This window comes from Gopherus evgoodei, chromosome 5 (assembly GCF_007399415.2).
Source record: "Gopherus evgoodei ecotype Sinaloan lineage chromosome 5, rGopEvg1_v1.p, whole genome shotgun sequence".
Classification (NCBI taxonomy): Eukaryota; Metazoa; Chordata; order Testudines; family Testudinidae; genus Gopherus; species Gopherus evgoodei.
Window position 1 is genome coordinate 91,234,731 of NC_044326.1, and position 144,179 is coordinate 91,378,909.

Sequence of the window (144,179 nt, forward strand, 5' to 3'; positions counted from 1 at the left end):
TTTAGATTGAGCTTACAAATGGAACATTGTAAAGACTGCCAGATGCTAAAGATCTCAAAGAACCCAGCAGTTTGTAATTCTTCTGCAGCTCAGAGGCAAATGGATTTTCTAGTACATTTTTGGAAATCCAGTCTCCAGTGCCCACGCTGTAAGTGTAGGGAGGACAGGTTGTATTTTCCATGCACAGACTGAACCTCTGCTATTGGAACAGCCTTACCTATAGAGCCATAGCCACGGCAAATGCTGACACTTTGTGCTGGGTGAAGTATGTCAAGCCGTGGGACTGACCTCAGGGCCTCTTCCTTGCCCTGGCTAGGAAGTGGGGCAGCAGCAAACTGGTAACTGTTTCCCTGCTCCCACATGGGGACCGGCCACTAAGTCTGGCACCATAGGACGAGCAGTTCTTTACACAGCGCACAGTCAACTCCTTGTTGGAATTCCTTGCCTGAGGAGGTTGTGAAGGCTGGGACTATAACAGGGTTTAAAAGAGAACTAGATAAATTCATGGAGGTTAAGTCCATTAATAGCTATTAGCCAGAAAGGGTAAAGAATGGTGGCCCTAGCCTCTGTTTGTCAGCGGGTGGAGATGGATGGCAGGAGAGAGATCACTCGATCATTACCTGTTAGGTTCACTCCCTCTGAGGCACTTGGCATTGGCCACTGTCAGCAGACAGGCTACTGGCCTAGGCAGACCTTTTGTCTAACCCAGTGCAGCCAGTCTTATGTACCAGTGTATGCAGGGACGCGAGCACTCCACTGGCAGCCTGGCCTAGCCAGCATGGGCTGGGCGCTGACGGCCGCGGACTAAGCCGTGATTGGCTCGACCAGGGAGTGTGCTAGCAGTGAGTTGCGTCGACATGGTCCCGAGTTGTGATTCGCTTGATCTGTTCCGAGCGTGCGCGGACTGGCTCGGGCTGCGCGGCAACACCTGCTCTTCAGCGCCTGCATCCCTGAGAGGGCAGTAACGCATGCGCAGTTCAATGTGTGTTATACGCTGGGAGACACCGCCTGGTTTTGCCAGAGAGAGGCAGACGGGACCTTCTATCTTGCCGGTAATTGTCTTCCCGGGCGCGGCTAAACGTCTCCCAGCCACGCTGGGCTGGCTGCTTCCGGTTTCGTCCGCTCTGTAGTGGCTTGGGGCTATGCACGTCACCGCGCGAGGCCGGAGTGGAGCTGTGCCCGGGTCTCACTCCGCAGTCTGCGGGCGACTGGCGGCGCTGGGGCAGCTGCTCCCTGGGTCAACCGTCAGTGGGAGGCCCGAGCTCCGCAGGCGCATGGGCGTGCGGTGGCAGTCGGGAGAGGTGACTGCTCTCCTGCCGCCCCTCCCCCACCCTGCCGGTGACCCTTCGGCATGCGGGTGGGGCCGTTATTTTACCGTTAGAATGTCAGGGGTATGAGGATTCCAAGCGCTAGCTGTGGGCGGAGCGCGTTCCCTGCTGGCCACGCGCCTGGCGGGGTTCCCCGGGAACGCGCTCAGTCTCGTGCTCCCTCCCTTCAGCTTCGTAGCTCTAACCTCCAAGCTGACACCTGATTTCGTTCAAAGTGCCCGGCAGAGCGCGCCCTGCCCTCCTCGGCAGCATCTGCCCGCCTCTCCCTAGAGCTGCTCTGCGACCTAGCGGGACCAGCCAGAGAAAACAACAGCAATTAGCTCCGTGTGGGGGCGGGGGATGGACAGCAGGAGCTTTAAAGCTAGGGCGGGTATAAAAATAAGCAGGTCCCCTAATTATCTGCCTTACAGGGAAAGTTGTAGCTAATTGTACCTACCTGGCTGGTTTCTGTTGGTTAGGGTCAGTCGGACTCTGGTTTTAGCTGCTGCTCTCGTGCATGTGCTGCAATTAGATCCCTGGGGGAAGGTTGCATTACCCTGGACTGCGCCCTCCTTAAGGACAGGGTGATGGGTCTTTGTCACGATGTAGACCCTAGATTTGTGGGGTGTGTTACATAGGCAGGATAGCGCTTCTTGATTCTGAACATGTGCTTGCCTTCATTTGTGGGTAGCTTTAAACATAGACATCTATCTAGAATATATATGTAAAATCTTACTTGTTAGCTGCACTAAATCTGTTCTTGTTACAGTTACACTGAGGAAGCTCTTCTGTAATATTTTGGGGTTCAACCCATCCCAGTAAGGAGTTTTCACTTCCAGGGCCGGCTTTACGAAGTGCGGGGCCCAATTCGAATAGTTTCGACGGGGCCCCCGCAGGGACGGCAGGGATGACTATAAAAAAAAATGTAAAAAAACACATGGAGATTGTACTCACCAGGTGGTGCTCCGAGTCTTTGATGGTGGGTCCTTCACTTGCTCCAGATCTTCGGTGGTACTGAAGGACCTGCTACTCAAGTGCCGCCAAAGACCCAAAGCACCGCCAGGTGAGTAAAAATTTAAAAGGTGCCTCTAGCCAGGGAAGAGATTCTCACTGGGTGTGGGGCCCTCTTAGTCATGGGCCCTGATTCGGGGGAATCGGTGGAATTGGCCTAAAGCCAGCCCTGGTCACTTCCTGTCCTATAATCCTGGGTGTCTTAAATATTCTACTGCTTGTGGCTCAGAGCTCAGATGCCACCAGCCCACAGACAAGCATGTGGTTTGCTGACTGTGTGCGTGCTGTGGAGCCCTGATTCAGTGCTCTGACCCCAGCAGCCTGTCTGCAATACCACAGCCCCACCCTTGCCTCCACCAGTCTTAGTTACTACTTGGAGGGTGACCCCAACTCCTGAATTTCCTCAGAATTGTATCCCATGAAGAGTCCAGTCCTCTCCTGGAATACTCAGGGAACTAAAGTCCATTGCTCCTGTAAAAGACACAAGCACAGCTTATTATTTTAACTGGAGCCACCAATCACTTCAATTCAAACACAGCACAGAGTTGTATTGTAGTAAAAAGAAACCAAAGGTTAAGTGATACTAGTTACAACAGATTGAAAGTAGCATGGGTTACAAACAAAAGTAAAAATACGCTTTCTAATGCCCAAGACCTAACTTAACAACCTACAGACTTAGCTCAAGGTAGCTTTCTCATCAATTGTTCTTTCTCCAGCATGGCTGCCACACAAAGTGATAAACATCAAGGGTGAAATTTTGACCTTAATGAAGTCGATAGACCAGGATTTCACCCCAGGTAGCTTCTTTTTGGTTAAATCCACAGCATGGTTGGCTTAGTCTTTGGGAGGGAGAGCTAAGTCTTAAAGCTAACCTCTCTCTCTCTTCCTTGCTGTTTACATGAAGGAACCTATCACTTTTCCTTTCCAAGCAAAGCCGCCACCTGTACTAACTTTCCTTTTGCCCTTAAAAGAACTTCTAGAAAGTATTTTCTTGGCAACTGGCAATCAGTATAACATTTTTACATGTATCTAATGAACATCAGTAATTTGGGGTGACCTAATAAAATACTTTTGGCTTTACATTTTGGGTTTCATTTTAATTTCTTTGTCTTTGCAACTGTATTTTCAGCTTGATATCATTGGGAAATCCAGATTTGGAGCTTGCTTGTTATAGAAAACATCAAGTATATTTTTCCGTCTAACTTTATTCAATTAATATCCCTTCTCTGAATCTCTCTACTGGCTTTCCATATCCCTCGCAGTACATTTGAACTTCTTGCACTAATCTTCAGGCCCTGCATAACTCTGCCACTTTCTTCTTGTCCAGACTTCTCTTATTACATCACCCCTATTTACTTCATTCCACCAAAGATAGTAACTCTGATGCCCTGTTTCTTAGCATTCCACCACTGTGTCAACACTCAGTTGCTTCTATGTCCCTCCCTTAGATCTGGAATGCCCTTCCTGAGCTGAATCAAGTTCTTCTGCAATGCCTGCAAGAGACTAGCTGAATAAGTCACCTGTTTTTGTATTTGTCTGAGCTGTTTTTTTTTTGTCTGTCTTATGTTGTGCACTAGTTTTGCTGAATAATTGTATAATCATATGGATGATGCCTCTGTTCGTCCTCTTTTCCTTATGGTTCTCCCTGGCTGTCTTGTTTTTCAATTTGGCTAATACACCTCTAAATCGATATAACGCAACCAGATATAACATGAATTCGGATGTAACACGGTAAAGCAGTGCTCGGGGGGGCAGGGCTGCACACTGTAGTGGATCAAAGCAAGTTTAATGTAGCACGGTTTTACCTGTAACATGGTAAGATTTTTATGTTCCCGAGGACAGTGTTGTATCAAGGTAGAGGTGTATCAGACACTAGTTTGTAAACTCCTTGCAGTAGAGATTACATTTTTTCTGCTGTGAGGTGCCAAACATTCTATTGTGTGCTGTATAATAACCTTAGGAAAAGAGACTGCAAGTGTAGTAACAAATTGCTGGAGAGAAAGGCAGCATGTGCAACAGTTCATTAAGCTTGTTGCATGTGGAAAGGACAGGGTTCTGTATGATTAGCATTGGGGATATCTCCTTTCATTTGCTTAGAGGAAATCTTTTTATGTTTATAGTGATGACTAATTCTTATAAAGCATACTGGAATAATGTATAAGGTTAAAGTATTTCCTACCATTCTCAGTAATAGGATTGTGTCATTCCCACTCTGGAGTCAGCTGGAACAGAACAGAACATTGTCTTGAATGAAAGTTCTGCCACTGCTCTCTTAGAAGCTTCCCTCTGGTTTTCTGGCCGATTTAGGCCTTACCTGTATCACTTTTTCCCACAAGATTTAATCTTTTGCGCAGATGGATAGATGGCACTTACCTATAGAAATTACAAAGAAAATCATAATTTCAAGTTCTTCTAGCATCAGACTTGTCAGTGCACTGTGGTTGACAGGAATACAGAAATGCTGGTTAAATCTCTTATAAATCTATGGAGCGGTCTTGGATTTTCTAGATGTATGTTCTTTGTGTTACAGAGACTCTTCCTCAGTGTTTTGGTTTGATACATCTTGGGTGCTACTGCAATCTACATATATTGTATACAGTTGCAAAACCCCCTGCTCCAAAACTCCAAAAGACATCTAAAAAACCAGTCATATTTAATAAACAATTGAGAAACCATAAATGGAACTCTTCTTCCCACTGTACCTCCCACAGATGACATATGGGGATTTAAGGTAAAAAATGGGTATAGATTACTGTTAATCTATTCTCAGCAGAACTCTCATTAATGACTAGCATACAGGGGTTGGGGATGCAGAAGGCAAGCACTGTAATGTCTTGGAGGCTTTACAGAACAAACTTTTGGTTTGTTAAAGTGGTTAAATGAGTTTATATTACCCAGATCAGACCAATTTCTTTGCCATAATATCTTAATCCCTGGATACTGTTGAAGACCTCTTTCTTCTATTAGTACACTCTTACTTATTGGTTGGGTAATCCAACGATTATATTATGACATTAGGAGCCATTACCACCCAGAGCACTCTCTGTTGTTAAGTAGAGTTATGAGGATGTTTTTGAAATTCCTCTTCTCTTTTTCTTTTCCCATCTAAATCTTCACTCCGAAAAAGAGAAGAGTAGGCAGAAAATCTAAGAGTGGTAAAAATAACATCACTTTTGCCTCATGGTCTCTTTACCTTCAACAGAAAAAGGAGATCTTTGTGGATCTGGACTGGAATAGACTGAGGAGGTGCCTCACAACAGTCTTTTTCTCCTCTTTTTATAAAACCCTACTGTTGAAGTCTTGAAACAATTTCCTTACCTGTAACTTTTTTATTTCTTGTAATAAAGAGGGTCTCTGGATGATACTCATGATTTATTCCTGCTCATACCATCTTAGTGGAGGCAGTTTAGTCTGTAGAATTTTTCCTCTCTCCGATGGTACTACAGTCTCTCCACAGGAAATGACTTCCAAAACTGAAACTACATAAAACATAATACCTCTATAGATTATGGAAGTCTTAATTCTATATTATATATGTGGAGAATCTGCAAATCAGTGGATAGCCTCCATTATGAGAAATAGAAATTGCAAGAAATCTTCTGTTTCTCATACATGAGCATGTGCTGGTCTGGATGCTACCTATGGGAATTAGCAAGAAGATACATTCCCAGGAAGGGAAGAAATATCAAATACAAATTTAAAAATCAAGTTCTCAAATTTTTTTATAACCTTAATTTTATTTGCTTGCTTCATTATATCAAATGAAACTAAAAGAACCAAAGACTTCTCAACTGAGGAAGGAATATCACTCTTGTGGTGTTTGACGGAATTGCAAATATTATTGAACAAAGCCCTATAAGTACCTACATCGGTGTGATCTAGAGACCCCTTGATGCCAGCTGGCAGTGGTCGTAAGGGGTACATAAGGGTTTACAGAGATCCTCTGGCTCAGGTATTTATATAATAGTTTGGCAGGCAAGGTCTCTCATAAGAGCCAGTAACTTATATTTTGCAGTGATTGTCAACCAATATGTTTGGGTGATATTTGAGTAATTTATTTATAATTTAAACTGTGTTCATAAGGTATGTAACTTTAAAACAGGTTGTGATAAATGAAGGTGGGTTAGCTCCCTTTTATGGACACCCAGCCAGTTGGCTGTAAAGTCCCTCTTGGTGGCTGTTCTCTGCTTGCTTTACCTGTACAGGGTTTTAAAAAGTCCCCCAAGTAAAAGAAAGGGAGTGGGCACCTGACCAAAAGAGCCAATGGGGAGGGCTAGAACTTTTAAAATTGGAGGGGGGGAGAGGACTTTCTGTTCTGGATATGTAAATAATCAGGAAATGTCTAGGAAGATATGATTAGGGTTATTTCTTTTATTTCTTACTGGCTTGCAGACTCCTCTGTGCTAATCCCAGATGCCCTTGTTTTCCTTGTAACCTTTAAGTTGAACTCAAGAGCTATCTTGATGCTTAAATTTTGTAATTGTTCTCTTAAGATCTTGCAAAAAGCCTAAGTTCCAAGTGTCTTTCCTTTCTTTTTGAGTTCAATAAAATTTACCTTTTTTTAAGAACCAGATTGGATTTTTATGTCCCCAAGACATTTGTGCATGTTGTTTAATTAGCTGGTGGCAACAGCTGATCTCCTTTCCCCTCTCCCCCCTCACCCCTCCCTGGGAAAGGTAGGGGTGAAAGGGCTTGAGGGGAATTCCTTCCTGTGGGGTACCAAGTGTTCCTTCCTGGGCTCTCAAAAGGAGGGAAGGTTGTACTTGAGCAGTGGCAGCATCTACCTGTCCAAGGTCAGAGAGGAGCTGTGACCATTGGAGTTCAGTACCAGCCTGGAGTGGCCAGTATTAATTTTAAGAATCATTGGAGGCCCCCACTTTCTGCATTTGAAGTGCCAGAGTGGGGAATCAGCCTTGACACAAGTCATCAGGAAGCAGGCAGGGGGCAGTAAACTCTCTAACCGGTCACTTTACATTGTGACACACTACACATCTGTCTTTGGGAGCCTAGTGCTAATGGAAAAATTGTGAACTCGCATAAGAGGAGATCTGTGGGGAGATAATACAGCAGTGGGAATCTGGTTTACAACTAAAGACAATGGATTTTTGGGGTATAAACTGTGGTGCAAAGGGAGGAGACAAGCTGTGTGTGTGTGTGTGTGTGTGTGTGTTTCATGGGGGTGGGAAGGATCACAGCGTTCCTGGCTGAAAAACATTGAGCAATACTATAAAACAGTAACTAGTTAAGTCTAGGTTCTAGAATGTATGTTATGATTTTATTTTGTGTAACCATTTGTTTTCAGTATTTCATTTGTTGTCTTTGAAATCTCTACTTAGTTAATCTTGTTTTCCCTAACACATAAACAGAGTGGTCAGCTGAAGGGAAAATAAGCTACTAGTTTGGAAGCAGTGGACCTGGGGGATACTTGGGGATTGGAGTGTGCCTATCACTAACCTGTAGAGAGCGAATGGAGCTTGTGTAGCTCTGGAGGGGAGTGCTTGTGTTCCCTGTGGGTTGATGGGTTTGGGGTGCTGGCCCTCAGCAGGCACAGATTAGACTCCTTCATGCTAAGGACAAGTGGTAGCAAGGTGCCTTGCAATCTTGGGTACCCCCAGGAAGCTTCACCATGGGGAACAAAAACCTTTAATAATAACCTATTCTAGTGCCTAACTAGCATTATAGTTAGAAAATTTTCCTACTATTTACTCAATCTCCCTTGCTGCAGATGAAGAAGGAATCAGCTTATCCTGCCCTCAATGGACATGGAGAGCAATTAATCAGCATCCTCTTCACAACAGCCTTTAACACATTTGAAGATTGCTATCTGGTCTCTTTCCCGCTCCTCTCCCCCCGTCTACTTTACTCAGGTTTAAAAAATGGGTATATTTTTAGTCTTCTCTTCATGCTTCTCGGGGGTGGGGGAGTAGGAGTGTCTCTCTCTTTCTCCCTCCAATTTGTCCACGTCTTTCCCAAAGTATGATGCTCAAAACTGGACATATTACTCCAGATGCAGCTTCACCAGTGCCAAGTAGAGCAGAACAGTTACCTCCCGTGTCTTACAGGTGACATTCCTGTTAATACAGCCTGGAATCCTTCCCCTTTTGCAACCACTTTGTAGTAACTTTGTTTAGACCAAGTTTTCCTAGTTTGGTTATGAGGCTGTCATGAGGGACTGTCAAGATGTATCGCGTCTGCTACTTTCCCCCATCCAGTAGGGAAATTACACTGTTAATGAAAGAAATTAGGTTGTTTGGCATGGTTTTGTTTTTGACAAATCCATGTTGGCTATTACAGATCATCCTGTTATCCTATAGGTGCTTACAATTTGTTTAATTTGTTCCAGTATGTTCTGAGGCATCAAAATTAAGTGGACAGGTCTGTAATTCCCCAGGTGCTCTGTTCCTCTTTTTAAAGATAGGTTCTATGTTTGCCCTTCTCCAGTCCTCTGGGACTTTACCTGTCCTCCAAGAATTCTCGAAGATAATTGCTAATGGTTCAGTGATTGCTTCAGCTAGTTCCTTACGTACCCTAGGGTGAATTTCATCAGGCCTTGCTGACTTGGGTGCATATAACTTGTCTTAAATATTCTTTAACCTGTTCTTTCCCTATTCTGGCTTGCTTGTGTTCCTTCCCCATTGTTGCTCTTATTAATTGTTAAGCATCTAATCACAGTTAACCTTTTAGTGATGCAAAACAGTAGTTAAAACACCTTAGTCTCTTTGGTGTCCTCTGTTAGCCCTTCTTCCCTACTAATAATGGCTCAACGCTCTCCTTTATCTTTCTCTTACTCCAAATGTATTAGAATCTTTTTGTCTCTTACTAGATGCAACTCATTCTGTGCCTTAGAGTTCCTGATTTTGTCGCTACATGATTGTGCTGTTCCTTTGTACTTATTGTTAGCACTTTGTCCCTGTTTCCACTTTTCATAGGATTCTTTTTTTATTTTTCTGGTCAGGTTAAAAAACCCACCTCTATGCACCCATATTGACCTCTGCCATCCTTTCTGTCTTACCTTTGCATTGGGATAGCTTGCTGTGGTTTGTGCCTTTTTAATATTGTTTTGCTGAGAAACTGCAAGGCCTCCTGAATTCTTTTCCGTTGAGTGTTCTTATGGGATCTTGCCTACCAGTTCTCTTTGAATTTGTTAGTCTGCTTTTTTTGAGGTCAGCTCTTCTGCTGCTGTTCACTTATTCCCTTTCTTACTGTTTCATGATAACTTTCACCCAAGTTGCCTTCCAACTTGAACTTTCCCAAATTCTTATCTGTGGTCTAGTTATAGACCATTTCATAGATTTTAATAGAAACTGAACCAGTTGATGATTCAGTAATGTCCCTAGATCATATCTACTGCTCACTATTCAAACCCTGCTATGCATTTTGCTTGTGGATTTTCCTCTCTCAAGTCTATTGTACTCATTCCTCAAACATTAATTCACCTTCTCAAAACTTATGTGAGGTGGGAGGTGCCATTATCCCTGGTTTTATAGATGGGGATTTGAGGCACGCGTATTAAAGCCAGAAGTATCCACAGACTTTGTGTGCCCATGTTGAGCTGCCTAGGACCTGGCTTGCCTTTTTCTTTCTTTTCTCCCCCCCCCCCCCCCCCAGAGTACTTAACGTGATAGTGCAATTCCTCCTATTCAAGCACAACTCTCATTTACTATAGTCTCAGCTGTAAGCACACAGCACTTCTGCAAATCAGACCCCTCAGTTTTCAAGTTGGGCATCCAGAAAATAACAAAGACACAATGATTGACCATATCTGAAAAGTTTATTTTAAGTGATTTGCTTGGCATTACATATGAACTCTGACAGAGGCAGGGATAGAATCCAGGTTTCCAGGGAAGTTTTCAGCTATTTCAACCACGAGGCCCTCCAATCCCTCTTCTTTTCCACAGTCCCCTGTCTCAGTAAGTAGACACCTTCCAACCAGGATAGATTTCACTGGAATCTAATTGATTTAAATCACTAGTCAGGAAGACTTGATTTAATCCTGGATTTCTACATTAAAAGTGCATTCTTATTGGTTGTTATAACCTTAATACATATTCTTCACAACTCAGAGATAAATGTAACTTTCAGTTTAGAAGGTACACACTATACATTTTTAAAGTGGTTTATTTTGAAAACTTTTTCTGATATAGCTGTAAAACTAATCTGAAATGGGTTATTGTTTGGTTATTTCATTTTACCAAAGGTAATTGAAGCAGATATTTATGAAGTCATTGGGAAGTGCGCTATCTCCAATTCAACAGGGTAATCATTACTATTCAGAGGATTTTCTTGCCATGCTATATTAGGAGGAGAACATCACCAGACAGACATTTTTATATATTTTTGGATTTTTTTCTTCAACAGCAAACATATAATAGTTTAACAAAGCAAGCATTTGAATTTAGTTAACCTGATTTCAAAAAAAAAGTTTTGTTTCTGTTAAAATTGTTTAACTAAAATAGTTAAATGAAATTAAAAAAAAAAAACAAATCAAATTGACTTGTCAGCTAGGTCAACAAGAGAAACTGAAAATAATGGCTTCTGCAGTGAACTCAGTCGCCTTCACCTTCATTTTCCTGTTTGTTCATAATATGGAAAAGAATAACAAGCTTTCCTGCTCTTTCAGGCCCCAAATGATTTCTCAATTTGGAATAAATTAGTCCAAAGGAAGAAAATATTCTTTCTACACCAGCAGAAGAAGCTACTGCTGTTAAAAGTGAGATCATCAGTCTCTGAATCCAAGTGCTTCAGTGACTTCCACTAGTTAATTGGTGTGACTTTCTTTAAAACATGAGCAAACATATATTTCTTTAGCTCTGAAGTTTATTATAATTGGTATTATGGAGGGATGATTGCCGGATGTTCTCTTCTTCAGCAGTTAAGGTTTGACCCAGTACCGAGTATTGAGAATATTTGCAAGAAAATGAGCTGGACATCGTGCTTGTCCCATTCATTTTTTAATGCTTGTAATTAAGTCTTTCATTGCATATTGTTCTCTTTAAGATCTCAGTCAGTTCCTTCCAGATTTCAACAGCATCAGCAATAAAACAGCTATTTCCCTGCATTTTGTTCAAGGCTACAGAAATAGGCTTCAGAGTACTCAGCATGTGTTCAACATTTCTTTTAAGCCCCGTGTTGAGAACTTTGGCTGTGACAGTGCCATCTATTTTTTTTTTCATGATTTTGTTCACAAACTGTCATCAGATTAGGAAGTTCTTGATATAGTGCTCAAAACAGTCCACTACTGAATTACACAAGATGTGCAATGGGAGAGTTAGCTTGGTTCCTCCTACTTATTTTGCAGAACAGTTACTGCAAAGTGATTGTTACAGAAGTGTTTGGCAATTTCAACATTAGCCTTTATTTCTGAACACTAAAGTCTTTGGCTAGGAGGTGCACCAAATGAGCACTGCAACCATATGTTATTAGCTTGACTCTCTCTCCTAAATTTCTTCTCATCTTGGATACATTTGCAGCATTGTCTGAGACCAAGCTGCGTACCAGACATTTGAATCTTTTTTTTTTTTTTGTCCTCCAGTTTGTTATAGTTTTTTCTGCTGCTACATCAGGAAATGCGCGCACACACAGAATACTTACAAGTATCAATTGTTTCTGTAAGGAAGACATTCCCTTTTTCTGTTGTCACACAAGCACGTACAACAGGATCATTGTGGACGTTGCTCCACCCATCAAGACTCAGGTTAACAATTTCACCCTCTAGACCTTTTGCACATTGCTCAATTTCTCTTTCATACATTTTATCCCGCAATTTGCCTGCGACATCTGCTCTGTTGGGTGGGCTGTATCCTGGTCTTAATGACTGAACCATGTTAATGAAGTGTCAGTTCTGAATCATACAGAAAGGAGAGTTGCATAAACAAACCAGGCAATTTTTTTCATCAATTACATTTTTTTTATAATCTGCAGGTTCTTGTCACAAACTTATCTGTGGTTTATTTCTGGATGATTTTTTTTTTTTTTCTTTTTGCTACAGGTGACATACTGTGGCTATGTGATGTACATAATGTGACTAAAACATTATCATTGGCAGATAACTCAAACTATAGAAAATGATGGTGATCTTGAAGGTGGATAGTCTTCAGAATCCTGTATGTTGGGGATGGATTCTCCTAAGCAAAATAAGTCAGTGCAGTTATTTAATTATTATTACCATACTGGTCATTTAGTGTTCCTCATTGCATTCATTGACACTCAATACTACTTTAAAGGTGAAATTGTAAAAGGAAGATCTGCTTATTTCAGCTATTCATTTATCACAACTGTGTCTAAAATGATAGTACCATAGAGTAACAACTATAGTTTTTGCTCAAACATGAGTGTTCAAGAAGGAAGACAGGCAGGCCTTAAGAAAGAAGTATGAAATAAAAGTTTACCAACTTGATGATCCTGCATGTTCATACATGTTCCTTTCATCATCTTCAACACAGCTTCCTCTTGAGAAGGAACACTTCTCATGGTGTTTCATTTGGGCAACCAGGCCTTGCATTTCTTTGTTGCAGTGTTTTGCATTTTGCACATATGTTTGTCTTAGCCACAGGTACAGGAACTTCATTAAAATATTCCCAAAGTGGGTCTCTTATGGCCTGTTGCCATTATAGGTTTTCCCTTCTAGTGAGAGAATGCAGTGGAAGATCTCAGATCAATGAAGGCTACACTCAAAGCCCTCAAGACTTCTGGAATATGCTGCTCAAATGGTTTCCCTTTTGTTTCTACTTCTTGTCTCTCCCTTCTCACATTTTATCTCCAGAGTTTTCTCCTTGTTCAGATCTATTCCGTCCCCAACAATCTTCTGTTCATTGAACTTTTTGAAACTTTGCACTTTTAGAGAGAGGTAAGGGATTGACTCTGTGTACACAAATTTGAAGAGGGACAATAAGGTTGAGGTCTGTTGTTTCTCACCTCTATATATTACTTTATTTTAAAAACATTTAAAGAGCATGTTATCTCTGGAGACACAAATCCAGAGTCTGAGAACTGCAAAACTAAGCATCTCTGATGGTATCTTCTAGACTGAGCATTGTGTCCCATTGTGTAGATAGAAAGATTAACCTAAATAACCTATACAGAAGCCCCTGGAATCCCATAAGATTGGGTCCCTAATCCATGAACTATTGGAACTCATTTACAAAACTTAAACGTTACATGAATATATTGTCTCATACTATAGAATTAGAATTTATAATCCCTATTCCATGATGAGTTACATTATAGCTCAAATATCTTTAGATACATTTTTTCCACAAAAAGCATTTTATCAAATCTAATTTTAAATTAAAAAGAAAGCATTGATTTTTATCTGCCCTGGAAGGTAGGGGGACCTTCTGCCATCTCAGCAGAGGATTCTGTTGAGGTGTGGGGTGGTTAACGGTATAAACCAACTCACCTGTTTAGGAGACTGATCAACATCAATGAGTGTGGGTCAGAGGTATTAATTTTGGAGTGAAGGGTGGTGTCTGTGGGTCCAAGCTGAAGATAGCTAACTAGCTGGAGATGGACCAGGAGCAATTGTAGTTTGAAGCGCTAATACATTTTGATCTGGTGAGTAGACTTCGTTCTTGGGCTAATGAGTTTGGAAGAGAAGGATTAACAAATGGATTTTTAGAATTTGGAGCAATTGCCAGTGGAGAGGCTTCTTAAAATGAGATACAAGATGGATGAGAATTGGAGATAATGCTAAGGAGACTTTTTGTTTGGTTTTTTGTCTCCGATTATGAATCGCAGACCCAGCTACTGAACTGTGAGGAGGAAGTTACTTTGAGTAGATTTTCAGAAGATGATCATCTCGTTAATAGAGATGTAAACTTTTTTTTTTTCCATCCAAACTATCATAATGAAAGTTTAGAGAACACCATAGGAGAAGACACAAATGGACAGTTTCCCATTCAGTGATAGCTGAAGATTCCCAAAGTGGAGTTTATGGTTTTTTTATTATTATAGTCAGTTTTCTAATATGGTAGGTCAAAGGAGGGTGTTTTGTGTGTGTTTAGTGTTAGGAGTAAAAGGAGGAAAGCTAACACATTCTTTTATGAGTAGCCCAGAAGGCATTAAGAGTAGCTATGGTGTGGCATCTTGTTGGACAGAGGCTGGACATGGGCCTTGCGGACATGTGTAGTGATGGCAGTACCCCAACACTAGCTTTAGCAAGTGTTGAAATACGTTTTTAAATCTTGCTGAGGCAGTCGATGGATATTCTCAAACACCAGTACACTAGAGTGAAACTCTGCAGTTGTCTGTACAATAGAAAAGTTGCCTAATACCTCTCAGATGGAGACCATCTTGGCTGGTATCTATAAAGTAATCATAAATGTGTAGGACTTGGAGGGACTTCAAGAGGTCATCTGGTCCATTTTCCCTGTGTTGAGGCAGGATTATGTATACCTAGAACGTCCCTGGCACACATTTATCTAATCTGTTCTTAAAAGCCTCCAGTAATGGGGATAAGTGTATCTTGGATGCACCAGTTATATCTGACGTTCCTTGGATGGAACAGAAAGAGAAAACCTGTTTCACTGTCGTACAGTTGCTACCTTTTAACTCCATTGTCAAATTTAATTATTTTGCTCAGAATGCTTTCTTGAGGGTTATCAAAACTGTTGAGCTTTTGGAAAAAATGCAAACTACAAAATGCATCTTCAATCTTTGTCCCATATTATCTTTAAATGTGTTTTCTCCTGTAGCTCTTCCTGCAAATAACTGTTAATGAAGTTAACTATATTTTTGCAGTGACAATTTACTTATTAATTCTGCAGATAAACAGTATGCAAGTACAGTGGGATTGGCTGTATTTGGGTGTCTTGTTAATCAGCTCAGTAACTGCAGAAATTCATGATGAAGAAATCCAGGATGCGGATGTTGAGGTGGAGGATTTTGACACAAACTCACAAGAAACTGATCTTGACAGAGGCAGCTCTTCTCTAGAGGTAAGGTTATTGTTGACATCAGCCAAAACTTAAATTTTTTACAAAATGGGTAACTCTTCTAAGGAATACAGAGATTTGACATTGAGTATATGTAGCTGACAAATCACATGTAGCCACTCAGTTGTTTTTCTTCAGTTGCTATGTGGCAACAACCCTTGTGTATGAACCCAAACTACCAGAGTAGAAACTCAGGCCTTCCAATGTCAGGGGGTGCTCAGTGATGAGACTATATGGTTGAATGAATTGTAGAGCTTGCAATGGGTTTGCCACATCTGGCAAATTACTTTCCTTATTATGAAGAACGTGGGAAACCTTCTATAGCTTTGTGAAAATGCTGTCATTTGGTTTACATGTTCATTGTTCTATTGCTACCTACTTGATCTTAAGGAATTAAGTTATTTCCAGTGGGTGAGATGTTTTGTTACAGCCCTGTAAAACTAGAGGCTGAGAAATTTGGCTGAGAGGAACAAGGAGGCATGTTTCCTGAAAGAGGGAAGCTATTTTTTACTGCCAGACATGCCAAGTTGAAGGTGTCTGGCTAGAGGGGTCAGAAAGGGGACTACATGTTCTTCAGGAGAAGCCATGTGTAGGGGAAGGGAGGGAAGAAGACCCTGGACTCCTTAGACTCTAACCAAATCCCAAAGAATGCTCGAGTGGTTAAGAGACTGGGTCAGGGAATGGTACAGGTATTATTTTGTACAGCTCTTTATATCTGATGTCTAAAGTGATTGTTTTTAGAAATCCATTGGCAAAGTCCACGTCTGTTTGGTTCAACAGTTGCATACCTTTTGAAAGGATTAACAGTAAACCAGAACTCCCACTCTCTCAAAAGGGTGTTCTTAAGCTACTGAGGAGTTATAAGGGGCTGAGTCTTGGGTCCCGAAGGCAGCTGGGCTAAGGGGTGCCAGATAGTTTGTGCTCAAGAAGTGTGCCGGAGAGGTTGGCCCCAGAGATGTCTAGAGCCACTCGGTGACCCAAGGGCCTAGTATGTGGATCCAAACAGCCTGGTCAGTGTCCAATGGAGGGAGCTTGTTCAAGGCTTTGACATGTATGCTTAAGGCGGGACCTAGTTCCTCCTCTTAGGATACGTAATAGTACTAGATCCTGCAATCTCACTTGTATTTCTGGAAATTAAAGGAGAAAATGTTGCTTGGGTTTATCCGTGTTTCAGATTTGGTCCCTTTTTAGTTTCAGTGGCTTCTGTTTATCTCTCCCTTTCTGCCAATTTCTTGTAGATAATATATTTAAAACCTTGTTGTTGTAAATTACATCATACTTTGGGTGGGAGAGAGATACTTACAAAATACAGCAAGAGGTTTCTTTTTCAAATAGTAAAAGGAAAATCTAATATACCGCTTAACCACATAGGAAAGAAAACACAGAATGGAAAAAGTGAGTGGAGGAAAGAATTAGGTAGGAAGACGAGGGTCAGGGCAAGTTCGCTATCTTCTCCCTATGTTTTCCCTTATTGATATCATCTTACACATTTTTGGCATAATGATTATACCCTTATGCTTTTAGATATGCAGTAGCTTATGCTGCTAAGCATCACGCATGGAAAATATTAGTGCATAGGTACCCAATAGGTGCTTAACTTTTTTTCCTATATCTGTAGGCACAGAACACACACACACCCACACACACCCCTGTTTAATACTTAAGAATATATTGAACTTCCATATAATTTAGTCTGTTTAATGGAATCCATTAGCCACCTCCATGGGTAATAGAGACTATCATTTTATGCTTGGTAAAATCAGTTTACCATGAACTGTTTGTTTAAACTTTAACAATATAATAAAAAAATAAGCCCAAGCTAGTCAAGATACTACCTAGAAAAAAAATGTATGTTAAAAGTAGTTGGGGCTGACCACTTCTCAGAAGATTACAATTGATTTTATTTCTTGCATCAGATATAAATGTACATATGAGCTATGATGAATTATAACTTTTTGCTGAAATACATGCATTGTACATATTGTGTAAATATCTTTAGGTTATGTACAAGACTCCAGAGCCTACTGGGGAAGTGTATTTTACAGAAACCTTTGATGATGGAGTATTGACTGGGTAAGTGTTCATAAAAGATGGCATCCTTAAACTTTGAATTTCAGCAGCTTGAATAACTGATATCTTTAGAGCCAGTAGTTAGGCCAGAACTGCTTATGGTTCACTGATCACAACTTGTTTGTTCTGTAATTTAATAATGTACACCTCTACTCCAATATAACGCGGTTGTGGGGAGCCAAAAAACCCTACCACATTATAGGTGAAACACCATTATATCGGGGTAGTGGTGGCAGGGCTGCAGCGGTGATTTAAAGGGTCCAGGGCAGTTTATATTGGGTCGTGTTCTAGTGGGGTAGAAATGGTATTTTCTAAAGGTATTTCAAAGGTGTTTTGAAATGGGAAAGCTCTATTAGATAGTCAGTGAGTTCTCCATTTAAGCAAAACTGTTTCTTACTGTATTTCCCTACCCCCACCCCCACCCCCTCCAGTGTCTTGTCCATTTTTGAAGACTCTCAGTCACTATCTTTTTGAGATATCTGGGGTTGTAGAATAATCTGTGTTCATAAAAACTTTCCTTTATATTCAGTGATGTCTCATTCATTTATCACATTTGCCACATACCACTTTATGCTGTTTAAAAAGATTAGACATTTACATGGATAATGAGAACATCCACAGCTACATTGGATAGCATTAACATCTTACATAGCTATTGTATACCTTTAAGGTACCTATTATGGCATCCTAATTTTTTTAGGATCCTTTTAATGTCTGTAATGCACAGCTCATCCACACATACTGCTGCTCCCGACAGTATAGAGGCGTTATCATCATGGCTGGATTTGTATTTTCTTTATGGAAGGCTAAATACCATTCTTGTGCATCTCAATATCTGTCTCCACCAATGCAGTACCAATGTACATGACAAGTGCTAACATCATCTCAGCTGTGAAAACAGTCCCCTCCCCCACCCTTCCAGAATACACTGATCACTGCTTAGCTGGCAAATTTAATTAAATTCCTGTTTTGTTTTGTGTTTTTTTTTTTTCTTACTGGGCCAAAAGCGAAGTATTTTGGAAGCACCTTAACTTACAGATAATGCTGCATACATCATAAATCTTGTTGAGTATCTTTCTTGTCAGTGTCCACTTTGTGATCAATTTATATTGTTTAGCAAGCCAGTTCTGGAGCATGTCTTGAAATTATATCAGCCTGTTTCTAGTAGGCCCAAGCTGGACATCCATGTATACCTGGTGCAAGCAGAAGATGTGGGTTTCAGTGGCAGTCAGTAATTTAGCAAAAGCATTTTGATGCATGGTGTCAAGGTCCCTTCCCCACTCTGAACTTTAGGGTACAGATGTGGGGACCTGCATGGACACGTCTAAGCTTAGTTACTAGCTTAGATCTAGTAACACTGCCACCGTCCAGAAATTTCAGTGTCTGGAACACTTCCTGTCCCCCCCAAAACCTTCCCCTCCCTGGGCAACCTTGAGAGGCTTTTTCACCAAGTTCCTGGTGAACACTGATCCAACCCCTTGGATCTTAACACAAGGAGAATTTAACCATCCCCCCCCTCCTTTCCCCCACCAATTCTTGGTGAGTCCAGATCCAATCCCCTTGGATCTTAAAACAAGGAAAAATCAATCAGGTTCTTAAAAAGAAAGGTAAAAATCATCTCTGTAAAATCAGGATGGAAAATACTTTACAGGGTAATCCGATTCATATAGCCCAGAGGAACCCCCTCTAGCCTTAGATTCAAAGTTACAGCAAACAGAGGTAAAATCCTCTCAGCAAAAAGGAACATTTACAAGTTGAGAAAACAAAAATAAGACTAACACGCCTTGCCTGGCTGTTACTTACAAGTTTGAAACATGAGAGACTGAAAGATTTGGAGAGCCTGGATTAATGTCTGGTCCCTCTTAGTCTCAAGAGCGAACAACCCCCAAAACAAAGAGCACAAACAAAAGACTTCCCCCCACCAAGATTTGAAAGTATCTTGTCCCCCTATTGGTCCTCTGGTCATGTGTCAGCCAGGTTTACTGAGCTTCTTAACCCTTTACAGGTAAAAGAGGCATTAACCCTTAACTATCTGTTTATGACAATGGTCAGATATATTTGAGCACTTGGCTGATCTGAGTATTGCGTAGATGTAGTAAACTGTCCTGGGGAAAAGAAATAGGCTGAGGGTTCAATATAACGGTCTCTGTGATGTGAACAGTGTTTTGAAGTTTTGGAAGAAAACCTGTGCCTTTATGATGAATTAACCATATTCTTGGTGCACTCTTATTATGGAGCTAGAGATAGTGTTGCACAGAACCAAGAACCAGACTGAGAGACCAGGGGGAGGAGACTGTTAACCCACAATATATGAGGCAGGGTCACTAGCTGCAAGAGACCATAGCAGAATCCCAAATGACTTCAGATAATGTCAAGCTAAGAAGTTTCAGGAGGATAACTGCTTGGGAGATGAGGTGCCCCTCTCCACAAAGTGTGCTTGCTTTCTTTTCCCCCCTACCCCTTATTGTTTCAACTGATAATGACTGGCTTTGCATGCTCTTGGGGTTTGGCATAATGATTTTTCATACAGTGCTGTTCTAAACCGAATTGTTGCCAACCTCTGGCTTAATCGTTCTAGCACAAGTGGCTAGTCCTTCCTGAATTTCCTTCTCTTTCTTCCCCTCCCCACCTCCTGCCTGTTCAGTTCTACCAGTTTCAGCAGTCCTCTTTCACCTCCTCCATATTTAATTACTTAAGGCAATGAACCTTGTAAAGGCAAAAATCCCCAGGCCTAGAGTATGTCACAGTAAGGTGCCATGCCTTCTCCCATCTCAGAATTGTAGCTGAATGGGGCAGAAAATGAAGTCAATCCATCCATGTATATAAAAATGTTGAAACAATCAAATTTTATTGTGGTAGTCAACATATTGGGTACTACAGCCTCAACATGTAATAGTTTTTGCATGCTGGACCAGGATATTTAGGTTGGTTAGTCCTCAGTCCTGTAATTGAATCTGCTTGGGCTGCATAGAGCCCTTTGACCTCAGTGACCATTGCATGTGTGATCTGACTGCAAGATCAGAGTGCTAGTTAGTTTGATCTAGCTGCAATCACATTTCATTCTGCCTCTTTAGTTAATGCTGCAATGCAGGAATAAGTGCCATTAAATAACTAACTACTCCACATCTGACTCCAGTGTATGGAAGGTAGGATAATGGTGCTGTAAACATCCCCTGCTCAGCCAATCTAATGGAAAACTTTTTATTTTAGACACAATTTTTCTCATTCTTCTGCAAATCTTTGGTAAGGCCAGTATTCTGTTCTAGAAGTTAGGGCCAATGTTAATTTCTCTGTGACCACATACAAGCTCATTATACCAGTCCTAGAGCCTGTTCTGTTATCAAGTTTCCACTCTAAATATACTTTCAATGATCAGCCTGACTAGTCATCTAAATATGGCCTTCCTTCACCCTTGCTAAAATTCATAGTAGAGAGATTCTGTTCAGGCACTGGTTAAGCCTGCAGTGACTAAATTTCATTAGTCCCTTTCCTAATAGTCTAGTTTAAGTTGGAGAGTCTTGGTTTCTCACCAGTTTGAATCTTGGGAACAGAATAACTAGAAAGAGAATGCTTTGGAATTATAAATTAAATACATAGGTATATTTTAGTAAATTCCTTTGTGTTTTAAAAATTGGCTGTGCCATTACTAAGTAGCTCTTCATATTTTTCATTTCAGTGTTGGTCATGGCAAGGCCATGAAATTGCAAGAAAGAAACATACATCTGACACTTAAAGTCCCGAGCTCTTCTCCAATCTGGGGAGGAGAGAGATGAAAACGAGAAGCATGATTTCTTGATTTGCAGAGGAACATGAAAAGGGACTCTGATAAACTATTTAAATTAGGGAAGGGAAAAAAACAGCTCTCTGCTGCAAGATAAGGCAAAAGAAGAGACAATGGCTTACATCGATAATGATAGGAAAAATTTGAAGCTACCTGAACAAGATTTTCCATAGGGTGCTTGAGTGAGAGTTTTCAAGGGCATAGAAACTAATGCTGTTATCTCAGCAACAGGCCCTGCATCTGTCGAGTGTGTGTGGTGTTGCTTTCTAAGCAAAACTGGATGATACAAGACAATAGCATCTCTTATTGAATTACCTTATACTCTTCTCTCATGTACATTTCCATGACACTCCATCCTTGCTAGAGAGCAGGAGAAAAAGAACTTGAATCGCTTGGACATGCATTTCATATCCCATCAACCATGTTCATCCTTAATATTTTCTTATTTTACACTAGATAACTATTGCATTTGTCCTAATTTATGTGTAATAAAGCTGATTTGCAAATTTCAGCATTTATCTGCGACTCAGTCTTTAACTGTTAATACATCACTTACCTTCAGAGTAGTCTCTCTACTATTTTCAGTTATGAGTCTGAGTAAATGATAAAAAGAAAAGCAATACCCAGGATAAAGAAATTATAAAAAGGTAAAACCTACCATCAGCTAAGGAAGCAGTATTTCATAGCAAACGAAAATATCCAAATCTTTCACGCTTCTGCATCATTCATCCCAACCTCCACCTGGCAACGTGTGAAGATTTGCAGTTTGATTTGCGTTCCTAATGCAAGTAGTGTTGCCAAAGTAGTGGCATTACTTTTCTGTCCAGCTGAGCATAACTTACTGCAAGGTCTGCAGGCACCTCCCTCCACAGACGGTTCATTCTTGCTTCACAAATATTATACAGAACACAGCGGGCAGATAGGTATATCCACATTGCTGATTTGCAGTCACTGGGAGTCAGCAGACGCATCCAAATGCATACTCTATCATCCTTCACCTGCTTAGTTCGTAGTTGAACCACTATCTGTCTGGGTTTGTGTAGTGTGGGTATGACATCATAGCCCAATAGAGCAGTAGGTATTCACAAATACCAATGTTGTGAGGTGGGAACTTTGCACCTCTGTTCACTCTTTTTTTAAAACCCTGGCCTTTTTGAAAATTCTTGTATTTGTGCACTCTCCCTACCCTTCCGACCATATGTAAATATCTAGGAACTGGCCACAATGAATCATATGCATCTACTATAGTAATATAGTTTCTTGTTAATATTGCATTGGACTTGATGGGCAGGGCACAGAATAGACTTGAGGTCATTTGCATTCCAGCACCGTTTGAGGGAAGCCAAATTGTTCAGATTTCTCAGTGATCTGTAGGGGGTCTGGCACTGAAGTATTGGGGCCAGCTTCCCAAGAAAGTATAGAAAAGTCCTCTTCCTCACCTGGAAGAGCTGCATTCACTGCTGCTCATTTCAGGGATCTAACAACTGTCCCACCAATTAGATCATGTCACTGACCCACAAAATAGTGATCCACATGATCCAGTACTTCTAGTAAGTTCATGTAGGCTGTTACTCAAAGTTGTGGAGGGGATCTAAGCCTTGCAGCATTAATTTTGTTAACTAGTAATCTCTTTCCCTGGTGCTAAGCATGTACTGGGGGTATACCCTCTGCTACTTTTTCTGATCTACCTGAGATGCTTGATAAGTGACTTTTTCATAGACACAAGACTGCCTGTACACATATGCATCTTAGCCCCATGCACCTCAACAGTCTTAAAAATAATTACATTTTTTTAAATGTGAGGTGATGGGGGTTTTACAGTTGTGCATGGAAGGCTAACCAGTCTTGTCTCTGGAAGACAAGGGGCAAGGAGAGGCATTCCAAAATCAAGGATCCCTCAGAGAATGGCCTGCCTGCAATTCTTTCTGGCTTATACTGGTGAAATGCCAACTTTAGTGCTCTGCTAAATTCACTGCAGCAGTATATCTTGGGGGTGGGGGTGGGGGGCAGAGAGAGTTTCTCAGGAAATCAGGCCCTAAATCACTTGGGCCACATAGGTTAAAACGAAACACCATCATTTCCATATGCAAGCTGATTAGAAGCCAGTGCAGATCATGGAGCACTGCATAACGTGCTCACAACATGCAGCTCCACTTAATTGTTGTGCACCAAATGGTCCCAAGCTATGGCTCTGTGTGGATCACATTAACAGCAATCTCATCTTAAAATGACAAAGATGTGGATAGTTGTGTTTAAAGTCTAATTGGAGATGAGGTTGCCTCCAGGAGTAGCCCAGGATCTAATACCCCAAATTACACATCTGTTTTACAAATGGTGGTCATGCTTCTCCTGATGGGCAGCAATATAAACTGTCAGCTCTTCCACTTGCTTCCCTCAGACCTATGAAATCACAGCTAGCTGTCATCATCTAGGCCTGGGACAGTTCATTCCAGTTCTCTGGCATGGTGTCCTCTGCATCCTGAATGAAATGCAGCCTGCCAGGGTCTTCCCACTGACCTGCTCAACGGCCTTATATATGCTTTGAACAACAACCCTGCAGGAAAAGAAAATCCAGGGGGTAGAGGAAAAGTTGTCCACAATTATTCCTTGTGTTGCTCAGAAAGATAAGAGCAAAGCTACTGACCAACATTCGCTTCACTCTTGCTACTGTCCACAAACAAACCAACAAAATCTTGTGCTGAAACACATTAAAAGCTACTGACAATGTCAAAGCAGCAGCAAATATACTGTATCCTCATCTGTTGTTAACAGCATCACATAACGCATCCAGTGCAGTTTACCCTGTACATGGCTGTAGCCAGATTGAAGGAAATGATGAGGATTCAAACTGCCAGAGATTTGCCACAGCCTTCTCAGTTGGTCTTTCCTAAAAATAGGCTATGGGGACATTAATCAATGGTTAGCCAGATTATCAGCATCAGGAGTTGATTTTCTTCAGCATAGGCACACACTAGCTTCTTTAGTGTAGAGGTGTAAGTATCTTTCATCCTGACTAGTAAGTTTTAAGCTTTGAACTAGTAGGTGTGGTTTAAAGTGAGCGTGTGTGTATATACACTCTCTCTCACTCATCATGTAGCCACTGGTCCAGAGATGAATGACTTTATACCAGTGTAACTTTAAATCCCACTGAGCATCTCGATATCTCAGGATAATTTTTCACTTTCACTCCTGTTGAGAAAACATTTATACTGAAGCACTGGAAAGCAAAAGCCAGATTTTGCTCTGTTCCCTATCACAGTGTTACTCAACTGTCAAAAGTTCAGATTCAGTAGTTTGTTATGGCTGTCATAAACAGATAGCTAAGGGTTAATGTCTCTTTCACCTGAAACACCTGACCAGAGAACCAATCAGGAAACCGGATTTTTTCAACCTTGGGTGGAGGGAAGTGTGTCTCTGAGTCTTTTGTCTGTCTGCCTGTTTCCTCTGAGCTTTGGAGAAGTAGTTCTATTTTCTAGTCTTCTGTTTCTAAGTGTAAGGACAAAGAGATCAGATAGTAAGTTCTATGGTTTCTTTTCTTTGGTATTTGCATGAATATCAGTGCTGGAGTGCTTTGATTTGTATTCTTTTTGAATAAGGCTGTTTATTCAATATTCTTTTAAGCAATTGACCCTGTGTTGTATCATCTTAATACAGAGAGAACATTTGTATTTTTTCTTTCTTTTTATATAAAGTTTTCTTTTAAGACCTGTTGGAGTTTTTCTTTACTTCAGGGAAATTAAGTCTGTACTCACCAGGGAATTGGTGGGAGGAAGAAATCAAGGGGAGAGCTGTGTGTTGGATTGCTAGCCTGATTTGGCATTTCCTCTGGGTGAAGAGGAAAGTGCTTTTGTTCCAGGATTGGGAACGGAGAGGGGGAATCACTCTGCGTAGTTTCACAGAGCTTGTGTCTGGGTATCTCTCCAGGAGCATCTGGAGGGGGGAAGGGAAAAAGGATTATTTCCCTTTGTTGTGAGACTCAAGGGATTTGGGTCTTGGGTCCCCAGGGAAGGTTTTTCAGTGGGACCAGAGTGCCCCAAAACACTCTAATTTTTTGGGTGGTGGCAGCAGTACCAGGTCCAAGCTGGTAACTAAGCTTGGAGGTTTTCATGCTAACCCCCATATTTTGGACGCTAAGGTCCAGAATCTGGGAATAAGGTTATAACAATGGCATAACAGGCTGCTTTTATTTATTCCCTGTGCTGTTGGAATAATAGCCAGATGCAAAAAAAAAGGTGATGTCCTTAGGGAAACAATGTTTAGTGTTCCCCACTGAAGTAGTACTAGGAGGCAAGAATGAAAGGAGTGCTATGGGCTGTTTTTCTCTTGGGTAGAAAGCTGATACCTGAATACATTGTGTGTTTGTTTGTTAATATGCCTGGAACTGGTGGTATTGAGTTATCTTATTTCGCAAGGTAAGTGGGGAAAACAATGTATCAGTACACAAAACTTAGAGTAAAGTGGAGACTAAAATAATTTCAGATTTTTTTTCCTTTCAAAAGTATGAATATAGTTTTAATTTCTAAGCATCTATCACTGAAGACCTGTGGATCCCTTAAAGTATATATGCAGTAAGCATACAATTATGATTAGAATGTAACTGTTTGTATTTCTGGATTATTTTAAACTGATTTTTTTTAAGATACATTGGGTTTTTTGTCTTCCCTCTCCCCTCCCCACCAATGGTGTCACTACAGGATAGAGTTAAGGTTTGGGTGCCTTAACTATGCATTTCTTTACCTTGATATGTTTGGAATTCTTTTACACTTAACCTTAAATTTCCTAGGTTTATAATGCTTATTTTTGGGAATATTACAGGTGTGTTGTAACTATCACCCTTAAATGACTGAAATGTAATCTTGACCTTACCCATGTAACACAGATCTTTTTCTGGAAGCTAAGAGTTTTGGGTCATATATTTTACTCTCATTTCAAATTCTTACTGGGACTTTAAAGTCAATATTAAGCATGCCTGCATATTAGCCCCAGCATGTTTTAATGGTTCCTAAATAGTATTTGTTCATGGTCTTTAAATTCCAAATGATCAATGAATAGGGTAACTGTTTTGTGAAAATATCCTTATTGTGCATTTACTGCTTAACTATCTAAAAAGAAAGTAATACTTGCTTCCTTTGTTAAATAATAATCCAGTTTTATTTATATTTTCTTGTCCTTATTACACACTTTTAACAAAACAATTGTTTTTCTTTCACAGGTGGATATTATCTAAAACCAAGAAAGACGATACAGATGAAAACATTGCTAAATATGATGGTAAACTTTTCTTCCTTTTCAATGTAGTTTCTTTCTCAAAAAGCAAGCTTACTTATATTATGTTTTTCTCTCTGTAAATTTGATGTTGATCAAAAAAGTCTTAACATGTAGAATGCACAAAGTTATATTGATATGGAAATATAAAATATTTTCTGCTGTTCACAGGGCGGGATGGAGGTAAGCATATGATGATATTAGGAAAAAAAAGTTCATTAGAAACAATCTCAAGTTACCACTGCAGAGAAAACAGTGCTGGAACGCCTGCTGATATGAGTAGCTTGTGGCAGTTGTATAATGTCGTCACTGGTGCTTTTTGAGAACAGTCTTTCTCTTCTCTAATTAAAATTTTAATAGAGCAGTAAAATTTCTTAAGTACAATATTGTATGTAAAGGATTATTCTATTTAAAATTTACATGATACAGTAGAATTTCTTAACTATCAAAAATACTTGCCTTAAGCAACTTTATTCATATTGCCATATATCTGCTACTAATTGATCAGTGGATACTCTCAAGAAAATTTAGTAGATGAAACAAAATTATGGGACTGAACAGGCAGTTTTTTTTAACCATTCAGCAGAGATGGAATACTTTTGTTCAAATTAAAAGCCCTTTGTTTACCTCTCGGAGTGTAGGGTTTTCCTATTGCTCCTTCTGTACAGGATTTTTTCACTTAAGATTTTGCAGTAGATGGGGAGGAGTGGGGGAGGGAGTACTGATGGGAGAATTGCTCTGGATTTTTCCCTTTTGGGTGCTGCACTTGGCCTGATTGAATTCTTCACTTGGAGCTGTCAAGCTGAATATGATTTTGCGTGACTGAGCTACAGTTCTTATTGTGGTTGACAGAGGTGTAATCAGTGATAGTAATCTTAGAGAGACACTATACCCTTCATTCATCAGGAGGTAGGAAGACCAAATGGAGATCCTGCTGCAAAGAAAAGAGAGGATTTTGGTAGCTCTTTTATCTAATGAATAAAGGAATGAAAAAGACGCATAAAAAAGAGGTGGAAGATAATATGCAGACAACTTTTTGACAAAATAGGACAGAATGGATATTTGAGAGCTACAGAAGGATGGTAAGACTTTTGAAGCTGTAGAGATAAGTAGAAGTGCAGTTGTTGAGATGAGATCATAAAGCATCTAGGAGGAAGAATCTCATATTTTCTAAAATACATGAGAATGCTACAGTTTCCTGAGGTCTTAATTTTGCAGGGATGCCCCCCTTACATTCAGTTTCTTTCTTAGCTAGTAAACTCATCTTAATCAGTGTGACTGTGTGAGGTCAAATGCTGTTCAAAGTGATTACAGGGCACAGAAACAGGTCTCATCCCTGGGGAGGACTGTTGGGGTTACGCTGTTGTATCTGTATGCACTAGAATAGTCTGGCAGTTTCCAACTTTGGTGAGAGCTTATTTTTGTCAAATTCAAGTGTGAGTTTTATGGATTGTAGGGGGCTGCTGCATGCAAAGGATCTGCAGAGCTCTGCATCTGTGCGGAGTGTCTGTGGCCTCTGAGTCTTTAGAGGTCACTGTTCATGTTCTTTGGTTCTCTTATGTGAGATTTGGTCCTTACATGTAACTCTCAAAAGAAGAAAAAAGTTAAGCTTATCCTTTTGTTCCTTTATGATGTATAAAGGAAGTCTGAAAGGTTTTTGTCAAATCAGTTTTTCTACCTTTAAACAAAAAAAAAAAAAAAAAAAAGAAATTTGGTTGTCACAAAAGTGTAGTCTTGTGCTCAGCGTCAGATGAGACGACACAAAAGACAGAAAACTGACTGGTTTGGAGGGGAGGAGAGTTTTTTAGTTTGATGGTTTAAAACTTTTGGGGTCTTTTCATTGAACACATTAACTCCAATACTCAAGGAACGTTTGGGAGTAAGGAGGTCTTTGTTAAAGATTTATCTGATTTGATAGCAGTCCAGGACGATCTGCAATTAGGACTTCCAAATGCCTCTGCTTTGAATTGTAGTGGCCTCAGATGGGAAGCCCACACAGAGTGATTGTGCACCCAGAGAATTTACTCTTTCAGAATGGCAGCTCTGTACAAATATGCTGGAAATGTATAATCCTAAATCTTTGTCTTGGTGTCCCAAAAAGTAGTCATAATTCAAAAGGACAGTTAAGCTATTATGCTGAATATAAATGAGCAGGAAAGCTCTGTGTCGAATGATTACAAGAGAAACTTCAATCCATGTTTGATCTAGTTTCTGGACCAGAGTGGCATATAAAACCTTCCTCCAGATTCCAGACCTGAACAAAAAGCTACCAATTTTCTTGTTTATGACGTAACAAAAAAAATGACTACATTGGGGAAGGAGGCTCCTGCTAACAAAGGCATAGCAAAATTTGCCAGGACTTCAATGATTGTAATAGCCCCCAATGTAATAGCCCCCTAATAGCTAGAGAAAAGTGTGAGTCTCCGTTGTTGTAGATGGCCAAAGCCTATCCCATCAGACTGATGGCCTAAGATAAATCTCTCAGAACCAGGACAAACCTCAGTCCTAACTTGGGAGCTTGGCTTCTTACAGGATGGGAATCCCATGCACATAGTATCTATAAGCAGGTGGGTCTGGTGGTCCTGGCATCCAGAAAGAGCTGTGTTCAAGTTTTGTAGTAAACAGACCAGCATTAGACCCCATGAATGGCCATGCACAATGCTAGCATGATTGCATTGTCCTCTCTCCATAAATGTTATAAAGCATTATGGCTTAGATTTAGTCTCCAGGAAGGAATTCTGTTTCAGACTCTCTGTGCTTCATTGTTTCAGAGCAAGGGAGGCCAAATACTTAACTCTTGTTTTTTGTTTTTTCCAGAAGGACTGTTGCTGCAATTGGCTAAAATTTAAGCGCATTTGTTTTCTTAAACTGTAGATCCATTCTCAGCCATATAAACAAATAGTCATATAAACAAAAAGAAAACAAGATGTGGGGACCTCTAAGCACTGAGGTTGGGGTGAAGTTAAAAGATAATCTAGGCATGGCCCAACACCTAACTAATACTTTTGTCTCAGTTTTTAATAAGGCTAATGAAGAGCTTAGGGGTAGTGGCAGGATGGCTAATGGGAACAATGATATGGAAATGGAAATTACCGCATTTGAGGTGGAAGCCAAACTCAGACAATTTAATGAGACTAAATTGGGGACCCCAGATAATCTCCACCCAAGAATATTAAAGGAACTGGCTCTTGAAATTGTAAGCCCAAAAGCAAGGATTCATAATGCATCTGTGAACTCAGAGGTCATACCCTATGACCTGGAGAATTGCTAATACAGTTCCTATTTTTAAGAAATGGGGAGTAGGGGGAAGTAATCCAGGAAATTACAAGACTGTTAGTAGAACCTCTGTAGTATGCAAGACCTTGGAACAATTTTGAAAGAAAGTAGTTAAGGACATAAACGGTAATTGGGATAAAATACAACATGGTTTTACAAAAGGTAGATCATGCTGGACCAACCTGATCTCCTCCTTTGAGAAGATAACTGATTTTTTTTTATACAAAGGAAATGCAGTAAATCTAATCTACCTGGATTTCAGCAAGGCGTTTGATACTGTTCCACATGGGAAATTTTTAGTTAAATTGGAGAAAATGGTGATTTAATATGAGAATTAAAAGGTGGATAAGGAACTGGTTTAAGGGGAGACTACAGTGGGTCATATTGAAAGGTGAACTGTCAGGCAGGAGGGAGGTTACTAATAGAGTTCCTCAGGGATCAGTCTTGAGACCAATCTTATTTAACATTTTTATTCAGGACCTTGGCACAAAAAGTGGGAGCATGCTAATGACACAAAGTTGGTCATATGGAAGAGGACCAGAATATCATAAAGAAGATCTGGATAACTTTATAAATTGGCATAATAGAAATGGGATGAAATTTAATAGTGTTAAATGCCAGATCATGCACTTAAGGATTCACAACAAGAATTTTTACTGTAAGTTGGGAACTTATCAATTGGACAAGACAGGCGAGGAGAGAGAGTTGAATGTATTGGTTGATCACAGGATGACTGAGTACCAAGATGATGCAGCCATGAAAAAGGTGAATACAGTCCTAGGATGCGTCAGGTGAGAGATTTCTAGTAGAGACAAGGAAGTGTTAGTACCATTATACAAGGCACTATCATGAGACTTCATCTGGAATATTGTGTGTAGTTCTGGTCTCCCATGTTTAAGAAAGATGAATTCAAACTGGAACTGGTGCAGAGAAGGGCTAGTGGGATGATCCTAGGAATGGAAAACCTACCTTAAGAGAGGAGACTGGCTTGTTTAGCCTAACCAAAAAAAAGCCTCAGGCAAGATATGATTGCTCTCTAGAAATACATCAGAGGGATAAATACCAGGGAGGCAGAGGAGTTATTTAAGTTAAGGGCCAGTGTGGAAACACGAACAAATGGATATAAACTGGCCATCAGCAAGTTTAGGCTTGAAATTAGAGGAAGGTTTCTAACCATCAGAGAAGTGAAGTTCTGGAACAGCCTTCCAAGGGGAGCAGTGGGGGCAAAAAACCTAACTGGTTTCAAGACTGAGCTTGATAAGTTTATGGAGGGGATGGTATGATGAGATTGGCTACATGGCATTGTAGCCAATCTGTGACTGCTAGCAGCAAATATCTCCAACGGCCAGTAATGGGACACTAGATGGGAAGGGCTGTAAGTTACTACAAAGAATTCTTTCCCAGGTGTCTGGCTGGTGGGTCTTAGCCATATGCTCAGGGTGTAACTGATCGCCATGTTTGGGCAATTCCTTTTGTTCCCTGTCCACATCCATTTGGCTGCCATTTTGAGAGGTGGAGTTTCAGGGTTCATAAACAAAGTTGTTTTTTTTTTTTAAAGAGGGTGCATTAATATTCCTACCTGATCTCCCTTCCCCTTCATAAGTGGGTTCTGACTCTTGAGTAGCCTGGGTTGGATTTGGCTGACTCTCTGAGGGTCTGAATCCCCTCAATGAGCCATTCATTACTGGGTTGCTTTCCTCCAGGGCTCAAGGGGAGTCCACCATCAGCATGACATCCACCTCCAAATAGTAGCTGAAATCCAGGTAGGCATGAGGGGCAGACTCAGATTTTCTGTTAGCCTTCTTTGCATTTAGGTAGAACTGCCACTTCTCTTTCCCCTTAGCCCAGCATTGCTGCTCATCCCTTTTATATCCCAGCTTTTGGATGTCTTTGCAACATCCAAATAAACATCTTTATTCCTATGGCAATTCTGCAGTTGTCTCTTGCAGTGCCCCTTCTCTGAGCAAGCTGAGAAAGTCCAGGAATTCTTTCCTAGATCAGGCTGCAGGACGAGGCTTGCCTGAACTTAGCTGCACTTTAACATACTGAAGATTTTGAAGCAGGGGGTGGGCTTGTGGTCACTGTGAGCCCGGCCAGCAGTGTTCAAAACTGTGATCAGAGCAAGCACTGTCATAGTGACAGGGCATTGTGAGATTGTTGGAGGAGTATTGTGAATTTTCTATATATGGATCCTGCCAGTGGACCAGTGCTGGTACAGGACTTATGTCATTTGGGGAGTTGATTTAACTTGACCGCTGTAAACTCAGGTTTTGCCAACAGGACTCCAAATTGTGTGTGTATGCACACACATGTGCCAACCTAAGTGAAGTTTTAATGATGCAGTTTATTGTAGACCAGACCTTTCTCATTCTCCTTGTCTGATATCATCTGTCTAGCAGGATACTCAGCTGCACAATTTTGAGAAGTTGTTTTTGGTTAGCACTTTTTTGAAGCAGCGTTTTCAGATTAGATGTGATCATATTTGGATAGGCTTCTCTCTTTGCCTCTCCTGCAGTTAGAACTGATTGGAAGATTAGGAGAGCAACATTTAAACTCAAGAAGTGTCATTCAGTGACTAATAGGGGAGCTGTCTTGCATTCTACCTTGCTGCTATTACACTTAAGAGTAGGACAACAAAACAGCCTAAAATATGAGAGTGAAAGAATGCTTTCAATCTCGCACTAAAAAGATTAGGATCCTGTGAGATTAAAAGAAGCAAAATTATAAGGTTAAAGAACTTTTTTAATTTCAGGATTTTATAAATCATAAAACAGCAAGAAAGGGTGCTTACTTAGTTTAAAAAACAACTTGTGGAGGTCATTTTTTTTATTTGTTTGTAGATCTACACAGGCCCAAAATGTTGTTTGTAAGCAAGAACTTCTGAATGCATCTCTTGAATCTTCATCTACTGCTTGTAAGGCTGAAATAGATTTTTTGTAGCAGAGTTCTCAAAATGTGAATAGTATTTTGGACGCTGTATTTAAGTATTTATGATAACAACAGCATTAATAGAAACTTGAATCAGATCAGAATTGTACTCTTGTCCTGCATGTGTATAATATTGCAATTAATTGGAAGCTGGTGAATATGCACGTTTGTGCAAAACAGTGCTTCATATTTGTGGGTTTACATCCTTATTGATTTAGTTGACTGAAGAGAATAATTGTATGTTAAAAATGTGCATGGTTTCTTGTTCAGTATCCTCTTTTGTGATTGGATTTTTTTTAGATTTTGTAATATTTCTCCTGCTTTGGTTTCCTTTAGTGATTTTTTCATCAGGAAATTGTTTTATTGGTACAACTAAGTTGTCATTATTTTCTTTATATCATTTTCTGAAGTTATGGAACTGTTTTTGACAGCAATTTTAAAAATGTATACTTTAAAAAAGAAACAAAAGAAAAGCTGTTCTGGTATTTCTCTGTACTACTGACTTGTGGAAGTAGTTTACCGATGGGATCTATTTCCTGAAAAAAGATAGCTCACTGAAAAATTAAGGTGTTAAAAAAATGGCAATCATGCATGTGTAACATAATCATTTATCTTATCAGCTGTGATCTGGAGCTGTCAAATTTTGGGGGAAATTATTCCAGGTTTATACTGCTGCTTAAAAGAAACCCAAAAATTCAGAGTTGTATTATTGTTGTACGCTATAGCTATCTATTTTCTAACTTTGGCATTTGCTCATAGTAATTGCTTGTGCAGTGTCACTGAGCCCTGGTCTACACTACAAGTTTAGGTCGAATTTAGCCATGTGTCATGGTATAATTCCCCAATCTGAACCTTAGTGTCCAAAAGATGGGGTACCAGCATGAATTCCTCTAAGCTTAATTACCAGCTTAGATCTGATAAGCTGCCACCACCCAAAAATATAGTGTTTTGGGGCACTCTGGTCCCCCAAAAAACCTTCCCTGGGGACCCCAAGACCCAAATTCCTTGAGTCTCACAACAAAGGGAAATAAATCATTTCCCCTCCTTTCTTCCTCCCAGGCTTTCCCTCCCTGGGCTATCCTGGAGAGAGAGAGACAGATTCAAGCTCCGTGAATCTAAAACAAAGGGATTCCCCCTTTTCACCCTCCCTTCTCTCTCCCTGTCTCCCACCAATTCCCTGGTAAGTACAGACTCAATTCCCTTGAGCCTCAACAAGGGGAAAAAATCAAACAAGTCTTAAAAAGCAAAACTTTTAATAAAAAAAGAAAGAAAAAAAGTAAGTTCTCTGTAATTTAGATGGTAAAAGTTACAGGGTCTTTCAGCTTATAGACACTAGAGAGAAGCCTTTCCCCCAGCAAAAATACAACTTAAAATACTTCCAGCAAAATACACATTTGCAAATACAGAAAACAATCAAAAGACTAAACTCACCTTTTTCCTGCTACTTACTAAAATTAGAACAGAAGAGATTTTTTCAGAAAGATTGGAGGAATCTGCTTACATGTCTGGTCCTCTCAGAACCCAGAGAGAACACGGACAATGAAAGAACACACAAACAAAGACTTCCCTCCACCGAGATTTGAAAGTATCTTGTCTCCTGATTGGTCCTCTGGTCAGGTGTTGCAGGTTCACTGTGCCTACCTCGATGATATGGCCATTTTTTCAGACTCCTAGCCCAAACACCGACTACACCTGGAAAAGGTCTTCCAGCGCATCAGGCGGGCCGGACTAACTGTTAAGGCCAAAAAGTGTCAAATAGGCCAAAACAGAGTTACTTACCTGGGGCACCAGGTGGGTCGAGGAATCATAAACCCCCTACAGGCCAAGATGGATGCTATCCAAAAGTGGCCTGTCCCAAGGTCAAAGAAACAGGTCCAATCCTCCTTAGGCTTGGCCGGGTACAACAGGCGATTTGTACCACACTACAGCCAAATCGCTGCCCCACTGACCAACCTCACCAAAAAGACCCAGCCAAATGCAGTTAAGTGGACTGATGAGTTTCAAAAGGCCTTTACCCAACTAAAGGCAATGCTCATGTCTGACCCTGTGCTCAGGGCCCCGGACTTTGACAAGCCATTCCTAGTAACCACGGATGCATCTGAGCGTGGTATAGGAGCAGTACTCATGCAGGAAGCAACGGATCACAACTTCCATCCTGTCGTGTTTCTCAGCAAGAAACTGTCTGAGAGGCAAAGTCACTGGTCAGTCAGTGAAAAGCAATGCTACGCCATTGTGTACGCCCTGGAAAAGCTACGCCCATATGTTTGGGGACAGCGGTTCCAGCTACAAACTGACCATGCTGCTCTAAAGTGGCTTCATATTGCCAAGGGGAACAACAAGAAACTTCTTCGTTGGAGTTTAGCTCTCCAAGATTTTGATTTTGAAATTCAGCGCATCTCAGGAGCTTCTAACAAAGTAGCTGATGCACTCTCCCGTGAGAGTTTCCCAGAATCCAGTAGTTAAAAAGTGTTCTTAAAATGTAAAAGTCTGTTAGTTATATACTTAGTGGTATATGTAAAGGTGCATGTGTTGTATTAATCTGTTTATTTTAAAGTTCTAGGAGGAAATCGCCGCCAGTGAGCTTCCCCACTGTCTGCAATTTGGGGGGCGTGTCATAAACAGATAGCTAAGGGTTAATGTCTCTTTCACCTGGAAAGAAGTATCTGAAACACCTGACCAGAGGACCAATCAGGAAACGGGATTTTTTCAAATCTGGGTGGAGGGTTTTTTGTGAGAGTCCTTTGCTCTTTGGGGTTCTGCCTGCACTCTCTCGGCTATGAGGGGATTTCTATTTCCTGCTTTCTAATCTTCTGTTTCCAAGTTGTGAGTACAGAGATCATAAAAACAATAGGGGTTATTGTTTTTTTTCTTTTGTATTTACATGTCTATAGTTGCTGGAGTGCTTTGAATTGTATTCTTTTTGAGTAAGGCTGTTTATTCAATATTCTTTTAAGCAAATGACCCTGTATTTGTCACCTTAATACAGAGAGACCATTTTTATGTACTTTTTCTTTCTTTTTATATAAAGCTTTCTTTTTAAGACCTGTTGGAGTTTTCTTTAGTGGGGGACTCCAGGGAATTGAGTCTGTGCTCACCAGGGAATTGGTTGGAGGAAGAAGTCAGGGAGAAAGCTGTGTGTGTTAGATTTACTAGCCTGACTTTGCATTCCCTCTGGGTGAAGAGGGAAGTGCTTGTGTTTCCAGGACTGGAAATAGAGAGAGTGGACTCCCTCTGTTTAGATTCACGGAGTTTGCTTCTGTGTATCTCTCCAGGAACACCTGGAGGGGGGAAGGGAAAAGGTTTATTTCCCTTTGTTGTGAGACTCAAGGGATTTGGGTCTTGGGGTCCCCAGGGAAGGTTTTTGGGGACCAGAGTGCCCCAAAACACTCTAATTTTTTGGGTGGTGGCAGCTTTACCAGGTCCAAGCTGGTAACTAAGCTTGGAGGTTTTCATGCTAACCCCCATATTTTGGACGCTAAGGTCCAAATCTGGGACTAGGTTCACTGTTCACTGTTAACCCTTTACAGGTGAAAGAGACATTAACCCTTAACTATCTGTTTATGACACGTGTTACATTGATTTAGCCCTGCACCGTCCACACGATACAGCGTTTTATTCAACTTAAAATTGATTTTCTATACTCTTTCCCCGATGAGGGGATTAGCACTGATATCGACTTTCCCAGGAATTTGGGGTAGTGTGGTCGCAATTTGATGGTATTAGCCTCCAGGAGCTATCCCACAGTGCTCCATTGTGACCGCTTTGGACAGCATTCTCAACTCTGATGCACTGGCCAGGTAGACAGGAAAAGGCCCATGAACTTTTGAATCTCATTTCCTGTTTTGGCTAATGTGGCAATCTGCAGGTGAGTGCAGATCTAATCGGCAAAGGTGACCATGATGGAGTCCCAGAATCACAGGACATAAAATCAACAAAGGGGGTGGGTTTGCATCAAGGAGAAATGCACACAACTGTCACACAGAGTGGCCCCCTCAAGGATTGAACTCAAAACCCAGGGTTTGGCAGGCCAATGCTCAAACCACTGGGCTATCCCTCTCCCCGCTATTCAGGAAGGGAGGAGCAAATGAATACAAAACAAATCTGGTCTCTTTCTTGTTTTGATCCACTCCATCTCTCTTTTATACATCTTAGGCTGGCAGCAGACGACGCAGTACGACTGCTAGCCATCGTCCTCTCCTGGCTGCTCACCAGAAATATAAGGAGCACCCATGTCTACCCAGGCGCCCGACCAACCTCACCGAGGTCGGCTAAAAGAGCACCCAGGAGACGATGACAGCTGCCAGTCATAATGCACTGTCTGCTGCCAAAAGGCAATGAGCTGCTGCTGTGTAGCAATGCAGTGCCCCGTCTACCAGCATCTAGGAGACGTATGGTGACGTTGAGCTGAGCGGGCTCCATGCTTGCCGTGGTATGACATCTGCACGGGTAACCCAGGAAATAAGGCTTGAAACGATTGTCTGCCATTGTTTCCATGGAGGGAAAGGGCCTCACGACATGTACCCAGAACCACCCGTGACAATGTTTTTGACCCATCGGACTTTGGGAGCTCAACCCAGAATTCCAGTGGGTGGCGGTGACCGCAGGAACTGTGGGATAGCTACCACAGTGCAATGCTCTGGAAGTTGACACTAGCCTCGGTACTGTGAATGCACTCCGCTGAGTTAATGGTCTTGGAGCGGGGATACACACAATCAACTGTATAAAATTTATTTATTTCTAAAAAATCGACTTCTATAAATTCTAATTTCGTAGTGTAGACATACCATGAGTATCTGCAATAGCAGCTGGTATCAGGAAATTTCAAATGCAAGCACAAGTTATTTTCTCTGTGTGTGTTTTTTTTAACCACATTATAAATAACATAGCTAAGGTAACCTGTCTGCTAGCTCCTAGTAGGTCTCCTAATTTCTTTTAAAGACAACAGTAATTTCTTGCCTTCATCTTGCTGTTTTGAAAAACTTGTGTTTTTTTTTTTATTTTAGGAAGATGGGAAGTAGAAGAGCTTAAAGAAAACACAGTGCCTGGAGACAGAGGATTAGTTTTAAAGTCAATAGCAAGACATCATGCAGTATCAGCTATGTTAACAAAGCCGTTTATTTTTGATACTAAGCCTTTGATTGTTCAGTAAGTTGCTCATCAGATTTGTACTTAATTACTCTTCTAACTTTGAAATATCATGAAAAATTAATTTTTGTATGATTCTGATATCCATTCCAACATCAGTTGCCTTGCACAAATGTACCAAAACCCCAAATATGAAGGCGTTAGTATACAAATTAATTATTATAAATGTAATGTTTTATCTTTTAAGGTTTTCAAACCCAAACGAAAGTTATATTTTAGTGCTCATATGTTAAAAATAGATTTAAATGATATTTTAAACCTTTTGTCTCAATAGTTAGTCAGGAATTCAAGATCTCACAAAATGGATGTAAAAGACTTCCATTTAAATGTCAGTGTCTCTGCAACTGAGCTTCCAAATTACATGGAACTTGTGAGAATTTCAGGTGGCTATGAATATACTGATGTCTAAATACATTTTTGAAATTAAGTCAGTGGAAATTGATTTACAGGTAATTCAGAAGAAACTATGAGATGGTTGCTCTAGTTAAATCTAGACCATGATGTAGGTAGGCACAAACATAGTACAAAACTTCCCATGCAGCTCGGTCAAAGTGAAGTAATGAGTGGCCTTTGTACATCTGCAAATGCTGCCCAGAAACTTTTCTTAGTAGAGATTGCTACTGTGTTGAACTGTAATGTTTTTTTAGATTGACACTATTACGTTTTGTGTAACTGTTGCCTTATGTTGCAATGGCAATAAAATATTTCAGGCAATTTTATAAAAATGTTTTGGGAGTAGTGATTTCTATTAAAATACAAATATTTATACTCAATCTTGGACATGGATTCAAAGTTAAACTGTAGATCAAAGTGAGCTTTAATTATTCCAGGGTATCAGCAATATGCTCTTTGATTCCCTTTTATACAGGTATGAAGTGAATTTTCAAGATGGCATTGATTGTGGCGGTGCATATGTTAAACTTCTGTCCAGTTCTGATGATTTGGATTTGGTATGTTCTTTATGTAACATTTGATTATTATTCTTCCATTTAGGGGAATGTGATCGTAGGCTTGGGGAATGTGACTAAGAGTATGACTGTTCATTCGTGAGTACCCAAAATGCTCAGCAAATGGGGGAATCAGACCCAAAGTTTACTTAGATTACTGAAAAGTCTGAAGTAGACTATTTTTTTCTAATCTGAATAGTTCATGTATATATGAGATTTTGCACAAAGCCTTCAGAGTTTGTTGGCCAATTATTATGCTTATGACATCTGTTATATGTCAAATACAAGAAATATTTTAACTATAGTTAATTTCCTTTATTTTTAAAGAAAAAAATTTAGCCTACTATAAAGAAGTGGTTTGAGGGGAAAAAAAATATAAAGGTCTGAATAACCCAAGAACACACACTTCATTCACTCTAATTTTTTACATTTTCTATTGGAATTGCGAATATCTAGGATGAAGGGCATGGTGTTATATAATGTAAGCCATATACTACCAATATTCCACATGCAGAACTCAAGTGATGTCAACTGTTCTTTCTGAAATTCTAAATAAAATGACAGTTCATAGATGTTAAGGGCAGAGGGGACAGTTATGATCAGCTAGTCAGATCTCATTCAATAATACAGGCAATAGAACCTCAACCAGTAATTACTGCATCAAGCCATAACTTTTGTTTGAGCTATAGCATACCATTTAAAAAGAATCCAGTCTTGATTTAGAGACGGCAAGTGATGGAGAATCCACCATGTGATTAGGTAAGTTTCAATTGTTAATTCACACAAATTTTTAACATTAATTTATAACATTGACCTCTACCTCGATATAATGCTGTCTCAGGAGCCAAAAAATCTTATCGCATTTATAGGTGAAACCACATTATATCGAACTTGCTTTGATCCACCTGAGTACACACCCCTACCCCCTGGAGCACTGCTTTACTGCATTATATCCAAATTCGTGTTATATCAGGTCACATTATATCGAGATAGAGATGTATTTATAGCGTAAATTTGTTTAGATTCCAGCTTCTATCCAATGAATGGGTGCCTTTTTCCCCCTGCTATCTTAAAGGACTATCTGCTCTTGGAAATCTCTTCCTCTTGTAGATCAAGTCACTTCTGAACCTTCTCTTTGATAAATAGATTGAGCTTCTCAAGTCTCTTATTATAAGGGATAGTTTTCAGACCTCAGATCATTCTTTTAGCTCTTAATAAGATTGATATCCATGTAGTTTGGATCTATGAGGGTTATTACTCAAGTTAAAGGTACAAAGACAGATTATTCTGAGATCTTTTTAAACCATCAAAACATGACCCTAAATTAGTTAAGATGACACGTTCGTGCCCCAAAACTTAAGCTTTTTTGGTAGACCCTTTCAGAGGCCCAAAATTGTTTGATTGGTATTGTCCTCAATTCCACAAAGTTTGAGAATTAGATCTCCCTTTCCACCTGGTCTTCTGCCATTTTGTTTTCTTCCCATAGAAGCAGGCAATTTTCCTATGTATGAACACACATACATTGGAAATGGCAGTCTGTACATGAGCAGGAGAGTACATTGTGACCAGAAATCAGTTTTTATTTTTATCACCATATAGAGAATCTAGCATGGCCCCATCCCTTTAAGGGCAAAACACACAAAAAAGGGTTTTCCTTGCCTTTAATCACTGTGGCCTACCTCATCCATGGTCCCCATAAACAAAAAGGGAACAGGGTTTGTATAGCTTATCACACAGGAGTTAGTTCTGACTGTTTTTCCTTCCTATGAGGGTGAAATCCTAGGGAAGTTGAACTAGAATCAACTTTGGACTCAGGTAACCTATGGGAGGAGAGGTAAGTCAATTTACTTACCAATTCTGTGATACAGAGTTCCTCTCTCTGACTTAAAGTATTTGCACAGACCGTGAGTTCCCATCCTTGCAAGAGACTACAGCTGCATTTTCTATAGGAACTTTTCCAAATACTAAAAGTGGAAATTATAATAGAATTCACTTTCTTTCCCTTCTTAGGAATCCAGTACCAGTCTTTACCGTAAGACAGTTTTACACACGCACAGACACACGAATTTAAAATTCCTTTTTATGAATAACACTCCAAAGATAAACCATTTCAGCACAGCAGTTTGAATGCACTCTAGCAAGACTAACATCACTAACTAGAGATTTGTTATTTTTTCCTTTTAAAATGGAGAATATAACCCAGGGTTTAACAGGCCCCCTCCCCCACCGCTCCTCAAAAAAGTAGATAAATATAGATATACAATAGCTTACAAAATCAATACAGGCATAGGGACTTCTGGCAATCGGAGATCTTTTGCTTTCATGTAGGCTTTACCCAATCTCTAACTATTATATAGACAAATAAAACATTTAATTGTACTATACAGCCAGTTATTTCAACATCCACATTACTGAGCACATACACAATTTCAAATAAGAAAACAAAAAAAGTCTGTGCAATTACTGTAGCTGTTAGTCTCACACACTGTCTTTGGTTCAATGATGTGGTATAACCCTGAAAACATTTGGCCTCCAGTCTATGGTTGCTTCTTTTATGGTGTTTTCCCAGTCTCAATCCCATCAAGTTCTGTAAAATTACAGGAAACTATATGGAGAGCCGACCCATACATCTGTCTGGGTTACCCCTGCCAACTCTATTGTCTCCCTTCGGGACTGGGCTGGATCTGAGTCATGGGTCTCTGTAGAACAAAATGCCCACTTCATCAAATTCCTTTTCTTTCTTCCCTCCCTCCTCTTTTCCCCTGCTCAAATTCACCAGAACAGAGGATGGACAATTAGCTGTAACTTTTCAGTGCTAAATATTAGTTCATTGTCCCAGTCTCTCCAATGCAAATTGGGCAGGGGGTTTGTTCAAGGTGCTTTACAGTCCATAAGAGATGCGGAAGCCTGAAGAAATTACTCGATGTGAAGTGTGTTGGACCACTTGTAAAATGTCAGAAGTTCAAGATGGAATCCCTTTGCTGGATTTTGGCAGGTGCTGCTAGTTGTTACTTTACGTTGCAGTAACACCCAGAGTCTTTGGTCAGGTTTGGGGTCCTATAGTGCTAGGTGTCGGAGAAACATGAATTAAGGAAGTCCTTGCCTCCCCCAAAGAAATTTAGTATGAAGAGCAATGTGACATGACAAGCAGGTGTAAACACAGTGGAGAGGAGGTAGGGGAAGAGAATAGTTTGTAAGCACCAATTTAGTTTTCTTTCAATAGTTTAAACAAGAGAATTGAATAAGGGATTAACAAATCACTAGCTGTTAGACATTTTTCCCCTGGATGTCATTATTGAGATGGATTTTACAGGATTTGAGGGAGGACGGGGTGGTAGCTGTATGAATGGATTTGGGGATATGTCCCGTACATAAGCGATATCCTAGAAGAAGGTGCAAAGGTGCTGTGGGAGAAGTACATAAGCAAGTGATAGAGGCTGCCATTACTGTGGAACAAAGGGAGTGGGAAGATCACAATGTAGTTAGATAAATTTGAGACTGACAAAGTAGGGAGAAGCTAAATTATCAAGGTCTTTGAAAATAAGAAGCAGAAGTTTTGTGTTTGGTACAGTGGAGGGACCCTGTGTGTGAGTTGTGACATGACTGAAGTGGCATACTGGGAAGATTATTTTGGCAGCAGCATTCTTAATGCACTGGGCAATGGCTCCTTTTGAAGCCCTGGCACTTCAGTGAACTCTTGAAAGACCTAAGGTCTCCCAAAATTTTTAGCACAATTTCACATAGCTGTATTATACATGCATGACTGTTGTTATTAGAACAGTCAGGAAATAATTTGCTCTCCCCATCAATACTGGAAAATGCCGTCATGTTCACAAAGTATGATTTTTAAACAGTTAACTTTGGCAAATCTAAATTGAGTATTTTTATTTCATCTGCAAAAACAGCTGAACTATGTTTGTTCACTTACAGAAAGTCTGGTCTCTGTCAGGAGGTGACTATCAAACTTATCTTTCATAAATACATTTTCTAGAAATAAGTGTCTGAAAAAAGAACTTAAAACTTTAACTATCTCTTTATGGGAATTTTTATGTTTGGAAAATAAACAATTGAAATATTGAAAGATTTTGACAACATTAGGTAGTATGGAGTGCCCCTATGAAGGAAAATAAACTTTTTTTTTGTTTTGTGTTTTGTTTTGGTGTTTATCAACTACTCACAAATGTGGAGCAGCAGGACAGTGACAAAGAAAAATAGTACATGGTGACATACTATCTGATTATTTTTTTAACCATATTATTAATTAAATTGCACATCAACTATTTCCCTTCAGGTTTTTTTACAGGGCACAATACTTTGTACAAATAAGTACAGCTGCTGTTTTTATGATGAGCATTTTCATTTTAATATAGTATCCACAGAAGTTATTCTTCCACCTTTAGGGCCTGATCCTTTTGACTCCTTGTGAGGTGCTGAGAATCCTTTATGCATGGTCAGTTTGGTGGAAACAGAAGGCACTCAGCATCTCTCAAGAAGTGCTGAACATCTTGCAGGACTGAGCCTATAACCCTTGTGTGCTGGAACTGATATTTCATTGCATGAAATATGTCACAATAGGATTGTAAGCAGGCTGAACGCTTCCAGCATCAAGGAGTAGAGGTACACAGGTTGACTTCATTAAATGTACTGCATAACCAATACTAATCAATCTCTCTCTCTCTCGCTTCTACAGGAATACTTTTTTGACAAAACACCTTACACAATTATGTTTGGACCAGATAAATGTGGAGAAGATTACAAACTGCATTTTATCTTCAGACATAAGAATCCTAAAACTGGAGATTATGAGGAAAAACATGCTAAGCGTCCTGATGTAGACCTAAAAAAATTCTATTCGGACAAGAGGACACATCTATATACTCTGGGTATCATTTAATTTAATTCTTAACATGGCACTTAAAAAGGAAAGGTTAGAAAACAAGATCCCCATTCACTGAAGACTTACAAATGAGCCTGTTTTCTATCTGTATAGTTTGGTTCATTGTTGTGAATATTTGTGTATGATGTGTATCTTAAATGGCTTTGAAATTCTGTTGCTTAAGATTCACTTGAGGGGGACAAAATTAAAAATTGGACCTATCCAACCACTCGCACACTATTAAAGTATGCTGTTATTTACACTTGTTGCAGTAAGCAAGGATGTAGTACGCTATCAGTACTTCATCCTTGACTACTGCAACTAGTATAAATAATCATTTGTTGTTAGATTTATAGGAAAAATAGAGACACCTACCCCAGGCTCCAGGTGCCCTGTCATAAATTACGAAAACAAAATTAGATCACCTGCAGAACACCAAATTCCCCTCCTCCATAAAAGTGATTTCTCTCAAAAGTCCACCTCTCCAGAAGGGTGCATAAATCAATGACTTGTAGCATTCCCTGAAAGCAAACAGACTGGGGCTATTTGAAATGAAAATAAGGAAGCCTGTTCCACGACTGAAGAACATTCTATTACCAGTCACTTCTTTTAAAAGAAGGAGCCAGCTCTAGTATCTATGCTGATCACAACTGCAGCAGTGTGGCATGCAGAGAGAGAGTTTCTCCAATAGCAAGATCTCAACCCGTTTGGGCTTTACAGATGAAAACCATCACTTTAAATTCAGTTTGGAAAAAGTAGCCAGTACAGATCATGCGGCACCAGAGGTGTGTACTGCCAAATAGGCACAGTACTGCATTCTGCACTGGTTTCTTTCCAGACTGATCAAAAGGGAAGCGCCATGCAGAGCACATTGCAATAGTTCAGTCTTTGGGGCCATAGATTTAATTTAGAGAACTAGATTAGAGGTGGCAGCAACGGGGCCTTATTTTATCTTTTCCCCCAGTGTTCCACAAGATGACATTTGAAACATCTTTCTGATTATGGAGATGTAATCCTTGACACAGTTAAAAGCTGCTTGGTGTAGCTAAAACTATTACTTGAAAAAAAATTAAATCAAGTACTTCTGATAAGTTTACAACAATTGAGTGTTTTAAATTAACATACTCACTCCTAAATTTGACACTAATTTTGGGTTACTTTGTATAACATGAAATTTCCTTTATTACCTAATATGTCCGGTCTACCTCCAACTCTCTGATCCTTTGATAAATGGAAAATATTGGAAGTGATACTGTTAGATGCTGGGAAAATGCATCTCAGACAAGTTGGAAAGAAGGGGGCAACAGGAGTAAGGCTTGGGGGTGAATAGTCAGTCTGTTCCTGCTAGAGAACCCTTCTCTCCATAATTTGGAAAAAAAAAAAAATTCCTGAATCTCATTCTTGTCGCTCCTCTGCTGTCCGCAAATATCTGTGCACCCAGCTAGCAAAGTATCATAGCTCCCTCCAGTGCTGGACTATGCAGAGAATGACAAACTGCTGTTGCTATCAGTTGCTCCATTAGCTCAAGTGGCAAAAGTCTTTGTGATGGATCTAAAGGTTCCAACCCTGCTGATGACCCATAGAATGATGATACATGATGGAATTTCTGTTGCATTATATTTGTTTTTCCAGTTTACTGTCTTTAAAACATATGAAATCACATACACAAATCTGTTAAAAGAACATCATGAAGGCTTCAAATTCAAGCATTCTCATTAGGAAATGCCAGAATTAAGGCTTCCTGTGTGACATTTAATTTGCCCCGCAATATACATGATGAAGCAATCTTTCATTCATGAACACATACTGTTTTTTCCAGAAGACCCCTATTTCATTCAGTGCACAGGATGGACCTGCTCTAAGGATGTATCAGAGATATGTAGTAAATAGAAGCTGTTGTGTATTGGACTACTGCTTCATTTGTTGCTGAAGTTGGAAGGTGTTTAGTGAATGAGGCAGGTAACTGCAGGAAGGGAAAGGACAACCTCATGGTTAAGACAGTTGAATACTACCCTAAAGAATTGAAATCTCCTCCTGCCTCTGCCATAGAATTCCTATGTGATGCTAGTCAAGTCACTTAAACTTTCCACAAGTGGTCAGTAATTGTGTTCTTTTCAATTTCTGGGTGCCTGACTTGAGATCCTGGGACCTAATTTGCAGAAGCAGTGAGATTCGCTTCTGCAACGAAGTCAGAGGAATCAGCCTTTCAATGTACAGAGTGCTATATAATGCTAAGTACTCTGAAAAGTCAAGAATACTTTTTACCTTAATTGCATCCGTTTCCCAACTGTAAAATGGAGATAACGCCCCTCATCTCATACAGCTGTGGTGAAAAGAAATTTATTAATATTTGTGAAGTGCCCAGGTACAATTGTGATGAATGCATAGAAAAGGAGGAAATTTAGATGAGAAAATTAAGAATTTTTTTATTCGAAGGCTTGAACAGTATGCAGTAAATAAGGCATGAGGCCACACACTGAACAACGAAGAGAAAACAAAATATCGAATAGCTGTTCATCACGGGAGCACCATTCATTCTGTGCACCGAATGAGATAGGACCTGTCGGGGGGAAAAAAAAAATAGTACATGATCATGTTATTAAAGACAGTATCCTGATTCATACACAAAATAGGACCAAATTAACGTTGCACAGACAACCTTCTTTCTGGCATTTCCTAATTTTTGAGTGCTTGACTTTTCAACCTTAATATTCTTTTAACATAGTGTTTTGCATGCAATTGTAATATAAATCGTGCATAACAGAGAAGTGGTATGCTTTTAGTGAAAGGCCAGAATTGATACACTGCTTTGTCTACCTTACACTTCATTAATGCAGTATTTTGACTTACATTCAATTTGTATCATGGAATTAAGTTGCCTAGTTTGTAAAATAAAGAAATGGAAACCCTGAGATGACTGCTCAGTGGGAAACTGGTGGGGTTATTATGCATAAGTGGCAAAAAATATGTTCCTTAATGACAAAAATATTTACATTTTTTCCGAAGTCTTTCTGGAAAGCAAACTTAACCTTGCGTATTTGTTTGTTACATATGAATCTGTGTGTCTGCATGCACATACGCATTTTAAGCAGAAGATTAAAATGCAAAGTTCCTTTATTTCACAATTTTAAAAATACATTTATTTTCTTGCAATTTAGTGCTGAAACCAGATGACACATTTGAAATGTTAATTGACCAATCAGTTGTCAGCAAAGGAAGTCTTCTAGAAGATATGGTTCCTCCTGTGAACCCTCTGAAAGAAATAGAAGATCCCAATGATAAGAAGCCAGATGACTGGGACGAGAGAGCAAAGATCCCTGATCCTAATGCTGTCAAACCAGATGACTGGTGAGAAAATGTATTTTATTTATACAGACTATATAGTGTGCAAGCTATTCATTTTTGGTGGCTTGACTTCTAATTTTATGGTGTTGACAGTTAGTCTATATTCTTCTGCTGGAAATAGGAATAGTATTTCAATCCATGTGTGCCATGAGTTAAAGTGACATTGGTAACTTAAAAATCACATTTGTCTCTGGAAAAAATTGTACCCACTATTGTTGCAGGTATCACCTATAGGTACAATAAAGGAAAGTTTAGGAAGAACATTTTTTTTCAGTTTTACTTTATGCATCTGACAGCACTTTTGTATAGTTCATTTCCCTATTTCTACTGGCTCTGTGAATGAGGGGAAAGCAGTAGACGTGTTGTTCCTTGACTTTAGCAAAACTTTTGATACAGTCTCCCACTGTATTCTTGCCATCAAGTTAAAGGAGTATGGACTGGATGAACGGACTATAAGGTTCATAGAAAGCTTGCTAGATTGTCAGGCTCAACGGGTAGTGATCAATGGCTTAGTGTCTAATTGGCATCTGGTATCGAGCGGAGTGCCTCAAAGGTCAGTCCTGGGGCCAGTTTTGTTCAATGTCTTCATTAATGGTCTGGAGGATGGCGGGATTGCACCCTCATCAAACTCCCAGATGACACTAAACTGGGAAGAGTGGTCGATAATGCTGGAGGGTAGGGATAAGACACGGAGGGACCTAAAAAAATGAGAGGATTGGGCCAAAAGAAATCTGAGGTTCAACAAGGACAATTGCAGAGTCCTGCACTAAGGACGGAAGAATCCCATGCACTGCTACAGACTAGGGACTGACTGGCTAGGCAGCAGTTCTGCAGAAAAGGACCTAGGGGTTATAGTGGATGAGAAGTTGCATCTGAGTCAACAGTGTGCCCTTGTTGCCAAGAAGGCTAACAGCAGTTTGGGCTGTATAAGAGGAGCTTTGCCAGCAGATCAAGGGATGTGATCCTTCCACTCTATTCGGTATTGGTGAGGCCTCATCTAGAGTACTGTGTCCAGTTTTGGGCCCCACACTACAAGGATATGGAAAAATTGGAAAGTCCAGCAGAGGGCAACAAAAATGTTTAGGGGGCTGGAGCACATGACTTATGAGAAGAGGTTGAGGGAACTGGAATTATTTAGTTTGCAGAAGACAAGAATGAGGGGATATTTGATAGCTGCTTTCAGCTACCTGAAAAGGGGATTGATTCAAAGAAGATGGATCTAGACTGTTCTCAGTGGTACCAGATGGCAGAACAAGGAGTAATGGTCTCAAGTTGCAGTGGGGGAGGTTTAGGTTGGATATTGTGAAAAAGTTTTTCTTTAGGAGGGTGGTGAAGTACTGGAATGTGTTACTTAAGGAGGTGGTGGAATCTCCTTCCTTAAGGGTTTTCAAGGTCAGGCTTGGCAAAGCCCTGGCTGGGATGATTTAGTTGGGGATTAGTCCTGCTTTGAGCAGGAAGTTGGACTAGATGATCTCCTGAGGTCCCTTCCAATCCTGATATTCTGTGACTCTATGATACTACTGTGTAGTTAGTTTTCCATGACTGGCGCTTTCACATAGCAAAAAGGAAAAGAAAACCATTTTTAAAATAGGTATGTCGCTGTAAACCACAAGTTGGCAGTGGTAATTTGGGAGCAGGTATATTACCTGGAACTACTTAACTTGGTTTTGCAGACTTTCAAAGGCACAAAGGGAGCTAGGTGCCTAACACCCTTTTGTGCCTTTTGAAAATCATCTCTTTTGTGTCAGTTATGTTCCTTTTGACTAGAACTTTGCCATTTTGAACCAGACTGCTATATTTTTTTCTGGTAACATCAGTTTGTAATTAAAGGGATGAAGATGAGCCTTCCAAAATAGAAGATCGTGATGCTGTCAAGCCTGAAGGCTGGCTTGATGATGAACTACAATACATCCCAGATCCCAATGCAGAAAAACCACAGGATTGGTAAGAACTTGTACTCAGTAAGAGCAGATCTTTTTGCTGGGGTATTGTAGACGAGGCCTCATTTACTCTGTGGTAAATTGGACTAAAATTGTGCTCTTTGGTCACTAGAGTCGGCTGTGCTTTGATGCAGCAGACTGGAAATTCTGACGCATCTTCAGATACATTTCTATATTTGGAATAAAATATGAAAATGGGCAATGTAATCTGCACAGCAGACCCTTTGTTGTTAATTGTGGGTATTAAATTTATTTTATGCTGTCCTCAGTATTAGTTTTCATTGTTCTGAAGAATTTTGTATTGACAATGCACAACTGCATTGTAAAAGTTGCTAGAGGGGAAGCTGTAGCTTTTGGCTGCTAGGTGTAGCAAGAGACATCTGGGTCTTTTGGTACCAGGGAAGCAGTTCAGGATTGTAAAATAAGCACATATAGTTGTGGATATTTGTTAAAATAAGCACTGAAATATTTAAGTGCTGACATTTTAAATTGTCATCTTTAGCTTGATGCATTATGTTGAATGGGGCAGTCCACACCTCTTAAAGCATGTTTCAGGCTGTCTGCAGGTACAGGAATACAACTCTGTTGATGTTTTTCATATTTCATGTTTTCAAGACGATTTGCACAACCATGAAAGCTAGGAAAGTTTTTAGAGAGCTTACGTTGTGGAATACAGATCTGTAGGCAAAGGGTGGACAAAATTCTGAGGCTTCAGAATTTCAGAACATATACAGGCCCTGAGTGTAGATTAGATATGGGAGTTAAAATGAACATATGAATGGAATTCTTATAATGCTCAGTTGTTTGTAATCCCTTCCACAGGGATGAAGAAATGGATGGTGAATGGGAAGCCCCACAGATCCCTAATCCAAAATGTGAGACTGCACCTGGCTGTGGAGAGTGGGTGCGTCCCATGATGACTAATCCAAACTACAAAGGAAAATGGAAACCACCAATGATAGATAATCCTAATTATCAGGTAGTAATGAACTATAATAACAAAATACTGTATTCTTCATTAAAAGGTTCAGAGATCTGTAGAACAATCTGTCTAGGCTTTTATACCATATTTATTACTATGTATCTGAATCATGAATACATGGTTCTGATCACATTTGACTTCAGATTTTTTACTTTAAGTAGCTTACTTCTTAATTGCCTTATTTTAAGTATGCTTGAAAATACTGATGCATTTCTGTATAAAGCCTTTTTCTCCATTAAGAACTGCTTCTGCAGAAACTCAATTATTCTAGTGTAGTTTTCTCAACTATCCTACAGATTCTAACTACTACAAAACTACTTTCTTTCCTTTAGAAAATTACATACAATAAGGTAATGTTAAAGTTCTTCTCTGAGTGCTGTCCCTGTGGGTGCTCCATTTCAGGTGTTGGTGCATTCCAGTACTATTGATCAGAGATTATCAGTAACAGTGTCTGGTTGGGGTGAAGGTTTGCAGGAGCAGTCTCACGGTGCTGCTGGTACCTCATCTAGCATGCGCATGGCCTGACCCCTTCAGTTCCTTTTCAACTGTCTTCAGCTTGAGATGGAGTCCGTTAGCGGTGTCACTGAAAACCTTAAAGTAAGATTAGATTAAGTTAGATATCTTAGTTTTTACCCTTGTTTGTTAACAGTTTGCTACTTTACTTAGTATAGTTAGCATTAGTTAGCTATCCACCACGATGAACTAACCTGCTCAGAACAAGTAAAACAGGTGTTAATAAATGGTAGGAAACCCAACACATGTACTACTTACCTCCAAAAATGAAAAAGATTCTTCATGTGGTGCCAGAACAAACAAATATCTGCAAACCAGGCACCACTACCACTAATTCTGGAATACTTCTTATTCCTAATGGCTTGCTAAGAGCTCGCTTAGAGTTCATCTCGCTGCCATCACAGCCTTCCATCAACAAGTAGATGGGACTTCAATATACTCTCACCTGATTACTAAGTGATTTCTCACAGGAATACAAACCATGTACTCAGACATCAAGAGCCCACATTAGCATAGGATTTAAATCTGGTGTTCAGAAGTCTAACCAGAGCCCCATTTGAACCCTTTGTCAAATGCTCATTCCTTCACTTATCTATGAAACTGGCATTCCTGGTGGACATTACATCCATGCACAGAGTCAGCGAGATAGGGGGTCTCATGGCTCAGCCCCCCTATTGACAATTTTCTTCAAGGATAAACTGACACTTAGAACACATCCTAAGTTTATGCCAAATATATCGTCTACATTCCACCTGAACCAACCGATTCACTTACCTACATTTCATTCAAAACCACACACTAATGCTCAAGAGGCGGTCCTACACACACTAGATGTTCACTGTGCCTTAGACTTTGATCTGGACAGAATGAAGCCCGTCCAAAAATCACCTAGACTTGTGTCAACAACAGAATGATAAAGGGCTCTGCTGTATCTACACAAAGATTATCTAAATGGATAACCAGCTGTATCCATATGTGCTATTCACTACACAACACTGAAGTCCTTCGGGCAGCAGAACCCACTCAACAAGAGCTTCATCTACCTCCATAGCATTCTTACACAATGTTCCCATTCTAGACATCTGCAGGGCGGCCACCTGGGCCTCTGAACACACATTCATGAACCATTAAGCAATTGTTCTCAATTCAAGCTCAGACACAAAACTAGGCCTTGCTGTGCTAGCCTCAGCAACAAACTCAAGTCCAAAGCCCCTTCAGTCCTCATGAGGGCACTGCTCTATATTCACCTGAAGTGGAGCACCCACAGGGATGGCGCTTGAAGAAGAAGAGAAGCTTACTCAGCTTGTGCAGGAACTGAGGTTCTTTGGGATGTGTCCCTGTAAGTGTTGCACTACCCACCCACCCTCCCCTCTGCTTCAGAGTACGAGTTAAATTCTCCACGGTAGAGAAGGAACTGAAGGGCTTGGGCTGTGTGCATGCTAAATTAGGCACCAGCGGCGCAGCGAGACCGCTACTGTGCATGTGCACCTCAACCAGACATGGCTACTGAAAATCTCCAATTGACAGTGCCAGGATGCACCAACACCTGAAGTGGAGCACACACAGGGAAACACGTCTCAAAGAACATCAATTATTGCATAAGATGAGCAACCTTCTCCTACAGTGCAAATTCAAAGACTTGAAAATTGAAGAAGTAGCAGATTGCAGTTGCTTGTGCAACCTGACTTCTGCTTCTTTGTTCATCCAACCTGTGTAATGAATGAAAAATTTTGTAATAAATATAGTAAATGATCATGTAATAAAAGACTATCAGAATACACATGCACAATGGGGCTGAATTAAGGTTCCATAGATAACTGTAAATCTGACATTTCCTAGCTTTTGAGTGTTTGGCTTTGTGACAGAAATAACATTCTTTTAACATGGCTTTTTTATGTAATTTCCTAGGGTTTTAATAATGGTTAAAAACAACCTCTGTTATTAATTCTCCATCATGCATCATCAGCAGAGTTTAAATGGCAACAGTAACTTTGCACTGAGCCTCATGGTCACAGGTGTCTAGGATTCCTGAAGAAGTACAGCAGATTATTGAAGACTTTTTTTTTCTTTTGAGGGCTGTGCTTGTTTTCACCTCTAAAACTGGAAAGGCTTTACACACATTAAAAGACTAGAGCAGTCCCTAGGACTATTACATGCTGGCTACAAAGAGGACAAAATATTGTCCTAAGTTCCAGCCAAGACAGCAATTCTACCCCTACAGGCTGTCTGACCATTTAGAGAAAAAGATAAGATCACAAAAGAGGCAACCTCTGCCTTCTACCTCCTTGATCATTTCATTCAGGCTCCCACAAGTCTCAAAGCAGCATGTTTGACATTTTTGTCAAAGATTGCATACCTACCAGCTTGGATTTCTCTGGCTTTTTTCTCTTCCTTTGAGAATAGGTTATCCCATTTCCTAAATGCATGGCAGACCATCACCTCAGACAAGTAGGTGCTAATCAGGATGGCATCAGGATGTACCCTACAGTTTTTTTTTTTCTATTTCCCCCCTTTCCACTTCCCTTTTCAGGGACCCATCTCATGAATCTGTGCTAAGAGAAAAAGTGCTGATTCTGCATTCTTTGAGAGCCACATCAGGCTGGGGTTTTTACTCCCAATATTTTCTAATACCCAAAGCCAGAGGGGTTCTTAGACCCATCCAGGACTTCAGAACCTAAACAGAGGTATCAAAAAGTTTAAAGTTGTTCCGTATGGTTTTCCTACCTTCTGTTATCCCTTCTTTAGATCTGGGAGACTGAGACGCTGCCCTTGACTTACAGGGTGCCCACTTCCATGTGGCAATCCACCCTAGCAGGTTCCTGAGGTTTATGGTAGTAGGAAATCCTTAACAGTTCATGGTTCTATCTTTCAAACTATCATCAGCACTAAGGCTTTTATCAGACTGCCACCACTGCCATGCACTTGTCTCCACAATGAGGATGTCTGCATGTATGCCTACCTGGACAATTGATTGACACAGGGTCACTCCAGTCATCAGTCAGAGACCAGTATTTGTTGGACTCTCCATTTGTTCAGCAGCTTGGGTGTGAAAATAAACAGAAGTCAAATCATGTCACTCTTCCAAGAATAGAGTTCATTGGGGCAGTCCTAGACTCAGCCACTGCCAAGGCTTACCTGGCAAAACAGGACCTCTGTGCATGGTTCAAGGATCAGCCATGAACCACAGTGAGGAATTACTTCAGGATCCTAGGTTAGATGGCTGTTTGTATATATGCAACCCCTCATGCCGGCTGCACCTCCAGGAAATGCAGGCATGGCTCAAGTGAGTCTACCACCCCCAGGTTCGTGATGTGGACAAACTAGTATGCATCCCAGTCAGGGTCTGTTGTCTCTAAATTGGTGGATGAGTCAGGGCAAAGTACATGAAGAATTTCCTTTGTCTCAATCTCTCGCCTCAGACTTTGGTAAAAGACGCTTGTCATGAAGTAAGGTCATTTGGATGATCTTCAGGCTCAGGGCTTATGGGCCACTCACAAGGCTAGGTTACATATAAATGTTCTTGAGCCATGTGCAATATTCCAAGCATGTCACATTCAGGGCAGGATCATGTAGGTGCTCCGTGACGACACCACAGCAGTATTTTATGGGAACAAGCAGGGAGGTGCTGGGTGCAGTCTATGTCAGGAGGCAGTCAGGTTGTGGCATTTCTGCATATGGAACTCGGTAACTTTTAAGGCATCTTACCCTGCCAGAAGTTCAGAATAGTCTGGCAGATCTTTCAGCCTGGATCATGAATGGCCTCTCAACCCAGGCATTCAAGGATCAGGGTTTAGACTAGGAGGATTTCCAGCAGCGGATTTGTTTGCAACTTGGTAGGAAATGTGCTTAGCTTTGCTGAAGAAATGGTCACAGTCCCAGGTCCATCTCAGACACTTCATTTTTCCTGTAGGGAAAGGCTAGAGTTATTATCAAGCTGAAGCAAGAACAATGTAAAATGATCCTCTTGCCTCAGCCAGTCTGGAGCTAACTTTTTAGTATTGGACCTGTGCAGAACTCTTACTACTTCCACAAATCAGAGTTGATATCCTAAAATCACGGGCGAATATTACACTCAAATTCTTGGGTGCTACATTTCATGGCATAGTTCAGCAGTGGTTAAATACAGAGGAGGCAAGTTACTCAGTGGCAGTCAAGAACATCCTGCTTAATAGCAAGGCAGGCAACATTCCACAATAGTTACTTACATTAGTAAGTGGAAGTGTTTCTCCATTTGGGCAGCTAGTCACAGTGAATCTCCTATACAATTCAAAAGATTTTGGACTATCTACTACATAACAAAGTTGGGTCTAGCTTTCAGTTCCATTAAGGTGCACCAGGCTGCAGTTTCAGTGTTTCCCCTTTCGAATATAAGGTAGGATTGTTTTCACCAGTTCTGTGGCAACCAGATTCCTAAAAAGTGGAAAGAGTCCATCTGTTCCTTTCAGGAATCTGCCTCCACCTTGGGACTTGAATTCAATGCAGTCAGCTCTTATGTCTTCTACTTGAGCCCTTAACCTTCTACTAATTACACCTCTCAGCAAAAGTGCATTCTTAGTAACTACTGCTAGAAGGGTTGAGTAACTGCATGCCCTGGTAATGGGTTCCCCATACACTGTATTCCACAAGGACAAGGTGCATTTTAGGCTATACACCAAGGTGGTGTCTGATTTTCACCTACATCAGTATATGTACTTGCCAGTCTTTTGAAAAGGCACATGTTCGCAGGGATGAACAGTAGCTGCACACTTCAGATGTGTACTGAGCCCTAGTCTTGTCCTAACCTAGGCAAAACAAATCCTGTTTGAGGTTCTTCCCAGCTTTTCATAACCTATGCAGCATAAAGGTTGAGTCACTCTGTTAGACCATAATGAGTCTAAATGCATTATCATGTGCTGTGTTGCCAAAGGCATCACACCTCCTAAGAATTTGTCAGTGCATTCAACCAGAGCGGACTTGGCCTCGACAGCATTTGTGGGAAATGTCCCTCTTGTGGACATCTGCAGGTCAGCAATGTGGTCCGTGGTCTTTTGCTAGACACCTTGCAGTTACAGCTGCATCAAGGGGAGATGCAAATGGAGAAAAGTGGTTCTACAGTTCTATGATGGAACTCCTGGCCCCATCTCCATTAGTAATGACTTGGAAGTCACCTACAGTGTCATGAAATTATGTAAGTACTCGAAGAAACAGTTACTCACCAACTTATAACTAAAGGTTCTTCAAGATATGTTGCAAGTTTCCATTACATGACCCACCATCCTTTCCCAGTGCATTAAAGTCTGTCATCAGGATCCTGGTGCAGAGGAACTGAAGGATGGACTGGGCAGCTTGCCCTTTATATTCTCTGTTTGGGAACCACTCTTGTGGGCACCAGCAGGGAAAACTCTTCGGCACTGGTACACAAAATGCACATGTATCCACAATGTAATGAACATATGCAACATATCTTGAAGAACAAGGGTTAGGAGAAGGAGAGTACTTGTTTCTTTCTTAACTTGTAATCCTGCTTCTCTGAAGAGATCATTTTTGAGGATTTATGTGTTCACCCCTCCTAAGATAACTCTTTGAGGTGCTGATTACTATAGGATTTAAGATGTAAAGCCTATTGATCTTGCAGTTTTATCTCAAGATTTTATAATCAAATTTTAATTTTTGTAATTGGCCATGAACAGTTTTGTGTTCATCCGTGAACAGTTGACTGAAAGATTCCAAGGGCAGTGGTGTCAAATCACTGATGAGCCCACAAGAAGCATAAGTGATGTAGGTGCCTTGTTTGCTCTCTAAGGGTTGTGCTAGTGGTTGGTAGCACATTTTAAAGACTTAGAGGTGGTCAGTCTGTCATGTTCTAGGGAAGTGACATGCAAGATTTTGCTTCTCAGAAGGATAACTAACTTCCCCTTCCTAACTGGCATATGTTTGGCTTTTTTAAAAAAAGGGATTCACTGCTCATGTTTTTAGTAGCATCTCTCTAATGACTTTTTTTCTTTTTACAGGGGATCTGGAGTCCTCAAAAAATCCCTAACCCAGATTATTTTGAGGATCTTCACCCATTTGAAATGACTGCTGTCAGTGCTATTGGTTTAGAGCTGTGGTCTATGACTCCTGATATATACTTTGATAATTTTATCATCTGTTCAGAAAAGGAAGTGGCAGATCGATGGGCTGCAGATGGCTGGGACTTGAAGAAATTGGTAGCTAGTGCTAATGAGGTATACAGTAGTATTTACCATACTCACAGTAGCCAAAATAAGCGGGGAAATGTGGTGCTTGAAGATTTTACTGTTAATGTAGACAATATATTGATTTGATTACTTTTTATTCAAAGTGGATAACCGTTCTGAGAAATGTGCTAAATCTTTCTAGTTTGACTGCTTAGCTTTTTCCAAATCTACGCTCTTCTCAAATGTAAGCCTTTGAAGCACTTGGCTTACATATGGGTGAAATCCTGATCTCTCTGAAGTCAATGACAAAACTCGTATTTACTTTAAATGGTGCCAGGATTTCAACCCTAGATTTCAATACTCCTTGATAAGTAAGAGTAGGATCTTTAGACTCAAAGCCTTGATAGTATACTTGCTCTAAATACGTAATCTCTCCAGGAATGGATAAATGACCAAGGATACTGGTCATGTAGCAAATCTACTGTCGAGCAAATTTAAGGCCCTTCGTCACTCTGAGCACATATTATACAACTCTGAAAATACAGTGTGCATCAGTTATCAAATCCATGTCCCCTATCCTGTCCTCATGTGCATATCCATCTTTAAATGCACTGCCTGGAGACAGCCAGCACCTTTGAAATCCTATGTGCACACATCTCCAGCTTATGTCACAAGATGTGCACATGATACACTGGCCTATTTTATATGATCATAACTCTCTCTAATGGCTGTGCCCAGCAACTACAAAGCCTCTTTCTTACAGCTAAGAGCTTGTCTACACAGTGGGGTAATGCACTCTAGTGCACTTTAGAAATCATACCTTTGTAAAGTGTTCACACTAGGTATAATTTCTAAAGCACATTAAAGTGTTTTCCATTAATTGGTCCTCACAGACCCTGCTGGTGTGCTTTAACATAATGCTGTTTTGAAATAGTACTCTGTTAAAGGGCACTAGGGAACTTTTAGCTTGCACCAAAAGGATCTACACAGACCAATTGATGCACAACACATTAGTGTGCTTTAGAAAACACACCTCCATAGAGCACATTACCCTGCAATGTAGATGAGCTGTAAGAGTTCTCCGTTAGCTGAAATGGTAGGATGCTGGCCTATGCTTTCAGTGCTTGGGCTCCCACTAGTGACCATGTATTCTGTCTGTGTGTGGCTCCTTTTCTTATATCTGCAGATCTCTAATGGTGCAAGTTTACAAAATTTTGTCCCTTAATATTTAATGAACAATATTCTTGCCCTTTAGAGAGAGAGTGCATGTGTTCAACATTATAACTGGTAAAGAAAATGAAAAAACACACTACATTCCCAGAAGAGAAGCATTTTACATGATGTTAAAGATTAACAAATGTCTGTACAGTACTTTGAAAAATGCAGTGAGCTATATAAATGCTAGGTCACTTTATTCATTATAGTGATTCGTTCTTCATTTCTTTCTGCAGCCTGGTATGTTTAGTCAGTTGGTGACTGCTGCAGAAGACCGTCCATGGCTTTGGGTTCTTTACATCTTGACTTTAGCACTGCCTGTAGGATTGGGTGTATTGTTCTGCTGGCCAACCAAGGTAAAAGAAAAATTAATTTTATTTTCACCTTTTTTTTTTTTTTACTAACGATAGTACCGTAATTTGTTTGACCTTAATGCTCTCTAGCATCAATAACTTTACATAATTGAAAAATCACTTACAAATAAAATCAGTTGGGTTTTTATTGTAAATCTTAATTTTAAAAATAGGCTTTTACAAAATCCCCCCAAATTAGAAAATAAACATTAGATATAAGTAATTTAAAAATGTAAATGATTAATTTTTTATAGAAAATAGAAGAAGACATTGACTACAAAAAAATGGATGTCTCTAAGCCAGTTACAAAGGGAGAACTGGAAAAAGAGAGAGGGGAGATAGCTGATGAAGCAGAATTGGAAGAAGAAAAAGAAAATGAAGATATTGCTGTAGAAGGTAAACTGAGCAAACAAGCTGTGGTTATAGACATGTCAAAATTCAAATAGCTATAGACTGCTTTTCCAGAATAATTCCAGTTCTTAAAACCAGCTATTGTAGAGTAACAGAGCTGGGGAAAAAAGTGTTACATTACAATAAGTAGTTCTTTGACCATTACCTGCCTGGAGTCTACTCTTCTTTGACCTTTGTGAATAGCTGCATCTGCTGGGGCGTATGCACACCTTGCCTCTGCCCTTCTTTTCTCCACCCTCGAGCAAGTGCGCTCAGTCCAACTGCCCTGCAGTTCCTTCTGACCAACCAAGGCAAAAAGCAGGGATGCTACAGTGTCTTTTGGTCTCTCATCAACTTCTTCCTGTAGGGGAGAGTTTTTAATGCCTCTAATATATAAATATAGTTAGTTGTGCATAATGTTAGGCTTTATACTCCTCCTGGATATTTGATCTCTTAAGATGCTATTGAAATGGTCTCACATCGTTTCAGATCTAAGATGACCATCGGCAAATCTGTGGCTTTAAGCTATGCTTCTCCTATGCTACTTTGTCCATCGTCATTAAATGTATGTGATGTTTCTCCTTCCTTGGGGAGAAGCTTGTTCCTAACTAGTCTATGTGCAAATTGTTCTCACACAATCCTGGAGAGCTGCCAGCTACTTCACTTTTTATCAGAAACTTTGAGGGTGTCATTTGCTGGCATTGAATTGCCTTAGGAGCCTGCACAGATCTGTCTCATTCTGCCAAGTCAGAAATCAGTAGATCATCAGGCCTTGAAATACTTTTAGACTTAGCTAAAACATCCCATGCCACTGGATCCAATACAGAGTGTTCTTAAACCATTCTGATACCCTTTCACTTCATGGTAGCATTCCTCTCAGCTGAAGTTGTATATAAGAAGAGGGGTCAGCACCTTCCTTGAGCACAGTCTTGACGTCTGTCAAGTTCTTTCAGATGACTAAGCCTTCCAAAGACTTTATTTCAGAATTACTCTTTTCACTCCTTACTGAGGAAGTAACAGTCAAGAGGCAAGTGATTATCAGATTGTGTCCACACTAGTGTCTCCATCCTCTTGATGACAGTGTTTTCTGGCGTTGGTGGGTGACCTCAGTGTCAGATGCCTTACCATTGGCCACTTCTGCATGAGTTGGATGCTTCAATATTGATAGCTTTTGGCTGTGTTAGTGCTGGTGCTTTGGTACAGTCTGTGACAGCACTGAGACATTCCATCTATGCCTCAGCATCAGAGGCATTAATTGTCCCCATGCCACCTGTACTGTTGACATAAGCATCAATTGCTAGTCCAGACTCTCCTGGCATTTTCTTTCTATTCTTCCTCTTATTTTGGCCTAGGCACTGTCATATTCCTTGCCCTTGAATAAAGAAGCCTCCCTTGCTTCTCCATTGAGTGCTTCCCTTTACTGTATCCTAATTGAGTTCATCTTGGAAACCAGGGGCTACTAGAGCCTACTTCACTGCTATCAGCATGGCAGTCTGGGATTCCTGAGTTACAGGTTCTTTCCATCCAGTTCAGGTGATGCTGCATCTGTGTGTGAGCTCCCTCTAAGCCCTCGTCCAGACTAACCCGCGGCATCGGCGGGTTAAAATCGATAGCTCGGGGATCGATATATCGCGTCTAGTCTGGACGCGATGTATCGATCCCCGAGCGCGCTTACATCGATTCCGGAACTCCATCAATCCGAACGGAGTTCCGGAATCGACACGGAGAGCCGCGGACATCGATGCCGCGCCGTCCAGACTGGTGAGTACCTCGATTTTAGAAATTCGACTTCAGCTACGTTATTCCCGTAGCTGAAGTTGCGTATCTAAAATCGATTTTAATACCTAGTCTGGACGTGGCCTTAGTAAGAGTTTCTCTAGGGGATACACCTTTTTCCTATGAACCACTGGCACTTTGCATTGGTTTTACTAAAGAAATTTTAGTGCATCTCTTGCTTTTTTTCTTCCCCCCCTTTTCCTTTATCTCTTTCCATTTCAGTTTCCTTCAGTCTGTTTTTTTTTTTAATATGTACGTTTTTCACTGCAACGTTCACTTCCCTACTTTGTTCTTTTCACACTTCCACAGATCGTCTCCTTCCTTCATCTCATTGTTTTCACTTCCCCCCGTCTATTTCTGTCCTAGAGGGGAATGGTTCAGCCTGCCAGCATCTCAAAATGCCACCAGGAATTTAGAGAAACAAGGTGGATGAGGTAATATTTTATTGAACCAGCTTCTGTTGATGAGAGAGAGACAGAGCTCTTCTTCGCGTCTGTGTGGCTCTAAAGCTTGTCTCTCCCACCAATAGAAGTTGGTCCAATAAAAGATATAATCTCATCCACCTTGTGTCTCTAATATCCTGAGACCGACATGGCTACAACTACACTGCATATCAGGGATTTAAGCAGAACAGTACAGAGCTCACTAATCATACTCAGCCCACATTGCCTTGTCTAAGACTAGAACAGGAAGAGTGAGCTGCACACTGATCACCCTCGATCCGTCATGTGATCTCTGCTAGTAATCCTATGGGAATGGCCAACTGCCCTGCAAGTCTATAGAAATGACTGCCCTCCAAAGTACATTCGCAGCAGCCCAGTTCAGGCCTGTTCTACATAGTTAAACTCATGAGATGTGACTTCATATGTAATATCATGAAGATGAAACTTAATTTAAAGATATAAGTAAAGTAATCATATTTCTTAGACTACAAATTTTCATACTGTAAAATAAAAAAAATCTCAATCTATTAAACTTCCAGGATTTTCCTCATGTTGTAGTGTGATGTTTCCCTTTAGCAGAAAGGAGATTAGTTTTGTGGGAAACAGTCTTAATTCTTAAATCTGCATTAATCCTTAGGCATTGAATCAAGCTGTACAACTCAGATACTTATTGCCATTCAAGATTTTTTCTGGTTTTATTCTGATGAAGTTCAAAATACTACTGAAACATTATTAAAAGATGTATCTTTCTGATAGCTGACTAGCATTATCAAAGTAGATTTTGGAGTGAATGTGTAGTACATGTGGTGCCAACTGCAAAGAAAAATTAATTGGAATCACGCAACTTCTTTGATTAACTTGTTTAAGAATTTTGTCTTTGGAATGGCTGTTGACGGTCAGTACTGTTACACCAAGGAGACTCATTGGATCCAGTGTTAAAGCCTAAAATCCCAGTAGTAACTAAACACATACTAAAGAAAACTCTTTAATTTCTAGACATGTAGTCTGTTCAACGGTCTTTAGACAACTTCTGTGCTTTCTGAGAGTAAAAAATAAAGGCTTTGTCATACAGCTCTCCTTTTCCCTACTTTCCTATTCACATGAAACTCATGATTCCACTTACCAGGAAGAAGCAGGCAAAAACCTATCAACCAACTTTTCATACCTAAGAGAAGGTTTTGTTCCCTTTACACCATTCTTTTTCCTCTTCATGCCTGAAAGCATGGAGCACATGGCTTCTGCTTTTCCCTGATTCTGCCTGTCCTACAGAAAGAAGACAAATTGAGGAGATGATAAAGGAGAAAAGGAAGGAAGGAAGGAAAGATCCTCCCTCAGGTACTGAGAAAGGGAAGTAACCTGGGCCCAGGCTTGAAAATGGGTTGAAAGTAACTTACAGGACTTACCGGTACTGCTGGAGTCCTGAGGAGGGGCGTGACCTCATCCGGAAGGGGCGTGGCCTCAAGATTTAAAGGCCCTGGGGAACCAGCTGTGGCTGGGAGACACAGGCCTTTAAATCAACCAGGGGCTCCCAGCTGCAGAGGTGGCTGGGAGCGCCCTGGGGCTCTGGTCGCCAGGGGCAACCCCAACATTTGCGTGGCTGGGGCAGGGATTTAAAGGGCCCAGAGCTCTTGCCGCTGAGGGAAGCCCGGAGCCCTTTAAATTCTGGCCGCAGCCCAGCCGCCAGAGCTGCGGCCAGGATTTAAAGGGCTCAGGGCTGCCTGCAGCTATGGGCAGCCCAGAGCCTTTTCAATCCCTGCCATGAAAGTCGATGCGGTCCAGCACGGCATACTGGCTCTTGCCGGTACGCCGGACTGGCTTACTTTCACCTCTGACTGTATGTATGTGTATGAATGTGTCACAAACAATGCAGCTGCAGCCTGCCACCGACCAGCAGCGACCCCAGCAACCGGCCCCTGTGGGCTGCTGCCTGCAGAGAGCCATCAGGTGCCACTGGGCTGGGTCTGCCCAGGAGTAAGTAACCAAGGCAAAAACCACAGCCAGGGAGCCAGGGGTGGCGGGGAGGGGAAGTCAGGGGTGAATGAAGGACAACTGGAATAGCCTTCATGAATTATACAAGATATTTAGAGGTTTTTTTGTCAATTTCAGCCTCTGCACTCTGCAGGCAGAACAAAACAAAAAGAGATCTGAGATTGCACCCGATGTCCTAAGGACATTTCAGGTGTTTAAATCAATATATAAAGAGGGTGGATTGGAATGAAAGCTACTATTTCTTTCAAAGGAGGCACAATAATTTCCTTGAATATTCAGTTTTCCCCTCCAATCCCTTTGTGGTTTTGTCTATGGGGGCTATTTGCTTTCCCTGTGAATCTTTAGTTGCTTTAGCAAAATTGCTTTGCCCAAAATAAACCCTAATCATCATAACACATCTTTCCATCATGTTCTCCATGTTTTTTGTTTTAAACAGTAACATTTCAAAGAGGATCTGCAAGCAGTTTGGACATCACAACCATGATCCTCTGCTGGGGAGGGAATGGGATAGATTTGAACTCGGAAATGGTTCCTGATTTTGTTTGTGTTTAGGAGATCCCCTCATCCCGGGGGCAGAAAAGAACTGCCCCTGCCATGGTCACACATACCCAACAACAACTGGGAGTGAAACTAACAAGTATGCCAGAAATGGCTCCTAACTCTGGGCACTGAACTGCACAGGGAACAGCTGAGTTTAAACTGTTCTTTTGCAGGCAGCAGCAGCAGGCATCTCAGCCGGTGTCCAGGCTGCAAGCTAGAGCCTAGAGGAGAACCCCTGTTTGAGGGGGAGGAATGTAGAGCCTTGTCTGCAGCCTGGCTGGGGTAGGGGTGGGAGGAGCTGAGAAACCAATGTGACAGTGAGTTTTCCCCTTCCACCTGCTTCTCTTTGCTCTGGATTTAAGCTGTGCAGCCAAATGCTTCTATTTGTTGTGTATATTAGTATTGGAAAGATCCCCTCACCCTGGGGGCAGAAAAGGACTGCCCCTGCCAAGGTCAAACACACTCTCCCTATGACCCCTTCCCCCCAGCTACTGTGAGTGAAATTAACAAGGATGCCAGAAACCTAATCCTGGGGGCTGAACCACAGGGAACAGCTGAGTTTAAACTATTCTTACGCAGGGAGCAGGCTTCTCTCTCCATCCCTCCCTCAGTCTCCTTTTCTTACCGGTCCTCCGCACTGGCCCATACCAGCGTACTTTCACCTCTGCCTCTACTCCTTCCTTCGCTTCCTGCCTCTTCTCGCTAATGTTAATACTTCAGGCTGATGGGCAGCAATTCCCATGCAGAGATGTAAAAGGCTTTCTACCAGACTACTTCATATGGAATCTGCAACCATGATATAATTTACTACTAGTTTTCTACTTCTGATCTTGACCATAGCTGTCACATCTGCAGAGTCAATATCTGCCTCCTTGTTTCTGGGTAGCGAGTATGGTGTTGATTTGACCTATGAAGTCCTAAATCTCCTGGGATCTGCCTATGAGAGAAACTTCCTGCCCCTCCATGCAAGACAGCACAATTGTGAACAGCAGAAGCATTTGAAGTAAACCACCTCAGTTTAAGAGTGTATGTGGCTGCTGTCAGGATGTTATCTCTAAAGGGGCTCCTCAACTTTGATTTGCTCTTGTTACTTTAATATGACGTTTCTGTGGGGCCAGTGGGTGGTGATAACTTGATTTGGCCACACATCCCCTGGTTTGCCCTCATTCCTCTGCATGGAGCTCCTGACACCTAAAGAAGCATCCAGGGAAAGAAGGTAACTCTGCCATGGAGGATAAGATGCATGTGCAACTTTTAGGGGACAATTAGATCCTTATTTATTAGGTAATCAGTAACAACTAGTACAATTATCTACTTTCTACAAGTACTACTTTCGGTGTTAAGGTTTTTCTCGATAATTTTTAAATGATGTTAGCACTTCTGCGAAGTGCTGGATTGACAGCACTAAAAACTAAAGTCTTTTTGACAGAATGTGAGCAGTGGTGTGTTGCCACACCATCCTTACAGTTATATAGCTATTTTTTTAAGTAAATATCTCTAAGTCTGCATCTATACCAGGAAAACAAGGACATGTTGTTTTCTATTGGTGGTAACTCTACTGTTGGTAGCACTGGTAGAGACTATATGGCGCAGACAGGGATCAGGTGTTTCCCACCATGTCATCTTTCCCTGCTCTGAATAAAAACACCTAATACCTGTTAAGATTACTATTTCCACCACTGGAGTTGAACTGGTAGTGAATTATGGGTCGAAATTTCCTACTGTAGATCAGGCCAGAGAGGATAAAATGATTTAAGTGTCCATGCCCATTCAGTTCATGGCACCTCTGCTGAGACTACCAACAAGTGCCAGTTAATATTTTTTCTGACATGGATGTCTGTCACTAAGAACTACATTTTTATTACTAATGCTGATTTCAATGTTGTAGTTGTGTTGGGCCCAGGATATTAGAGACACAAAATAGGTGAGGTAATGTCTTTTATTGGACCAATTTCTGTTGGTCAGGGAGACAAACTTTTGAGTTTACATAGAGCTGGTAGAGGTACTCAGAGTGTCACAGCTAAATACAAGATAGAACAGCAGATTGTTAAGCATAAGGAGTTAATATGGGTATCAAAACCATTCCAGGTGAAGTGGGCAATTAAATCCTCTGCACTCCTAGGACAAAAGAAGGTTAGTGGGTTACAGATTCTTGTAATGAGCCATAAATCCAGTGTTTGAATCCATGATTTTTTATATCTAGCAAAGGTACCAATCTTAGTTCCCAGGCCCGACTTTTGGATGTATTCTGCCGGTTTCCTTTGAGAACGAGGACTGAGAGGTCAGAGATAGTGATAATTTTGTGAAGTGAGTTTGCACAAAGGTGATGGTAGGTAGTTATTTTTTTAATCATTTTTCTGTATGAGTTCATTTTAGAGTGTAGTAATTGTCTTGTTTCACCCACATAACTGTAGTTGGGGCATTTGCACACTGAATGTACACTACATGTGATAAGAATGTGTAGGACTCATCAATTTCAACAGGTGTGTTGTGGGTGCATTGATCATCATTGTAGTGGAGATATGTCTGCAGGTTTTGAATCTGTACAGCAAGGTCTGGTGCTGCTTTGAGTTGGTGTGCCCTTGTCTGTTAGGATCTTGCTTCTGATTATGAGGTTGTTTTTTGAAGGCCAAAATAGGGATTCGGGAAACCCATCAAGTATGAGTGGTAAGTGTTTAACTATACTCTGTATGATAGATTCATAATTCTATTGTCTATCCCATGAATCGTCCAATCTCTGTTTTGGACTAAAATTCCATTTGCTAAAATAGTTAGATATTAGATTCCTCCTTTTTGCGTCAACAGTTGTTTGCAGTTGCAATAAATATTGCTTGAATGTCTAAATACATGAATTGCTGGCATGAAAAGAGCCTAGGTTGAAATTGTCAAAATTAGGTACTAAAATTTGACAATGGATCTTATACTAGTTCAGTGAGTCTCAGACTTGTATTGGTGACTCCTTTCACGGAGAGAGCCTTTGAGTGCAAACCTCCCACCCCCTTATGAATTAAAAACACTTTAATATATATTTAACAACATTATAAGTGCTGGAGATGAAGTGGGGTTTGAGGTGGAAGCGACCCCATACATAATAACCTCACGACCCCCTGAGGGGTTCCGACTTCCCCCACCCCCTTTGAGAACGCCTGCACTAGTTGATGTTAAGAAATCTAACCCTGGTATCAGGGGATTATGTTAGTTTGAACAGTTGCATATAAAATGGCCCATGTTAAAATTTGAAATTGGTGTATTTTTTTGTGTTTTGCTTTAGTAGTGTATTTGGTTTTCTTACTTATCTTCGCATAAAATAGTCCATCTACTGAGTTGTCATGTTAATCTCTGCTCTAGAAGGTGAAGATAAAAATGATGAAGAGAATGAAGCTGCAGAAGGAAGTCAGGAAGAAGAAGGTGACAAATCAAATAAATCTGGCTCAGAGGATGAGGTGAGCTACTCTAGAACAGCAAATACTATTTGCAAATAAGCACAGGAGGGGGGGAAACTGGAATTTGATTGTTTCAGGGAAATATGTTTTACAGGGGATATAGTGACCACATCCTCCTTTCCCCCTCCAATTTATCCATAAAACCAGACCCCTATCCACATACTAATTTGCATGTTTTCTCGATTTATATTAATTTGAATATTTATTTTACTATTTCAGGCATTAGAATTGTATAGGCTTGTAAAATCTGTGGTTACAGCTTCCCCTGCTACATACAACAGTAAGCAGCTTTGTAAATGTGTTCGGAAGCAGCCTGCTGTGTATTGGAAAAGGAACTCCTTCCTCTGAGTTTGGCTGAAATGATACTATTTTTTAAAACTTCTCACTTTCTGTAGAATTTGGTAGTGTTGACAGGGTTTGTGCCAGGGAGATTGAAAGAAGAGTAGTTAGCCACTCTTTAGCAGTTTTGAAAGCGTTGGATACTTTGGCAAGTAGCAAATCTCTTAATGCCTTGTTTTGGAAGACTTCAAAAATATTTCAGATTTTCTTATATTTCTGCATATCTTATCCAGTTATTACCAGGATATGCAAATGTTTTAATAATTATGACTAGCTGTTAATATCTCACTCACGGATTTCTCAAACTGATTGTCATTGCTAAGACAGTGCTATAGCTCAGGAACTTTAAATTAAAATGACAGGCTTGCCATTGGGTTTTCCTGGGAAGTAGGGTTGCAATACATTGGCCCATATAGGAGTTTCCTCTTGGGAGGACTTCTGATATGGTAATTACCTGTTTTCAAATGAGGAAGCACTAAGTTGATATCTGTTTTGGCCAGTCCCATGCTGCTTACTTTGTCTCCCTGAGTAATGCAGCATGTGGAGTACCTAAAACCTCTAAAGTAAGAAATGATGAGTAGAATGAGTGCAGACTGGGGGGAAAAGAGGTTACTGAATTCATGACCCTGCAACTGAAGTTGTTTGTTTAGATACTACTGAGTAAATTAAGCAAGAAAAGTAAGACGCTTTTAAGGATAAAACTTCAGTTTATACTCATCTTTTATATTCTGTTTATAGGACAGGAAATAAAGATTATTGAAGGCTGAGGAAAGGGATTTTACCATTGTGCTTTTTGTAACACTTGCCAAGTGTTGCAGTATTTTATCCATAGACAATGTGATTGGGATAAGGAAAATACCTCTCATTATTGCCATAATTAAATTTAGATTGCCGTTTTAAGTTAAACCAAAATCTTCTATTCCAGATGAAAGAAGCTGACGAAAGCATAGGGTGTGGAGATGGTCCAATGAAATCAGTACGCAAAAGAAGAGTACGAAAGGACTGAGTTATTTCCAACTAGTATTTTTAGTTCCTGATTATAGAAACTTAGCATGCCATTTTGGTGTGCCTGAGAGCATGCAGGTTACTGAGACTTTATATAAAAAAACAAAAACAAAAAACTGGACTTATTACTACATAGCCTCCTGCTTCCATCTCCAGCCTCCCTGATCTTTCCAAACTTAGCATTTTTCCTCAAAAAAAGGAAAAAAAAATCTGAAAAGTTATATGGTGTTTTTAATTTAGATTAAAAATAAAATGGCAATTATATCTGATTTAAGATTGATATTCTTAGAAATTAGTTAATATTGATTGATGGTCATTTTGGCTCTAAATGTTGTTTTTTAAAACATGAATAGTAAATGCGATGATAGTATTTTGCAGCTCTAGCACAATCAGCTGCTTCCACTTCACCTGAAGTGGACTGTAGCATCTCTAGTAGTTCACAGCCCTAAAGAAATGGCCAGTCATTTTTTTTCTGTGCAGAGCTAAATACAATAGTTGTTTTTGTATGATAAATACAGTGCTAGCAATGCATTTTATTGTAAATGATCTACCTTTTATAATATGTTTGTGGTCACATGTTCACTTTAGGCATTTGTTACAGTAATTTATTTGACAAGGTATTCATAGGAACACTGGTTAATAGATAGCATAGCATGTTTTACATCTGAATGCAGAGACTTCCCATCTACTTGAAGTAAAATGGTGTACAGGTAACTTTTTTCAAACTTTTATAGTTCTCATGTTCCAAGCCCGAATGGCCTAATCCCGGTTGACAAAATATTTAAGTGTACATTGCCTCTTGAAAATAAAATATTTAATATAATCTCTTATGTTTATCATGAAATTTATTAGTCTCACAGATTAGAATTTTGAGGGGTTGAGTTTTTATTATAGTCAAAACACCTTTAATTACACTAGGATCTAAAACAGCATACTGCAAGAGAAAGTTGTTTTGCGTCTATCTTATACTTAAATTAATCGAGATGTAGTTGTAATTGTACATACCACAAAGGTCTTTAAAAGCAGGGTTTTCTTAAATTATTGAACTGTCATTTGCTAAAGAGAATTTATGCTAGAATTGGGTCATGGGATCTTGGCTTTCTAGACTGTGTTTGACAGAACTCCTAGAATTTTTTACTGTAAAGCAGTGCATCAGGCACGCTGTCATACACTGCCACCCCTTCACTATTCCAGCAGTTCATCTTTCCTGGTTTAAAAAAAACAAAACTATTCACTTTGCGTCCAAACCCGAATCGATGTCACTCTAACTCTTTTTTTATAGCAAAGCCCTTCACAGGACTTAAGATTTTAAACCAAGATTCTCATTTTCTGTGTGGTGTTTATTCCTCAAGCTACTTCCTTCAAAACATTGTGGATTTCTAAAGAGGTTTTAAGAAGCAGCTTTTTCTCTTCCTTCCCTGTCCTCCTTTCTCCTATTATTCCCCCATCCACAGAAATGGAAAACAGACAGGGGAAGCAGAAAGATAGTAATTATCCCCATTGCTTGACCCTCCTGTCCACAAGGCATTTGTCTGGGGCAAAGGTGAAGTTTCTGGTTTGTGTGCAGCCAGATCCACACTGAATTAGCTCAGCAGGGGAAATTCTCATCCATGTTGAGCAGAGAGCAAGTAAGCCTACCTCACTAAGACTGGGAGCCAACAGTAGGGAAGAGGTGATAAGTCTTGATAGCCTCTTCCTGAGTATGGGATCCCCATTCCCACAGCTTGCAGATCTGTCCAATGCCTGAATCACTGTGGAAGGCCAGGTTCTCCATGGCAACTGAGGCTCTGGAGAGGAAAGGGGGGGGACCACCTTCCCCCCTCCAGTGCAGAGACTTCAGACCCCCTTACCTCCAATTTTTATTCCTTTTGAGGTAACCAGTGTTCCAAGGCCTGATCCAAGAGATTAAAGAAAAGAGATGTAGCTGTTTCAAAGTTGAAAAAGCAGGGTTAGGCTTCTCTGGAAAAGCCACCCACCCCTGAGCAACACAAGTTACAGCAACTTAAGCACTGGGGTGGATAGTGCTATGTCAATGGGAGAGCTTCTCCCACCAGCATAGCTACTGCTTAGATGGGAGAGCGCTCTCCTGCTGGCATAGAGCATCTTTCACCAGATGCACTACTGTGGCACAACTGCCTCGCTGTAGCAGTTCGAGTGCACACTAGCCCTGAGCTGACTTGTGTAGTATTCAAGTCTATAGCTTAAGAACCTAGATAGAGGGTATGCAAACCTCCAAAAAGATACTTTTAAATAAAGTGCAATGTTTCTGAATTAAAAGGTGCGTTTAAGGGCTTTTAGTATCTTCACTTTTGATTAGGTTCTCTATCAGTGTGGTTTAGATACCCAAATCATTGGGCCCATGATAACTTATGATTAAACATTTACCAATTGACAGATGTTTAGGGTCTGATTCCACTGCAGTTAATGGAATAGATAGTGGGTACTAAAAAGGCCCAATGTAATGTTTAGAACACAGAATAATTAGTGTACAAGATCATACAGCAGTGCAAAGAAGAAAAGGTTACAGAAGAGGTTTCTTCTGGTGCACATGCAGCTTATTCAGGTTACTTTGAAACAAAGTTAAGGGAAAGAAGTGAATGAATTTTCTATTGCTGACTAGTTTCACTGGATAGCTATGCATAAAATTTAATTTTAGTAGCCAGAAACAACCAGTGTCAGGGCCCTAGATGGTGATAACTTACTGAAATATTATACTCTGTGTGGTTAGCAAATGCTAATCATGCCTACTGTTTAATTTTTATATAGAACTTTCACATTAGTTTAAAACCGCCTTAACTCAACATTTACATCCGTAAAACATTCCAACCCTATATACTGTCCATTCTACGACAAACCAACTGAGACAAGTCAAAAGCTTTTATTAAATGTAAAATCAGTAATACAACACAATTTTAAAAACGTTCATAAGTTAAAAGGCCACAATAGTGGAAAGCAAAATGTTTACAGTTGAAATGACTACTCTATATACATATGGCTAAAATACCACTATCTAATCTTACATTAATACACAACATGATTAAGATTACTCTTTGATTTTAGGAAAGTGGCTCAACTCTAACAAGTGCACCAGCTGACAATAGTGGATCTTTCCTATTATGTAAAGGGGGTGTAATGCTATCCCTTGCTTCGTAGAACAGTTACGGAGAAAGGAGCAAAAATGTATATATATTTTTGAAGACATGTTATGGGTACTGTTTTATACCCAAACATCACTTACCTATTTGCTACCAGTACTTGAGTACACGCAGAGTGTTTAATGAGCACAAAGGGGACAGATAAACCCCAAAGAAGTTTAAAATTACTGTTAGTGGCTGGGTCTTTTAAACTCCTATGTTGGCCAGGCAGTTGGCTTAAAGCCCTAGCCAGGTTAGGTCCCATTCTCTACACATTTAATTTTGTTGCAACTTGGGCCCTGACTCAATATCTAACTTAAACTTCACCTCTCAGCATCCCACTTGGTGCCATCTAAAACTTTGCAAGGTATACTTTTTTTTTTAAACAGTGGGAGGGAGGGACCAAGGCCCCACTGCCTGAACAGTCTCAATCTTTCATGGATGTGCTCTTGTGTCACCACTCTGCTGTTGCTGAGCTCTAGCTCCTTTAGTTGCCCAAGGAAGCTCAGTATGACATTGGTTTAACTCTTCACAGTTACATCCACTCACCCAAACATAATTCTCATGTTTTTATTTTACAGAATCCATCACAGTAGTGATGAAATGCAGCCTTGACAATAACACATTTTACTTTACCTCTTAACATGGGAAAAGTGATTTCCATTATTGAAAAGATGTTTTAACTAACATTCATAAAGCCACAGCAAATCAGCTAGCTTGATACAAAGACATTTGGGAGGGATGTGTAAGTTTCAATACTGAAATGAAATCTTACCAACTTTTACCTTTTGCTTTTTCACTATTAATACTGATTTACACTAGAAATATTTGTAAACTTTGCTGACCTTTACTACAGCCCAATCCTAGTAAGAGCAGCCCATTTAACACATCTACACTAGAAAACTGAACAGTTGCTAAGGGTCGCCTAAACTAGTCCCCTTGAAACTGTGCTGAAACAGCGTTTCAAATACTAAAGTAGCCAGAATATCCCATCCCAGAAACACTAACTACCAATTTCTGCCCCTTCCTGATAGCATGGAAGTGTATTAGTGCAAAAACTGGAAGTTGCTACCTCTGGCAACAAATCAGTACAAGGCGGCCATTTGGGCACCAATGATGTTTGAAACAGTAGGCTAGCTTCTGGCACCTACACATGGCTCCAGTGGCACAGAAACCAGGGCCAGGTCTACACTACAAAGATTTGTGAATATAGCCATGTCCATGCTAAGATGAGTGATTCTCAACATGGTGTAAAACCACCTCCTTGAATGACATTAGCTAACAGAAAAACTGCCAGCAGTTAGGGAAAAGGAACTGGTTTGAAGTGTGAAAAAAAATCACACGCTGTAAACAGTAACATCCCAGTAATTCAGCACTCCTCGCAATCTTTTACAAACAGGTTATCTTCAGTTTGTCAAGAACAAGCAAGCCATTAGAACCCTGCAGAGAATAGTCACATCTCTACTAGTTCATGAAAATCTTTAACCCGTTCCAATTATTTATTTTTTAAAATGTTTGTTTTTCATCTGCAAAGGTAATGAGTGTTCTAGACAGATACCTAAAATTATTTTTTGAGCTGAAGAAAAGGTGGTGCAAAGTAAGTTTAAGTGTTCATTTAAAATAAGATTAACACTATTTTACACCTCATTGTATTATTCTGCTACAAGACACTATCCTAAAATCTTCAAAGTAGTTGACAATCAGATGTTTGCTTAACCTGACAAACTGAATCCAGTTGACAAGACGTGCCATTGTTGATTTTTGAAACATATGCAAGTCTAGTTATAAAGTCTCTACATTACATTTGCACATTGCTCAAAGGCTAACAATACACAAACTCATGGCTTCAGTTGTTTATGATAATGTTTTTAACTCTGTCTATGATAGCCATTAATCTTCAGATATCCAGGGAAGCCACAAACTAAGGTATTTTAACTCATGTAGCCTATGCCAATGAAAACAAAAAAAAGCAGCAATACAATGGCGTAATCTGGAAATCAACCCCTTACTTTCGTTTGCTTTTTGTGTCAGTTGTCTGAAAAACACTAGATGCAGACATAAGATTTTCTATATATTGTCCGAGAACTTGATTTTCTGATTTGAGTTTCAGGTTTTCTTCCTTAACAGCATCTACTCGTGCTGACAGATCTATAAAAAAAAATTGTCTTTAATGTAGGAGGCGCTTAAGCCATGTGATGCACCCAAATCAAGTTTTTACATAAGGTAAAACTGCAATATATATGAAACACCACAGTAGCATAAGTGTCATCTAACAGTCTTTTGCTAAATCAAGTTATTTGCAACATGACAGTGTTATCATATGGCAAACTTGTTACCCAACTATCTCATTCTATTAATTATCCTTCACTTTTCTGTTTCTGGTCTCTAAGATTTCAATTGTAGATTTTTTGTGACATTCACCTAATTTTTCAGGTGCTAACATGCTTATCTACTGCTGACTAAGCAGCCATAGAAATTTGCAGAACTTCAAGCATTAATAAACTCATCCACAAGCATATTTTGTCTATGGCTAAAAGAAATGTTATTGAAACTGGTCCACTTTGACTTTTGAGAGCATATCAAAAGGTTTGGACACTACATCATACAAATAAACAGAAAAATATGTTTGATGCCAATGAAGTATCTGTCCATCATGTATATGTATCTTACTCTGCATTGGGCAGTAAACATTCCCTTGGATAAAGACCATGGTCATCAGTACATAGACTGTCCTTTTGATCAGTGGATTAAGTGTTACCACAGAATATAAGGAGTCTCCCTACAAATATCTGCATGCTGTTCAACACTGTAACATTCTAGGATGGCAAACTGCTAACCTTCCAGTGTATGCTGCAGTTCCAAAACTTGATTAATAAGACGTGTTTTTTCTTCCAGTTCCACTTGATTTTCAGCCTCAATAGCTGCAATAAACCACATAAACTTTAGTGCAGTCTTTCTGGCAAAATTAGCTATTACAGTAAAGAATATTAGTTAAGAAGAATAAAGGCCTTCTACCATCCATGTCAGCATTCATCATTGTGGAATGGGAACTTTCCACTCCTGGATTCAGGACTTCTGGGAGAAGTTCTGCTTAAAGAGAAAAAAAAAAGTCAAAAGAAGAACTAGCCACTACTATAACCTAGGTGTAATCATCTTTAGAGGTGAATTTTACAGGAGCTACGACGGTGAGTCAAGTATTGCCCAGTCCCTATTTACACACAGGCCAAAGAGAACAGGGAGAGGCTTTCAAACCGATTCCTAGTCCCAGTAATACAACACACACGGGGAGCCATGTAGTCTGTCACCACACACGGGGAGCAAGTGATTAGCACTACAGCTGCCGTCAATCCGGCCTCGGTCAGTTCACAGGACAGGCAGCTGGGCGCCTCTCCCATGCACGGAGCAGCTCAATACCGTACTGGGGACTGCTGTGTCCTGCTTTCAGCCCCGGCACGGGCCTTTCCAGCCAGGTTCGCTATGTGGACAGCCCGCGCTGAACAGGGCTGAGCGCCAGGAGCGGCTCTGCCCCGGTGCAGCTGGCGGGACGGGCGGAGCGGCGTCCGGGTGCTGAGCAGAAGAGCCCCCTGCCTCGCCGGCCCGGCCTGCCGCCTAGCGTATCGTCGGCCCCGCCCGGCCGCAGCGACCAACGCCGCTGGCCCCGCCGCCGGCCGGGCTCAGCCGAGCCGAATCTCGCTTAAAGAGCGCTGGCCGGGTGCGCTCGGCTGGGAGCCCCAAACGGGGCGGCCCCTCCCCACTCACCTCGGAGTCGCGCCGCTGCTCGACAGGCTGCGGTCCCCGGCGCCCAGAGCCAACTCACTGCGACTCCGCCTCCTCTCCCCAGCGCGCCTGCGCAGCCTCCTTGCCCAGGACCGGTGCGCGCACACCGCGCCTCGCTTACCCAACAAACAGAGCAGAGACTCTCGAGGAGGCGGGGCGGAAGGACTCAGTCGGCTCCAGGAGGCGGGGCGTTCCACGGGGACAGCAAATAAGCAAAGGGAGCTAACATCTGTGCTGACGTCACTCTGGAGCTTTGCTTAATTGGATAAACTGCCCCACAGTGGGCGGGGCCTGTGAGACCAAAAGGAGGCTTGGGGAGGAAGATTGGATATGGGCGTGCTAAAGCCCAGAGGGCCGCTGGGGCTTGGGGGGGGTTGTGCCTGCATTGTGCTGGGTGGGGCGTTGCCCTGGCAGCCCGCACAGCAGCCTTGAGCCGCGTGCCAGCGCTGGCCGCTTGCGCTGTTTTCTAACCTGCCTCCTGAAGCATGACGCGAGGCGCCAACTCATGAATTTGTCCTTTGTTTACAATGGCCCCATCTCCTGTGACTGTCCCTGGGGCTGAAACCAGCTCGGGGGCTGCCCTGTCCTGACAGGCCATCGGCATGGGGGGCAGCCAAGCTGCCCTTGCTGAAGTTATCATCGCCCTCGGATGTCCAGGGGCTGAAGCCAGCCCCCAGGCAAAACGGCTGCCAAGTGGTTGAGGGGCTGCGGGGAGCGGAAGAGCCTGTGTGAAACCAGGATGGGGAGCAGAAGGCAGGTTTAGTGGTTTCAAGGGGCATGCAGTAGGGAGCCGAGGAGGTACAGAGGATAGTGTGGGGGTAGGACGTGGAGGGAATCAGAGGTCAGCTTGCCCCAGCCTGTGGGTGGGGAAGGAGACTCCCCTGAGCACCGGGGAAAGGTGGTGGTGCCAACTCTTGGAAATTGGTTGTGACAGAAATGTTGCTGCTGGGTCAAGACAACAACAGGAAATGGATGACAGTTCCCCTATCTTAGAGATGAGAAGAGGGTAAGTACTGAAGTCTTTATCTGAGCAGGCAGGGAGAGGTGTGTGTGGTTTTTGAGTTCATTAACGATTGACTTTTCAATCTGAAATTATCACACACATATTGGCAAAGGAATAGCGGTTAAAATGTCAAAACACTACAAATATTACTTGTAATTTTAAAAAAATCATGATTTTTATGGGCCAATTTCATTATGGGAGTGGGGTTGACCCATTATTTTTGATCTCTCGAGGTTGGCAATTTTTGATCTCTCGAGGTTTGATCTCTCGAGTATTGCCCGGGGCACAGGCACATGCAGATTAGTTCTGAATGGGGAAGTAACACTCCACCCTCTAGAAGTGTTTCTGATATGTGCCAGTAATCACAAGGTGTATCTCCAAGGTACAACAGTCTTTTGCATCAGGTATTGAGGGAGGGACACTTGTGCAGCATCTGTGAGATGTAATCTCTGGCTAATCATGGATCCTTATCCGAATCAGTCACTAATTCCCAAACCATTTCAAGTTCTCCTGGTGCTTTTTGTGCACATCTGTTGGATTTTATGAACATCTTTATGTTTCTGTAAGTGCAGAACTAGTATAATAATATTGTCAGTAGTCTCATTTACTTTAATGGGACTATTCATGGTAGTGGGTCCTCTACCCAGGAGTAAATGTTCAAAAGACGAGACTCATAACCTGTGTTTATCAAGCAAATGAGAAGCCAGCTACTCTGAGAGTTTCAATCAAGGCTCTAGATCCTGATCTGGATAGGGCAACTTTGGACTGAAAGCCGTCCTAAGGCTGGCTTAGACAATACTGAAGGATTTCCCCAGGTAGTTAGGAATTCTCAGGTGACCTAGAGCAGGGGTTCATAACTTTTTTCTTTCCAAGCCTTCCCCAACCCCCCAACATGCTATAAAAACTCCATGGCCCACCTGTGTCACAACTGTTTTTCTGCATATAAGAGCCAGGACCAGTATTATGGAGTAGAAAGCAGGGCAATTGCCCAGGGCCCTGCAAAGCTCCTTTACTCAGGCTTCCACTTCAGCCCAGGCAGTGGGACTCTGGGGCATCAGCCCCTGTGGGGCTCCAGAGCTTTAGCCGTGGGCCCCAGGAAATCTAATGCTGGTCCTACTTGGCAGACCCCTGAATCTTGTTTGTGGCCCCCTGGTTGAGAATTGCTGTGACCTAAAGACACTGTTGCACCTTGCAGCTGTCCCAGCTTCCTACACGGGTTGGCAAGGGGGCATGGTTAGGGATCTCTTATGACCCAGCTGCCAGAATGGTCATTCAGAACTGTAGTCAACATAAATTAGATCAACCATCAGGCTTCTTTAGTGTATGTTGGGAACTGGTTCAGTTAGTGGACCAATCCAAAATTGGATGAGTGCACCTCCTCTTACACTGTACCATAGGATCCGAGATGAGAGCATTTTGGTAGACTGCTATGAAGCTCAAATTAGATTATTGTTTTTGTTTGTATAATGCTTCAATGGTATACAGTGCTCTATAAAGCCTATGTAATTATAGAATCATGGAAGATTAGGTTTGGAAGGGACCTCAGGAGATCATCTAGTCCAACCCCTTGCTCAAAGCAGGACCAATCCCCAGACAGATTTTTACCCCAGTTCCCTAAGTGGCTCCCTCAAGGATTGAATTCATAACCCTGGGTTTAGCAGGCCAATGCTCAAACCACTGAGCTATCTCTCCCCCTTGTGTGTGGTGACACTGTGATGCTGCATTGTGATGTTTGAGTCTGAGCCTTCACCCACAATCAGGCTCACCTTTCAGTTCTACCAATGAAATGAGAACAAATGATGGTGTAAGAGAGACCTCTAGTGTCTAGTTAGGCTAGTCACATCTCTTTTCTTTTAAATAGATTCAGGAAAGTTCATATTTGCATGTAGATATTTTTTTCTGATTAGACTGTAGATTGTACAATCACTTCATGTTGTGTTAATGGTACAGAAATGCCATTTTATTAAAGTTAGGTTAATAGAGTGGAGCTGTATGTATGTAACCATTAATTACCAATATTCTCTCTATTAATAATTTTAAATTAATAGAATCTGATAATGTAGTATTCTGAGACCATAAAAATATTGCTAGAATGTATCATAACCACATAATAGGGCAAATACAAATACTACATGTTAAAGAGGCACAAGTTTGTGATTATTTCTTTTGTCATCTAGACTTTCTACAGATTTCCATGTAAAAACACTTTTTCAATATTATTATTATTGTTTCACTTAGTGCTGTAGCAGCTAGGAGCCCTAATAATGGGCCAGAACCATTTTATGCTAGGCATTGTACTAACAGAACAAAAAGATGGTCCCTGCCACGAAGACTGGACATTAATGTCAATGGTATGGTATGCAAGATATTCTGTATCAGTAGTACCTGAGCAATTTGGAATTTTTAGATTGGAAATCATTTGATAGCTTTTAGTGTGTTTCAGCCAAAATCTGTCCTTGATTGTGCATACACGGCTCCCACTAAAGTCAATTTGGACCTAAAGAAGCCACTAGCGTGTTTTGGGGTTTTATTTTTTGGTTTGTTTTGGTTTTGCTTCTGTGTTCAAGTCTCATCCTGACAATGCAATGTAGAGAATCAGATGTCAGATACAACTAACTGCAGGTTCTGAACTCTCCTGCTTTATAAGCTGTTGACACCTCAAGTTTAGCCATCTTATACCACAGTGTTATTTTCAAGGTGGATGGGACAGCACATTAGTACCTGGTTATAGATAGGTAACCTATGCCACATGGGTATGTAGGTGAGTGTCTTGGACTATACACTCCCTTCCTGGGGAGGAAGTGTATTTTCTGCTGTATTTACACCTTGGAAAGTATTCCATGATACTGTACCATGTTCATGAATGCCTCCTAAATGCTGTGCTAATTTTAAAAACAAACAAAACCCACTCTTCTTTTTACCTAACAAGCAACAGTTTATGTAAAAATGAACAAGTTTCTCAGGGTATGAAAGGATTTGTGGCTGATCCTCACCCTCTCTGTCATAGAGCCTTTGTAATTAGAGCTGCTGCAAGCTGTTTGCTTTTAGAAAAGGGTTTTTTCTAACCTCCCTAATCCCTGCAAACAAGCCCCCAGTACTGTAGCTATGACTTTGGAGCTTGTCAGTGACACTCCTTGATTGGCCAGCGAGTGCTACTAGTAGAAGCTAGCTCTCTCCCTATGATCTTGCATGCTGCCCTTGTTATGCTGCCAACCTGGCAACCAAGGGTCATCTTAGATCTCTGGCATAGACGGAGCATAGCACTGCTACAACAAAACCACCAGCACAATCCATTTCTCCTGTTTTTAATTAAATTCCTTCGAAACTCAAGAGCATGGACAGCTTTTGCATATGTATGTGTGCATATGTGGAGTTTGTTTACCAGGCAAAAACCACTCAGTTTTTGTCCACAAACAAAAAAATTGTTACAGGTGTTTTTTACCTGAGGAGGCTTCTCTTCATAGCTGTAGTAGTTTCTCCCCCCCATTAGTCCCTGTTTTGAGAGAGGGAGCTTTGTATCCTAGCAGTGCCACTCCTTAATCAGTCATGGGGGTTCATTTAACTGAAACACTGCCCTTTTTCTCCTCCTGAGCCTAATGCTGAACACCCTCAATTTCTACTTAAAAGAATGGGAGCTGAAGTTATAAGATATTCAGCACTTCACAGGCCTCTAAAGTGCAAAAGACCTGGTTCTTGCACAAATTGCAGTGTTCACTGATGTGATATAATTGATAGGTTTCCAAACTAGTCTCCATCTAAATTAGTGGTTTCATAACCATTCATAACATTTATACAAATGCAAGGAGAAGGAGAATAATGGGGAAGACTCCAAAATGCCTATGGAAGATGCTGTTATTATTTTGTAAAAATATTCATGAATTAATCCTAGAGGTCTTTTTGGTGGTTGTTTTTTTTTAAGCTGGAGTGGGCTTGCAATGGAGTCCTTGCTTGGTTTATGACTCTTTCTATGACTGCGTATAACTGCTTGTAATAGATGTCCTCAAACCATTATTCTAGCTTGTTCTTTTGTGGACCAGTCAGTTATCTGAATTATAAAATCATATTGAATAAAACACTGGAAATTCTGACTTGCCTATGTTTTCCATTTTATCACGTGGCATGCTGTCAGGGGTTGTTTTACTTTGCTCAGTTTGGGGTAGGGTACTATCATAATGTCTGTTTTTGATACATAACTGATCATTTGGGAGGGCAAATGTGCTTTGTGTTCTTTTATCGTATCTGAGGCTTACATTTCTCTTTTTATAAAATTGTTTCCTTGCATTTGTTACTGTAGCACAATCAACTAGATTAGCTCTTAATAGTCTGAATCATATACTGCCACATTTGTTTTGTAGGCACTGTGACAAAGTTCCTCCTCTGCCTTGGTGGGTTCTGTGCTTATTGGCAGGTTTGCCTTTCTGAAGATTAACTACCCTTTGGCGAGAACCTAGAAGCAGATCTGCTGCCACCTGGATCCCCTCTCACTGGGAAGGACAAAATCAAAAAGGCAGATATTTATTTGCATATTAGTAAGTGCAAATTAGTCATCCTTGATTTTGGTTATTTGTTTTTGAGTAGTAGAGACTGTCTGAAAAATTCACCAGAAGGTTGAGAGATTAGGCATAAACTATGTTCATAGAATTTTGGTAGTTTGTTTTTGTTTCTGAAATTCAGTGCCCTTTATCTTGAAGAAAACATTTTATTACTAATCACATATGCTGAAAATTGATTGTTCTATCTTGTAAAGCAGCGCACCAAGATACTAATATCTACTCAGCTCTGTTTAAAGAAGAAATAAGAGGATTCTTTTTATTACTGGAAATACTTAAACACTGCCCTAAGTAATGTTCCACTATTCAGCCTCTTTGTGTATTACAACTGTTTTTACATTGCACACTAGATCATTTACTTCAGCTAAGTGGATTTTCTGACTGAAGATTTACACAGAGAGCGAGAGTGTATAATTTTTAGCAAGACATCAGTGACCTTGAAGTCACAACTGATTTACATGTAACTAAGAACCAGCACTAATCCATTTCTTATTAATTTTCTTTATAATATTATCTAAGGCATTTTGCCAGACCAGGAGAGAGAGTGTCATGGTACTGTAGCCCATATTATCTTCAATTTACAGGAACAGTGAGTTTCACTGTACAAAAGTAATTATCTATTCTTACATGTATCCCAAGTTCCAATTAAGATTTCCTAAAACTAGCTGACATTCCTTGCAAAAGGAATTAATTTATTCAGCTTCACTGAAAAAAGTATTTTCCATATAATAGCAATGATCTTTCAGCATATAAGGCATCATTAATAGTCAAGATTATTTGAGTGCATAAATATGTACAATTATATTATGACTAGAAAGAGAGAGAGAATCTCAGCATGTTTTGACTCCTGAGACAACAGACAAACAGTAATATAGCTTGTCACTTTCTAGTGGTGGTGAACACTTTCCAGTGTTTTATTTCTAAAACTCATGTCTGCATCACGGTTTTTTCCATGATGCATAGGGTAAACCAATAAACCATTCACTTCCTTTTGATGATGTTACAGGCATAGGAGGAGTCTGCTTCCACTGACTGACAACACAGGCTTCACTGTTCCCCATTAGAACAGGAATGTATGCTCCCTTTTCATCAACAATAGAATCTGTTGTACAAATTCTGAAATGAGTATGGCACATCACTTTTTAGACCGCAATCTTTCCTTCTTTAACCAATATTGTCATGTGGAGGGGAAATTAAAAGGAATACAAACTGCTTGATACTTTTTACTAACAGTGCTAACTACTACAGGTCCCTAATATCAAGTCTTTTCTTTATCTGCAGAGATGACAGATGGCCTTTGATAAGATTTTCAAGTAATGCTGCTTTTCCCAGAATGCGATACAATTATTATTACATTTTACCACTAGCTATAAGAAGTGCTGTAAGTAACACATGGCACCTTCATGCAACTTGGCAATCACAGCTAAAGACCTATACCAAAAGCAGAAAAAGTGTTGATTAATATTATCCATAATAGTTTCATAATGGCAGTGTTATTTGCAAAACAAAATCAAGCTAGTATTTGAATGAATGAGTTCTGTGTCTCAGGTTATTGTACTAATCTGTCTCTTATTATTATTTGTATGCCAGTAGCACCTATAGGCCCAAATTGAAATCAGGGCCCCATTGTGGTAGGCTTTGTATAAATACAGAATAAGAAACAGTTCCTGACCCAACAAGCTTGTTAGTCTACTTATATTTCCTCTTTAACACTAAGTAAACCATTTAATTTAGGCAGTAAATGGACAATCTTCTCATCCCTTGAAGACCTGGACTTCACAGATGATGTTGCTGTCCTATCACATACCCAACACCATATACAAGAAAAATCAATTTGACTCAATGCATTCAGCCTACAAATTGGACTGAAAATCAACCACAATAAGACATATCATGACCTTTAATATTGCCTCACCATCAGCAGTATGGATAGAGGATTATGTTCTCATCAATGTAGAAACTGTCACATACTTGGACAGCACCATCAGCCAGGATGGTGGAACAAGCCAGAACATTCAAAACAAAATCAGTAAAGCCAGGAACACGTTCAGGAGCTTAAATACAGTCTGGAGATCATCAAAATACAACACCAAAACCAAACTCAAGATTTATCAGAGCTGCATACTTTCAACACTACTTTATAGTGCAGAATGCTGGGGAATGAGAAAGTATGGCATGTCCAAACTGTCTTCATTCCATACAACCTGCCTCAGAAAAATCCTCCGTATCTTTTGGACCAGAACAATATCAAACCAAGATCTATTGACACAGTGCAGCCAAGAGGATCTGAGGACCATCATCGCCAGGAGGCACTGGAGATGGATTGGCCATGTGCTTCAGATGGAAACAGATTCCATCACCAGAGTAGCAATAAGATGGACACCTGAAGGCAAGTGAAAACAACATGGCAAAGAGCTGTGGAAGCTGAGCTGAAAAACCTAGGGCACAACTGTGGAACCACTGAAAGACTTGCCAGAAATAGATAGGAGTGAAGGAGCTTCGTCACTGCCCTAAACACCAGAGGTGTAATAGGAACATGATGATCATGAAACCATTTAAGTAAGAATTTTTTTAAAAAATGGAGTCCCACCTGCATGTGAGAAAATGTGTGCATGCATGCAACCCTCATTTGTACATAGAAATATGGCAATTACATATTCAAACTGTTTGCCAAGAACTTATTTGTATACTGAATAATCCATTTTGTTCACCCAGGAGAGTTGGATATGTATTTTTCCCAAAGCACAAATTGACATCCAATTTTTTTAAAATTTGTCCTACTGATTCTCCCTCCAGCTTCAGGCTATGGATGACAAACATAAAGTACGTGGCATGGTCTTGGCATTTTGCTAATGTAGCCCTTGTACTGCTGTGTTTTGTGAGATGACCTTTCAGTGAGTCATAGCTCACCAAAGCTTTAATGGTGACCTTACAATGAGAGAGAAGTAGGTTTATGCTTTTTGCTTCTTTGTGAAGTACAACATAAAGAAGGCCTGAAAGGTCTGTGGAAAAGTGTTTTGTTTTTCATGTCCAATTTTTTTTCCATTAGAAATTCAGCTCTTGTTTACCTTGATTTTCTTGTACATACATGCATATATAAAACACCAATCCACAAAGCAGAAAAAAATATGGGCCTTCTTTATACACTGTAAAGAAGTAAACAGGCACAAATTCAATGTTTGTTCCAGCTCATGTTGCCTTTAACACAGTGTACAGAATGGCAGTATCCTAGCTTCTACAATTAACAATAAGTGCTGTTCTCACCATTTAGTTGAAATTTTGTCTTTGAGAAGTTTGTAAAGTGTTGTTAGTATGTAAAAGAAAAGATATCCCTTTACTTCTTTACCCAAACATGGAAATACTTACCTCTTCACAAATATAAATTACTGCTTCTCAGCACACCTAGATATCTGTGCTGCTACTATACTGCTGATGAAGCTTATCTTTTACTACCATTTTGTATTAGTTGTCTGATTTAAATTAAAAATGAAATTAAAAAAACTGGGTTTTAACAACAAAATGAAGAAATGCTGCTGTTATGAAATAGCAGGCGGTATTAAATATTCATGGCTTGCAGTCAGTTAATCAGAATCAGTAACCCTGTTGCTTAGCCACAGTTTTCCCGGCTTTTTGCTATGCCTATACTAAAGAAACTTTGATATGAAAATTTGCAGTTTATATGTTTATTAGTCTGATATGTTATCAGGTAGCACACACATTTAGCACAATATTTTTCTTGTAGGCTATACTTATTATCTTCATCAGTATTAAAGTTCTTTATTTTTGTCCATTTCTGATAGGATTGGTGCAAAAATATTTACTACAGTTGATTAAGATGAGTGCCTTTCTGTGATCAGACTTTAAACTTAATTTAACTGGAGCATTTGCTTCTGCAATCACATCAGCTCATGCTCAAACAAAGTCCACTTGCTTATCATTCATTTCAGGGTCCGGTTTCAAATTGCCTTTTGCTTTTGCTCCCTCCTTGCACTGGCTGTAATTCATTTCTTGGAATTTTTTCTCTCTCACTCTAATTCCCTTCCTTCTTTCCTCATTCATCTGTAACTGGCCTCATCTCTGTCTCTCACTAGTCTTACCACTATAGTAAAAAAAAAACCCTTCTCTTCCTCAGTTCCTACCCTCCAGAGTTTTCATAGTTAATGGTAACATAAATTTTGGAAGTGATATTAAACCTTATGCTTCAGGGTTTAAACCAATATCTAACTACTAGGGATTAGGTGCCTTCTTGCATCTTGCTCTGAAGCATCTGGTTCTGGCCACTGGCAGAGACAGAACGCGGGACTAGATGAATCACTGGTCTGAATCATATGTCTGTTCTTAGAACAGCATGCCTGTGCCCCTGTTCCCCTGTGATTTCAAATCCTATCTGAAAATATCACTCTTCTGTCTTGCCTATTCAGTACCTCTTAATTTCTCTCTCCTATGCTATTGATTCCTGGGACAAAAATTTCTGGAGTCAGTGGCAGACCTGTCACATTAAGGGACCCCAACTCTGGAATTCACACCTCTCCATGGGTCACCAGGGCCCAAATGTAGCACACTTCAGCTTTCGATGCAAACGTATTTATTTAGTGTAGCATGTTTAATTCCAAGTTTAGGTGTTTATATTTGAGTTTTTTTTAATTACAGACAAATGACATGTTAGCTATCAATATTATAGATGGTGGTAGCAGCTTTGTTTGTGTTACCCACTCTGGGGACATGGTGGTCTTGGGATGGAAGAACAGGAGTGGCCTCCATTCTTGATGTGACTACAGACTTCCTGTGTGATTTTGGACAAGTCATATTGGTCAAGTATCTAGTGCATAAATTTTGAGATGCCTAGGATGTGATTTGAAGAGGTATTGAGCAACTACATCTAGTTCAAATTAATGAGCTGTCAGGTGCTCAGCACCTCTGAAAATCAGATCCTGGGTGCTGTAGCACCAGAGCCATAACAAGGGTGAGGTGAGTGAGGCACTTGCCTCGGGCGCGCAAAGCGGAGGAGCGCAGCTCTACTGCGATCAGCGGCGCTTCGGCAGTAGCTCTACCACCTCCACTTCTTTGGCAGCAGGTCCCTGAGTCCCTGTCAGAGGGAAGGACCTGCCGCTGAATTGCCACCGCCGCTTCATTCATTTTTCAGTGGCAATTCGGCGGCGGGTCCTTCCCTCCGACAGGGACTCCGGGACCCGCCACCAAATTGCCCACAGCTCACTCCTCTCTGCCTGTTCCCACCCCCCCACAGTCATTCATCCACGGAAAAATGGGAGGGGTATAGTGTGTGTAGGTGGGTTGTGCAGGGGATATAGTGTGTGAGGAGGGGCTTGGGCAGGAGGGGAGTGCTAGACAACCACGTAATTGATACTCTGTGAATCACTTTTCTGCCCACCCCTCTTTATTTCCCTGCAGAGTCTGGCCTGGGGAAAAGCAGCCCCAGCTGACCGGGAATTCAGCCCCTCCACCCCAGCTGTCCAAGAGCTGTGCTGGGCTGAGTGGGTGCTGCCCTGGGGCACAGAACAAAGGCTGCCATTCTCCCTGCCCCTTTGCTGGGTGACCTGCCTCCCCTCCAGCCAGCTGTGGTAGGGGAACGATCCACTGGCTTGTTGGGCTCACACTGCCTGGGGATTGTGGCCAATGAATCCCAAACACATCCTCCCAACCCCTCCGTTCTGTGCAGCCTGCCCAAACACGGACCTCAGGGGAAGAAGTGGAGCAGGTAGGAAGAGGTGGCATGAGTGTGGGGCCTTATGGGGAAGAGGCAGAACAGGATGGAGTACGTGTGGGGCCACAGTCTGGGCACCCGGTGGCCCACACACACACGCACTTCTAGAGAGCTTCTGGTGCTACTGCACAGAGCACAAAGGTGGCAGGCTGGCGTGCCTCTAAAGGGAGGTGACCTGTGCCGTATATGGCATTTGCCCCCTGCATAGCCAGCCTTTTTAATTTGGGGAGGCTTAGCCTCCCTAAGCCTCTGATACACGCCACCCATGAATTTATGTAAATTATAGTTTCAATTTTGCATATAAACCCCTAGCTATTATAGTGATACATGCTTTCTAAAGCAAGAAAATAATACTTAAGGGTCTGATTCTCTGCTCCATCACACTTATATGATACTGGTAGAGAATAAAATCCTAAAAGTCTGAATATGAACAAAGACCCTATACAATATGAACAAAGACCCTATACAAAATAAAATGTTATAATAAAGAGTCATATGTAGGATGAGAAGAAGTGGGCCATGCTTTACACAGTAATCAATGAGCCACATTTCTGGCCTATGTAAATCAGCATTGTTCCATTGAGGTCATGCTGATTTATGCCAGCTGAGAATCTGGCTTGTCCTCTTTAATAATTTTACTACATGTGCATGGTATAACACATTCAATTTTTCCCATAAATAGAAATATCCTATTCTTCATTCCAAATAATTTTTTGGTCCACAAACACGTTCCCCTACAGTTTCTTTAAAAACAATTAAATGCATAACAGTTGGGATTTAAATAGATTATGCCATTCCAGTCACTAATTAATTTGTGACACTTTGTGTGATCTTTATCTGCTGTATATTGATTATGGTGCTAATCTGTATTCAATGGGCATTTTATTTTATTTTTAACAGTAACAGCTACTGAGCTAACAAATGTACACTATTTTTCCTATTAAAATAGTGGAAGGCTACAGAGTTTCCAGCTGGGAATACATGTCACCATACACTATTTAGACTACTTCCACAACTCCCCAGAAAAATCTCAATTTTTATTAAAATCACAAGGCTTATTCAGCTAAACAACTAGAAAAGTTTACTCAAGGGCATATCCTAAAAATAACATTCTAGCGGGTAATGAGAGATCTGCGTGTGCACACACAGACTTCTTGTATTGCCTAATATTATTGTTTAGTCTTGGAGTTTGTTGTGTTCTGTAATCAAATGACTGGCTTCTTACCTGAATCATCTGCCAAGGAAATGTTGGTGAAAGTGCTGTCTTCCTCTTCCAGAGGTACCTCCATTTTGTTTCAGTTTTTCAAACAAATTTGTTTCACAAATGCATCAAACAATGGCATTTGTCACCCATATTTCAGCTTGCATGTGACAGCTCTTGTTAAATCTTTAATGATTCCATCCACCAAATTGGTGCTACCTGATACTTCCAGTAACTATATACGTCTTTCTTTCAGTGTGATCTCTTGCCTGAACCCTGAGCTCTTTCCCGGAAATTGTTAAACTACAAAGTTAGAGTTTTAACAGCTTGATCAGAAACATGCAGAGCAAACACTATTGTTTCAGGCTGGCTGTGTGACAAGTACTGTACTTTCTGCATAATGAGGTTTCTTTTATCTTTTCTTTTCAAGACAGGAAGAGGTATAGGAGAAAACCCAACTTTAAGAGCTCAAATAGGTAATTTTACTTGTAGCCCAAGCAAATGCAATGATCAGGTTTGGGAGCTGCAGATTAAAAGCCTAGTCCTTCAAATATTTAAACACATGAGTGATTTTACTTACATGAGCAGTCCCATCAAAGCTAATAAGACTAGTTGCATGAGCAAATTTACTTGCATGTCTAAGGATAGGACCTTATGTGCTGTGCTGTAGGTAGGAGGGAAATGGAGAAGTTGTCACAATATAGACAAATCCTTCTTTATTCTTTTAGGTTGCATTTTTAAATTAAGTCCGTTTTTCGTAAAATTCTGTGTATATGTTGAATTTGATATGACAAACTAGAAAATGCATCTTGAACTGTGTACCCCACAAAAACATACTTTTGTTGCACTCACGGAACTAAGTGGCTGCTTTCTAGCACCTGTTTTAGGTCTTGCCTGCATAGTGGGGTAATGCATACTACAGTGGTCCGATTTCTAAAGCACAATAACATGTTGTGCATTAATTGGTCTTTGATGACCCAGCTGATGTACCCTAAAGGTTCCTAAAGGACCAGCAGGGTCTACGTGAACCAATGAAGCAAATATACTAGTGTGCTTTAGAAATCACACCTCTGAGGCGCACATTGCCATGCCATCTAGACAAGCCCTTAAAAGGTTTTTATTAAGAAATCAATAGCTCTGGTCAAAGATAGTATACTGGATTGTGTCTACTTCATGGTTAGCATGTTGTGAGTTCACTTTTGTGAGGGGTATTACACCAGTGTTTAGATTTGCATACCTGGGACTGCAATTATTCATAAAATTGAGTATGTGCGTAAGTGTTTTTCAGGGCCAGGGCCTAAAGAGACTAAACACAAAGGGTGGGAAGGATGCAATTTACAGAGTGATAGATGGTAACCATGCCAGTTAATGTGGAGACTTTCAACTTGATCTACAAATACTTATGCATGTGCTTAATTTTAGTTGCATGCATGGTACCACTGATGTGAATGGAGCAATTCATTTAAATTAAGGCCATAGTTCTCAGGATTGGGCGATAAGTCATTCATTTGAATTTGGTTCAAATCAATAATGACCAAAAATGATTATCTGATTGCTTTTCAGTGCTCTGTGTATAATAGTTGGTAGATTCCAAGGCCAGAAGGGATCATAATGATCATGTAGCCTGACAACCTGTATAACACAGGCCACAGAACTTCCCCAGAATTTTCTTAGAGCATATCTTTTAGAAAAACAGCCAATCTTGATTTAAAAATTGTGAGTGATGGAGGATCCACCATGACCATTGTTAAGTTGTTCCACTGGCTAAAATTTCACTGTCAAAAATTTACGCCTTATTTTCAGTCTGAATATGGCTTGCTTCAACTTCCAGCCTTTGGATCATGTTAGACCTTTCTCTGATAGATTGAAGAGCCCATTTAAAAATATTTACTTCCCATATAGACGCTTAAAGAATGTAATTGAGTCACCCCTTAACCTTCTCTTTGTTAAGCTAAATAGATTGAACTCTTTGAATCTATAATGGTAAGGCATGTTTTCTAATCCTTTAATCATTCTCACGGCTCTTCTATGAACCCTCTCCAGTTTATCAATATCCTTCTTGAATTGTGGATGCTGGAATTGGATACAGTGTTGCAGCAGTGATCACACCAGTGCCAAAGAAAGAGGTAAAATAACCTCTCTGCTCCCACTCAAGGTACCCCTCCTTATTCATCCCATGATCATATTAGCTCTTTTGGCCATAACATCATATTGGGAGCTCATGTTCACTTTATTATCCACCATGACCCCAAATCTTTTTCAGAGTCACTGCTTCCCAGGGTAGAGTCCCCCATTCTGTAAGTATGGCATATGTTCTTTGTTCCTAGATGTATACATTTACATTTAGCTGTATTAAAATGCATATTGTTTGCTTGCACCCACTTTACCAAATGATCCAGATCACTCTGAATCAGTGACCTGTCCTCATCATTGTTTACCTCTTTCCCAATTCTTATGTCATCTGCAAACTTTATAGGTTATGATTTTATGTTTTCCTCTAGGTCATTGATAAAAATGTTAAATAGTGTCAGGCCAAGAAGTAATCCCTGAGAACCACACTGGCAAAACATCTGCTTGATGAAAATTCCCCATTTACAGTTACATTTTGAGACCTATCAGTTAGCCATTTTTTAATCCATTTAATGTGTGCCATGTTAATTGAATATAATTCTGTTATTTTAATCAAAATGTCATGTGGTACCAACTGAAATGTCTTACAGAAGTCTTAGTATATTAAATCAACAACTGTATCAATCAAACTTGTAATTTCATTAAAAAAAATCTAGTTAATGTGACAGGATTTTTTTTCTATAAACACATGTTGATTGACATTAATTATATTACCCTCCTTTAATTCTTTATTAATCAAACCCCATATTACCCATTCCATTATCTTGCCTAGGTTCTATCAGACTAAAATTACACAGGTCATCCTGTTTACCTTTTTTAAATATTGTCACAATATTAGCTTTCTTCCAGTCTTCTGGAACTTCCCTGGTGTTCCAACTCTTATTGAAAATCATTAGGGCTGTCAAGAAATTGAAAAAATTAATTGCAATTAATAGTGCTGTTAAACAATAATAGAATGCCATTTATTTGCATATTTTTGGATGTTTTCTACATTTTCAAATATATTTATTTCAATTACAACACAGAATACAAAGTGTACAGTGCTCACTTTATATTTTTTTTATTACAAATATTTACACTGTAAAAAAGAAACAAAAGAAATAATATTTTTCAGTTAATCTAATACAAGTCCTGTAGGTCAATCTCTTTATTATGAAAGTTGAACTTACAAATGTAGAATTATGTACAAAAATAACTGCACTCAAAACCAAAACAAAGTAAACTTTAGAGCCTACTTGTCCACTCAGTCCTACTTCTTGTTCAGCCAGTCGCTTAGACAAACAAGTTTGTTTACATTTTCAGGAGATAATGCTGTCTGATTCTTGTTTACAATGTCATCTGAAAGTGAGAACAGGCGTTAGTTCACTTGGCACTGTTATAGCCGGCGTTGCAAGATATTTACGTGCTAGATGCACTAAAGATTCATATGTCCCATATGCTTCGACCACCATTCCAGAGGACATGCATCCATGCTGATGATGGGTTCTGCTTGATAACGATTGAAAGCAGTGTGTTCATTTTCATCATCTGAGTCAGATGCCATCAGCAGAAGGTTAATTTTCTTTTTTGGTGGTTTGGGTTCTGTAGTTTCTGCATCAGAGTCTTGCTCTTTTAAGACTTCTGAAACATACTCCACACCTCGTCTCTCTCAGATTTTGGAAGGCATTTCAGATTCTTACATCTTAGGTCGAGTGCTATAGCTATCTTTAGAAATCTCACATTGGTACCTCTTTTGCATTTTGTCAAATGTGCTGTGAAAGTGTTCTTAAAACAAACAACATGTGCAGGGTCATTATCTGAGACTGCTATAACATGAAATATATGGCAGAATGTGGGTAAAACAGAGCAGGAGACATACAATTCTCCCCCAAGGAGTTGAGTCTCAAATTTAGTTAACACATTATTTTTTTAATGAGCATCATCAGCATGGAAGCATGTCCCCTGAAATGGTGGCCGAAGCATGAAGGGGCATACGAATGTTTAGCATATCTGTTCTCACTTTAAGGTGACATTTTAAATAAGAAGCGGGCAGCATTATCTCCCATAAATGTTAATCAAACTTGTTCGTTTTAACGATTGGCTGAACAAGAAGTAGGACTGAGTGGACAAGTAGGCTCTAAAGTTTAACGTTGTTTTGGTTTTGACTGCAGTTATTTAACCAAAAAAACCCTCTACATTTGTAAGTTGCACTTTCATGATAGAGATTGCACTACAGTACTTGTATGACGTGAATTGAAAAATACTGTTTCATTTTTACAGTGCAAATATTTGTAACCAAGGTAGTAATATTAGTGAGCATTGAACACTCTGTATTCTGTGTTGTAATTGAAATCAACATATTTGAAAATGTAGAAAAATATCCAAAAATATTTAAAATTTTTAATTGGTATTCTGTTGTTTAACAGTGTGATTAAACATTAATTGCAATTAATTTTTTAAATCATGATTAATTTTTTTAGTTAATCATGTGAGTTAATTGCAATTAATTGACAGCCGTAAAAATAATTTACAGTCTAGGGAGCTTCTTAGCAAGCTCCTGGATGCGTTTTATCTTGACCTGCTAATTTAAAAAAATGTGTAACTGTAGTAGCTGCTGTTTAACATCCGGCTGAGATACTAGTGGAATGGAAAGAGTGTTATCATATGAGATGACTACATCATCTCTTTTTCTCCAAATATAGAATAGAAATATTTGTTGGATGCTTCTGTTTTTTTCTGCACTATTGCTGATAATTGTATCATTTTCATCTAGTAATGGACCAATGCCATTGTTAGGATTTTTTGTATTCCTAAAATACATTAAAAACTCCTCATTGTGTCTAACTCTACTGACCATAGATTTTTCCTTGTGTCCCTTTGCGTCCCTTATCAATTTTCTACATTTCCTAGCTTCTGATTTATATTCATTCCTATTCGTTTCCTCCATTTGTTATATATACTTTTATTATTTTTATAGCTACCTTCACTTTCCCTCTAAACCAGGCCATTTTAAAATGGATATAGCCTTCTTCCTCAACTGTGGGATTCTGGCTTTTGGGCATTTAGGGAAATGTTCGTAAACAATTCCCAATTATAACTCACATTTTTCTGGTTATAGTCCCAGTTGGTTTGGCTCATATTTCTTTTCAGCTTTGTGAAACTTGCCTTTTTAAAGCCCCAAATGTATAAATCACTGACAAGAGTTGCTGACACAGAATAGTGAACCACCACTGGGCCTCTGTGTCACAAGCCCAAATATATAGACGTAGTGAGGAACGTTACATCTAATTTTTGTGAAATCATATGTCTGTGTAACTAAGGGATGTGCTTTGTTTGAACTCTGTAGCCCTTATCTAAAATCTTTAATTAGCATTTCCTCCCAATGTCAATATGTTTCTATTATATTGGCCATATGGTCTCCCTCTTGTAGATAATTTACATGAAAATTATGGGCTGATCTTAAACAAGGACTCACTCTAGTTTACTGAATACGGTTGCTGTGATGTCTTCTTTCACTCCTAGCACCAGGACACTAGCAGAGATATATTTTATTAGACTCTAAGACTTCTTTCCAGTGAAAGAGAATTTGGTCCAGTGAGTCTCAACACCTTGGAGGATCAGGTCCCTGTTTCTGTGCCATTTGGACTCTGTATTATGCAGGCACAACAAAATGGGACTGGGGAGGCGGAGTGGGGGGTTCCTGAGGGAACAGGTCTTGTTGGTTTACAGAAGTCTTTATAGGTTTATGAGTGAGGCTGAGGAAAAGAACTGTTCTGTGAGCTATGTGTGTTTTAAAACTGACTAAAGACATACTTAACAAGCCTTGGACCAATTTGTGCTCCCCACTCCCCAGTTCAGTGCATGATTGAGGCTATTGTTTCCCCCCACTGGCCCTACAGAGATTATTTGGAAAAGTTAGTAATCCCTCCATGGTGGGGATCTCCCTTTAACAGTCATATACACACAATCTCTAGCAATATGTGGGGGACATGCCTTTCACAGGCATCTGAGATCTGTTTTGTTTGTGAAGACCCTGACAGCCTGCTCTGTAGGAGTTGGATTCTTTGCTCCCCTGCAGAATATGTGGAAGGAATTTAACAAAATGACCCTCATGAAGATTATCTCCCTTCACTCCCTCTCTCCAGTGGGTTTTGCTGTGAGAGGGGATGTAGGACGTGGGAATTGCTATGCTGGATGAGACCAGTGGTCCACTTAATCCAGCATCCCGTTTCTGACACTAGCCAGGGCCAGCTGCTTCAGAGGAAGTGAATGAACTGGCCCTTGTTTGGAAACTATAGATGGGTGCTTTTGTGGTTTTGAGAGTCATTGTTAATGAAGCAGTGGAGCTGCGCCCAGTAAAACAGGTGAGATTATAATGCTTAGGTGGGTTTGTGATGGGTTGGACCTCCCTATCAGGGTGTCACCAGATGTGCTGGGGTCCCACTGAGCCTGCCAGTCCTACCGGTCTGGATTTCCCTTGCACTGGTTTGCTCTGCCAGGCTCTCAAGCCCCTTTCCAGCACACACTCAGGCAAGGTCACATCTAGCTGCAGACACAGACTGAAGTCAGCTCTGTGTAGGAGGATTCAATTAGGGGAATGGCCAGCACTCTGGTGCACACAGCATCTGTAGTGTAAACCCCAGAATAATACTGTTTTGTGCTGTATAGAGAGACCTGCACAATGCAAGCTCATAAAAATTGCCCTCTCCCTCAACGTGTAAGGAGATTTGCACAGCTTCTCCCCCCTACTCCAGGATATTAATTGCACAAACTGGGTTTTGAAATAAACAAGAAATAAGTTTGTTAACTACAAAAGGTAAATTTTAGGTGATTATAAGGAATAGCAAACAGAACAAAGCAGATTACTGAGCAAATAAAACACACAACCTAAACTTAATTCACTAAAGAAACAGGTTACAAAATGTAATTTCTCACCCTAAGTATTGTATTAGGCAGGTTGCAGAGTTTATACACCTTTGAGTTCCAGTTATTTTTCTGTACAGACTAGACCCCTGTCTAAGCTTGGACTAAGTCCTGGCCTTTCCTCAGCTTAGTTCCTTTGTCTCTTCAGGTGCTTTCAGCAGTCTTCCTTTTTGGGCAGGGAGGCAATGGAAAAGATCCCTGATTGACTTACTTCCCAGCCTTAAGTAGGATTTACATAAGGCGGGAATCCTTTGTTTCCAGTGGAAAAATACCAGCAGTGTCCAAGGTGGTACTCCATATCAGATGACATCATCAGGTGACCCTGCAGTGTTGAAACAACATCCCAGGAAGCTCCTCAGGAAGGTGGGAGATTAGTATTTTCAAAGTTCTATTGTCCTCCTTAAATGGCTCATTCAGGCCTACTGTCTGGTGGGTGTTCCCCCAAGTACGCACGCAGTTGTAATTGGTTTGTAGTTGTAATTGTCACTATTCCTAACTGCAGATACAGAAATGGTACATGCATACAAATAGGATAAGCACATTTAGTAGATCATAACCTTTTCAATGATACCTCACATGACTTATCTTGCATAAAACATATCTTAGTAATGCCATATTCATGTCATAACAGTATTTCTATGAAGACTATGGGGTGTAATGTCACAGGGTTCGCTCTGCCTCACATATTAAATACCTGCCTCTGTGTTCCAAAATGCTTTTTCTTGTAAGGAAGAGTGAATAACAAACCTAGTATTTTATAGGATTGTATCAGATGAAGGAATTGTTGTGAGGTCATAGCAAACTTGAAAAAGCACCTTTAGAATGGCTGTTTACACTGGTATCCCTAATGAAAATGTGTTATGCCAGTGGCCAGACCAGAGATTCTCTGGTGAGAAGTGGGAGCCTCAGCCTGAAAATGTCACTTGATGGTTAGACTATAAGCCTATAGAAAGTATAGAGAGACCCCCTCAAAGCACATAACTTTGCTTCATGGAGGCAATATGGTGTCAACAAGGTGCACAAAATTTATGGTGCTAGGGACTGGCGAAAGGCCCTAAACCTCTAATGCTTTCATTAAAGGAGGAGTGGGATGAATGGTTTGCCAGGGTGCAGTGAAGGGTCATTTCAGAGGTTCAGGGGCTATGTGTAGTTTTTAATTATATGAAACTACCTGTTGTCTTCCCTCTGGGAATACTAGAGAGTTAGATCTGAAACCTGGATATGTGTTTTGTAGCATTAAAGGCACCAGAGAACTGGATCTATAGCTTGTTTGTCTCGTGAACTCTGTAAAAGTAGCAGACTCTCAGTCGATGCCCAATGTTTTAGAAGTGCTTTGAGAACTTTGGATAGAATGTGCTGTGTAAATACAAATTAGAAGTATTATTATTATTGTGAATTATTTATTTTTGTTTTCTGAAGAAGAGCAGAGAGGAGCAGCTATAGTTGGAGGAGGAACGCTAAACAGAAAGCTGAAAGAAAATACCTGCACAATGGAATTGTGCCTGAGTACAGTTAATGTAGCAGTTTCAACATGTGAATTATTTTCGCTTGGGTAATGGCCATTAATGTAAAGTAAAACTTAACTTGGTTATAAAACATTTGTTCATCTTGTTGAGATTTTTATTATTTTGTTGATCAGAAGTAGTGGCTTGTAGGGCAGCTAGTTGGACATATCATACATCCCACGGCATAAGCTTTCTGAGGAAGTGGGAGAGGAGTGGCTGCACACTGAAAAGGCTGTCTCAGCAAGGAGGACCATTTTCATCTTAAGCCTTTTGTGTTTACATTGGAACAATATAATATAATATAAAGACTTTGGGTATGAATACACTTAAACCATTGCAACGGTACAGCTGCAACGCTGTAGTGCTTTAGTGTACTTACTGCATATGCTGAGAGATTCTCCCATCAGCGTAGGTAATCTGCCTCCCCAAGGAGGGTAGCTAGGTTAACAGAAGAATTCTTCCATTGGCCTCGGGCTCTCTACACTGGGCGTTAGGTGAGCAAAGTTGTCTCTCTCAGGGGTATCAGTTTTTCATACCCCTGGGAAATGTAGCTATGCCGATATAAATTCCCAGTGTAGACCAGCCCTTCAAGTGATGGTGAATAACTTATGGCACTAGTTGAGGGCAAGGATGAAGTATGTGTAAGGCTGGGAGAGTTCCATGGAAAATGTTAATACATTTCACAGCAGAGGTGTAGGGATATTTATGAAATTAAAAGAATTAAAGTTAGCTTAAGTTTGGGTAAGAAAATAATATATTTGCTTTATGGCTAGTAAGGAAAAGGCCTCAATCTGCAAGTAAAAGAAGGCCATGAGAAGAATAATGTAGTGTGGGAAAGATGTATGGTTTAAAAAGTAACTGATAAAGTGAAAAGCTGCAGTAACAAGACAAAGGAAAGCTGTCTTCAAAGAAACAAGCATAACCCTTCCCACTGTTCTGCTGCTAAGCAAGGACGGGGGAGGCGATAAGAAAGGAAGGCCTTGGAGGAAGGAAAATAGCAAGGCTAAACTGCTTCAAACTGGGTTTTTGCTAAAACTAGCAAGTTAGCTGAAGTGTATAGTGAGAGCCATGAATTTGAAGGTTCTTTGTCAGACCCTACCTGCTCATGCTGGAGCACGCCAGGATGATATAGTTTTCCCTAGCTCTGGCCTATATGTAAATATACTGATCACATGCTTACAAATACTTTCTTACTGTATAGGGTGTAGTGATTGCTTATTTTTAGGTTGTTATGCATATTTAAAGCAATTTGTATAAAATACCATTTGGCCTTGGACTTACTAAAGGAATTCATGGTTGAATTACTGTCTGGTTTCCCATGTTAATAATTTCAAATTTTACTAATAATTCCAAAAAGAGGTAGGGAAAACAAGGATGTGTCATGGAAAGGGAGTGGGGGTATAAATTGGACAATGAGCTCACCTTGCAGTGGCAGCTCCTGTCCCGTGGTGCTGGAGGCCTGGCTACCTGCTCTGAGTGTTGCAACCTGGCCCACATGGTCGCGATGCCATTGAGGTTTGGTGCATCTGTCCCTCTGTAGAATGACCATGTGAGCCAGGTTGCAACACTTGGAGGGGAAAGGAACTGTTGCGACGGTCACAAACTTTATTCAAATTCACTATTACTCTGAACACCATGATTTCTGTGCCAAATATGTAGCCTTTAGTGAAAGTTAGACAAACTGGTTTTGGTAAATGATTTAAATGGTGGAGGAAGGAACCTCTACTCATGTCCCAAAGGCTGTGCTCCCTCCTTCCATCTTCATTTTTTTTGTGGTTGTGGCCTCTTTTCCCCCTTCCCTGGACACTCATTTCAGTGCCTGGAACATAACTGGAGATATGTAAAGTCACAGTTCAGGGCAACTGCACCTGTATTCATCCTCTGTGGTCCAGCAAAGGGCATCCAATTTTTGGCTTTTCCTGCTCCCAGCTGTCACCTCTCCAGGGCAGAGACCTGCTTCTCATTTTCTCTTGACCGGAGTTTTTCCAGGCTGCACAATTCCTTGCCTGCACTGTGATATACTCAGCGAGCCAGACTGCCTAGATAGGCTAGTGTCTGCATTTGGTTACTCTTTAAAATCGATGAACAATATAATTGCCAGCAGTCATAACTTACCACACAGCTCTTTCTAAGCAAGCCCATTTATTCTTAAAGTGAAAGCATTACAGAGAAGACACAAAACAATAACAATGGTGACCCATCATCTTATGGGGCCTCAAAAGGCCAAAGTCCTTCAAAATCCTCCCAACAAGGATGGGGGCCCCCTTGAACAGAAGGTCCTGTCCTGTTCCTGGATCAGAAAGAAGGGCCTGAGTCAGTTTAAACTCAGGCTTATCCAAAGGTCCTGTCTTTGTCTATTGGTCCCTAGAGAATCCTGTTTGAATCAGTACATGTGAGCCTCTCTCCAGGTGGGGGTACTTCTCCAGAGATGTTACAACCTGGGTGAATTTGCCAGATCACCCTCCACTCTTCTTAGTTCCTGGTGGACCTGTGGTTACCCTCTCCCATGGAGTTACATACAGTCTCTGGCCCACAATGATACATAAACTTAATACAGGAAGATCATAGAAGTGGAAGGAACCTCAGGAGGTCATTTAGTCCAACCCCCAGACAGATTTTTTTTTTATCCCAGTTCCCTAAATGGCACCCTCAAGGATTGAACTCACAACCCTGGTTTAGCAGGCCAATGTGCAAACCACTGAGCTATCCCTTCCCCCCAAAGATCTCCCAAAGATATTGCAGGAAATTGCTACATCTGTCACATATAGGTTTGTGCCTTTTTTTTTAATGATGCATAATGAAGACTTGGAATGTTTCTATATCTATACACACACAAATATTAGATACACCAGGTATCATTTTCCCTGTTTTGCTGGAGGTTTCCCATGGAAGATACAGATATGGATTGGGAACTCTCTCAACTAACTGTAGGGGTGAAGTGTCAAATCTTAAAAAAAATAAAATAAAATAAAAAATTTCCCAACAGTTTGGAATTTGAGTTAAATAGATGTTTAAAAACAAGTATCCAGACATACATACGGTCTTCAGGGAAATCTGGAATAGATGATACTTGAATTTCTGATGTAAAAGGACAAGCAAAACCCCCACTTAATTATTTTAAAACTCTCAGAGTTTCTTCATACACCATAAAGAAGTAGATCTACAGGTCCAAACTTAATTAATTTTTTCTTGGCTAATCAACTTTATAAAAATAATAAAAATTGGTAGAAAGATTTCCAGATACACATCAAAAATATATATGCTGCTCGTGCCTATAGAGCTGTGTAAGTGCCTGGTGAACAGTTTAAGGATCTTACATTTAACTGGTTAGTTCAAGGAATCTATATACTTCATAAGCCAAATAGCTCTGGGGGGTTTTCCCTCTCTTTTTTTTTTTTTTATTTAAAGCAACAACAAAACATTAAGAAATCAAAAGACTTAAGTGCCTAAGCAACTTTTGAAAATAGGACTTAAGTTCTTACAACACTTAGGACTACATTTGTAAAAGTATTTTGATGCCTATCTCAGATGAATACTTTTAAAAAGCTAGCGCTTAGCTGCTTTAGAACAAGGGTTCTCAAACTGGGGGTCATGACCCCTCAGGGTGTAATCAAGGTGGTTACACAGGGATTGTGTGGGGCTGACAGCCCCAAGCTCCCATTAAATACTCCCCCTTTTTAATTTATAAGTGTGCATTCATTTACCAAAATTACATGTCCAAATGGGATAACTGTGAATACAGATGGCTAGTTAGGTGCCCAATAATTTGGGCATGCAATTGTGGTAACAACATGTACAAATTTTTAGATATTTTTGCACACACACTTTGTAGCTGGGGCCACACTCCAATCAGGCCACCGCTGGCCCTGTAAGAGGGCTGAGGGCCAGAGGCTGTAAAAGACACTCTCTCTCCAGCCTTGGAGGGAGAAGGACCAAACTGCCTGGGAGCTGAGAAGGGTATCTAGGGTGGAGCAGGGCTGGGGAAGGGCAGAGGGAGCTGGGGAGCTCCAGCCTAGCAAAACTGCAGGCCTTGTTAGGGTAGGGCAGTGCTGGGGGAAGGGCAGAAGGAGATGGGGAGCTCCAGCCTAGCAAAGCCCCAGGCTGCAGGCATAGTTAAAGGCCTACAAAAGGGTACTGGGGCTGCAGAGAAGCAGCTCAGAGATAGGCAAAGGCAGCAGTTTCTAACCCCTTTGCTGGTGATGAGTGGCTTACAGACTGTAGTCGCCCCAGTGAATGGGGGCTAGATGGTGACTGGCAGTAGCCACTGAGGCAAGGTGGGGATAGAGGGTTGAGGGTGTCCGTGGGAGGGGAGACCCAGAGACAGGGGGTTGCTGCTGGGGGCAGAACCCTGAAGTAGAGGGGCACCAGGGTCCAGGAGGGACATGGGGGCCAGAGGCAAGCAAGCCAGCGGCCTGCAGAGGGCACTCTGGGCTAGAAAGAGCTAATTCTCAAGATGACCAGCAGGAGCCATCACCCTGCCACAAGGGGTCACACTCAGGCTTGCTGTGTGAAAGTGGTCACCAGTACAAAAAGTTTGAAAACCACTGCTTTAGAAAATTTTACTCTATGCCTTAATTTCAAATATTTTAGGTTAGGAAGGAATGGTATTTTTATTTTGCCTTAAGATATTTCCACTACAGTTGCAGATAATTATAATATTTCCTTAGTCACATTTGTAAATATCCCAAAACTATATTTTACAAAGACGTAGTATGGGCTTAGAACCTGTTCCTCCGAACACTTACTAGTAGGTATTATATTCATTCTTGTTGAAGTAGTCTTGTTGAAGTTGAGGCTAGTAGTCTTTGTTCTGTGTTTGTACAATGTTTAGCACAATGGAGTCGTGGTCCATGACGGGGTGTCCTACACACTACAGTAATACAAATAATAATACCTTAGGAAGCATTGTGGATCTGATCCTACAAACACACACAGGTAACTTTACTCACACAGGTAACATCACAGAACTCATGGGGTGAACTCATGTGATTAGTACACTAAGCCATTAAAGCAGCACAAACACCTTTAAGAAAAGAAAGGAGCCTGATCCAAAGCCACTAAAGTAAATGAAAAGATTTCCATTGACTTAAATGGATGCTGATTCAGGCTCCAAATGCATGTGATACACATTATATTAGGGTAGGTCATTGTAACTACCAGGAAGTAACATCTGCATATTCCCATTGGGTTACATTGCTTCAAATCATGCTGGTGCTTTTACTGAGTTCTCCATTTATGTTGTTATATTGTGAATTAGCAAGGACTCTCTAACTTTGAGACAGTTATCACTAATATAGAGGTATGTAATCTAAGCACCATAGCATCAAATATACTATTTAAAGATGTTGAAGTGGGAGAAAGATGTGGTTTGTATGTAGAAGAATGTTTGACTCATGACATGTTTCTTCCAATTCATTGTAAATGCATTTTGGTACCTTTACTATGTAATTATTGGAAAATCCATTTCATTATAAAGTGATGAATTGTAATTTTTATATTTTTAGTATTAAAAATGAAAAGAAGTGCAACTGGGGCATTTAATTGTAGTTTGATTTTTCTCTATGGGGACCATAGTTTGAGGTATATATTAAGGAAATTTTCCTATTTGTGGTTACATATTCACAGTGGATAAGTCAATTTTAAAAGATCATCATTTTGATTTAAATTTGTTTTCAGTAAAGGCAGTGAGGTACTTCTGTAGGTAAAAGATTGCATAATCAAGCTCCAAACGTGATTGTATAATTACGTTTGCTTATTTGAGTTTGTCAGCTTTTCTTCAGTTCAAAATGAGAATACTTTTAATTATTATTCTTTTACAGCATTTGGCAAGACTTCTCCAATTTATCAATCATACATAGCATGTAAAATACTGTATTTTTAAATGTGTCTTGTTAGAAAATGACAGCTGCCAGTGCATTTCTGTTATAATGAACTCTGACAGAAAGAAGCTATGGCTCATGTGTTTAGTGCATGCTAATAAAGTAGTGATATTGCTAGTAAATTCATGGCATGTTCAAAGCTAGTCTGTCTGACAATAACCTACTTGCGGAACAACAGCTTACTAAGGTGGTGACAGAAGTGCATTAGAAGTGTCATTCATGGTCTTAACCAGTGAACTGAAGTATATTAATGCTTGTCAGTCACTCTGCTAGGCTTACTTTTCCCCTCCTCGTTGCTTACCAATTTGAAACACTTGCACACTGTGCTGGGGTTCAGATGGTTCCTATGTGCATTCAGGGACAGATTTTTTTGAAAACTGAAGGTGTGTGCGCAAAAATCTCTAAAAATTTGTACATGTTCTTACCACAATTGCATGCCCAAATTATTGGGCACCTAACTAGCTATCTGTATTGACAGTTATCCCATTTGGACAAGTAATTTTGGTAAATGCATGCACACTTTTTCCATGATCATATTATTTTTATTCAGATTTGGACATCTGCCTTCTGAACATTTGGCTCTTAAAGTCCAGATGGATATTTGCCTCTTCTTAAAATAGGGCCAATTGTAAAAAAATGTTAGTATTATACCAGAGCTTTTGATGTGCAGCTTTCTGCATGGTTCTTCTCCATATTCCTCTCCTCCTGCTGTTGCCAATCCCTTCCCTCCTTTGAACCCTATTTTTCTCTTCATATAGCAACCCGCTATCCTCATCCTTAGCAAATTCAGGTTCCATCTCATCAGGCTGACTGGAGAAATCAGACAGTCACTTCCTTGCTCTGATCTCATTTGTTCCGCAACCTTGAATCAGCTTTCCCACTCAAAACAGCTGCATACTTGATCTTGTCTTCACCAGATACTGTCTCTTTCTTTCATCTTTGTCTAACGACAACTACTCCCTTACCTGAGCCGCCTGTTCATCAACAACTTTTCTCCATTACAAGCTATTTGGGGCAGATACTCCCTTTTGTTACACGTTTTTACAGCACCTAGCCCAATGAGGCCATACCCTATTTGTGGCGTTTAAGCGCTGCAACAATATAAATGTTAAATAATAACAAATTCTGTACTAGACAGACAAGGTGGATGAAGTTATATCTTTTATTGGACCAACTTCTGTTATTAGGAGACACCAGCTTTGGGGCCACATGCAACACTTCTTCTAGTCTGTTTGGACCAAAAGCTTGTCTCTCTCACCAACAGAAGTTGGTCCAGTAAAAGATATTACCTTACCTGCATTGTCCCTTTAATATCCTTGGACCGACATGGCTACAACACTCTACACAGCAATGGGATATTCCATTCTGGCCTCCACCCTCACCTCTTTTTACCCCCTCCCAAAAGAACTGCCCAGTCAACTCGTAGTCCTGGTTCACCTTCAACTTCTGTTTCCCCTGCTGCCCTTGTGTAGCTGAGTGTCTCTGGTAGGAGGCCTGAAACCATGTGGACGTTTTTCACCATAAATTAATGCTCTCCTCTTTTATCCCTCTCCACTTTTTAATGGGCTTCCCACCAGGACTCTATCCTTGGCCTATTCCCCTTCTCACACTATACCATATTTCTGGGTGCTGTTATCTGCTTGGTTTTGGTTATCTAATAATTCCAATGACTCACAAATCGGTTTCTCTAGCTAATGAGCTGTCTCCCTCTATCCAATCTAGCATCTCAACCCATCTTTCAGACATCTCTTTGTGGATGTCCTTTTGTCAACACAAGTTTCTCATTTCCACCTTTAGGTCTCTTCACCATTTAACTCTGCCCTACCAATCAGATGTAGTATTGCAACGTTGTTTAAAATTATTTTTTTTATTTGTATTATTGTAGTGTCTAAGATCCCCAATCATGGACCTGACCCCATTCTGCTAGGCTCTGCACAAACACAGAACAAAAAGACAATCCCTGCCCCAACTTTCACCCCAGCTTTAGCTCCAGTCCATTGATGCCAGCCTTTACCTCCTGCTTGTCCACTGTTCTCTTAGACAGCTTTGAGCTTCTCTCATCCTGCCTCCTACCCCAAAATCCAAAAACTCACTCCTATATCACCTTCAAAACCTACTTAAAAGTCACTTTTGTTGGGCTGCTTACAAGACATTGCTTTCTGACTATGGCAGGGGTGATGGTGAGCTGAGACTGATGCTTGACCTGCATGTTCATTTTACTGTTACCTGATTCTCCTACTTCGCAATCCCATTGCTTTTGTTTCTTCTGCTTACTGAATCCTCTCATAATTGTAAACTGTGAGCACATTAGGTTCCTCGTCCTTAATTAGGGCTTGTAGGTGCTACTGTGCTACAATAAAGAATAATCCTGTTAGTCTACTCGTTCTCATTGAATAAAAACCCAATCTCTCCCCCCTTTTTTAATTAAATTATGTGACAAAGAGGTGGAGCAAATGGATTTTTATTAAATGAAAAAAAGGGATAAGATTATTTTTATAGTACAGTAGTACAGTAGTATTTTGTAGTACAGTAGTACCTAAAAGTTCCAGTCAAAGAGGAAGGTGGCTTTAGGTAATTGCTACATATCAGATGTCCATAATGAACAAAGTTATAACTTCTTTCAAAAAAAATTGTTGATGAATCTTTTGGAGAGTACCAACTTATATACTGACAATGCATGCATGCTTTTTTGATGAGTGTACAGAGCCATATTACCTAGGTGTTTATTTTGTTTTCCCTCCCTCATATATAGTGTATAAGTGAAGATGGATTGGACAGAATATGACAAATGGGTACAGAGGATCAAACTGTGTGTGTGACCCTATCCTGGATAGGTCTGTCTTTTTCTTATATTTTTTGGGAACACTTGTCTAGCTTGTCATGACAATAAGGTCTCATTGAATTAATACATCAGAAAGTCTCCCCTTTTTTCCAGCCCTCTCCAAGGCGCCCCAGGATTATCTGTTACCAACAAAACTTTGTCTACCCCATTCCGGGCAGTTCCAGAATACAGTTAAATGCGTAGCACCTCAGGTGTCAACTGCTAATTGCTTAGTAATTAAAACTTTAATCATTAAATTGCTGGTAGAGATCCTGTCAAGTATGAGTGATTGTTTCAAAACCAAAATTCTTAGAGCTCTTACTCTGCACAGGAATTACAAAAAATTGCTTGTCTGAATTTTAACATTTATAGAGAAAAATATATAAATACAGATTTAAAAACAGATTAAATTTTTTAAGTTAGAGCTGGCTGAATACATTTTTCAAAAAGTGTACCTTTGTGTCACCTGGATTCTGTCTGCCCTGGGGTTCTTCTAATTTATGGTAGCCACCTGGATTCCAGCATGCCTGCTATGCTAGAGGCTGTGAGGAAGGGTAGTATAAAACTGTGTATGCTGGCCCTGTGCAGTTTCTGCTCTGGGGGAATTTTCTCATGGGCTGTTGTAGCTCCTTTATAGCTCTGTACATCACCACAGCCGTCTATAGGGGCCTGGACAGAGGCCCTAAGCAAGTTTGGAACTCATCTGTTTTTCTGTTGGCAACCAGTGCAAGGAGTGCACAATAGGCAGAATATATTCAGAGATGCTCACCGAAGTGAATAAATATGCTGCCACATTGTACAGGCTGCAGAACTGCTTTATTGACATCCTGGAGTAGTAGAAGTTACAGTAGTCCAGCTGCAAGTTATTGAGCAACTGCATAGCAATGGAAGGTCACTGCAAGAGAGAGAGGAAAATTTTGTGCACACATTTAAAAAATTGAGAAACTTTCTATGTAACTAGTATGCCAACAGTTATTTGTAAATATCTGATTTCACTGTTTCCTGTTTCCTTCTGCTGCGTTGCCTACTTTAAATGCCAAGTTTATTATTCTCTCTTCACAGAAATCCCTGGTGGAATGCAGCCATGTGACACGGTGTTTGCTCAGCCATTTTTGTTTTATTCTTGGGCCTTTGGTATATAAGCTTCAGCAGTTTTTCTCTAGTACAGTAGAATCTTAGAGTTACGAACACCTTGGGAATGGAGGTTGTTTGTAATGCTAAGTGTTCATAACTTTGAACAAAACATTATAGTTGTTTCTTCAGAAGTTTACAACTGACCATTGATTTAATACAGCTTTGAAACTTTACTGTGCAGAAGAAAAATGCTGCTTCCCTTTATTTTTTTAGTAGTTTATGTTTAACACAGTACTGTACTGAGTTTATTTTCCCCCTGCTACTGCTGCCTGATTGTGTACTTCCATTCCAAATGAGGTGTGTGGTTGACTGGTCAGTTTATAACTCTGATGTTCATAACTCGGAGGTTCTGCTGTACAAGCCTTTTGAAAGATTTTTGCTGACGACATCTGTGGCTGAGGTTAGCTCGGTCTTGGAGAGACAAATTTTATAAGACAACTAATGCTTTTAATAAACTAAATGATCAATAATGCTAATAATAATACAATAGTGGACAAATCTCAGGTGGGATAGAATATGGACATTATTTAGAGAAGATGGTATCATCTAAATGAAAACACAGGTGTGGGTGTGTGCACCTTGTGCACAGTTGTTGGAGAACTTTTTCCCTCGGCATTACCTGTCAGGATAGTTTGAGCGCCCTCTGTTGCCACACGCCACTGTGTGCTGGTATAAGAGGGAAGAGCCACCTCACGGTTCCCTCTCAGTTCCTTCTCACCGCCAGTGACAGTTGTCAGAGTGATCTCAGGCTTGTTGTCATAAGCTTTTCTCACTCCTTTGTATATAGATACCCTGTTATTGTTAGGAGGTAGTTATGTAGTTACGTTTATGTTATGCTAGTTTTAGTGATAGATTTTAGTCTTGGGCCTTTCTGGACTAGTTTTCATCTTTTGTTACTGGGATCAGTACTGGAACGATGCTGGTTTTAAGTCGTGCCACACTTGCACTAAACGTATCCTGGTCAGTGACCCATATTCGGCCTGTTTGAAATGTTTGGGAGAATACCACATAAGTGACAAATGTCACATTTATAAGGGGTTTAAGCCCAGCTCAAAGAAAGTGGTGAAGCTCAAATGTCTACTCATGAAGGCAACAGTTTGCCCCCACATCGGACTTTTCTTACTTGTACCCCAAGTAGTACATCAACCTCAGTACGGAACAGCACCAGAGAGTCTAGAACTCCTCAGTCCCATTTGCCAGTATCAAAGAAAAGGCTTAGATCCTCCTGAGGCTCTGTACCTTGTTTGGGGGTGTCAATAGTAAAGTTCTCCGACAATTGTGCCTGAGGCACGCCCACATCTACAGTGCAATGGATATGTACAACATATCTCAACGAACACCAGTTATCAAATGGTAGGTAACTTTTTTTTTTTTTGGTCTCATTCAGTCCCAGTGTAAGTGGGAACTACTCCAACGAATTGTGCCCATATATGCTAATTAGTGTTGCCAACTCACAGAATTTTATCAAGAGTCTCACAATATTTGGTGTTTTCTTAAAGCCTCAGCTCCTGGAGCAGGAATGTAATAACTTCAGAAGTGGCAGGTGGCAGCTGCTGAATAACTCTGCTCAACATTATAGGAAAGGAAGTGAAGAATACTATATCCAGCTGAGACTATGTATACACAAATTAATGAACAAATCTCTTTCTTAAATGCTCAGAACTTTATGCAACAGAAGTATTATTCTTAGAGTTCTTTGTGTCCTGTGTACTAAGAGCCAGATCCTGTGCTGCTTACTCAGTTCTTACGCTGGCAAACTCTTTGCCTTAGTAAAAAGTGAGTAAAGCATGTCAGGATTTGCCCAAAGAGCAGTTCCCTCTCGGTCCATGAGAATTCACCGGATGAGAGTACACAATTAAAGAGTAAATTGGATTTTAAAAGGGGGGAAAAACATGTTTATGTCTAGTACTCTTTTCAAAGGCCATCTTAGTCTTTATTGACTTTCCCAATAGACTTTAGTCCTTTCCTTGTATTATTTCCCAGTAGAGAAGTATTCTCACACACCAGCAGTGTTCTAAATCAACAGTCATTGTTCATTGATGAGCTTTACATTCATTAATGCTAATTATTCATTCTCTGTGTACTGTATGCTTTGCATGCATATGGAAACTAGATCTGTTTTGTTAGACTTGCGAAAAACACAACCTACACATTTTTATTCCATTTCTTTTGTGCACATAAATTAAAATGCTCTTCTCCACCCAAAAAAGTGAAGGCAGAGCCAAGAGATTTTTAAATATATCTTTAATAATTTTCCATAGTCATACAGCTAGAAGCTGTAACCTTGTTATATCTTATAAACTAACCAGGTCTGGTCCTGGACACTGCTGCACAAAGAGGTGGAGGTGATTCATTATAATGAATGTCTCCCATTTCTAAGTCAGTGCTGAACCAAGGCTGTAGCATATGGGATGTTGTGCTGGTGCCATCTTTTTGTTGAGAGTTAAAATCAAAGTTTAGACCAATTCTGTTTTGGACAAATTCCAGTTTGATTAATTATTTGCCTCTGTAACTTCTCTGAAATTTCAAGTGGACCTAATTCTCCACTGCCTTGCATGTAGGGTAGTGATTTACACCTGCCAGAGTGTATGTAAAACTCTACCCTGAAGATTTTGTAGAGAATTAGGCTTATTGTGTTTAACAGTTGTAACATTTCACTTCAGAAGGGGCTGCGGCTGTGTGGAGTGGTGTGTGTGTGAGAGAGAGAATTTTTTATTCAATATTCCTCTTCCCCCACCTAGGGTCAAATATCAGAGGGGTAGCCATGTTAGTCTGGATCTGTAAAAGCAGCAAAGAGTCCTGTGGCACCTTATAGACTAACAGACGTTTTGGAGCATGAGTTTTCATGGGTGAATACCCACTTCATCGGCCAACAAAGTTATGCCTTAGGAATAATGGATAAATAACAGGAGTTAAGATCTTCAAAAAGCTAAGCAACAAGCATGATGACCATAGAATAGTCAGTGTCAGTGTAAAATACTATGGAGTAGACAGAAGAAGAGGGCTGAGGCCTTGTGTAGAAAAATTAAGTATTGTGTTCTGTCGTGCATCAGTGGTATTGAAGAGCCTTCCTTGAAGTGTGAAATGGTATGCTTGCCTTAACATCAGCAACATGGATTATTCAATAGAGGTAATGTGATGGCCTCAGAGACACCATAGGCACTGAGACAAAACAATCACTTTCAGCAATTAGTCATCCATGTGTAAGCAGAGTCAGGATGAGCTCTACCCTGACATCTGCTGGTGAATTGTGGCGAGTTGTGGAAAAGACCTTCAGGGGCTGATCTTGTTTGCATAGGCATACCCACCCTGCCTAGCATGAGCTCACTGCAGCCCAAATGGTCACTTTGGCTGCTGTGGGATCCCCAGTTTCTCTGTTATTGGGGCAGGAAGAATAAAGTATTGTTACCCTGATTATGTGAATCAAGGACAATGGAACTGTTTTCCTGTATCCTGTTGTTACCCTGATTATGTGACTCAAGGACAGTGGAACTGACAGAGGGACTCGCTATCAACTAAGTAGCACTCACTAGACAAGGGACATGGGTTCCAAAACCCAGTGAATGGAGAGAGGCTGGGGACAGGCATTTGTATCTGATAATATGGGCGCCCTTTGAGGGCCTGAAACAACAATTGCATCTCCTCCTTTCTCCACTGTGGAATATCAGAGCTAATTTTGATTCCATTAGGAGTCTAGTTATAGGCTGCTGAGCTGAAATCACTTTGGGCCAATGGTGCACCAGCACTGAGGCTCCCCTACTACAAGCTGAAATCACTAAAGAGCTAAAATTACTAAGAGCTGAAATCACTGGAGCTGAAGATATATTGCTGAGTGGATAGCAGAGCAGTTCGTGGGATGGTTGGAGCAGCTCATGGGACTACTGGTGGAGTGGAGAGGCTGGCAGAGTGGCTCGTGGTGAAGGCTGCAGCAGAACCCCATGGAGAGGTGGAGCAGTCAGCCTTGGACCACATAAAGTGCCCTCTAACACCCTGGTGCTGCCCCCCCCATTTCTACCCAGGCTGAGATGTAAAACTCTGCAGATAAACTTTTGAACTCGGGGGCTGCACTGACCAGGGACAGAGACTTTTGGGTTGTTGGACTTTTGGGTGATTTTTGGGTTGCTGGGCTCAAGAGACTTTTGGGGTGTTGGACTTTTGGGACTTTAGGTGATTTTTTGGGTTGCTGGCCTTAAGACCCTGAGAGGAAAAGAACACTGCCAAACTTACTTGGGGGTGGGTCTTTTGCTCATGGTTTGTGTTATGAATCCTGTTTGTGGTGTTTCCCCAACATAATGCTGTATTGTTTCCCTCCTTTAGTAAAAGGATTTTGCTACACTCAGACTCCATGCTTGTGAGAGGGGAAGGCGCCCAGAAGGTGGTATGTAATTGTACCAAGACACTGGGTGGGGGCTCGAGCCAGTTTTGCATTGTGTTATTGAAACGGAACCCCTAGATACTGAACCCGGCCCTTGTTGCTGCCAACTCAAACGGGCAGAAGGGTTACACATGTATCCAAATTCACCATAATTATATAAGATGTAGAAATAGGTCACTGTTGATCAGTAGTATCAGTACATTGAGTACAGGTCTTTTTGAGTGCAATGCAGGCTTGAGGCAATCCCCCCAGTTATTTTCCAGGAGCTCAGGCACATGGCAATTCATTAAATGCAGGAATAAATAATGTACAAGATTCCTGGGCACCATTGTTTTTACACTGTTTTTATGTAGCCCACCATGGTATGATAGGAGGCTTCTCCTCTCATATCTCTGTAGATCTCATGTATGTAGATTTAGTGGGTTGGCATTATATAAATATAACAGTTGACGCATACCGCATCTTTTGGAGAAAATCTTAGTGATACTTATGGACACAAATCTCACTTTGCAGGACACTGCTATTGAGGATTAGATACATTTCTCTACCCTATTTGTCCCTTATTGAAAAGGAGTAAACTTAATCTCATCTTGTCCGTGTCATGGTTAACTATGCTCTCTAGCTAATACAAAGCTATACTTTTTGATTCAGCCCAGTATCGGAGACGGATATTCTAAGTAATGCTGGATATTCCTAGTAACTCTACTTCACCTGAGAACAAACACCAGCAGGGAAGGCATCTAGGAAGACAACTGGCGGGTAAGGGAGTGATAGAGGTGATCATTTCAAGAGATCTTCTCATTATTTAGTGTAGGAAAAGAAAGAAGAAGATGGACACAGAAGTCAAACCAGTGATTTAGATATGAAGGTTTTGGAGTGACAGAATGTTGGAACAACTGGATCCAAAAACCCACTGAAGTGAATGGAAATGATCCCATTGACTTCAATTGACATTGGGTCAAACCCTGAAATAAGAGGGCTTATTAGACATGATTTAAACTAAGCAAGGCAAGGGGAGTTTTTCTTAACTCAGAATCTCATAGGGACTTCCAGCAAACAGAGTATAGCAGAAGATAGAGCTGTTCCTAAACAAAAGAATGAATAAGGAGAGTGTTGAAGTACTAAGACATCTGTATACAAATTCAAGGAGCATAGGAAACAAACAAGAACTAGAAGACAGTAAGTGATAGTGATTACTGTCTGTTGGGCATAAATGTAACCTAGTATGAGGGTTATCATAACTGCAATGTAGATTGGTACAATCTGTATATGAGAAATACCAAGAGGTAATGGTACATATGCCAGAAGTACATCTGAGGCTGCAATAAAGAGTATGGTGGTGATGGGTTTTATTTGGGGGGTGGGAGGGGTATAATAAAAAGAAAAATGAAGGAGAAACTAATGGAGTAGATTGAGAACAGAGAGTTCTTGGACTATATCTCTAGTTGTTAAAACTCCAAATATACCAGTGTTGTGGCGTTTCACCTGTCCCAACTATCCGTTGAGTAAGAAATGCAGTTGACTATGAAATATCAGAGAGTTTCTTAAATTACATATCAGGCAATTTTATAATCCAAAAATTAAAGGCCCCGATTAGAGCATACAAGTATCCATCCAACATCAGCCTACCCATCCCCATGCTGGGAATACAGAGGAAAGGGGTATAGGAGCCAGCTACACCAGCTCTTTGCCTGTTTGGGGCTCCCCTAAGGCAGGGGAAGAGCCTGTTGGCCTTTGTGTGTGGCCTTTTTCACTCTGTATCTCTGTTCAGCAAATCTGTCTCAGTAACTCTTGAAAAGTTATTCATATAAGTAATTCAAATCAGCTTACATGTGAACAGTCATGCAAATTGAAAACTAGCTGAAGAAGTGAAGGTATAAAGTGGAGTGCTGCAGTGTATTTGAGTTAAATCACATTGTCCTTAAAATTGTATTTAATGATCTAGAGGAGAAAGTAAACAGAATGTTAATGAAATTCACAGGTGATACTAAATTGGGAAGAATTGCAAATAAGTCACATTTGAGAAATGCTACAAGGGGACTTACAGAGATTAGACTCAGGAGAAGATAACAAGATCAGATTCAGTTTAGAAAAATGAAAATTAATATATGCTGGGAGGGAGAAAGCCAAAATAATAATGTTTTATGCAGACCTCACTTTAACTCTTTTTGTACAGTGCCTAGCACAGGGTTTTTGAATACCAGCACAATATACCGGTAAATAATAATGGACAGCAAATTAGACAAATTTTTGGAAAAAGCTAAAATAATTTGGCACTGCATATAAACAGGAGGGTAGTAGTCCCTCTCTAGTCAACTCTCCTGGAATAGGGATTTTGTTTTTGGTCACATTACCAATAAAAATAAAAAAAATTGACAGATGAGAGAGCAACAAAAGTGCTTGGGGATCGAAGGGAATGATTTATGAGGTAAGATTAGAAGAACTGAATATGTAGAGTTTGGCTAAACAACAACTAGAAAGGGATATGACTCCAAATATTTGGAGGGTGTAAATAGCAAGGATGCAGAGGAATTATTCAGAATGGTGTGTTAGCAGTAATGGGATGAAATTTAGAAAGGCAAAACTTCCCAATATGATATGTATTAGACTGTGGGAAAATATCCAAAGGAATGTAGTGAAAACCCCATAATTTGAGACTTTGAAAACCAGGCTAAACAAAATGCTAGGAAATGCTGTGTACAGAAGGAGAAGTCTGAAGGAATGTCTAGTATAGTGAATGCTTACGGGAAGAGGGTAGGTTTAGAAGAGAAAATAAGGAAAGAGCAAGTAAAAAATCACTTAGAAAAGTTAGATGCCTGCAAGTCACCAGGGCCTGATGGAATGCATCCTAGAATACTCAAGGAGTTAATGGAAGAGGTATCTGAGCCTCTAGCTATTATCTTTGGGAAATCATGGGAGACGGGGGAGATTCCAGAAGACTGGAAGGGGGCAAATATAGTTCCCATCTATAAAAAGGGAAATAAAAACAACCCAGGAAACTACAGACCAGTTAGTTTAACTTCTGTGCCAGGGAAGATAATGGAGCAGGTAATCAAAGAAATCATCTGCAAACACTTGGAAGGTGGTAAGGTGATAGGGAATAGCCAGCATGGATTTGTAAAGAACAAATCGTGTCAAACTAATCTGATAACGTTCTTTGATAGGATAACGAGCCTTGTGGATAAGGGAGAAGCGGTGGATGTGATATACCTAGACTTTAGTAAGGCATTTGATACGGTCTCGCATGATATTCTTATAGATAAGCTAGGAAAGTACAATTTAGATGGGGCTACTATAAGGTGGGTGCATAACTGGCTGGATAACCGTACTCAGAGAGTAGTTGTTAATGGCTCCCAATCCTGCTGGAAAGGTATAACAAGTGGGGTTCCGCAGGGGTCTGTTTTGGGACCGGTTCTGTTCAATATCTTCATCAACAATTTAGATGTTGGCATAGAAAGTACGCTTATTAAGTTTGCGGACGATACCAAACTGGGAGGGATTGCAACTGCTCTGGAGGACAGGGTCAAAATTCAAAATGATCTGGACAAATTGGAGAAATGGTCTGAGGTAAACAGGATGAAGTTCAATAAAGATAAATGCAAAGTGCTCCACTTAGGAAGGAACAATCAGTTTCACACATACAGAATGGGAAGAGACTGTCTAGGAAGGAGTATGGCAGAAAGAGATCTAGGGGTCATAGTGGACCACAAGCTTAATATGAGTGAGCAGTGTGATACTGTTGCAAAAAAAGCAAACATGATTCTGGGATGCATTAACAGGTGTGTTGTAAACAAGACAAGAGAAGTCATTCTTCCGCTTTACTCTGCGCTGGTTAGGCCTCAACTGGAGTATTGTGTCCAGTTCTGGGCACCGCATTTCAAGAAAGATGTGGAGAAATTGGAGAGGGTCCAGAGAAGAGCAACAAGAATGATTAAAGGTCTTGAGAACATGACCTATGAAGGAAGGCTGAAGGAATTGGGTTTGTTTAGTTTGGAAAAGAGAAGACTGAGAGGGGACATGATAGCAGTTTTCAGGTATCTAAAAGGGTGTCATCAGGAGGAGGGAGAAAACTTGTTCACCTTAGCCTCCAATGATAGAACAAGAAGCAATGGGCTTAAACTGCAGCAAGGGAGATTTAGGTTGGACATTAGGAAAAAGTTCCTAACTGTCAGGGTAGTTAAACACTGGAATAGATTGCCTAGGGAAGTTGTGGAATCTCCATCGCTGGAGATATTTAAGAGTAGGTTAGATAAATGTCTATCAGGGATGGTCTAGACAGTATTTGGTCCTGCCATGAGGGCAGGGGACTGGACTCGATGACCTCTCGAGGTCCCTTCCAGTCCTAGAGTCTATGAGATGGACTAGCTGAATCAATTGGTCTTTTCCAACTCTAACTTTTCTGATTCTAAAATGTGTTCATGTGGAACAAAGAATAATGAAAAGTCCTGTAAACAAGAAAGAGAGGGTCTGAACTGCAACACTTGAGGGTCTGAGAGCCTTTCCTTAAAAACATTATTTTCTCGTGTTTTCACCTATTATAATTACTTCTGCAGTGAAATTTGCCTTTAAGATCTAAGCTAAGGAGTTGTTTTTCTTTGCAAGTTTTCAAAAATGAAAAACAAACTAACCCAAGCATATCTATTTTGGGGTGCTTTTCCTAATCCCATAGCTCTGAAAATTCTCCATAATTTCAAATTAAATTTTGTCAAAAATAGTATTTATTTGCTAGAAAAACCACCTGAAGATTTAATTATGTCCTTTAAAAACAGTGTATCTTCAGTCCAGGGAAAGATCCATAAGTACATCCCGCTCTTTCTTATTAGTGTAACCTAAAGTTATTGGCAAGAATTATGGCTCTAGTTCTGCAGTATTTTCTCAAATAAATTGTGATTCTGTATACATTTCTTAGTAATTATTTATATTACTGTAGCATGTAGGAGCTCTAGTCATGGACCAGGGTCCCTCATGTTAGATGCTGTACAAACACAGAATGAAAAGATACCCCGTACCCTAAAGAGTTTACAATCTCAGGGCTTGTCTTCTCAGTGAGTTAATGTGTGGCAAGCCAGGCTGTGATTCTACAGGATAGCAGCTTTCCGTGCTATAACATCCCATATGGTCACTGCTACCGCTCAGTGAAAGTCCAGGAGTGCACCTTAGCATACTGCACTTCAGTAGTAATCTAAGTCACACTAAGTGTAGCAGCGACCACAAAGCCCTTACTGCACAGCAAGTTGCTGTGCTGAAGTATTGCATCCTGGTTTGACACACACTAACTCACTAAGTAGACAAGCTCTAAGCATAAGACAGACAACAGATGGATACACATAAACAAACAGGGGAGTACAAGGAAACAATGAGACAATATTAGTCAACATGATCGGCAGTGGTCTCAGCACACCAGCAGCTAGGTCTGAGGGGGAATTTGAAGGAAATATGTTAGTTTTATGAATGTTTATGGAGAGCTTCTCTCAGGCATGAGGGTGCTTGCTTTAAAATTTAACTAGTGGGGGATGAAGGCTAGTGTCATTTACCTATTGGATGGAGTTGACATCTTGATAGCAAATGGGAGATGATTGGTAAGGAAGGGGTAGGTCATCAAAAACCTGGAAAGTGAAGATGTGATAGAAAAGAAGAAGCTAGTGGAGGGAAGCAAAGAGATGGGTGACATGGTCAAGGGGACAGGCTAGAAAAATAAAATGATCTTTGCAGAAGCATTCTGAATGGATGTGAACAGGGCAAGCTTACATTTGTCAAGGCTATAGAAAAGGATGTTGCAGTAATTGAGACACAAGATGATTAGAGTTTTAGTAGTGTAGTTGGATAGGAGAGGCTATGTCCTAGATGTTGTGCAGAAGGAATTGGCAAGATTTAGACATAGATCCTAGCATCCAGGCTATAATTCCCATATGTTAGTTGTTCATGTGCCTCACAGAGGACCCAGTCTAGAGTTGGATTGGGCCTGTACCATCTATTTCTAGACTGATCTTCAGTTTGAAATGGAAAAAAGAGGTGAAAAGCTAGACTGAGGAGCAATAAACTTGAAGAAACAGGACATGATTCGTCAATTAAATCTGTGCAGGTACACTTCAATAAGGCACCATGCAGCTGTCAGGATCTGCCTGCATAAATCTGATTGTAGCATCAGAACCAAACTCTTTTTTCCTTCATTTTCTCCACTCCAAATTTTCAACTTTTCAATATACACCAATGATTACGTTCTCCAGGGTCCAAAACAAACTACAGGATAGACTCAAGTAGGATGCAAAAGTTCACAGAGTTTGAGGCAGTTCCCTACACACCCCCCAGGGCAAGGATTCCTTGCAACAGTCTCATTAGGCCCTACAGGCCTGTCCCAAGCAGCAGACACAGCCCAATAGTTTTTGTTTGTTTGTTTTTAAATAAAGCAAAGAAATACGACAACAGAGTTTGTTTTTTTGACTTTATCAGGCCTGCCTCTCTCCCAAAGACTGAGCAAAGAATAGTAGGTCAGCTCCCCCACTATTGAGGTGTCGTCTTCTCTTTTTAATTGCCCTTCATTATCTGACTGTGAGTGCAGGTGTAATTGTAGGGCTGAGTGGGCCCACCTGTTAATCCTTGGTGGCTCAGTGTGAGGTTGGTATACCCCATCACAAGACCCAAATCTCCAGTCTTGAGACTGCAATCTTTCATCAGTGCTCTGTGTTCAGCCTTATACGAGATGATTCTCCTGATAATCTAAATTCTAAACCAAAACATAAGATACACTGAAGGCTGCAGGCCTCCATGAATCAATCACTATGTCAAATAGCAGCTCACAGGACATAAATTAAGTGAAGTCTGTTGACTAGTTACACATTTTCACCAGCCCCCAATGGCACTGATGGCAATGGACTAACCATTTAGTTACTGTTAGGGTTAGACTTGATACTGTATATTTGTTTGTTAAGAAGTTGAGTAGCTTTAATTACTTATCACTAAGAGTTACTGTAGATTGCAGTAACAGTCTAATACTATTTTCACTCACTATAAATAAAACAGTTTGTATCATTCTGTAGATTTAGGGCTATGAATAGGGAGCTGCATATTCTGTACTTAAGAGATCACAGAATTTGTTTAGTTCCTTTAGGGGAGAGCATGCCTGGACAGCAGTTCCAGGATTAATAGTTAGTCCTACTTTTCTTTTCTTTATGCATATACAATCCTTGGAAATAGGCTGTTACTTTGGCTATGAAAACTAATTTAAGATACAGTTATGAGTTCTATATTGTACTTGGAGTTAAAGCCAAGATTCTGGGTGTTTATATAGGTATTACCATGCTTTAACACCATGGAATCTCTTTCCCGAGTGTTCCCAGAACAAATATGTCTTGGTCAGTTCTTGCCCATGTCAAGGCCAGCTTATAGTAAGAAGTTTGTTCAGAATGCCTCCCCAAACACACACAAGACTCAGGGAAATTAACCAGGGTCGGCTCCAGCTATGAACCCAAAAAGAGATTAAAATGTTTCAGCCACTCGTACTGGTAGGATCAAGCCATTTTCAACAACTGGCCAGCACGCTTTCTGTATTTGGCGCTGACTACCAGTTGTTTGCCCACAAGATCTGAAGTCACAGAGATGGAGCCTCCAGAACCACAAGGGGACAATACTGAGAGACCTGTGAACTTCTCAGCTGGGTTGAAAGAGATGGCACCCAGAGCAACTCAACAACCTGGAAAATACGTATAGAGACAGAATCCTCAAGTTGCAGAGTAGCAATGATGGTGTTGGAGCACATGGAGGCGAACGTGATGCTGCTGGACAAGGTCTGTGAGGCTCATACTGTGATGTGGATGCCTCTACCCAGATCCTGGTGTGGACCTTTAGAGACTCTAGACTGCATTTCCCACTTACAGAAAGCCAGGCTGGGGGGACCATCCGGTGTGAAAGGTGCCTGCTGGTGGAATCTCTCAGGAAGCAGGTGGGAGAGCAACAGGAGGTGGTGGCCAGGCTGAGGAGCATCCATGCCCACAAGGAATTCCTCAGGAGTATTTATATGGAGATATCCAAGGCTGAGGAAGCTATCCAGCTACAGAGGATTGCTGTCACACCACTGGGGGAGCAAGATATGGCTCTGTCACAGGAAGGACACTGGCAGCTGGTTACTTCTGGCAGCAGACAGTGCTCCACCCCTACTCCCAACCCACCCACCATGGTGGAAAACTGATATGCTGCCCTGGCAACAAGTGATGAGGACCCAAAGGTGGAGGAGGGGAAGCTTTGTATCCCCAAGGCTGGGAGGATCACAGCCACCACTCCCAGGAGGAAATGTAGGGTAGTGGTGGTTGGTGACTCTCTTCTGAGGGGAATGAAGGCACTCATCTGTCATCCTGACATGGCATCCTATGACATGCTGCCTGCCAGGGGCCCATACCTGAGATGTTACGGAGGGATTGTCGAGGATCATCCGGCTCTCTGACTAGTACCCCATGTTATTCATCCATGTGGGCACTAATGATACTGCAAGCTATGACCCTTGGCAGATCAGAAGTGACTACAGGGCTCTGGGAGTAAGGGTGAAGGAGTTGGGAGCCCAGGTTGTGTTCTCTTCAATCCTTCCAGTCAAGGATAGGGGCCCAAGCAGAGACAGAAACATTGTGGAGCTGAATGTCTGGCTGCGAAGATGGTGTCGCCAGGAGAGCTTCGGCTTCCTTGACCACGGGCTGCTGTTCCAGGAAGAAGGACTGCTAAGCAGAGATGGGGTCCACTTATTGAGGAAGGGGAAGAGCTTATTTGGATACAGATTGGATAACCTAGTGAGGAGGGCTTTAAATTAGGTTTGAAGGGGGCGGGTGACCAAAACCTGCAGATAAGTCAAGAACACAGAGATCTGGGAGAAGGTTTGGAATTTGCGAGGAGCATGGACTGCTATAGCAGGGATAAAGGAGAGACAAGACAGAACTGGGGGGAGAAATCAAATCAGTATCTTAAATGTCTGTATACTAATGCAAGAAGTATGGGGAATAAGCAGGAAGAACTTGAAATGCTAGTAAATAAACACAACTATGACATAGTTGGCATCACAGAGACCTGGTGGGATAATACGCATGACTGGAATATTGGTTTAGAAGGGTATGGCTTACTCAGGAAGGACAGGCTGGGAAGAAATGGAGGAGGTGTTGCTTTTTATATTAAAAATACATACACTTGGACTGAGGTTCAGATGGAAATAGGAGACAGACTTGTTGAAAGTCTCTGGGTAAGGATAAAAGGGGTAAAAACAAGGGTGATGTCATGGTATGGTCTACTACAGACCGCTAACCAGGAAGAAGAGGTTGATGAGGCTTTTTTTAAACAACTAACAAAATCATCCAAAGCAGAGGACTTGGTGATGATGGGGGACTTCAACTACTCAGAGATCTGTTGGGAAAACAACACAGCAGGACACAGATTATCCAATAAGTGTTGAAATGTATTGGAGACAATTTTTTATTTCAGAAGATGGAGAAAGTTACTAAGGGAGAGATTGTTCTAGATTTGATTTTTGACAAATATGGAGGAACTGGTTGAGAATTTGGAAATGGAGGGCAGCTTTTAAAGAAAGTTAAAGATTTCCATCCTCCTTCAGAAGGTCTGCAGTCACTGCTCCCAGGCCCCCATAACCCTTTCATACCAATGAGTAGATGCGGTCCTAGCCCCAAAATAATGGACCAACTGCAAAGGGTTCATTAAGCTGGATAGTAATTGGCATCACAAGTTGTCTGCTCCTTTTGGGGGGGCTAAATCCTGTATATATTGTATGTAGTGTTGACAGTCTAGCAACCCTCATTTTCTGAGGCAATCACACTCCTTTTCCCACAAAATTGCTAGTGCTGTTCCTTTTTGCCTCCTAAGAGCAATTATTTCTTTCCTCTGTTATTTTCACAAATATTTTAAAATATAATTACTTTATATTCAAGTGATTAGAAAGTATACATTATACACCAGTTGTTGAAACAAATGCTTATTTTTGCTCATAGAAATATAATACAAAAATAAGACATTAGTATTATCATTATTCTTACTATAACTCTGTAGAGCTATTGACATATACTGTACATGTAGACTAGGATTTTCAAAACCTTTAAGCCCTACTATTGACTCCAGTGGGAATAAAATTAGGCCAACATTGAACATTTTTTAAAATCTCACCCACATTCAATATTTTTTGCATATATATATAGAGAGAGAGAGAGAGAGAAAAAGAGAGAGAGTATGCATTCCTTCTGTGTAGACAGGGCAAAACAAGTGCAGGAGCTTCCATTTTGTGTTGGTGACACTGTTTAGAGCTGGGGTAGGCAACCTATGGCACAGGTGCCGAATGCAGCACACGAGCTGATTTTCAGTGGCACTCACACTGCCCAGGTCCTGGCCACTGGTCTGGGGGGCTCTGCATTTTAATTTAATTTTAAATGAAGCTTCTTAAACATTTTAAAAACCTTATTTATTTTACATACAACAGTAGTTGAGTTATACACCTCTACCCTGATATAACGCAACCCGATATAACACAAATTCGGATATAATGTGGTAAAGCAGTGCTTTGGGGGCGGGGGGGCTGTGCACTGTGGTGGATCAGAGCAAGTTCAATATAATGTGGTTTCACCTATAACACGGTAAGATTTTTTGGCTCCCGAGGACAGCGTTATATCGAGGTAGAGGTGTATATTATAGACTTATAGAAAGAAATCTTCTAAAAAGGTTAAAATGTATTATTGGCACGCGAAACCTTAAATTAGGGTGAATAAAGGAAGACTTGGTACACCACTTCTGAAAGTTGCTGACCTCTGATCTAGATTTTTTTAACAAGACTAAAAAGGACCTCTGAATTCTCTAATGATGACACAGTTTTATTGCAAAGCAATTCTCTGCTTTTTCTGCTGGATGAAAAACTGGGTCAAATTCTGTTTTCACACATGGACATCCCCCACTGAATGAATGGAACCAAGACTAACAAGATCAAACCATCCTGAAATGTCTTCTTGTGGCAGAAATACACCTGTGATGTTAAAATCATTGTTTAAAAGATGATAAATGATTAAAAGTGATCACCAGAGATACATCAACCCTCACTCTCCTCCTTTTTCAGCAGTAATCAGGCCAGCAGCTAATGCCGTTTGCAAATGCAGCTCTTCAGTAATGATACTGTATGGAATCCTAAGCATATTTTTCATGTGTTCATTAAGATAAGTTGGTTTCTGACTGGCCAGGATGATGTCCCACTCTCTCTTTGGGTGTGTTCTTGCACCATTAAAATTAATGGGAATTTTTCCATTGACTTGAATGGGAGCAGGATTAAGTCCTTATGGAGGATCAATATTAATAAGATACATATTAAGACAAAATTGATATGCCTTGTTTGTTTCTTCTTAAGTCTTTTAAATGCATCTTGTTGGCTAGGGAGAGTTGCCACATTGAAATACATTCTATGAATGTGTGTACTTCGGGTCGCTCAGAAATAATTAATTTTATTTATGTCTTAAACAAAATTGTTTGCACAATGGTAATAAGGTTAATGGAATTATAAATTGTGATTTGCATTATGGGTCTGCCACTCTGGCAGAAAAAAACCTTGACCTTGACCTTGTCTCAATGTCTGCTCATTTTCAATGTACCCCAAGGTAATCTTTCAGTGTATTAATAATTCCATTAAGATCAGTTAGGGCTAGGCAGAGCCTCCCTGTTTCTACCGACAGAGGGGAAAAATCCAGACACACACAGGAGTGAAGGGACCCTCCTGCTCTTCCAGAGAGAGCAGTATAGTATTGTTAAATATAGTTCTGTTTTACTTAGGAGGGTGGAGGTCCCTTTTTCTTCTAAGTTCTTGTGGACTTGTTCCTCTACTCTCTGCTCTCCATAGTTTAGTTCCTAAAGAAGCAAGGAGCCTGCAAACCAGGCCACTGAGAGCAAGGGGGAGGAAAAAGTGAGCACAAGTACTTAAGAAAAAGAAGACTTGATCCTGCATTTGAAGAGACAGTAGTACTAGCTCTAATGTACTAGTTTTTCATTCTGGGCGGTGGGCAGGTTGTTTCAGGTTCCCTTTCTCCCAAGTTCTTATATTGTCTATCCCTACATCAGGTGTGCTGGAATGTGGGGGGGAGCCATGGCCCTCCAACTTTTTGAAAGTGGATGGGCCTGGCCCATCCACTTTTTGCTACGGTGGGCCCTGCTTCCTTCCTCTCCTCTTCCCTCATGTCCCCACCCCCTGGGCTCCCCGCCCAGGGCAGATGGAGGTGGAGGGTCCACCCTGGCTCCCCACAGTTGCCTGCGCGGCTCTTATCCTGAGCCGACTCCAGCTGAAGGGCAGGGTCCTGGAGCCGCAGCCCAGCCATAGTAAGACCTGTGCAGGCAACTGTGGGGAGCCTAGGTCCCTCCACCTGCTCTGGGCATGGGACTGAGGAGCCAGGGACATGGGCAGGAGGCTGTTTTTGGCCCCACTGGGTGTGGGGCTGGAATCCCTGACCTTGCTACAGCTTCCTGCTTATCTAGGGGTGCATCTGGGAGAAGAGGAGGGGCAGGGGTGGGGCCTTGGGAGGAAGAGGAGGGGAAGGGACAGGGCTTTGAGGCCAGGGGTCCCTACCCCCCACTTTTGGGAGGGCACTATGACCCTTGTCCAAAGTGATTTGATTTGACTGCAGGCCAGTCTGCTGACTAGCTTGAGGTAGCATCTATGCCCTCTGTGGGGCTCGTATATTTTTGGGGTGGTAATCCGAGAAAAGTGACACCAAAATTGCCCCATGACTTATTATATGGGGACAGTGGGAGTTGGGCACTAGGAGGTTAGGGATGGTGAGAGGTGCTGCAGGCTGGCTGAAAAGCTGCTACGTGGGGGATGATGCTGGGTTTGGAGTTGGTGAGGATGCTACTTGGAGAGTGGTGGGTTCTGGGTTTGAAGGCTGTTTGGGAGGCGGGTACTTGGAGGTGTTTTTTGTCTCTCTTAGCTCCTGTTCACCCATGCAGCTTTGGACAGCACTGCTCTTCTAGAAGTATAACTTCCTCTGCTTTCTCACCGAGTGCGATGGGTCAGTAGGGAGAGTGCGACTGGGATTGCAGTGAAGCAATTGTTTCTTCTTTCTGCTGTCCTGGGTCCTAGCAACTGCAGAATACTGCAGATTTCCCCCCTCAGTGGGGTGCTATCTAGCGGATGCCCCAGACATGCCCCTCTAGTTAAGAAGTGTTTCTCTACACTGGGACATTTTGTACCTGTTTTTTAAGCTTTCTATCTATGTTATATTGGATGTGCAGAAACAGATGGTTTTGAATGATTTAGGCACAAGACTGATGCTCAGCAGATCTGGAGTCAACGTCTAGCTCTGCTACAGACTTCATGTGTGACCTTGGGCAGGTCCTTGTGTGCCCCAGTTGCTCCTATGTAAAATGGGGATAATATCTCTGTTTTTCTCCTATCTTTTTTCTTTTCAGGATGCTTTTACTATGTTATTAACCAATTATAGCTGATAAAAATAATAATAGTTGGTCGGTCATTTTGCTGTGAAAATTTTATATGTATATGTGTGTGTGTATAAATATATATATAGAGAGAGAGAGAGAGTAAATGAAACAATTAATTCACACCACTATGGCTCTTTTGAGTAATGTTGATTGCTAATTTGGCTCCTGAACCACTGAGGTTTGAGTATCACTGATTTAGACTGTACGCTCTTTTGGACAGGGACTCACAATCTTAGTTAGAGCTATTAGGTGCTATTGTAATACAAATAGTAATAACTATTGCTGTAACACAGGCATTTGTCATAGTCAAGAAATCAGTGGACAAGAAGCTGGATATGAGTCAGCAGTGTGCCCTTGTTGCCAAGGCCAACGGCATATTGCGCTGTATTAGTAGGAGCATTACCAGCAGATCGAAGGCCAAACTTGCCGAAGCCCTGGCTGGGATGATTTAGTTGGTGTTGGTCCTGCTTTGAGCAGGGGATTGGACTAGATGACCTCCTGAGATCTCTTCCAACCCTAATAATCTATGATTCTGTGATTGTTGTAGGTTAACTTTTGGTTGCTCTTCCTATTCCAATATTGATAAGAATACTAACTGGCATCTGTAACTGTCCTTCTAAATTTCATTGTCTAGGTTTGAACATCAGGTGTTCTCATAAAACTCCTTAATGTATTTTTCTTCAGCATTTCTTGGAATGAAAGTTCTCATTTCCTTGCTAATGGAAATATGCCTTGTTTCTAAGCAGGTAAGCGTCCAGTACAGTGGTTCTCAATCTGTTTACCACTGTGGGCCACATATGTGGCCCACAACCTGTTAAGTGGGCCGTATACAATACTACCTCTATGGCCCTGAGGATGTCACATGGGCCACATCTCTGTGCTGATTGGGCCGCAGGTTGAGAACCACTGTATAACTCCCAGAGCCACCCTATAATGCTGTAAATCAGACTATCACAAATATCCTTCATGTTGGACAAGAAAGGCTCTCTCCACCACAATGTGCCTGTCTTACTTTTTGGCCCATAGGCCAAGTTTATCCTATTAAATACATGTTCCTAACATGGTCAAGAGGTACTTGGTTTGAATTCAGATGTTACCACCTTCAGGAGATGATGCAAGAACCCCCTGTTGGTTGGTTGTTTCTGTCAGTCAAAAAGTTATGTTATTGAACCAGAGGTAGAGACTGAGTTTGGGATGAATTTGTGTTTTCAGCAGCATGTTTTTTATTCTAACATGTATTTGGGAACATACCGTACATTTGTGTGTGTGTGTGTGTGTGTGTGTGTGTAATGCCTACGAGCATTGGGTAGACTGAAATTTATATTTATTTGTATAATGGAATAAATATATTGAATTCAACATGGTTAGAATAAACTGCAATGTACCAATATAAAAAGTCACCAGTATTTTTTGTGGGATCCTCCTTTGGAGGTATGGAGTCATGTCTGCCTGCCCATTTTCAGATTCACCAGCTTTAACACTACCAGGCTATAGTGCTGTTCAGATGCCTGCCAAAGTGCCACAGCATGTTTCTGTGCTACTGTAAACAAGGAACAATGGCTGCTTTTAGTCAGTGAGGACTGAAATTGTTCAGTAGTGAAGAGTTTTTATGACCCTGGCTCAGCTCCCCCAGTGGACTCTGGACCAGCTCCTATGTTTGGATCCACCCATTTGATCCCACGTGCTCTTAGGCTGGCTGAGTCTGGAACTGGCTTTGACCCTCTAGGCATACTCTCGGGGCAGATCCCTCTGCCTAGAACCCCTTCCTGGTATATGAGACTTTGTAGTCTAAATGCATAGGACCTGCTAACCTCCCAGATCTCCCCAAAATATACCAAAGTTGTGGCCACTCTGGATTACTGTTTTCCCCAATCAGAGATTACTTATCAATGACAGCAAAGGATGCACAGACTGTGCAATGGAATTGCTAAACGAATCACACTTTACTCACAGACAAAGCATAAACGATATACAGATCTATACAAAAATAACAAAAACCTGCATGCTAAATTCTCCCTTCAGTGACTTCTCCATTTTGAGAGCCCTTTGTGTTTTGTTCAGGGTTTCAGGGCTCTCACCTCCAGTCTCCTCCGCCTCCTCCTTCTGACTAGTCTTGGCTTTTGGTTCTGGTCTACTCTCTAAGTGGCTGATGAGAGAACCTACCTTTTATAAAGTTTCAGTCCCCCTGTCCGATGACATCTCCTACTCCAGTGCTGCTTCTAGTCCCTTGTCAGGTGATTTGTTGCTTGGTTACAGCTCACATAAGGATCAGACTGGGAAAACTGGTATCCCTTGGCTGCAGCCAGCTCATTTAAATGGAAGATAACCCCGTTTAATGACTCTTGATTGCTGTCCATTGTTAACCCTCTGCTAGATGCAGAGATTTCTTCTGACACTCCTTGGGCATTTCAGCTCAAGATGGAGGCTTCAGTGCCAAAGTAAAGGCACAATACAGTCTTACACTGAAAATTCCATTCACAAAATAGAATGGAGTTTACAGATTAATATAGACATATATCAGTCCCTCACAGTAATTAACAGCAATAACATTTAAATGCTTCAGAGTCACTGATGACATCATTAGGCTTCAGAGTCAGTGCACCATTACAGTGAATGGGAGCAGATAGAATCTTTCTTAGAGTTTTGCCATTGATTTCAATGGGATCATGATTTCTCACATAGTTTCGACCACTGGACTTCATAAAACACCTCTGCATTTGGACACATTCAGTTTTCTTCACAAACATAACAATTACACTTGAAAAAAATGTAAATCTTTAATTCTGCAGATGTTGCTGGGGTGGTTAGCAGAGAAATGCTGATTATGGTATACCAGCTCTGGCTGCAGCTAATATATCTCATCTCTTAAAAGTGTGGGGGAGGAGTGATAAAGAAGAATACTTACCTCCCAAATGTGCCATTTAAATTTTTTCCAGAAAACCTAATAAAATAAATAAACAGACTGTATAAACTCAGAAATAAATTAATCCTTGGTTATCAACAACTCTGGTTCTAATGTCACCCTCCTTGGCTAATAACTGAATGTTCCCTTAATAACACGTTGTAGTTATGATATACCCATGACAGAGGATGTTATAAGAGAAGACATTCCAATGAAGGACTATATGGCTCATTTCTTATATAATAGTACTACTAATCTTGTGTCTATCTGAGTCAAATTGTTAAAAACAGTGGGGCAGAAATTTCAGAAGTGATTTAGGAGACTTCTAAGTCATTGAGACACTGTTGAAAATTACCCAACATTACTTTGACTTTTCTATTCTTTTTTTTTTTAGCAATTGTGCCCTGAGTTTGTAGAGTATGCTGTTATTTAAAAAGTATGAGGAAGATTGAATGTCTCATTACAACTCTTGTCCAAAGTGTCCAAGAGAACATATCGAGTAACAGAACCAAAATGTCACAGCTGAGTGAAACACTTATAAGCTTACCTGCTAACACCACTTGCATGAACAAGGTAAGTAGTAAGAATGATGTTAGAAACATTTTCATACTTATTCCAATGTTTTATTTCATGACTGAACTTATTACCACAGAAGAAACTGTGGTTTGAATGCAGTCTTGTGGGCCTGTCTCGATTGCCTTACCTTATGTAGTCATTTACACCTGTGAAATCTAAGTGAAAACTGCTACCATCATTTTGAGAGGAGAATTCAGTTTAGTAACATATTGCGCACATTTTGCAGAGGAATAAATGACTGCATAGGGGGCAAGGTAAAGGAGAACAAGGCCCTCTGACTGTAGAACCTTAGCCTATTAATGACTTAGAAGCTATTAAGGGCTGGAAGGCTCATATCAGAGGTTTGGCTCAGTCTCTGGAAGAAAATAGGAGAGAGAGAGCACATATTCAGCCAAAGAGGGTGATATTAGAACACCCCTTAGTAGTTAATAACTCTGTGACAGTCAGGGAGTAGATCATCCCCTGTGTGGTAATTTATTGGGTAATGCACCTGTGGCCAATGGAGGGCATAATGACAGTATGAATCAAAGGGGAGTGTCTATTGTGATTGGTCTATGGTTTAGGGAATTGAAAACGCCTTCACATGCTTCCTTTGTTGGAAGAAAAAGTGTGGCAGAATGCATGGTCTGCTTGCCCTGCCTCGTTTAATAAAAAAAACAAAAAACTCTTTCTAACAATTTATGCGTAGTAGAATTTGTACTATAAAAAACAGATCTACCTGGATGTGTGGTATAAAGATTTCTAGAACACAGATTATTTTTATTTTTGAGGGGATAATTTATTTTGATTCCTAATGACACTTACTCAGAATATATTCCTGTCTGGTTGAGATTAATTATGCATACATGAATAACAGTAAGTTAAACTTGTACATTATTTACAAAGAAGGTGTAATAACTCAGCAGTCCTAAAAATTGCTGCTGCTTTTTTCTTTCCCTTGATTTTCACATGTGCAACATGCATCTTTGTAAAACATATATATTTGCAGATGTCACTTTAAATACTATTTTCCAAGATTTTATTTTCATAGAAAACAGATGTCTGTAATTATCTCTTCTTTGACCTCTGAGACTTATCAAAGTCAAATAGGTAATCATCCAATCAGACGGGCTATCATTATCAGAAGAAAAGTAATTATAATCTGAATATGTTTGAACATGATTATTATACGCTTTAAACTGTTACTTCTGATTGGGGCAGAACTGAAGACATTATCACTTCATAATTCAAATGATGTAACTTCACTTGTTTTTCTATTTTGAAATATGGAGAGCCAAATTTATTTAACAATGTAATTCTTTCTTTAAGCATGAACAAATTATACAATAGTCTCTCTAAAACCACAAGAAGGCTTCTTAAAATCTTGACAGTGAAATTAGGGGAAATGGTATTTAAGAAAATTAGAGCTAAGAATCTAAATCAGACAGATCTCAAAATGAGAAGATGAGGCTTCCAGGAGCAAGAAAAAGTGCAAGTACATTCATGTGAAAATAAATTTGGGGAGATGTTTTACTGCCTTAGGGATTAATTCAGCAAAACACTGATAATCTCCTATAAGAGGGCTCTTAACATCCAGAGAGAGGTACTGCTCCACACCTCACAGGATCAGGTTCTAGAACCATATACCTCTTTCAATCCATTCATGGAACTCCCCCTTCCACTGGTATTACTGGGAATTACACACACTCACCAAGGGTAGAATAGGGTCATAGTGCTCGATTTTGAGATGGTGATCTCAGTCCAGTCCCTAGAAGGCAGATGTCTGCAACAAAGGGACCACTATCACAACTGGAACTCATTAACATGCTTGCTGGCAGTTTCAACATAGAGGGCCAGGATTTAACAAGGATAGGACCTGATTCTCCATTGCCTTGCACCATGTATGATTATTTACAGCTATGCTAAGTGGGTGTAAACTGCTACTGTTCTGATTTAATAGAGTTTTACAGTGGGATCACCTTCTTACAGGAGGATCTTTCAGCAAGCTTTTAAGATAGCTGGTCCCTTAATCTAGGAGAGGCAAGCACTTGTCCTGCTAAGATGATCTTTTTGTATCTGACTGCTGCAAGTTGCATCTACCTTCCTTCTAGGTGGTATGTGTTTTTAGCTTCTATTATATTTTCCCCTATATTTCCTTCTGCCATATTCCTGAGAGAGAATTACATCTTCTCAGGGCCCACTTATCTCCATACGTGCTGCTTTGTGGCTCTTTGGTCCATTAAGACCTATTTTCCTTATATACCCTGGGCTCCAGTAGTAAGTTTAACAAGTAGGATGCCTAATCTTTCCTTTTCTCTCTCTGGAGTTATTCATTCTTACTATTCTTTTTTTTTTTTAATGGGAAGTGCCTTTCTGTGTGTCTCATTCTGAGCCCTGGATGTATTTCCATTTTGCTATTGCTGCTCCTACCGCATATTACGCACCTATTTCTCAATATGAATTGAATTTGTATATACAGTAATATGATCACCAACATTCTTAGACATTCAAAGCTTTCCTTACCCCTTATGTGATGAGTTCCAGATTTTCTTCAGTTTCATCCTTGGGGTTTATTTAGTTGCTTTTATTTTTCCCCACAGACAGCATGAGAAGGTTTTATCATCTTCTCTGCTAATGATTCACTTTGTGATCTTGGGCAAGTCACTTAAGCCAAAGTATTCAAAAGTGTCCACTAATGTTGGGTGCCTAACTCTATACACTTAGAAACTTATCAGAGGTGCTGAGCATCCATAACTCCAATTGTATTCAATGGGAGCTGCAAGTTCCCATTGTTTAATATTTGCAAAGTGCTTTGAGATCCTCATATGAAAAGTGCTGTAGATTGCAAAGAAGTACACCCATATGTCAGTTCACTTAAGGGAACCATCTGTAAGTCTCTGGATAAAAGTGATGGCTCCCTAATCTCTTCACTCTTGACAACTAACTAATACCCACCATTAACAAATTTCATATATAGTGAAGATTTTTCTGAACAGTACTCATCAGCTAACCGCAATGACTCTTTTCTCAAGATGGTAGGTCAAAAAGAGAGAGAGCTATCTTTTAAAAGCGTATCCATAAATCCTTTCCCTCACAGCATCTCAAAGTTTCCTGGCCTAATAAATTCTGTTTTACAGTATGATTAACCTTCAGCTATTAAAGCAGCACCAACAACCATTGTTGGTCTTATATATCAAGACAAATTTCTAATAATTAATATTTAATCTCACTTTTGTCTTGTTCAAAGCCTTTCCACATTCCTTGAAAAACTCTGTACCTTCAAATTAAGAAAAAAAGTTGGATTGTGATTGACTGAAATTGATTTGTTTTCTTGTCATTTCTTAACGTTCATTCTAAAGCCTTTTACTTTCTAGTCAATTCAATTATATTACCTGCTCCTAGGTGGCTCTTAGGTGCTCTAAATCTACTCCATATGAAATTTTTTTCTCTCAGATCACCTTAATTATGTCAGAAAAATCCTCCCCAAGGACTCATCTTGATAACTGACTTCAGCTTGTGTCTTCCATCATTGTGGTACACTGCTGTGTACCCATAAATTCATTCTTCTGAGCAGAGCTTCATCTTTTAGAAGACATTACCATCCTTTCCTTTGATTTCATTATCTTGAGTGATAGTTTATAGCTGTTTACTGAAGATTTCCTCACAAAAGATTGTTCTACCTCTTACAAAAGGTTCCACTACCTCTATCCACTTCTTTGTGCCTTGTTACCCAAAATTTATCTCATGGTCACACCTTTCCTTCTTTGGAGAGGAAGTCTTTCTGGCCATGTAAAGAAAGCAAATGTAGATGCACCACCACAACGCCATCCAGAGACGCTGGTGAAAGCCATCCCACCGTCTCTGGGGAAGATCACCCTCAACTCGGCCATCTCTCGGGACAGACAGCAGACTGTGACCCGACATCATCTTGACAGACGCAGAAAAGAAGATCCTTGTGGTAGACATCATGGTGCCCTTTGAAAACAGGTCACCGGCCTTCCATGAGGCCCGAGCACAGAAGGCGTCGAAGTACACCCCTCTGGCTGAGATGCTGAGAGCCCGGGGTTATGAGGTCCAGATACACACCCTGATCGTGGGAGCCCTGGGCTCGTGGGACTCCCACAATGAGCCAGTTCTGAGATCGTGCAGAGTCGGTCGACGCTACACCCGGCTCATGAGACAGCTCATGGTGTCCGACACCATCAGATGGTCAAAGACATTTATATGGAACACATCACAGGACACCATCAATACCACACTGAGTAATCGAGACTGCTGACCAGGGAAATAACCAGAGGTGAGATGGAGCCGGTTCGCACTGGTTGGCAGGACCCGGTTGTTAAATTTAGAAGCGGTTTTAGAATCACTTGTTAACTGGCTTCCCTGCCAGGCAAGCTTTGATGGGCTCCGGTGGGGAAAGTGTAATTCCTCCTCCCGCCCACCAGGGGGCGCTGCGCTGCACTGCAGGCGCCACGTGGGCTGCCTCCTGCCTTGTTGCTGCTGCTGCTTCTTGGACCTCTGGCCCTGGGGCTCCTGCTGCTGCATGGTGGGTTCCCAGCTGCGTCCTGCTGCTCAGGCTGCTCCCAGCCACTCTCCCCGTGTGAGTACCTGCCCCCCCGCAGCCGCCCCCTGCCCGCAGCCGCCCCCTGCCGCAGCCCCTGCCCGCAGCCGCCCCCTGCCGCAGCCCCTGTCTGCAGCCGCCTGCAGCGACAGCCCCTGCCCGCCGCCCCTGTCTGCAGCCGCCCCTGCCCGCAGCCCCCTCCTGCCACAGCCCCTGCCCACAGCCACCCCCTGCCACAGCCCCATGCCTGCAACCGCCCGCAGCCACCCCTGCCACCCCCTGCCTGCAGCCACCCCCTTGCCACCTCTCCGCCCGCAGCCAGCCCCTGCCTGCAGCCAGCCCTTGTCTTCACCACCTGCCGACAGCCAGCCCCTGTTGCAGCCAGCCCATGTCACACTCCCTGTCTCCAGGTAGCCCTGCCCCATGCCCCTGTTTGCAGCCAGCCCCATGTCCACTGGTGCCCTGCAGTTCTCAGGGCAGTAACCCTGCACACCTCCTTCAATGGGGGGGGGCAGGGAGCAGCTGGGACCCACACATGTGCACACCCTAGGGTGACCAGACAGCAAGTGTGAAAAATCGGGACGGGGGTGAGGGGTAATAGGAGCCTATATAAGAAAAAGACCCACAAATTGAGACTGTCTCTAAAAATTGGGACATCTGGTCACTGTAGCACACCCCAAGGGAGTGGCGGGGACCCACACATTTGAAACGGAGCTCATTTCTACTTCAGGCCCATCTTTTTAAAAAGAACTTTAGGTAGGGTTATCATACATCTGTATTTTCCCAGAGATGTCAGGCTTTTAGGTTCTTAAATCGCTGTCTGGGTGAAATTTTTAAATATTTAAAAATTCCTCCCGGGAAAATACTGACGTATGGTAACCCAGTTGGCACAAAAAATACATACTGTGACACATCCCTTAAATCAGAACTTTTTATAGGGAACCGGTTGTTAAGATTTTAGCAGCTCATCACTGGAAATAACCCACTTCCTTCCCTGACGAACCAAGGGACGCACTCCACCCAAGTACTCATTCGCTACACTGATACTGGCTTGGACTCCTTATACATTCCATGGGTGGCATACCAGAGCCCACTTATCCACTGTCACTTTAAAAACTCCTGCACCCCAATCTGGGTTTATGCTGGTTATGTGATATGTATGTATCTCTTCACCCTTGCAACCGATACCTGTAATCCCTCATAACTCAAGCTGACCCAGAGGTACAGTACCTTCCCTCTTAACTTGTCTATTTAATTTTAAACATTAACTTTAATAAAAAGAATCAGCATTATAATAAAAAGTGATTCCTGTTCTGAATGTATTATGCTGCAGGCAGATCTTGAACCTCTCTAAATTGTTCATTCTCCAAATATCAGAATTGATATCATGAAGTTTTATTATGAAAAACTGCTATATCATGAATGCCTATATGTATGTGGATCCAGTATTGCTGACAGAGACTGTAGCAGGAACAAACCAGAGTATCATGGAAGTGCTTAGAACTCAATGACTCTGTTCAGGTGCAAACACTTGGGACAAAAACAGAACAAAGAATGTCAGTGGGGGTTTAAAATAGTGAGCCACCCAGCAATGGGGTAGTAAGATAGGAAAAGGAAATGTGGGGCAGAAAAGGGAAAGGTAAGAGAACCTGGGAAGGTGTTCTGGGAGGGAGAAAGACCTGCCAGCGTGCAGTAGCCTGCATGAGGAGGGGTCACTCTGCCAGCCTTATTGGACCCAGAAGGTCCCCAAGGACTCACAAGGGAAGGGTAAGCTAGTAAGAGGGCCATTGTGATGTCAGGTGTGTATTATTTTGGATGATCTGGACTCTCCTGTGTTTTGTATGATTAAGTAAAAGACCATAAAAAGACGCTCTGCAGTGTGTGTGTGTGTGTGTGTGTGTGTGAAACTTCTTCAAAACTGGCAAAGTTAAACTGTAACCAGAAGCTTCACACTGTTTGCATGGAATTCTGGGAGACTGGTGTGTTTAAGTAACTGCAGTACTGTGGGGGTGCTTGCTGTTGATCCTGGGGGCCTAGAGCAGGTGAGCCAAGGAGCTCCATTTCCAAGAAGGGGTGGCAGGCTGAGAGTCAGTGCCTAGAATATGTGCCAGACGGGCCAAGGCAGAGACCAGTGCTACAGCCTGCTGAGACCCAGAGAAGCTTGAAACAACTGTGAATCTAGAACACAGCTTGGATTCCCTTCATAGCAGTCCTAGTGGGTGGTCAAGGGGGGCTGCTCGCTAAGATCTATGACAGCTTCTACTAGCATCCTTGACTTCTTTTCTTTCCGGGTGTGCGCTTTTCCTGGGTATTGCTTCCTGGCTTTTACTCCTCATTCTCTGCTATAGTTACTCTGGAATTCTTCTTTTCTTTTTTAAATTCCATAATAAATATCAAGTATCAGAGGGGTAGCCATGTTAGTCTGGATCTGTAAAAGCAGCAGAGAATCCTGTGGCACCTTATAGACTAACAGACGTTTTGGAGCATGAGCTTTCGTGGGTGAATACCCATGCATGCATCCGACGAAGTGGGTATTCACCCACGAAAGCTCATGCTCCAAAACATCTGTTAGACTATAAGGTGCCACAGGATTCTTTGCTGCTTTTACATAATAAATATATAATTCTTCTTTTGAAAGTATTTCCACTTATTAACTATCTGTCTTAAGTTTAAGTTGTTGTCCTTCTAGAAACTGTTCCTCACGTTTCTTCTTTTATATCAGTCTGTTCCACATCCCTTGGCCCTGTAGCTCAGATTAATGGTATATGAATAGTATTGCACCCAAATATACAGTTTCCAAAAGAGAGAGTGCTCCCAGTATCCGTCTTGTTAGAGAAGAACATAAAATTGCACATTCAGTTGTATGTAACCCACTTACACCTGGTCCCTTTCAATCCATATGTATATTTCAGAGATTCTGGACAATTTCCCTGGCTTCCGTCACTTTCATGGAATGTTAGCAATTAGCAAGTAATTAATCCTCTGCACTTTTAAAAAACATATTTCTTTGTATTATCACTTGGAAAGTGGGGAATTTATTGGAAGCACCAGATCTAAAGTTTAATTCCGTGCTGTTCCAAGTGGGGTGGATTCTCCGTCACTGGCAATTTTTAAATCATGATTGGATGGTTAATCAAAAAGATCTCTAATTCAAAGAGGAATGAATTCAGGGAAGTTCAGTAGCCTTCATTATACAGGAGGGCTGAAGTTCTGTGGGCTGCGTTGTGCAGGAGGTCAGACTAGATGATCATAATGGTCCTTTCTGACCTTAAAGTCTGTGAGTCCTGGACTATAACTTCTTTTGTGGACACTGCGAGTGCTAACTTAAAGGCCCCTAGTTCACACTAATGTAGTCCTGTTTGAAGAGGATTACATTAGTGTGAACTAGGGACCTTTGAGTTAGCGCCCGCAGCATCCACACAGGGGAGTTACAGCATCACACTGGTGCACACTGCAATTGTACAGACGCCCCCTGGGTTATGCAAACCTGATTTACGTAAATCCACATTTACGGAAAAAGTTCCGTAAACTAGAAATAGGAGAGGGTTTTGGTGGTTTTTTTGTGTAATGGTCCGGTATGAGTTTCCGACTTATGCAAAATTCGAGTTATGCAAAGCATTCCAGAATGTAACGCTTGCGTAAGTCATGGAGCGTCTGTAGTCCAAACTGCGGGGTAATGTAGACACATCCTTATTTTATTTTGCAGACAAACTTCTTCCACTAAAGAGTGTCTGTTCCACTCTTCTCTCACTTCCTCCTCTAACATCTTAAAATAACTTTTTTTTTTTTAAACTAGGCTCCTTATTACTGGTTATGCACTAACACTCCCAAGAATGCCAATGGCCTCTAAATTTTTCTAGAACTAGTTAACTTTCTCTCCTTATATGGACTAAATTTTTGTAGTAGTATTTCAGTTGGACATTTTTCGCTTCATCAAGGAGTATATCTACATACACTACAAGTGCTAAAGCAGCACAGATGCAGTGCTGCACCTATGTTGCTGTTGCGCAGACACTTCCCTACAATGACAGAAGTGGCTTTTCTGTCACTGTAGTAGATCCACCCCCTCAAGAGCCAGAAGTTAGGTGCACCTACAGTGAGGGTTAGATGGAACTAACTATATCGCACAGGACAAGAACATTTTCACAGTCTTCAGTGATATATATCTCAGGCAGGAGCTTGCTCTTCCCTCCCTTCACTCCCCTCCTTCCCCCCTCCATACCCCACTCTGGCCAGAGCTTGCTCTCCTTCCTGCAGCCCAGGAGCCAGGAGGAGCTCACTCTCCCTGCCACCATGGCCCAGGGCTGGAGGATTCTGTGCCCCTGACAATTATTGCTTGCCTCTCCCACTTGTGCATGCCCCTGGATCAACCTAAATTTTAGATGTAGACCAAACCTGACGCTATGATCTTTCTTCCTCTTAAGCCTGTCTTACTTGCTGACCTTTTCCTCCATGCCTATGATGCTATAACTGAACTAGAAAAGGAGTAATAAATTTCTACTTTCACACAGATTTCTCTTATCATGAGGCTCTGCAATCCTTTCTTCATCTTCACTTATCTTGAAGTGCCATATTTGAGTTTCTTCACAGATATGTGCTAATATCCTGCTTCTGATTCTAGTATCATCTACCTTTTCTACTAAGAAATTATCCACTCTTTCTAAACAATCCTAGTAGCTTTTTAGTAAGAAATCTCAGTGCACTTAAGTTGATGCTCTCTGAAAGCCCACCAGCTCTACAGCATAGCTAATCCTGAAAATTGACATGAGTTTGTGTCTAATTTATTCTGCATTATTCTACCATATACTTCAGAAGTTGTTAAAGCCAGGTTGTTGTTTCATATAACTGCCAGGCAACTCTACTCCAGGTTTGAGACCAAACTATTCGTAGTTTGATTTAAATAGTACAATGGTACATTGCGAGTGCTATATAAATTATAACAAGTAATTAATAGTCTAATCTCAATTCCACCCCAAAGAATGATGCCTTGAATTACTGAAACAAAAGACACAATCTTGCAAAGACCTCACAGGTGCTGAGTGCCCTAAATTCACTTTGATTTTAGTTGAGAGTGCTCGTTACCTTTTAAGAATATTCCCGGGACCTCACAGACTCAAACATAGTGCCCATAAACAGGAATTCAGAAGCAGGGCCAGCTGTACAGTTTTTGCCGTCCCAAGCAACGCACCTAATTGCCGCTGAAGCCACAGACAGCTAAACATAGAAGCTGCTGCCGAATTGCTGCCACTGCGGAAACGCGCCTGCCACCCTAATGGCGCACGGACTGCCCCCACCCTCCGAGGCAGCAATTCAAAGCACTGCTTGGGGGAAAAACAACAGGGACTGCCGCCCCTTGCAGATTGCCGCCCCAAGCACCAGCTTGGAATGCTGGTGCCTGGAGCCGGCCCTGTTCAGAAGGCATGTCAACATCAGGACATGTGCATCTTGGAAGTTTACATCCCACTGTCTCCTTTCTTCTTCAATGTGTGTTCATTTTAAGTGTACCTGCGCCACCACATTGCAGTGCTTCCAGAAGTCATCATCTTTGACTGGTTGGATAGAAGTTCTTGACCAGTGACCAAATCTGGGCAAGCTGATTTTGAGCCCATACTGGTAATAACCTATTACCAGTAGCCTAATCTTGACCCTTCCTTAAAGGCATTTCCCAGTCTCCTGAATGGTCGTTACTGACTGTTATTCAGCAGGTTATTAACTAAGAATTAAGAATCCATTTGAAGGAAATTCTCGCCATAAATTATGTATCTGACAAAGAAAACATTCAGTTGTATCTATGAACTCATTTTCAGCTAACAATGAATATTTAGTAAATGTTGAAATTGTTAAGGCCAGTTAATGAAAATTGGGACAGAAATGAGCATAACACCATGTAAAGGTGTAATTCAAGAAATTAATAATTATTTCCTTCACAGTTTGTTTGCATTATCTCAAGGTAATACTGGTGATAGCTATGTTGATCACATTAGGGGAATAGTTGACACTACCTGGGTATAAGAATAACTTTGTCAGAAGAATATTATTGAGATTGCACAGTCGAGCACTCAAACGTTAGGAAATGGCAGAATTAAGGTTGTCTGTGAAACCTTGATTTGGCCCCTTGTGTGTATGCATTATGATGCTGTTTTTAATCATATCATCATATATTATTTTTTCTATGTGCCTTGTTCTGTGCAGAGAGTGGATGGTGCTCATGTAGCAGCTAGCTATTCAATATTTTGTTTTCTCATTGTTTAATATGTGGCCCTGTGCCTTATTTACTGCACATTATTCAAACCCTGCTCTGAAGACAGAATTATTAATTTCCTCATGAGCTTTTCTGTGGCACTCCTCACTATGATATCTGAGGTTTTCACAAATATTTTCACATTTATTTTCACAAAACCCCTGTGAGATGAGATATCCCTTTTATAGATGGAGAACTGAGGTGGAGAGATAAAGGTAAAAAAGTATCCTCTAATTCTGGGTGCCCAATTTGAGATACCTGGGACCTGAGTTTTCAGAGTACTTAGCAATATATATAGCACTTTATATGTTCAAAGAACACCCCACATTCAGCTGCAGCTGTGAGTGCTAGCACTTCTGCAGATCAGACCTCAGGGTCTCAAGTTGGGCACCCAGAAAAATTAGGAGCACATAGGCTCCTCCTCCTCTCCCCTCCCCCACCCCCCAGCTATTTCCTAGCTGTTGAGTGCTTGACTTTGCAACATTACTAATGTTGTTTTTGTGTATATTTTTCTAGGTTAACAAAAAAATTAAAAACCCACAGATTTCATCATGAGTTATCACTGACACTCACATGGGTCATCAGCATGACTGGACCCTTCATATCCACCACACAGACCTATATGACTTGAACTATTGAAGTAACTAATAGGTCGTCATCCCTTATATGGATCAGACACATCAGTGGCTTTAACAGGATGTTTGCTGACACAAGAGGAAAGATGAGACTTGAGAATCTTGAGTTCTATTCCAGGCTCTGGAGGAAAGTGTGCTTTAGCAAACATCAAGTCTTCTGCTCTCCCCGCCCCTCCCTTCCCCAAAGTTTGACCCCTTTTGTCCCAGGCCCTCAAGCATGCCCGTCTCCCACCCCAGTTGCTTTTCCCAATCCTGTTCTCTTCATGTACCCAGTCCCAGACTCCTCCCATCAGGCTTCTGATGCTAATTTCAGGCTCCTTGCCCAGCCAATCCCAGGTCCCATCCTTTTGGCTCCTCATTCAATCTCTCTCTCTTCCTCTCTCATCTCGTCACTGGCATCCAGTTGCCTCTCTTGTCCCACTGGCTCCCAACCCCAGTCTTTCCACCCTGGGCTCTTTTTTTCAAATCTCAGTGCCTCCCACCCCCAAACCCTTGTTCCAGCCTTTTTGACCAGCCAGTTCTAGTTCTCAACTTGCTCTCCAACTTCTCATCAGAGCTGCCTTTCTTCACCCTTCATCTCCTCCCCTCTGGTTCCTAGTCCCAGTCCATTCCCCAGCTCCTCATCCAACTGCAGTCTCCCACAACCCACTGGCTCCCAGTCTCTCCCTTACCTCCACTTTCCCTCCTTGTCTCCCAGTCCTAGTCTCCTTGGTCAGCCAGTTCCATTCTCCCGCTTGTCCCCAGTTTCTGGTCCCATTCTCCTTGTTCAGCCAGTCCCCGTCTCCTCTCCATCTTCCAGTTTTCCTCTTCTCTCTCATGCCAGCTTTCAGGCCCAGGCTCCTTCCATCGAGGCTCCTTGTTCCATCTACTCCCTGCTTCCTGAGGTCCAGTTCTTGTCCCCCCCATCATTCAAATCAGGCAACTTTCTCCTACTCCAGGGTGGGCAAACTTTTTGGCCTGATGGCCACATTGGGGTTGCGCAACTGTAGGGAGGGCCAAGTAGGGAAGACTGTGCCTCCCTAAACAGCCTGGCCCCTACCCCCTACCCACCCCCTCTCACTTCCTGCCCCCTGACTGCCCCCCTCAGAACTCCCAACCCATCCAACCCCCCTGCTCCTTGTCCCCTGACTGCCCTCCTGACACCTATGCACATCCCCGCCTGCTGACAGGCCCCCCGGGACTCCTACTCCCAACCCTCCTTGTTCCCCATCCCCTAACCACCACCCCAGAACCTCTGCCCCATACAACCGCCCCCTCCTCTCTGGCTGCCCCCCCCCCGCTCCCTTACCAGCAGCAGGAGCTTGCAGGTGTGACATCCGGTCAGAGCCAGCTGCCCTCCCCACTGTGCTCAGCGGGAGCAGTGGGCCAGAGCACGGCCTGCGTGGCTTCAGGGGAGGGGCCCGGGATTAGGCTCCCCAGCCAGGAGCCGGGCAGGACGGTCCCACGGGCCATAGTTTGCCCATGTCTGTCCTACTCTCTGCTCTAGCCCAGCAGAAGGCACGTAATTGAGAGCACAGAATAGAGAGGTTCCCTGCTGTCATCTCCAGAGTCTGGCCCTAGCTCATGCTGCAGCATCCCAGATCTACTCAGCCCTTGGCTGGGGCATGCCCAGCGTGGATGGATTCTTCTGGGAATTGAGCTGCACAGCTCTAGCAACTCTCTACTGAGCATGTGCAAACTGATACTTTTTCCAAAGGCCTATAACTTGGCCACATTTGTCTATATTTTCATGGAGGTGGCAAAAAGCACATCCTTGACACAGCGGCCCCCCTGCCAGATTTCAAGTCACCATTCCAAAGAATCAGGGTACTAGAGCATATAAAAATAAAGGTCACCTGAATTTTTTAACAACATTTTCCCTTAGCATCATTCTCTGAAATAATTTAACCATTGTGAATTAAATTTCCCCCCCAAAATTCAGCCTGAAGTAGACACCTGGCAGGAAAACTTCAGCTCAAACTGTTAAAGTTTTGCAAAGTTGTAAGCAATTGGATACAGTGTTTTGTAGTGGAAATTGTCAGATAATCTTAATAATAGGGGGACTAGACATAAACACCCAATCAAATTGAAGGTAGCTGATAGGTTTGATAATATCACCATGAAGATCTAATCTCAACCAATCTGAGGAGGACCAACACACCCAGCACAGTCTAAGGTCAGTATCCCATTTTGTAGAAGGCCAGAATTAGACAGAAAATCATATCCCTGCTATAGAGTTCTATAGGATGGTTTAGACGTAATGTAGAAAGTTTATCATTCTTGATTAAATTTTATAGGCTTTTAGAGTCATTTGTACAGAAACCTCTTACATTTCTGTAGAACCCTATTGATTTCATTCCCATTAAATGGTGTAGGATGTTTCTATAAGGATAAGTTCCAGCAGAAGAAAAGAGGAAATGCATTTTCATCTCCAATCTTGACTCCTCATTTCAAGTTATATTATGAGCCAAGTGAAAAATGGACAAGAAGGAGGAGGAGTCAGGATACATCAGCTGCCTGCTTCCAACCAGTGAACTACAATGGTAGAAAAGTCAGGAAGAGGAGCTTGGGCAAAGGAAAAGTCTCTATAGCACGTTGTCTTGTTTTGACTTATGAGTCACCAGAGTGAGAGAGGGGAAGGAAGAGGACAGACTGTGGAATCTGGATTCTGTGTGTACGTGTGTGTGTGTGTGTGTGTGTGTGCACGTGTGTGGTGTGAGAGTCCTTCTCTCATGCATTCAGCATGCTAAGTGCAGTGATGGACTGTCGTGTCGTAATGAGACTTGGTAGCTTTGACTGGAGGAAAAGCAAGGACTCTTTCTGGGCTGGGATGGAGGAAAGAAAGGATAATTTGTTCCTGTCATGAAACAAAAACATGGATCCTTGTAAGTTTGTTGATGGAGCCAACATTTTGGTGGATCTGGGCTTTAGTCTGCCTCCGGTTTTGTGATTTTGCTGTGTTTACCTTGACTTTTTAAATATTAACCTGGAAGATGAGAATCTGTAAGATTATATTAACAAGTGAATCCTTGCAATATCCTTTTAAGGTAGGTATCTCTGCTTGCATTTTATCAATTAGGAAATGATACAGAAATATTTGTGGGTTCGCCATGGTCACGTAGCAAGTCAGTCAGTAACAGATCCAGGAATATTATCCAGCTCTCCTGAATCCTAATTGTGTGCTTTAACCACTATATTATGCTCCCTCTGATGTACAGATATAGACTGTACACCTCCGCATCTTCAGTCTCTTATTATTACAATGTTTCTGCTCTTCCAACAGTAAAATGTTAGTCATTAATGGACATTGAAAATATTTCTTTGGTAGTCTCAGAATCTGATTCTCTTGTTCTTTATATAATGAATATGCAAAGATGTTAAAATAGATTTCACACTGATGACATAAGTGCTGCCACCCCCTAAGAATCACTTAGGAAAACTCTATTGTCCACTGGAGATCACGATCCACTTAAAATTGACATTTACACCTGGCTGAGTAGTTTTTGTAGTCATGCAGTAATAGCGACTTGCCAGTAGATGGCGGACCTGCAGCAGGCAGAGTAAGTCTATGAAGGCCAGGCAAAGGGATGAAGACAGCAGAGATACCTTGCTGCCTTGACTCCCCCACTCCTTGCTTATCAGCAGCTGGACGCCTGACAGGGACCAGGGGAAAACAGCAACATGGGAAAGAGGAGGAGGAATGGCACTGAGCCAGCCTTCAACACAAAGCCCCCAGCGGCAGGCTCAGGCTTTTCCCAGCACAGCGTGTATGTCCCGCTGGTGACAGCTCCAGCCTGAGAGAGGGAGCCATCTAGGAGAAGAAAGAAGTAAGGGGAGGTCCTGTCCCCCTTGCAGAGTATAGCTACCTCATCCCAAAGCCTGCAGCAGCCGTGGAGCTTTAGCTGCTTGCTGGTGTTTTGTTTTTCCCTGTGTACATGGATGTAGGACCAAAGGAGAGGTGGCAATCTCAGAGTGGCTGCTGTGTGTCCTGCCTCACAGACAACTAGGGACAGTCAACAAATAAAGCAGCAGCAGACAAGCCTCACGCTGCTGCTGTTGCCACACAGAGGCTGGCTTCTACATGCCCACACCCAGACTTACTTTAGTTCCCATGGCAAGCTGCAAGGCTACAACATTCTTGTTAGAAACAGGTTTGGTGCATGTGTGTTGTTGGTGTTAAGAGGGGAACTCTTGGGGGTGGCGGGGAGAGGACAAGAGTCCGCAGAGCAGCACTGCTAGGGGACAAGGCCTCTGGTGCTGAGGGGTGGAGACTGAGCTCTTGCTGAAGTTCTGGAGTGGCAGAGCTGTTGTGACTGGCAGGGGAAGAGCTGTTGCTGCAAGAAGGCTGGCGGGGGCAGAGCTTAGCTACTGGGTTGACCTCCGATCTGCAAGTGGGAACAGAATTCTTGCTATTGGTGGGGAGGGGAAAGAGTTTTGCTGCTGCTTGGGTGCTATTGGAGGCCCATATCTGGGTGACGATCTTGACAAATGATTTGTGTTCCAATGAACATTGAAGTGATACAATCCTATGGGGGGGAGTGTTACTGCTTCTGAGAGTTTGGTTTGAGGAGAGAGCTGTGAACAAGAGGTGCTGCTTGTGCTACCAAGCGCCCACCCTGACTTGAGTAGTGAGTAGCCGACAGCCCTAGCCCACTGGTTGCGGAAGCAGGGAACAGTCTCTTGTGGATTCAGTATAGCTCATTTCTTACACATAAATTTATCTCATACATTTTCAAAACCAGTATGAAATGTGCACATCTGTAAAGGCACAACCCTCTTAGGACCCACTACAGCTGTAAATTGGTAGCATTTGATTGGTAGATTTAACAATAAAACAGATTTATCTCCATGCCTATGGGACACGGATTAATCTAGACAGAGTTCTCAGTGCAGCTGAAAGGCAACAAACTCTACTACATGAAAAGAATCCAGATCCTTTGAAATCCAGTTCTCAGTTTAGATATGATTCTTAGCATTTGTTTTTTTTAAAAGTTTTATTTCTGCTTTTATTTTTAGATTTAAAAGTATTTAGTGAATTATATCGATATAAAATTACATGTTGTATACTTTAATTAAACTTTTATTGTGGGGAACAGTGTTGTACAAATTGTTCTAAAAGTTGTGGCATTGCATTCACTGGAAAAGGAGCAGAGTGAAGTTAGTTCCACTTTATATTAATTTGAATACTTCATTTCTGAGCTTTGCAATGTCTGTATCTTTTAAGAAAATTCCAATAGTTTCTGAAAGATTTCAGCTGAAGTAAGAGAGTCTTTCACCTTAATTCTAAGTTAATAAAGTTTCTTCTCTCCTTCCGTTAGAACTGGGTGAGCTATTCACACTGAACAATTTATTCAAATGTTTGCTGTTTGTGAATTATTTGTGTATTTACTACTTATGCTGTATAATTGGTCATTTAAGTCACATGGTATTGTTTTTGTTCTAGATTAGATGCCTCCCAAACCACAAAGAGCTTTCAAGATGGCCAGGCGAACATTTCTAGTGTAAATATTCATGCAAATACAAACTCACACACGTTTGGAACATTCACTGAATAGTACAAAGTTCACTGACATAAAAGTGGTGCAAATACCACTGAAATGAATTTGCAGTTGTATTTGAGTTAATGTTTGTGAGTACTTTTTTGCAGTATTTGCCCAGATCTTGTCTGCTGATGACCAGGGAGGGAGGGAGAGTGGATGGGTGGGTGGTAAAAGTCTCTGTATCCCTTTTTCTGTAGCTGAATTTATCACCCCTG

General features: G+C 41.1%; 2 protein-coding genes across 3 annotated transcripts; one reads left to right on the forward strand and one right to left on the reverse strand.

The window, feature by feature from the left end:
- Positions 1 to 726: 726 nt before the first annotated feature.
- Positions 727 to 68,792, forward strand: CLGN (calmegin). Of its 2 annotated transcripts, none has more exons than XM_030563742.1 (15): positions 727 to 1,052; positions 15,083 to 15,253; positions 17,250 to 17,323; positions 26,314 to 26,372; positions 37,574 to 37,715; positions 38,584 to 38,665; positions 43,353 to 43,545; positions 46,697 to 46,886; positions 48,714 to 48,827; positions 49,646 to 49,802; positions 56,309 to 56,524; positions 57,928 to 58,047; positions 58,299 to 58,440; positions 66,531 to 66,625; positions 67,890 to 68,792. In XM_030563742.1, exons 1-15 carry the CDS (start codon positions 969 to 971, stop codon positions 67,968 to 67,970), a joined length of 1,920 nt encoding a protein of 639 aa, XP_030419602.1. In that variant the 5' UTR covers positions 727 to 968; the 3' UTR covers positions 67,971 to 68,792. The 2 variants fall into 2 exon arrangements, with proteins under 2 accessions (XP_030419602.1, XP_030419603.1); XM_030563743.1 differs by lacking the exon at positions 727 to 1,052 and adding an exon at positions 2,246 to 2,370.
- Positions 68,793 to 70,828: 2,036 nt separating this feature from the next.
- On the reverse strand, positions 70,829 to 74,991 carry SCOC (short coiled-coil protein). The gene is made up of 4 exons (XM_030563792.1): positions 74,863 to 74,991; positions 74,119 to 74,190; positions 73,941 to 74,024; positions 70,829 to 73,251 (listed from the first exon to the last, which is right to left on the reverse strand). The coding sequence occupies exons 2-4, from the start codon at positions 74,138 to 74,140 to the stop codon at positions 73,109 to 73,111; spliced, it is 249 nt and encodes an 82-aa protein (XP_030419652.1). The 5' UTR covers positions 74,141 to 74,190; positions 74,863 to 74,991; the 3' UTR covers positions 70,829 to 73,108.
- Positions 74,992 to 144,179: the final 69,188 nt, after the last annotated feature.

What these genes read in the sequence shown, in the direction of transcription:
- SCOC (XM_030563792.1), bottom strand. Translation starts at nt 74,140, where the DNA reads ATGATGAATGCTGACATGGATG. An exon ending in GATGAATGCTGACATGGATG is followed by an intron (nt 74,025 to 74,118) that starts GTAGAAGGCCTT and finishes GGTTTATTGCAG; the next exon opens with CTATTGAGGCTGAAAATCAA. An exon ending in ACTGCAGCATACACTGGAAG is followed by an intron (nt 73,252 to 73,940) that starts GTTAGCAGTTTG and finishes TTTTTTTTATAG; the next exon opens with ATCTGTCAGCACGAGTAGAT.
- CLGN (XM_030563742.1), top strand. Translation starts at nt 969, where the DNA reads ATGCGCAGTTCAATGTGTGTTATACGCTGGGAGACACCGCCTGGTTTT. An exon ending in GAGGCAGCTCTTCTCTAGAG is followed by an intron (nt 15,254 to 17,249) that starts GTAAGGTTATTG and finishes AAATATCTTTAG; the next exon opens with GTTATGTACAAGACTCCAGA. An exon ending in GCTGTCAAACCAGATGACTG is followed by an intron (nt 46,887 to 48,713) that starts GTGAGAAAATGT and finishes TTGTAATTAAAG; the next exon opens with GGATGAAGATGAGCCTTCCA.